Source organism: Vipera berus (genome assembly GCF_964194415.1).
Source record: "Vipera berus genome assembly, chromosome: 3".
Lineage (NCBI taxonomy): Eukaryota > Metazoa > Chordata > Lepidosauria > Squamata > Viperidae > Vipera > Vipera berus.
Genome location: NC_138204.1, coordinates 73900441 through 74044619, shown reverse-complemented (window position 1 = coordinate 74044619; position 144179 = coordinate 73900441). Strand labels below are relative to the sequence as shown.

At 38.8% G+C, this 144179-nt stretch overlaps 3 protein-coding genes across 3 annotated transcripts in view; 1 reads left to right on the top strand and 2 right to left on the bottom strand.

Moving 5' to 3' along the window:
- Window positions 1-22094, bottom strand: part of LOC308666503 (serine/threonine-protein kinase TNNI3K) — a gene marked incomplete at both ends in the record, with an annotated part of 226850 nt that extends 204756 nt beyond the window's left edge. Inside the window, 5 exons of the mRNA XM_081325369.1 lie at window positions 3258-3368; window positions 3827-3924; window positions 4747-4832; window positions 21467-21575; window positions 22055-22094. Coding sequence (XP_081181495.1) covers window positions 3258-3368; window positions 3827-3924; window positions 4747-4832; window positions 21467-21575; window positions 22055-22094 — 444 coding nt within the window. The remainder of the gene's footprint in view (window positions 1-3257; window positions 3369-3826; window positions 3925-4746; window positions 4833-21466; window positions 21576-22054) is intronic.
- Window positions 22095-41479: 19385 nt separating this feature from the next.
- Window positions 41480-49708, bottom strand: FPGT (fucose-1-phosphate guanylyltransferase). Its single transcript, XM_081325370.1, has 4 exons — window positions 49509-49708; window positions 47047-47214; window positions 45695-45787; window positions 41480-43595 (listed from the first exon to the last, which is right to left on the bottom strand). The coding sequence occupies exons 1-4, from the start codon at window positions 49585-49587 to the stop codon at window positions 42151-42153; spliced, it is 1785 nt and encodes a 594-aa protein (XP_081181496.1). The 5' UTR covers window positions 49588-49708; the 3' UTR covers window positions 41480-42150.
- Window positions 49709-49961: 253 nt separating this feature from the next.
- Window positions 49962-107613, top strand: LRRIQ3 (leucine rich repeats and IQ motif containing 3; the record flags this gene model as incomplete). The annotated part of the gene is made up of 8 exons (XM_081325494.1): window positions 49962-50029; window positions 56009-56305; window positions 58292-58615; window positions 67028-67161; window positions 82179-82335; window positions 87890-88010; window positions 96619-97321; window positions 107415-107613. The coding sequence occupies exons 2-8, from the start codon at window positions 56042-56044 to the stop codon at window positions 107611-107613; spliced, it is 1902 nt and encodes a 633-aa protein (XP_081181620.1). The 5' UTR covers window positions 49962-50029; window positions 56009-56041.
- Between the last annotated feature and the right edge of the window lie 36566 nt (window positions 107614-144179).

Below are 144179 nucleotides of genomic sequence, written 5' to 3'. Positions count from 1 at the left end.
AAAATACATTTTCATATATTTCAAAGTAAAACTAGAATGTTCCATTGGACATTATTGATTAATGTAAGTTTGCAAATAATGTTACCAGAACATTTGGCTGATTTGCTGTTATTAAATATTTCCACCAGGAATTTTAAAATAGGGATTGTTTTGTGTGATCCCTGTTTTGGGAAGACTTGGACAAATGGATCACGGTAGGTATATTTATAAACATTTTCCTCTTGTAATGGTTTTTTAATTTTTCTGTATCAGGAACCGCCTTTTGCAATGGAGAGAGATTTTTCCCCTGCTCCTCCTTGTGGGTGACACAAGGTTTCATTCCCTCCTTTTCAACATCTATATGAAACTACTGGCAGAGGTCATCTACTGGTCTAGAATATATATCTTTTGATTTTGAACCATTCTATCTGCTGAAGAGTTCTAGGAAAATGAAATACTTTCTATTATCTCTCTATGGAGATTCTCAGTCAACCAGGTCATAATTATCCCAAAGGTGCTTTTTAACAAGGGAACTGGATTTTCTTGTTTTTGATTGAAGACATTGTACTTCTCACCCAAGAAGCTTTTTCAGCTCAGAGCTGAAGAAGCTTTCTAGATGAGAAGTGAACATCTTCAAAGAAAAACAGGAAAGTCAGTTATCATACAACTCCAGATGGCATAAGAAAAGTACTACTTTTGAACTTTTATTATTATGTGTGCCATCTTAGTGATACATTATTTCTTCTTTTTATCAAGCAATATCGAAGGAGATATGTGTCTGTGTGTACAAAATGTCAAGATGGAAATGGTAACAACACAATCAAAGCCTAACCTTGATCTTAACCCTTTTGTGAGTGTGACATTGTCGCATACTAAAGGGTGAGACTTCAGTCACACTGCTTCAGTCACCTTCTTGACATTTTTGGACTTCCTGTGGACACCACTGTTTTTACAAATGAAATTTCATTTGTGTATGCCCTTAAGTTTTTATTCTTCCTTCTGATTTCATGAAAAGATTTCCATGAGTTCAGTTTGAGGTATATATGTTAACTTTTTACTACAAAAAATTATTTTGTTTATGACAGTTCAGAAGTACAGGTAGTCCTCAACCTGTGACCACAGTTGAGCCCAAAATTTATGATTCTAAGTGAGAAATTTGTTAACTGACTTTCCCGTTTTACGACTTTTCTTCCTACATTTGTTAAGTGAATCTGTGCAGTTGTTCAATTAGTCACATGGTTTTTAAGTGAATCAGGCTTCCCTATTGACTTTGCTTGTCAGAAGGTTACAGAAGGGGATCACATGACTCTGGGACACTGCAACTCTCATAAATGTGAGTCAGTTGTCAAGCATATGAATCACCTGACTATGGGGATGCTGCAATGGTCATAAGTGTGGAAAATGGTCATAAGCCACTTTTTCCAATGCCATCGTAACATTGAACATTCACTAAATGAACTGTTGTAAGTTGAGTACTATCTGTACTAAAAAGAATATATTGGAACATTTACAAGGCAACGATTAAAGAGATACACAGTAAGTAATATGTGTGGCACTATAAAGTTTGTATTGCTATAAGATTTTGGATTGGTTCACAGAAAAAAAATATTAGGAGGGTCACAAGAGTCCTCCAAGAGAACATAGGTCCAAACTCCATCTGGATTACTCCAGGAAGGAATTCAGGAGAGTTCAGAATTAGCTGTAAAATACATTTTCAAAAGATAACAACTTTCTAGTTACTACAGCAGCCTTTGATTTACCCTCAGAGGTTATAACTCAGTAGTGTAATCATAAGAGAAAGACTACAGTACTTTCACAACACCACTTGTTTACAGCTGTAAACAAAAATACAATATGTGAAGCTGAGCAATAGATTGTTTTGGCAGAAATGTTTATCTTTTCTGACTGATCAGGCTTTAGATCAAGCTGAGACGGAAGAAAGAGTGTTACAAATCCATTTATATATTACCATCTGTGCTACAAACTGAACTTGTGGAAACATTTTGCTTATAATTTTAGAGGCCTGCAGCAAGTTCTCATCTATCATCTGTCTGTTATCTGTTTCACCTGCACTGTACTTGGATCACAGATAAATTAACAATTTCCACAGTATATTTTCTAACTGAAAACTGAAGTTCTACTGATAAATGTAACAGAGTAATAGGATAACTGTGTTGGGAATATATGCTCACCATAGTTTATAGATTGTTGTGAAGACAAGTAGTTGTATGAGCTGGCATCTTCCTGCAGCCAGGCAGAGCTTCCCAATGGCCATTGCTGGCTGGTTTTAGATTTGTTTTGTGGTTGTGATGTTATCTGCTTGTAACTTCTACCCTCTGTTAGAGACCTTCTAGTTAGATTAGAGATTTTGGCAGATGAGACAAAAATCCAAAAATGGTAGTTGGCAAGCTGTGCAGGCCTGACAAAGCCAGAGAAAGGAGCTACATGTGCAGTCAACTGCATCCATGATAGGCCCATAAACCATAGTGAGCATATCATCTGAATCAGTCCAATGTGTAGTTAATGGCCCATCCACACTGTTGTTTCCACTCCCTGCTTGAAGTTGATGCACAGCTTGGCATTCTGAGAATACAACAGAGTGTTCTCTCTAACAGGCCAATCAGAGTGTGCTAAAAGGGGCATTCAGTCAGTGCTTCATACACTTCAGATATGCCCTGATCTGGTTGGCTGAAACACTCTTGGCCACTTGATCATGGTAAGACTGAGTCAGAGACAGCTTTTTCTCATCCAAGACTATATACAGTCTCCAGGCACTCATAGATATTTTAGGTCATATGTATCTTAATTTTGCAGCAGAAAATTATATAAAAACATTTATGCATCAGACATTTGCAGATGGCATTTCTGTTTAGAAAACAGCAATTATTTTTAAGGTGATTTAGACCTTTATGTTTCTAAAATTCTGTTTTAGAAATTTAAAAACATTTCTAAATTCTTTTCTTGAAACATACTCTCAGTAATGTTTAGCAGCACAGAACCATCCCTAAATGAAAGGTAAGTCTACTTAATCAATAGGAAGTCTGCTCAAATGCAAAGGAGCACTTTTAGATCACCATCAAAATGGCAGATACCATTGGATAATTGAAGCCCCACTCCTTTTAATGTGTGATACGTGTTCAAAAGGGTTGGGCTTCCAGCACTCAGTCACAGATATCATTTTGATGTGGTTGACCATCACTGTGCCCAATTCATTGTATATCTATCTTGTTTTTAATCCTAATTATTATTACAAAACATATACATGTAAAGAAGCGTACCTCGTGGTGACCAGCTATTGTAGCAATATGAAGAGCAGTAAGCGCTCCATAACCAACTTGTTGGACATCAGCTCCACTGTGCAGTAAAGCTGTCAAAAGTTCTGCATTGTCCTGAAATTTGGAAAAGTACATAATTATTTAGAAAAATCTTATGGGAAGTTTAGTGGTAGAGCACATGTTTTGTTTGCAGAAGGTTCCAAGCATCTCCAGTAGGTCTGATAAAGGGACTCCTAAGACAACCTGGAAAACTACAGCTATTGAATAGAGATTGCTGTTTTCCAAACAAGTATATTGATAGTAGAATTTTCTACACTAGCTGACAATCATGAGAGCTGAAATCACAAACATCCAGAGAACAGATTGGCAAAGGCTAGTAAAGATTATGCTGAGCTAGATGGATCAATAATGTGATATTGTCTTAGGTGCCATATTTTTGTTATCACACTAATGGAAATTGCCCTTGATTAAAGTTTATCATGGAATGATAACTGAGAAAAATATCCTCCAGGAAACATGAGAATCAAGCTCATTTGAAATCAGATACAGTTAATTAATGTAATCCTGTTTACCTTGTAAGCTGCTAAATGCAGAGCTGTAAATCCATTTCTTGTCAGCCTAGAGGGACGCAGCCCTTTTAGCATAAGGGTCCGAATATGTGTTTTATGTCCTGTGAAATAAATATTGGCCACAGAAGTAACTTAAATATATCAGATACAAGCAGATAAAAGTGCCTATCCTTCAGATTAGTACCGATAATACATTTAAATTTAGAAGTCTAATGAAATTACTTGGATACTTCCCTTAAATGCTACATTGGAAAATAAGCTATATCAATTAAACAATACTTGGAATGAAGTTCATTGTGCCTTTTGACTAATAAAATGATATATTCCCATGCAATAGATTGTCTATACCCCTTGTAGCTCTTCTGATATGCTCTGGAGGATTAAGTGATTCAGAATAGATTCTGCATGTACATATACAACACTCTTGTGTGGAAGACCAAAGATGATGAAAAAGATCATAACATTTATAAGACATTCTGTCATACATCATTGGATCAGTTCTTCACTACTGATATTATAAAATCTGTAGCCTATTATTTCTTTATTAAAATTAATACAGTATCAACCCATTTTTATATTAGTAGAAAACTAATATAATGGTTGCTTCTTCTCTATGGTTCTGTTAATTTTGTCCCTGTCCCTGTTCTAATTTGTAACTGAGTTTAATGCATAGGGCCCCAAAAATGGCTCTTCTAAATATCATCATCATCATCATCATCATTATTATCATCATCATCATTATCATCATCTACCACCAGTAATACTCTCTATTTTGATATTGTCACCTGATCGCTGTGCACGATTAGGTCACTTTAGTGCTGAAAATTAACAAATAGTAAATAGTTTTGCTGTGATTTGTTAAGAACAAGTAAAATATTTAAGCATGGCAACAAGGATGATACTGGCTGAAATACTGTACTTACCACTGCAAATACAACACAGATGCAAAAGAGATAGCCCATTTTCTGTGCGGTAATTTAAATTCACTTTGCTGAAAGCTTCATCAGAACTGCAAGTAAAAAAAAAAGATTTCATAGATAACTCTAGTTATCATGTTTTCATTTATTGGGAAATTTCTAAAAGAGGAGAAAATATGTCATAATTTCTTAAGATATGGGAAACAACATTTTGATTATTTATGATTTTTGCACCCTAGTTTAGTGTACCCTAGCTTAGTGCATAGCTTTAGGATTTTGGGATAGTTTCCTATTTAAGTACTAAATGGGTTCAATCCTAGGTAGTCTTTTCAAGATCAAACAAGCTTAGGCTGCCACTGACTATGACACTGTCAAAGTAGCGTGTGCTAAATTCAGTTTCCTCACTTCTGCTGGCTATTACACATACCTCATTCTGAAAATTCTAGAAATCCATCACATTCCATTTCCCCCAACTTTCTGTTCAAACCTTTCAAGCAATAGAATAAAAGACTGATAAATTCTGAGAATTGTTTGTATATCCTGTCACTCTCTTCTTGTCAGAAAAAGACTGCTTTTTTACAGGAAAACAAAATCTTTCTGTAGAAAGCTGGTAGGGTCAGGAGGAAACGTTGGCCTAATGCCAACCCTCCTGAATCTGGGGAAGCATCAAGAAAGACCATGGTTCAGTTTACACATGTTGTAAGACGGACTTCCATGCAGATCCATCCAGATGGGCAATAGTAATGAAATACTAGGTGTAAAATCAACATTTGAAGGGGCACAGATTGTTTTCCCCTGGTTTATTTTTTGCATATAATTTTGATCTACCAAAAATTCCAAATTTTGGTATATGATGTTTATTATTTTTTCTTTAAAAAGATTAAAAATGAAAAAGCTAATATATAAGGTAAGGGAGAAAAAAGGGATGCGGTGGCTCAGTGGGTTAGGACGCTGAGCTTGTTGATCAGAAGATTGCAGTTTGGTGGGTCGAATCCCGAGTGCCACGTAGCAGCGTGAGTGCCTGTTACTCGTCCCAGCTTCTGCCAACCTAGCAGTTCGAAAGCACGTAAAAATGCAAGTAGAAAAATAGGGACCACTACAATGGGAAGGTAACAGTGTTCCGTGCACCTTTGGCATCTAGTCATGCCAGCCACATGACCACTGAGGTGTCCTTGGACAAACGCTGGCTCTTCGGCTTTGAAACGGAGATGAGCACCAGCCCCTAGAGTTGGAAATGACTAGCACGCATATGTGGGGGAACCTTTACCTTTATCTTTTAAGGGAGAAAAAGAAAAAAAAAATCAAAGAAAAAGGAAAAAGTGTAACAAGCTGAAGAAAAAAGAAATGAAAGAAAAACGATATAAAAGAATGGCTTCTAATATTCTTCACAGCAGTTAAAAGTACAAATATATTTTAACCTCTCTCTACAAAGCTACATCATATTACTCTTCTTTCTATAATCTATCCCAGAGTTTCTCATCCTCAGCAAATTTAAGCTGTGTGAACTTGAACTCCCAGAATTGGAACGGAGTTGAAATCCACAAGCTTAAACCTGCTGAGGTTGAGAAACACTGATCTACAGTATACTGTCTAATCATCAAAACTATAAATTAAAGTTCTTTTTTATTTTTACGCAAGAGGCTAAAACATAGATAATGTTTTTTTTTCTGTCTGCTCCTAGTTTAAAGTGAGTTCTATACACTTTCCCCGGCCAGTTTTCCTTCCGTACTTTGGGAGGAGAAATTACCAAGCATTGCTTTTCACTGTCACATAACTGTTTGCCATGTCATTTCAATAAACAAACTGATTAAGATCATGCTTCATGAAAAGTTTTTGTACTTTCTGGAGCTGGGTTCCTAGAAACCATAGTTGGTATTGACTACCTTTGCTTGGCAGACAGTATGCCTAAAGAAAGAAAAGTAGAAGATGGCCATGGCCACACGAGTTTAGCATGACCTCTAACCAGAGTTTAACAAGTAAAATGACAGCAAGAGTTTCCACATTCCTCTTAGAGAAGACTAGAGGACAGATGGGAAGATGTGATCCAAGGTTTATTCATGTGGATCTTCTTTTTGCTAACTATTGTTTAAAATCATAGAAGCAGAGAATGCTACTACAGGCCACTAGGTCCTACCCCTTGCTCATCACAAGGATTCGATTTAAAGTAGACTTACCCTGTATCTGAAAAACATTGAACGTAGGGGAATCCATCACCTCTCTCAATAATTGGTTTCACTGTCAATGGCTGTTATTGTTACGAAGCCTTTTTCTTTTAACATTTAATACACCACTCCCTTCTTGTAAAATCATTATTCTTTGTCCTAGGCTCTGGAAATAGAGGGACCAGGTCTTGACCAACATCCTTTCAGGTATTTGAAGACTCCTATCATAGCCTGTTCTCCCTGCATCATTTTTTTGAAAGTTAAAACATATTTACCTCTTTCACTCTCTCTTCATAGGACTTATTTTCTGGTTACCCAATTATCCTGGTTGGCCTTCTCGGAGCTTATCCCAGTTTCTCTGAATCCTTCTTAAAATCTTGTGCCCAGAACACGACATAGGACTTGAGGGGGGGGACCGTCCAAAACAGGATAAATAGCAAGTTTCTTCCACTGATTTGTAAAATATGCTTCTTCGTCTTAAAACTCCATTCTTTTGTTGTGGGGTTTGCCTTCAATTCCTGGTGCCAGGAACCCTGACCCACACGTTTCCGAGGGAAGAAAAGCAATGATCCGATGAAATACTAGAACCTGAGAAATACCTTTGCCCAATCTGCAATTTTTCCCATAGATGGGTTTCCTTCCTTTTTACATTGTGAAGTGCTTCTTTTTTACCTTCTGTGAGGCTAACCCATTTTACTGCTTGACTGCCTTAAAACTGCCTGCAATTAGTGCAGGTTCGAGTCCCACCAGGCTCAAGGTTGACTCAGCCTTCCATCCTTCCAAAGTAGGTAAAATGAGGACCCAGATTGTTGGGGGCAATAAGCTGACTTTGTAATAATGCCACTTGAGGGATCTCGAAAGCCCTAATAAGCAGGCATATACATAGAATGAAGGCTATTGCTAAGCACATTGGTTTGTTCTTAAAATTGTAAGCCGCCCTGAGTCTTCGGAGAAGGGCGGGATATAAATGGGATTAAAAAAAAAAACCTTAATAAAGGTTAATAAAATTTTCAAGGGAAACAGGGAACAAGGAATACTTTTTAAAAATCATAACATTATCTTGCTTGTGAAAAGGACGATCCTTTTCTAAAAAAATTATCTAGAAACATCTGTAGATGTTTCTGGATTTTCTATTAATCTGAAGCATGATTCCATTATATAGGCATAATTTTAAAAAAATATTTTAAACAATACCTATCCTTAAGAAAGAAATGTTATTTTTCTCCATTTTCCCCCTCGCTTTCTGTACAATTACACCACACAGCTACCGGTATGCGGGCAATTTCTACAGCCACTGAATATTAGGTATGCATTAAAAAATTCTAAGCCCAATTTATTTTTTAAAATTTCTTCTACTGATATTGAACTAGTACATTTTTACACAGCCTAAGGATTTCATGGTGATTCCTAAAGAAGTATATGTATGAAGTGAATAATTAAAAGGAAAGCATTATTAATAATGTGCTTCTAATATGATCTTCACATAGGATATGTAGATATGCAATCTTATTAAAAACTGATCTGCAGCATTAGTACTTGTTACACACAGGTTTTAGCAAAAATGCAGAATAGCTGAAATGTTACAGAATCAGCAGTTTATCATTCATTAACTATAGTCATTTACCTCCTATTACAATTGCATGTTAGAGAAACAAAACAGCATTCATTAATGAAAATATAGTTAGAAAAACTAGCAACAAACTAAATATATAAACCAAACTTCACAAAGATCTTTAATTGGTAAATACATGCAAGTAGCACTTTTTATTTAGAGCTATTTTCACTGGACATTCCCTCTCCTCCATATTCCCCATTGATTTAAGAGTGGATTCTTATAGAAAAATAAACAATAATTAAAATAATAATGAGCTTTTATTAGAAGGCTACGTATGAAAATCTGTTCTAAAACTGGATTATAAGAGGGGCATGGTTTGCAACATGTCCCAAATTGTTTTGTGATTGACAAATAAGTTGTGGAAAAGTTTTGAGCCAATTTTTTCCCCCTACATAAGAAAGAAAAACACAGTCAATTCAGCAATACATTTGTGTGTCAGTTTTAAGTATTTTTTCCTTAAGCATATGATTACTTTTCTGACTATTCAAGGGTGTAATCTTAAAACTGCATTGTAATTAGAAAGGTAGAAATTTTGTGATGAATGATTTTTATCTGACAGCTTTTTCCCAGGCCAGTTTGAAGGCCCATCCAGGCCTATTTGAGTAAGCCATAGCCACTATAGCAGCGCAGTAATAGCAAATTTTCTGGGTTTGGCATGTCAAAAATTCAGAAATTCAGGACCTGATCGTGCTGGCATGTCACACCGCCAATCTCCGAACCAAAGGGAAGCAATTCTCTATCTTTCCCCCGGCCCCACCTTCAGGCCACTCTGAACAGTGGCAATCTGTGAAGCACCTAGGATGAGACTGAATAGCAATAGCAACAGCACTTAGACTTAATACACCACTACATTGTGCTTTACAGCCCTCTCTAAGGAGTTTACAGAGTCAGGATATTGCCCCCAACAATCTGGGTCATCATTTTACCAACCTCAGAAGGAGGGAAGGCAGAGTCAACCTTGAGCTGGTCAGATCTAACTGCTGGCAGTCGGCAGAATTAGGTTGCAATACTGCATTCTAACCACTGCGTCACCACTGAAAAAAAGAAGTCCTCGACTTCAGCCATAGCATCATTGCTATCATCAGAAAAGCTACCTTGTGCTGTTTCTCAAGCTAGGAAGCACTACTGGCAGTTTATTATAGCAGGGGTCGGAAACTATGGCAACTTTACGACCTGTAGACTTCAATTCCCAGAATTCCTGAGCCAGCATGGAACCAGCACTCAGAACCCCTCTCTGAGGGAGATAGGTGATTAAGAAGTGTGAAATATAAATTAAAAATAACATTACATAAGGGACATTGCTACTAACTAAAAAGGTAAAGGTTCCCCCGCACATGTGTGCTAGTCGTTTGCGACTCTAGGGTCCGGTGCTCATCTCCATTTCAAAGCTGAAGAGCCAGTGCTTGTCCGAGGACATCTCTGTGGTCATGTGGCCGGCATGACTAGACGCCAAAGGTGCACAGAATGCTGTTACCTTCCCACCGTAGTGGTCCCTATTTTTCTACTTGCATTTTTACGTGCTTTTGAACTGCTAGGTTGGCAGAAGCTGGGACGAGTAACAGGCACTCATTCTGTTACACGGCACTCAGGATTCAACCCGCCAAACTGCCAACCTTCTGATCGACAAGCTCAGCATCCTAACCCACTGAGCCACCGCGTCCCTTTGCTACTAACTATAACAACCTAAAAAATCATCACAAGCAAAATATGCTGTGCTTCATACTGGGTGCAAGGTCCAATTCTAAGAACTGGCAGCCCTGTCAAACTATTCTGTGCTACTATACCAGGGGTATATACAGTAGAGGTGACAAATAGATTTAAGGAATTAGATCTGATAGACAGAGTGCCTGAAGAACTATGGACAGAGGTTCGCGACATTGTACAACAGGTAGCAACCAAAACCATCCCAAAGAAAAAGAAATGCAAGAAAGCAAAATGGCTGTCTGAGGAAGCTTTGCAAATAGCTGAGGAAAGGAGGAAAGCGAAAGGCAAGGGAGAAAAACATAGATATGCCCAATTGAATGCAGAATTCCAGAGAATAGCTAGAAGAGATAAGAATGCCTTCTTAAATGAACAGTGCAAAGAAATAGAAGAAAACAATAGAATAGGGAGGACCAGAGATCTTTTCAAGAAAATTGGAGAGATGAAGGGAACATTCCATGCAAAAATGGGCATGATAAAGGACCAAAATGGCAGGGACCTAACAGAGGCAGAAGAGATTAAGAAGAGGTGGCAAAATTACACAGAAGAACTATAAAAGAATGAGCTTAACGTCCCAGATAATCACAATGAGGTGGTCACTGACCTCGAGCCAGACATCCTAGCATGTGAAGTGAAGTGGGCCTTAGAAAAGCTGAGCAACAACAAAGCTAGTGGAGGTGACAGTATTCCAGCTGAGCTATTCAAAATCTTAAAAGACAGTGCAGTAAAAGTGCTACACTCAATTTGCCAGCAAATTTGGAAAACTCAACAGTGGCCACAGGATTGGAAAAGTTCAGTTTACATTCCAATTCCAAAGAAAGGCAGTGCCAAAGAATGTTCAAACTATCGCACCATTGCACTCATTTCTCATGCTAGTAAAGTCATGCTTAAAATCCTACAAGCTAGACTTCAGCAGTATGTGGATCGAGAACTACCAGAAGTACAGGCAGGATTTCGAAGAGGCAGAGGAACTAGAGATCAAATTGCTAACATACGCTGGATCATGGAGAAAGCTAGGGAGTTCCAGAAAAACATCTACTTCTGCTTCATTGACTATGCTAAAGCCTTTGATTGTGTGGATCATAACAAACTGTGGCAAGTTCTTAAAGAGATGGGAGTACCAGACCATCTTATTTGTCTCTTGAGAAACCTATATGCAGGTCAAGAAGCAACAGTGAGAACTGGACACGGAACCACTGATTGGTTCAAAATTGGGAAAGGAGTCCGGCAAGGCTGTATACTGTCGCCCTGCCTATTTAACTTATATGCAGAGCACATCATGAGAAAGGCAGGGCTAGATGAATCAAAAGTTGGAATTAAGATTGCTGGAAGAAATATCAACAACCTAAGATACGCAGATGATACCACTCTAATGGCAGAAAGTGAAGAGGAACTAAAGAGCCTCTTGTTGCGAGTGAAGAAGGAGAGTGCAAAACTTGGGTTGAAACTTAACATTAAGAAAACCAAGATCATGGCATCTGGCCCTCTCAATTCCTGGCAAATAGATGGGGAAGAAATGGAGGTAGTGACAGATTTTGTTTTCCTGGGCTCCAAGATCACTGCAGATGGGGACTGTAGCCAAGAAATTAAAAGACGCTTGCTCCTGGGAAGGAAAGCCATGGCAAATCTAGACAGCACACTAAAAAGCAGAGACATCACCCTGTCAACAAAAGTGCGTATAGTCAAGGCTATGGTCTTCCCAGTTGCAATGTATGGCAGTGAAAGTTGGACCATAAGAAAGGCTGAGCGCCAAAGAATTGAGGCCTTTGAACTATGGTGCTGGAGAAGACTCCTGCGAGTCCCTTGGACTGCAAGGCGATCAAACCGGTCAGTCCTAGAGGAGATCAATCCTGACTGCTCTTTAGAAGGCCAGATCCTGAAGCTAAAACTCAAATACTTTGGCCACCTAATGAGAAGGAAGGACTCACTGGAGAAGAGCCTAATGCTGGGAAAGATCGAGGGCAAGAGAAGAAGGGGACGACAGAGAATGAGGTGGCTGGATGGAGTCACTGAAGCAGTAGGCGTGAGCTTAAATGGACTCCAGAAGATGGTAGAAGACAGGAAGGCCTGGAGGAATGTTGTCCATAGGGTCGCGATGAGTCGGACACGACTTCGCAGCTAACAACAATACCAGGGGTAGGCAACCTTGGCTCTTTTATGACTTGTGGACTTTAACTCCCAGAATTCCTGAGTCAGCATGGTTGCCTACCCCTGCACTATATAGAGTGATTATCCAATTTCATAAATTTTCCTACAACTTTAACTGAAAGGAGGAGAGTTTGAAAATCAATAAAGCATGAATCCCAGCTTTATACCACATTAATTTTAATAGCCCTTAGCTAAGCAAAACAAATCTGCAGCAGCCTCACTAGAAAGAGCACCTAGAAGTATCTATGTTCCTTCCTTCCTTCCTTCCTCAAATAATGAGGGATGGAGCCACATGATGGTATGGGATGACAATGGAATCCATGCGTTTACAGACAATTTAATAGAAAAGGAATAATGATAGAATTGCTCTGTGAAGGCTTTTTATTCTAAAAGGTGACTTAGAGTTCACTAATAAATAAAGTGAAATTCTGGATAATGTCTACCCAGCACTTCCTACTTGGCTAGAAAAGGTCTGTGCCCTTGCCCTTAGATGTCATCCTTTATTACTAAAGTTATAGCCTAGATTAATTTACTCATCCAGTTCTGTTGTGATGGCTACCTCATTTCTTCACCCTCACTCCCCCCCCCTGTGCACAATAAACTTGTAGCAACCAGGCAAACACAATGAGAAACGATGAGGTTGTGAAACATTCAGATTTTTATTCAAACTAAAGACAAACATTTGCTTTTGCTTCTGTTGGACGCTGTCCTTATATCTTAAGAAAAGCTTAGCATAGAAAAATGGGTTGGAAACAAATGAGATTGTTTAGTATGACAGTTCTGGAGCCAGTGTCACTATGACTAACATGCTAAAATGATTGTTTGGCTGCATTTGCTAAATGGAAACTTTTCTTGTACATTATTGTGCTATAAACCCATATATTATAGTGACTTAAAAAAAACTTTACAGATTTTATTCTCCGCTGCCTTTTTTCTACAAAAATATTGTTCAACATGCATAGAAAATTTCATTTTTCATTCATGTATAGATTTAATTTTTTCAGGCTCATCTTGATTAATATTGATTAAATATTTACCCCCTCTAGCCATTACTTGAGTTTTCTTAAAATAAACAACAGCACTGAAGGTTGAAGGTGTATTTAAATGATTCCCACTTTACCAGTAAAGTCATTGGCAAATGGACTAGATGGAGTGAATTGATATTGTCAAAAGATAATTAATAGTTATGATTCTGTTTTTATCACCATCGCCATCATTATCATCATATCGCATCTTTGCATCCTCAGATTCTCAAAATTAGAATTACTATTCAAATTCTCAGGGGTCTCAGTCTGAAGGGAGTAGCACAGAAGTCTTAGTTGTTGTTGTTGTTAGCTGCGAAGTCGTGTCCGACTCATCGCGACCCTATGGACAACATTCCTCCAGGCCTTCCTGTCTTCTACCATCTTCTGGAGTCCATTTAAGCTCACGCCTACTGCTTCAGTGACTCCATCCAGCCACCTCATTCTCTGTCGTCCCCTTCTTCTCTTGCCCTCGATCTTTCCCAGCATTAGGCTCTTCTCCAGTGAGTCCTTCCTTCTCATTAGGTGGCCAAAGTATTTGAGTTTTAGCTTCAGGATCTGGCCTTCTAAAGAGCAGTCAGGATTGATCTCCTCTAGGACTGACCGGTTTGATCGCCTTGCAGTCCAAGGGACTCGCAGGAGTCTTCTCCAGCACCATAGTTCAAAGGCCTCAATTCTTTGGCGCTCAGCCTTTCTTATGGTCCAACTTTCACTGCCATACATTGCAACTGGGAAGACCATAGCCTTGACTATACGCACTTTTGTTGACAGGGTGATGTCTCTGCTTTTTAGTGTGCTGTCTAGATTTGCCATGGCTTTCCTTCCCAGGAGCAAGCGTCTTTTAATTTCTTGGCTACAGTCCCCATCTGCAGTGATCTTGCAACCCAGGAAAACAAAATCTGTCACTACCTCCATTTCTTCCCCATCTATTTGCCAGGAATTGAGAGGGCCAGATGCCATGATCTTGGTTTTCTTAATGTTAAGTTTCAACCCAAGTTTTGCACTCTCCTTCTTCACTCGCAACAAGAGGCTCTTTAGTTCCTCTTCACTTTCTGCCATTAGAGTGGTATCATCTGCGTATCTTAGGTTGTTGATATTTCTTCCAGCAATCTTAATTCCAACTTTTGATTCATCTAGCCCTGCCTTTCTCATGATGTGCTCTGCATATAAGTTAAATAGGCAGGGCGACAGTATACAGCCTTGCCGGACTCCTTTCCCAATTTTGAACCAATCAGTGGTTCCGTGTCCAGTTCTCACTGTTGCTTCTTGACCTGCATATAGGTTTCTCAAGAGACAAATAAGATGGTCTGGTACTCCCATCTCTTTAAGAACTTGCCACAGTTTGTTATGATCCACACAATCAAAGGCTTTAGCATAGTCAATGAAGCAGAAGTAGATGTTTTTCTGGAACTCCCTAGCTTTCTCCATGATCCAGCGTATGTTGGCAATTTGATCTCTAGTTCCTCTGCCTCTTCGAAATCCTGCCTGTACTTCTGGTAGTTCTCGATCCACATACTGCTGAAGTCTAGCTTGTAGGATTTTAAGCATGACTTTACTAGCATGAGAAATGAGTGCAATGGTGCGATAGTTTGAACATTCTTTGGCACTGCCTTTCTTTGGAATTGGAATGTAAACTGATCTTTTCCAATCCTGTGGCCACTGTTGAGTTTTCCAAATTTGCTGGCAAATTGAGTGTAGCACTTTTACTGCACTGTCTTTTAAGATTTTGAATAGCTCAGCTGGAATACTGTCACCTCCACTAGCTTTGTTGTTGCTCAGCTTTTCTAAGGCCCACTTCACTTCACATTCTAGGATGTCTGGCTCGAGGTGAGTGACCACCTCATTGTGATTATCAGGGACGTTAAGCTCATTCTTGTATAGTTCTTCTGTGTAATTTTGCCACCTCTTCTTAATCTCTTCTGCCTCTGTTAGGTCCCTGCCATTTTGGTCCTTTATCATGCCCATTTTTGCATGGAATGTTCCCTTCATCTCTCCAATTTTCTTGAAAAGATCTCTGGTCCTCCCTATTCTATTGTTTTCTTCTATTTCTTTGCACTGTTCATTTAAGAAGGCATTCTTATCTCTTCTAGCTATTCTCTGGAATTCTGCATTCAATTGGGCATATCTATGTTTTTCTCCCTTGCCTTTCGCTTCCCTCCTTTCCTCAGCTATTTGCAAAGCTTCCTCAGACAGCCATTTTGCTTTCTTGCATTTCTTTTTCTTTGGGATGGTTTTGGTTGCTACCTGTTGTACAATGTCGCGAACCTCTGTCCATAGTTCTTCAGGCACTCTGTCTATCAGATCTAATTCCTTAAATCTATTTGTCACCTCTACTGTATATTCAACAGGGATATGATTTCATTCATACCTGAGTGGCCTAGTGCTTTTCCCTACTTTCTTCAGTTTAAGCCTAAACTTTGCAAGGAGAAGCTCATGGTCTGAGCCACAGTCAGCTCCTGGTCTTGTTTTTACCGACTGTATAGAGCTTCTCCATCTTTGGCTGCAGAGCATATAGTCAATCTGATTTCTGTGTTGACCGTCTGGTGATGTCCATGTGTAGAGCCGTCTCTTGGGTTGTTGGAAAAGAGTGTTTGCTATGACCATCGTATTCTCTTGACAAAATTCTATCAGCCTGTGCCCTGCTTCATTTTGTACTCCAAGGCCAAACTTGCCTGTTATTCCAGTTATCTTTTGGCTTCCTACTTTAGCATTCCAATCCCCCATGATGATAAGGACATCATTTTTTGGTGTTACTTCTATAAGGTGCTGTTGGGCTTCATAGAACCGGTCAATTTCATCCTCTTCAGCACTGGTGGTTGGGGCATAGACTTGGACTACTGTGATATTGAATGGTTTCCCTTGGATTCGAACTGAGATCATTCTGTCATTTTGAGGATTGTATCCCAGTATTGATTTTCCTACTCTTTTATTGACTATGAAGGCTACTCCATTTCTTCTGAGGGATTCTTGCCCGCAGTAGTATACCTGATGGTCATCTGAATTAAATTCACCCATTCCTGTCCATTTTAGTTCGCTGATACCTAAGATGTCGATGTTCAGTCTTGTCATCTCTTGTTTGACCACGTCCAGCTTTCCTTGATTCATGGATCTTACATTCCAGGTTCCTATGGAGAAAAAATCTTTACAGCATCGGACTTTCCTTTCACCACCAGACACATCCACAGCTGAGCATCCTTTCGGCTTTGGCCCAGTCGCTTCATTCTTTCTGGCGCTACTAGTACTAGCCCTCTGCTCTTCCCCAGTAGCATATTGGATGCCTTCCAACCTGAGGGGCTCATCTTCCAGCGTCATATCGTTTTGCCTTTTGGTACTGTCCATAGGGTTTTCATGGCAAAGATACTGGAGTGGTTTGCCATTTCCTTCTCCAGTGGATCACGTTTTGTCAGAACTCTCTGCTATGACCTTTCCGTCTTGGGTGGCCCTGCAAGGCATAGCTCATAGCTTCATTGAATTACGCAAGCCCCTTCACCACGACAAGGCAGTAATCCATGTTTTCATCACCATCGCCATCATTATCATCATATCGCATCTTTGCATCCTCAGATTCTCAAAATTAGAATTACTATTCAAATTCTCAGGGGTCTCAGTCTGAAGGGAGTAGCACAGAAGTCTTAGTAATAAATAATAAATACAAATGGACGATACTCAGTTTGGCCCTGATTTCTCTTTGTAATGAAAGTGGCGTGTTTTCTTTTATTTTGTAACATATAAGTAAGCTAGTTATAGTAAAGTATCTTCAGTCAGCTTTCATTCTTTAAATATATTTCTCAATCTGGATTTAGGGAAAATTGCTTCGGAGATGTCAAACCTGGTTTCAGATTCAGTTACAAATGTTTTCTTTGATCGCTGAATTCTGTTCTTTTAGGATTCAGGAAAAAAAAATCAAGCTGTATGTTGGATGGAGGTATTTGCATACATTGTGCAAATTATATGGCTATCTGCAAGGGATAGTGGTGGAAAATGATCAAATATGCACAATGACATCATCATGCAATTTCTGTCATGTGTCAGACATAGAATGGAAATACCTAAGCATAAAATCTCCACAATATGGGACATGAGGCACATTTACCATTTTGGCCTCATCAGAGTTGCTGCCATTTTGTACAGGGCCAATTTTTTTCTTTCATAAACACACATTTGCTCATTCAAGATTCTTTTTCCTTTCTGCTTTCAGGATTAAGATTGGTTACCTTACACATGTTCCCTCTCTACCCTTGAAACATGCATCTTTCAACGAAGTTAACGCCCTAATCTCTGGCCTTAATTGAACATATTTCAAATAATTGAGATCCTGCCACTGGCCACAATGAGATCACAGCATAAACTTAGATGTGTCGACACTAAGCCCCCTGAGTTCAACAAAACTTAATCCAAGTGAGTGCATATAAGTTCCACTTAGCACTATGTAGCTCCTTAAAAGAATAACAGAGTTGGAAGGGACTTTGGAGGTCTTCTACTCCAACCCCCTACTCAAGCAGGAAATCCTATAGCAGGGGTAGGCAACCTTGGCTCTTTTATGACTCATGGACTTCAACTCCCAGAATTCCTGAGCCAGCATGGCTCAGCTTGGAAACCTCTCCCTTTCCCCTCAGCATGGCTGGCTCAGGAATTCTGGGAGTTGAAGTCCACGAGTCATAAAAGAGCCAAGGTTGCCTACCCCTGCCCTATACCATTTCAGACAAATGGTTGTCCAATCTCTTCTTAAAAACCTCCACTGTTGGAGCATCCACAACTTCTGGAAGCAAGTCGTTTCATGGATTAATTGTTCTAACTGTCAGGAAATTTCTCTTAAGTTCTAGATTGGTTCTTTCTTTGATTAGAGTCTATCCATGGCTTCTTGTTTTGTAATCAGGTACCTTGGAGAATGCATTGACCCCCTCTTCTTTGTGGCAACCCCTTAGATCAGGCATGTCAAACTCGCGACGTCACATGACGTCGCGCGACGTATTGGAACTTTTTCCCATTGCCGAAAATGGGATGGGCGCGGTTTCACTGTGATGCTCCGGCCCGCGGGCTGGCAGTTTGACACCCCTGCCTTAGATATTGGAACACTGCTATCATGTCACCTATGATTATGTCACATCCAATATATAATATATGATATATAAATGATGTCATACTTTCATTTAAATTCATTCCAATAATGTGCTTCCAAATGCACAAACACATTGCAAAGATGGAAGATGCTACTCAGAGACTGATTGTAAACGGAGTCCAATATTTGTCTTCCTGAACTCAAACATTCCTTTCATGCACAGAAGAAGGCTAAACTATGCTCCATTCTGTCTTCTTTCCTGCACAACACTGTCATTTTATAGAAACATGTTGATCCTTTCTATAGAGCTACAAACAAGAATGTCCACATTTAGCAGTCAGTTTTCTGACATCCAAGTAGCATCTTTACTGTAAAGCAATGAAGACAATGTTTAAGACAAACATTCAGTCTTTTTAATGCCTTTTATTGTTTCAGTCGTTACCCTTATGCACATAATAAAGGGAGTCCTCAACTTACAACAGTTTGTTTAGTAACAGTCCAAACTTATAATGACCCTGAAAAAGTGACTTATGACCGTTTTTCACACCTATGACCGTTGCAGCACCCCTAAGGTCACATGATTAAAAGTCAGATACCTGGCAACTGACTCATATTTATGACCGTTGCAGTGTCCTGAGGTCATGTGATCCCTTTTTGTGACTTTCTAGACTAGCAAAGTCAATGGAGAAGATAAATTCACTTAACAACCACGTTACTATTTTAAAAACCATTGTGATTCACTTAACAACTGGGGCAAGAAATGTCATAAAATGGGCCAAAATTCACTTAACAAGTGTCTCACTTAGCAGCAGAAATTTTGGGCTCAGTTGTGATCATAAGTCAAGGACTACCTGTACAGTTTCAGGAACAGCAAAAGAAAATGAGGGGGGGGCATAAGGCTCAACCGCACAACGACTCTGCTCCCCAAAATATTGTGGGCCCAGGTTGAAAGGCACATGAACATATAAATTAAGCTTCACAATTATTAAACAATGTTTTGAAAGACTACACTGGAAGTTACTGCTACTACCCAGCACATCCAATAATTTCCTGCTGATGAGTTAGCATAGATTTCCTGCCAAAAATAATCCACAAATACACACAATGAAGACAGCTCAGGTCATAGCAAAAGTCAAACTAATTAATTTTCTCTCTGAGGTCCCTTCCTTTTCAATATGCAGCATTTAGCTATATAGCGAAGCCTCATGTTCCGTGGACTTGCATGTAAATACACTGCATTTTTTAAAAAAATTGCTCAAATCCACAAATAAATCATCAACCAAAACTTGAATAAAACATAAATGGCAAACAATATGAAAAGCGGGTTTCCTATTTTGAGGAAAATGGAAAAGAGAAAACTCAAGATGCCTTGTAGTTATAACTGGAGGGAAACGTATATGATCTGAAGAGGAACCAGCTAAAATTATTATTCTGCGCAGAACTTTTAACCCCTTAACCTTAGATGAGCCATGTCCATCTAGGTCAGGGGTCTTCAAACTTGGTCCTTTATGACTTGTGGACTTCAACTCCCAGAATTCCTCAGCCAGCATGCCTGGCTGAGGAATTCTGGGACTTGAAGTCCACAAATGATAAAGGTAAAAAGGTAAAGTTTCCCCCGCACATGCGTGCTAGTCATTTCCAACTCTAGGGGCCGGTGCTCATCTCCGTTTCAAAGCCGAAGAGCCAGCGCTTGTCCGAGGACATCTCCATGATCATGTGGCCGGCATGACTAGACGCCAAAGGCACACGGAACGCTGTTACCTTCCCACCATAGTGGTCCCTATTTTTCTACTTGCATTTTTACATGCTTTCAAACTGCTAGGTTGGCAGAAGCTGGGATGAGTAACAGGCGCTCACTCTGCTACACGGCACTCGGGATTCGACCCACCAAACTGCCGACCATCTGGTCGGCAAGCTCAGCATACTAGCCCACTGAGCCACCGTGTCCCCAAATGATAAAAGGGCCAAGTTTGAAGACCCCTGATCTAGGTGGACAACTCTTTGGAAACAAAACTAATGGTATGGCTTCTCACCAGCTACTATGACGTCTATGAAATTTCTAAAAGCCAAAGAAATTACAGTAAATTGATTAATACAGTAATAAGCCTGTGCAGTCCCAGATCTCAAATCTGCATATACATCACCATGCAAAGGACATTTAATAAACAAATGAAATAAAAACAAATGTTTGAGAGAGAAGTATCTGTGTGAAGGAGGAGGAGAGAAAGTCTATTTGGTGAGTACATATCAATTCTTGCTTATTACAGAATGTCCTTGACTTATGACCATTTAAATGACCATTTGAAATTACAACAAACTTGACTAGGGCTACTTACAACCCAGATTCAAAGTTCCAATGGCTGCTCCACCCAGAGGTCCCGTGATTACATTTTGGGTGTTTGGCAACTGGCCCACATTTATGGCCTTTGCAGGGTCCCATGGTCACATGACCATGTTTTACATTTTTTTCTGGAAAGTGGCATTTACTTCCGGTTTCTAGCAAAAACATCCATTGTGGAAAATGAATTTGTTTAACAACTGTGGCATTTGCTTAATGCTCACAGTGATTCACTTACCAACCACTGCCAAAAGGAAGTCAAATTTGTTGAGTTTACGTGGTGAATTGCTTAATGACCGGCACAATTTACAACCATAATTCTGGGCTCAATTACAGTGATTACCTGATGACAGTTGTGGGATTCAGCCAGTTCGCACCAGTTCGGCAGAACCAGTAGCTAATGTTTTGTTGCCCAGGCCCAGAACGGACTTCCCGAAGTGGCATCCACACAGAGAACTGGTTGTTCACATATTTGAATCTCACCACCGGTTGAGGACTGTGATATGGTATACTATGATGTAGTATGAGGTACAATTAAACAAAACAAGCATCAGATCCTAATTCTTTATCTAGTTTAGCTTTCTAAGAGTAATTTAATACATGACTATGGAAGTTAAAAACAAATCTGATTCACTGCTGTTCTTATACAATTTAATAAGCAACTTTCAGAGAATTGTTTACCTGAAAACATGCCTTAGCTCTGTAAGCTCCTTTTCTTTGATTAACAGGTCATCTTCTAATCTTTCAATGATTATAGCATATGCTTCACTAATTTTTTTCTTCCACTCATCTATAGTTAAAAAGAGAAAGGTATACAAATCTTGACTGAAATACCTTCGGTTATCTGAAATCACAATTTTATGTCAAAAATCCCTGATTGATCTCCTTTAAATGTATCACAGTTTTCTCTACCAGGTCAAGAAATATGTATCCATATTTATTTACTCAAATAATTGCATTTGAGAAATAAATCATTTAATTATGTAATAACAGATCATTATAAGTTTATATAAATACCGAAAGCCCAAAGCATAGATTTTTTAAAAGTTGTACTGTTTTGTACTGCTTGACATTTATAAAATCTCAGCTAAACCAGTATCATCCTGACTCTGCTATCCTTTCAGCTGAAAGGAAAGTCTTATTTCTGAGTCATGCCATTCTTCACTTAGACTATCAACAATAAATACCTGGCATTTGAACCAAGGAGCAAATTAAACTGAATGATTGATAATACAATCTTTATTTAAAAAAAAAAGCAAAAGAAATTACCAGTACAAGTTTGCGTTGGTCTAGATTTATAATTTCCCATTTCTCCGATGTCTCTTCTTTGTTTCAAGAACGTTCTTGTGCTAAGTAATGTGACTCCTTTTCAAGATCACTGACAATCCCACTAAGGGTGGGGGTGGGGGGGAAAGAAAGTACTTTGATAGTCTTGTGCCTAAAAATAAACCCAGTGCCAAACACAATGTCCTGCTACAATGGGCCAGACGAAAGGAGGGACTACGCTATCAAGTATCAAACAAAACAATAAAAAGGTATTTATGTGTGCTGATAAAATAAACTGCTCCGCTGAAATTACTATCTTTATGCCTCTATTAAATGCATACATCTGCCAATATGAATCAGCTTCTAATCAGAAATGGAAATGTATGGCTAAACAGCTTCCACAACCTCAGTACATAAGGTAAGCCAGGAGGAGATAAATTTCAGGCTTGATGATTCTAACTTTTTTTTTTAATGAGTTTTCTAAAATTTAGCAAAGGAAGTCAAGTGCAAAGCAAAGGCTTCAGTGGAGAGAAACATACACTAATCTTTGAACAATAAAGTACTCGCTCAACAATAAAGTATTTGCTGATCTTATGAAATAATGTAATAACGGTTATAACTAATCCACGCTTGGGTTTTCTCCTACCGTTGTTTTTCAACCACCTCATTTCAAGGACAAAGGTTTTAATTGTTTCTGTCCTCACATGGTTTGGAGTCAGAAAACCTTATTCTACTGAGAATTTCCAAGAGATGTATCAGTACAGTAAAGCTAATTTCTTCTTAACCTGATGTAAACACTCTTGATGGTAACATTATGAATGTGGATAAGGGTGTTTGCAGGGAGTGTTTAAAAAAAATGAAAATGACAGCCATAATAGCGAGATCAAAGCTCCAACTTTTTTTTAGGAAAAAAAATCTGTGTCGATCACACAGATTGTGTCCTGGGCACCAGCTTCACTTTTTTTTTAAAACCACACCTGAATAAGGATGCTTTCATGAAATCATCAAATGTGAGCATATTCCTCCAGTCTTCTAAACATCACATTTCTAAGAGAAAATTAACCTTTCAACTTCCTCTGTCTGGTAAGAAGATTTAGCAAATCTTGATCAGACTTGATGCATCTTGTGAATATAAGACCTTGTAGGTTGCCTGGCCAGGTTCAAAGTAGACTAGATGTGGGTAGACTGTGATGGAATTTAGAGGAGAAAAAGAATCAATTTTACTAATTTTGTAGCTAATTTTTTCAGGCATCGCATTATGTTTTTACTGAGAAACAGAGAGAGTCCTCTTACCTAATTACCTTCCAACAAGATGTTCAGCTAGGAAGAATGTCAAGGTATGGAAAGTGTAATGTATTGGGCCTTGTTTTACTGAGTGTACCATGTGGGGTTTGAATGCTGGAAGGTTGCTTAAGCAGGGAGCTGGCTAACGGCTCCCAGCTCCTCAGACAACCCGTCTCCAGCGCTGCCATTGGCTGCCTCTAGGGCGGCAATAGGTTGCTTTAAACCTATTGGCCGCCACCTAGAGGCCATGGTATAAATAGCTACATTCGCAGCCCTGTTCCCCAGTTCAGTTCCTGCAAGAAAATAAAGAATGTTCCTGACTGAAGTCAATCGCCTCGTCTCTTCTCTCAAGCAACGAACCCAGTACACAACACTGGCGATGAAGGTGGGATCCTGCTCCTTCCACAGAGCTGAGAGTCACTAGGGGTGAGGCCGGAACGTGCCTGGTGGGAAAGCAATTTCCCCCCCCCTACGGTCGGCCTAGCACAGCCACACTAGCAACCATGAGCCCTGTGGATCAGTCCCTAGGCACATGAAGGAGCAGGACAAGAAGACGATGAGCCCCAGCCACGAAGACTTCCCGAGATGGCGAAGGTCAGAATGCTGGAAGAATTCAATGTAACTCACCCAGAAAGATGGTCTTTGTATATTTCCAGGGTCGAGAACTACCTCCGAGCCAATCAAGTTGCCGAAGAGAGCCTGAAGGCCGCAACGCTCCTGTGTTTTTGCAGCCCAGCCACATTTGACATCACGGAGAATTTGTTCGCCCCGACTCAGCTGGAGTCCGTAATGTTCACGGACTTGAAGAAATGACTTGGTGACCATTTCCAGCCCAAGCTCTCAGTAATAGCTTGGCGGCATGCGTTCGAACAGAGGGTCCAGCAGCCGGGTGAATCAGCTTCCAAATTTTTCACGGCTTTGAGGCAGGCTGCATGCCTGTGCCAGTTCTCCGATGTAAAAGAGAGACTTAGGGACCGGCTCATCTATGGCCTCTGAAATCAAGAACTGCAACAGAAGCTCTTCACCAAAGAGACTTTATCATTCCCAGACGCGTTAAAAGAGATCATGGCAGATGAAGCCTCCGGCAGGCCATAAAAACCATGCGGCCTGCCAAAAGTGCGCAGCACGAAGAGGCTATCCACCATGAGGACGCTGAACATGACGAAGACTCCGACAGCAGCCAAGTAGTGGACAAACTTCAACGGCATGGCGATCAGTCATGTCACAGCGACAATCAACATGGGACAACTTACAAGGCAAGTCCCTTTTTTAGGTGCCCGGGTTGAGGTGGCTGCCACCAATGTATGGACTGCAGGTTCTGGACAGCCACGTGCCGGGCCTGCGGGAAAACCAGCCACATCGCGTCTGTCTGCAGAGGTTGCCAGAAGGACCACCAATCGAACCACCAATTGGACATTCTGATCAGGAGAGGTACCAGGGTCCTGGGGCAATTTAGCGTAGGGTTTTGCTCCAGCTGACGCAGCGTTTGCCAGACAGGAGCTCACCACCCCATTAAGCTGAAATTTTGACTTCAGGTCCAGCTGCAAGGAGTCCCTTGCAAGATGGAACTGGACACAGGGTCAGCCATGTCCATCATATTGCTTGATACATTCAGGTTCGTCTGCAACCACAGCAAGAGATGGGCCAAGCTTAGGCCATCTGACATTATCCTGACTGACTTTCAGAATGCTAGAGTTGCCGTTAAGGGCGAGGCCACATTGGCCGTCAAATTCAAGGGTTTTTTTGGGCACCTGGACATTGTCGTAGTAGAGGGTCAGAGAATGAGACTGATAGGGCTTGATTGGTTTGATGCATTAGATATCCAAGTTACCGGTATCAACCAGACACAAGCCGGGAACTTAGCGTCAGTATGCGAGGAGTTTGCAGATGTTTTTGACACATGTCTGGGAAAGTACAAAGGCCCTCCGATAGCATTTAAACTTGATCCTGCTGTAATGCCTGTCAGGATTAAGCCCCATAGAGTGCCATTTGCTCTTAAACACAAAATAGATTGTGAGATTCAAGGTTTTGGTAATGGTTTTCAAGGCCCTACATGGCATGGGTCCGGAGTACCTCAGGGATCACCTGCTGCCGGCGTCAACTTCCCTCCGCCCTGTGCGTTCCCACAGAGAGGGCCTCCTCAGGGTGCCACAGGTCAGAGAATGTCGTCTGGTGGCCCCCAGGGGGAGGGCCTTCTCTGTGGGCGCCCCGGACTTATGGAATCAGTTGCCGGTTGAGCTCCGGACGGCGCCGGACCTTCGCTCCTTCCGACGTGATCTGAAAACCTATTTATTTGAACAAGCCGGCCTGGCCTGATGGGGGATGTGTTGGGGTTTTTATTGTGGTTTTTTACATTATTATTTATTGTTTTAGCTCGGGCTTTGTATTTAATTCTCTTTTTAACTTTTGTACTTTGTATTTTATATGTGCCCTGTTCACCGCCCTGAGTCCTTCGGGAGAAGGGCGGTATACAAATATAATAAACTTAAACTTAAACTTAGATGCTGAATTGGACAAGGTAGTCAAACAGGGGGTACTACAGCCCGTAGATGGGGGTGAATGGGAAACCCCAATTGTCACACCACTAAAAGCAAGTGAAGAGGTCAGGATTTGTGCTGACTACAAGTGCACAATTAATCGTGCACTTAAGCAGCACGCATACCTGGTGCCAGTTGTGAGCCACATCCTGGCATCGCTGCAAGGGGGTACAGTTTTTGCAAAGTTAGATTTGACACAGGCCTACCAACAGCTACCTGTGGACGAGGCCACAGCTGCAGCACAGATTATTGTAATGCACAGAGGGGCATTTAAAGTAAAATACCTCCAATTCAGGGTTAGTGTAGCCCCTGGCATATTTCAAAGCATTATGTAGCATACGCTCCAGGGCATTCCGGGGGTCTTCCCCTACTTTGACAATGTGCTCATCGCCAGTGAGTCCAATGAGGTGCTTTCAAGGAGGCTCAAAGCCGTCCTTCAACAGCTCTGTGAAGCGGGCTTTAATCTTAAGGAAAATAACTGTAGTATAGAAGTCCCTTCAACTGAGTTCTTGGGTTTCCATATCAATGCCAATGGCATCCACTCTGCCGAGTCCAAGCTGAAAGCCATTCAGCTGGCACCTAGCCCCAAGACAAAAGGAGAGCTTCAGGCATTCCTAGGCCTCCTAAATTTTTACCATGCATTCCTTTCTAACAAGGCCGCAGTGGCAGAGCCGTTACATTGGCTCTTGGATAAAAACACTGCTTGGAAATGGACCAAGGTCCATGAAAGCAGTTTTAAGGCATTGAAAGCCCTACTGTCCTCCAGTTCAGTGATCACTCATTTTAAAGGGTCTTTGTCGGTGTGCCTTGTGTGTAACGCATCCCCATATGGGGTGGGGGCTGTTTTAAGCCATTTGGAGAGCGATGGGACTCAAGTCCCAATTGCTTATTACTCAAGGACATTGTCCTCTGCAGAGCGTAATTATGCAGAAATTTATAAAGAGGCATTGGGTAAAAAAATTCCATGACTACTTGTATTGCAGGGACTTCACAGTCTTCACAGACCATAAACCACTATTGGGGTTATTCACTACTGACAGACAGACACCCCACATCTTGTCCCCTAGGATGTTAAGATGGTCCATCTTCTTATCAGCCTACAGCTTCAGGCTAATTCACAAACCCGGCAAAGACATGAGCCATGCAGATGGCCTCAGCCGGTTGCCATTGCCTCAGATTGAGCCAGATCTGGCTCCCGTGGCTTGCATTTTGTCTATTCAGGATTTGCCTGAGTTCCCCCTCCATGCAAGGGATGTGGCTGCAGAAACTGCTGCAGACAAGGTTTTAAGCAGAGTGCTATCCTGGATACACACAGGATGGCTGGAAAACAGTCCTGGACCCAAGTTACAGAGCTACTTCACACATAAACATGAGCTTTCAGCTCACAAGGGTTGTATTCTATGGGGGAGCAGGGTCATTGTCCCCACTTCATTGAGAGACAGGGTACTGCAATCACTTCATGAGGGACATCCAAGCATTGTCCGGATGAAGGCATCGGCACAAAGCTACTTATGGTGGCCTGGGTTGGATAAGGCTATTGAAGCTCAAGTACATGGGTGTTACATGTGTCAGCAGTCCAGGCCTGAAATGGCACACGCTCCTGTCCATAGATGGGAGGAGACACACACTCCTTGGTTGAGGATTCATATTGACTTCGCTGAGCCCTTTCAGGGACAGCTATTTTTTTTTGCAACACACCGGCTGCTGGACGTCATAGTATCCGATAACGGGGCCCAGTTCACAGCGGCAGAATTTCAAGCCTTCTTGAGGACTAACCTCATTAGGCATGCTACATTGGCTCCATTTCACCCTTCCAGTAATGGGCAAGCCGAACGGATGGTGCGCACTACAAAGGAGTTACTGAAGCGTATAGTGACTGGGGATTGGCACCACAGGCTGGCTGATTTTTTGCTTTGCCAGCATACTACGCATTGCACAGCAACAGGCAAGAGCCCAGCAGAGCTTTGCTGGAGAAGGCGACTAATCACAAAACTGGACAGGCTGCACCCAGACCGGGTGGCAGCAGATGCCTCTCGCCCAAGGCCTCTGAGGGGGTTGCAAGTGGGTGATGGGGTGTGGGCCTGGAACTATGGGCATGGGAACTTGTGGGTGCCAGGCAAAATCGCTAAAATCTCGTGTCCTCTCTCATACAAAGTGACTTTAGTTGGCGGGTGAGTCGTGTGTCACCATATTGATCAGCTGCGGAAGCGGTACCCAGAACGGCCACAAAGTGAGGACCTCATCCCAGGTCCATTTCTAGAACCTCAAACCGGCAGCCAAGCAGAACAATTCATATGCTCTGAGGACCCTAGCAGTCAGAGCAACAGGGAGGTGGTCGTAGAGGGGCAAAGCTTGGGAGTGCAACATTGCTTTAAACCTATTGGCCGCTACCTAAAGGCCAGGGTATAAATAGTTGCATTTGCAGCCCTTTTCCCCACTTCAGTTCCTGTAAGCAAATAAAGAATGTTCCTGACTGAACTCAATCGCCTCGTCTCTTCTCTCAAGCAATGAACCCAGTACACAACAGAAAGGTTATTCCGAATATTACTGCCACTCTAGGTCATATGATGGAGAAGAGGGACAGATTTATAAGAGAGAAATTAGCAACGTTCACAACCACTGCCTAACTCACTGTTTCTCAAACTTGGCAATTTTAAGATGCATGGACTTCAACTCCCAGAATTCCCAGCTAGCATGTTTGCAAATGTCTATGGAGATTCTCAATCATCCAAGTCATGATTGTCCCCAAAGTGTTTTTTCAAAAGGCAACTAGATTTTGTTTTTCCTTGAGGACATGACTGAATGGTGAGGATGGAAGGATTTATATTCCTTGTAATCATCTGCTCATTAGCATTTTTTCTGAGAGTCATTGAGGCCACAAGAAGGTTTATCTGTGCCCTCAAGATCACCTGAATAATGCAAATGGGTGTCATTAAGAGGTCAGAGGTGAAGAAGCTTCTTGGATGAGAAGTGAAATGTCCTAAGGAAAAATGAAGTCCAGTTGCCTTTTAAAACAGCACTTTTGGGACATGTTTGCAAAGTTACCAAGACTGAGAAACATTGGTAATTGCTCCATAGGATGTTGTGTGATTTTTCCCCCTGAAACTCTTTTCTCTGCAGAGCCTGAGAATCCAGCCCATATTCAAATTCCATGATTTTTTTTGCCAGCTTGCTTGCATTCCCCCACCCCAAACACACATACACTAAATTCTGTTGTGTTTTTTGCAATATTGCTCTTCTAATGAATAGGCAGGCAGACAATTCCAAGCCCCTTTTCCTCATTTCCACTGTTAGTCAGACAAAGATTAGTCCTGCTTTCCAGTGTTAAGTACAATAGAATTATTACATGAACATAAAAAAAAAAACCAAAACATGTTGTATGATCAAGCATGGGTCTCTCAGGAAAGAAGCCTTTTAAAGGTTAAACAAACCTCTTGTGTTTAAAAAAGGTAGTACAATCCCCAATAACACATTTCTGAGAGGAAAGAAAGGATAAATGCTAGCTTATTCTTCTTGTGAATAGCATTTGTCTTGCTGTAGTCTCCCTGGGATAAAAACGCAAGATGCACTCTGACAAATATTTAGCCTTCTAACATTTGTTTAAATATCAAAACAGAAGCTACAACCTACCCTTCCTCCCCTGTAATTCAAGGGATCAGTACTGTAAGAACAATTCATTTTTTTTCCTTTATCCAAAGTTGTTTAAAAAGGGTTTTGAATAACACAAAGAGAAGAGAGAAGAGAAGACAAGAGTTCCCAATTGAGAATTAATCTTTGTTATGGCTTTACATGACTATAATTATGTAGGTAATCAACTAAACAGATTGCCCAGATTAGAATCATCCATCCTATTGGATTATTTCATAATGAATATCTTCTTTTTAAAGAACTGTTCTTTTTCATTTTTCCTCAATCTATTCTAATATGAAATACCCCTTGGTCACACTTCCTATCTCTTCTCATCTCTTAATTTTGTATATTATTTCGACTATTTGCAAAACTTCATACGATGTAATTCAAAATACCCCAAAAAGGGGGAAAAAGAAATTAGGGAAATAACTTGTATATATTTAATCAATTTCTATAGCTACACTACTTGGCACATGATTCAAGTAGTATATATTATCAAGAACAGAATAATCAATTAAAAACACAGGATTAAAAAATTGTTAAAAGGGCAATCTCAAAAACCAACACAATCTTATTGCTATTTTATGATTAGCCAAATCATGGAAGTATTGCAAATTTTTAAATCTTTGTCAAAATATAGCAGATAATATAGAGACCTACCAACTCATTCTATATTACCTTTAGATGATTTTAATAAAAAAACAAAGTCAGTACATCATTATTTTCGCATTGTTTTTATAAAATTTTACTATAAGCCCACCATATGTAGCCATGGTTCTAAATTAGGTTAATGTAGTTATTTTTTATTATTATTATTTTAATCCCATTTATATCCCGCCCTTCTCCGAAGACTCAGGGCAGCTTACAATCTAAGCACAAATTAAATGTGCTTAGCAATTTTGGTACTAAAGATGAATGCTATGTAATGAATTTTGTGCACCATATAACATGAGCAATACTTTGGCTACCTCTAAATGCTAGGAAAAAGAATGAATTATAAGGAAGATTTTAAAAGTAAAGGATATATTATTTTTTCATGTATGTGGATATCCTGTCAACCTTTAATCTTCTCTTCCTATATGTGTGTTTAGCCATTTTTTATTCTAATATTTTATTCACTCATTTATGAATTTTTCCTATAGCTATTTCTTATTTCATGCTAGAATATATATATAGATTAAATATTTAGAATGACAGGGTTAGAAAGCATTAACCTTAATAGTACCTTGGCATAAAAATGTTCACCTCAGAAAGACCAACCATGAAAACATTACTGTAGTTTAAAACATTATACCAATGCCAATTAAAAAAAGCCTACACTCTTTAATAGCACATATTTCACAAAATAAGCAAACCAGCATTTTAGTCAATCACTGCCCATAAACCAAGAGTAACATGTATTTTTTATTATCCTTGCATAATAGCTGCTTTCTAAACATTTGAGAGGATGATAGAATGGGAGAAGAAATGTAACATAACACTGGTCTGTGTTGCTAGGCAACTCGAAGAACTATGAATTTAGCATCCAATGCTGGTCTGTTCTCACTGATTGTATTAGCTTAATCAACAGATTAAAGTGTATTTGCATTGATACAACTGTTGTTAAGGCTAAGACCGTTGCCCCGGCAACTGTTCCATTTTGCAATTCAGACCCCTGAGAAGATCACTAGTCATTAAACTTTTATGGTGGGTTTTTTTCCAACAGGATATTTATTGACAAGTAAAATATGTATTGTCTATATTCAGTTATTCAGAGGCTTTCAGCCTTTGATCCAAAGCTTTTTATACCATTGATTTGCATTATCTTTCAACAGGTATTTCTTTATTGAGCTCAGCATAACTCTATAGCAAGATCCACAGCATATCTTTCTGGTCTCACTGCTAATTATTATTACTGAAATAAGTACGACACTCTGAAGTTGAATATGCTGTCAAGCTTCCAACCAGCTAGAAAACAATAACTATTGACTATAGTAAAAATCTTCAATTTTCTTGGATGAATATTAACACCAAACAACTACCTTTCCATGCTATCCAAAAAAACAAACCACAAACCCCCCCCCCCAACAATATTCTAGGTCTGGGATCATCAAATGAAATAGCAATAGCACTTAGACTTATATACCACTTCATAGTGCTTTACAGCCCTCTCTAAGTGGCTTACAGAGTCAGCCTATTTCCCCCAACAATCTGGGTCCTCATTTTACCATCTTGGAAGGATGGAAGGCTGAGTCAACCTTGAGTTGTTGAGAATCGAACTCCTGGAGTGAGCAGTCAGTTAGCCTTCAGTACTGCATTCTAACCACTGTGCCACCACGGCTCAGTGCAGACCTAATATAAATATTTGTTCAAACAATACACCATTAATTTAACATTTAATGTAATACTCTGTTATTAAGTTGCGATTATGGTAATCGGATAAAGATGTGAGCATGGCAACCACCTTTTTTCTTTTGCTTTGTTTTAAGGATTATTTATATTTATCAAGGATAGAATTTATCCACGATAAGGAAAATCATATCTAAAATCAGAACATTTTTTATTCTGCCCCCATATCTGCATCTTTCATCACATGTTTTTCCCAACTTCTCATTAGTCACAGCTGGATAATGACTGATAAACCAGAGGGGTTTGGTCTACTTTGACAATGAAAGTGACATAATTATTTTGGATATATTCACAGCAGATTTGCAAGCGGTCCTTTTGCCTATTCTTGAAAATCTTCTCAATAATCATTTAATGCACTTTAATTAAAAATAGGCAAAGTATTATTTGGTATGATTGTATCGTCAAAAAGGAGCTCAGATACACTTCTTGGATAATTTTTTAAAAGTTTCACTGGTTGCTGAAAATATATAGCTGGGAGATCTAATTTTATACACAAGCCAAATTTAAAATCTTTTTTTCAATTTTCATTCCAAGTAATGCTTAACACAGCTTTAGCCAAAGTTGGGAGATAATTGGGCTTTTTAGCACTGACACTGTCTTTATCAGTCATATGTAAAGGATATGACATTTTCCTTTATTTTCAGGTTATTCTCATTACAATCTAATATATCAAGGATCATAATACTGAAATATATTTTAAATACAAGAGATTAAGACATTGTATAACTAAACAGGTGTTTGCCTTGTCAAGGTGATGGAAGATAAAAATAAATATGCAAAATCCCCTTCTGTTATTTGTGTTACTACTCTATAAGAATGGCATTTGCAAGAGATTTGTCTTCCACATGACATTCACCAAGCTAATAAAATTCTACTGATGTTGAAAAAAGGAGAATAGAACAAGAAGCTATTTTGTTGTTATATTTATATTTAAATATTCAAATCAACTAATATTTATAATCAAATTATTTTCACCTTTTTCCAATAAGCAGCTTAAGTTCTCCTCAGCTTCCTCAATAACTCTACTTATAGTCTGTTTTTCTCTTCTTCTAATACACCTTCATAATTCCCAATTTCTTCTTAAAGTTTACTAGAACAAGTTAAATCTTTTCTCCAACTATGCACAATTAAATTCCAGCATGCCTAAATGTCTGTTTCTTAGAGCATGTTCTAAAAAACATTGAAGAAAATCCATTTTTATTTCATGACACATCTAAAGTTATTAAATAAAGGAATCTGGGATGAATACAACATTCAGTTTGACTGTATGTAAATCTGAAATCATCTATATAATAATGAATAATGCTTCATAAAAAATATAACCAATCTTCTATATGTATCTTCTGAATGTAAATGTAAACACCCAAGGAATCAAATCATTACTTTTTGAGGAAGGCAATCATGACAAAATATATTTCCTAATGTTATCGTTAGTTTGACTGCATAATCTGATTTTTATACTAATAATGGAACAAAGTGATGCCTGGTTCACATATGCCAGTTTCTTCATTAATTGGAGAGCAGTATGAACAGATTTTTCTGAAAAAAATGTATCATACACAATCTTAAATTATTTTATAACAGCTTTCTGTTGCTTTAGTGGCTAGCAGCACCTGTTCAACATTGACTTATTAAAAAAAAAAGTAAGTAGGATTTGGACCTGGTTAGTAATTGAACAGGAGATCATGAGGGTATTCCAGGGGTCTACGCAAACCTGGTTACTTAAAGATCTCAGAAATCATTAGTGATAAATCACGTAGGTACTTTGGCCACGAAAACTACATGAATATGTTCATGTGCTCACCAAGAGGTGGAATCAATTCAATTTACCACATCTGCATAGTATTAGGCAGCAGTGAATTTGTTAACTCAACACTGGAAAAACTTAATTCAGTCTTGTTGACAAGAGTAAGCGCTAAGGCAGAAACAACCTGCCATTGCTAGCAACAACCAACAGAGAGTCCAAAGGATGGATCAATGGGGTGGCATCTTTAGAAGTGGTACCTTTAGAAGATGTTACAGATGTTGTGCTATTTTGCAGCCGAATCCTAACAAAAGGCTTGTCTCAACACTTTTACCATACAAAATATATCAACAAAACCCTCCTCCCTCTTGCCCTAAATATTTGCATTTTTTTATAGACATCAATATTCACCTTGTAAAATTAACTAGTGGGGGGCAGAACAACTGTGTGAATTAAAGAGGCATAAAGGAAATTCAAAGGTGGGATGAGCCTTTAACCCTGATGTGCGATTTAAGAAACATCCTCTGGCTATATAAAGCTGCTGTGTTTACAAAATGTCTGTACTGCAGAGAAGCATGTTAAATGCTCAGAGTGGAAATAATGTTGAACACAGCAAAAGTACTTGCAAACACTTTTAACCCATTCCATAACTTTGTGCATAGCCCAAAACAACTAAAACAACAGTGAGGGACCATAGATGTATCTACAGCAGCTGTTGCTACCACAGAAATGGTTCCAAATATATCCTGGTGGATATGGAATTAGATAAGTAGTATGGAGTTAGATAATTAGTATCAAAACATTCGTGAGTAAAATCTCTTGCATTGTTCTACAAATTCAGTTAGAGTTTTTACGAAAGAATTCATTGTAAAATGGTGACCTGATTGTTGGGGTGGAAGGAGGAGAATGCTTGGATTAATTCTGAATATGTCTGAGACGCTCTTGATTGTTTTGAAATGCTATTGAAAACAAATATTTAAATGAAAGTTGTCGCTAGGTATGAAGAGTGAAAAAAAAAAGTCATTTTGTCGAATAAAATGTCAACCAGGAAAAAATAGACTAATCTGGTAGAAGTGATGTGCTGTTTGAGTTTGCCTATTCCCAACCTGAATATTTGGAAAGAACACATGTAGTCCAAAAAATGTTTTAGGGATTCTGTAATCTTTTATTTCAAATGAAACAGGTAGATGCTACTCCATACCCTCCTCGTTTTGTGCTGCTTATGGAAGTTGGACCATGAAACAACATTAATTTTTAGTATCAGCATTCATCATCAGCTATCTTTCCAGGTTTTATCAACTTATCTCAACATTTTATGTAATAGCAATGAATGTGCATGGAATGATGTGTTTGATTTCAGTTTTTAAATTCTATATAAAAAGCACTGTAACTCCTGCTTTCCTTTCTTGGTTTATGTAATTATCTAACTGCCTCTGAATGTTAGTCAGACAGAAATATCCAAAGAATAAAACCATGGGACATGATGAAGGAAGGAAGGTTTAAACCTTTGAATGACACATGATAAAAGGTTAAGGACATTTTGGGCAATAAATATTGTTGGTGTGACATTACATCATATTACAGTTAACACCAAAGAATATCAGGAGGATGTTTAGGAAAAAAAAATAACTGTAAGAATTTATTATCTAGACATGTCACATTCAGTCATAGATTTATACTGGGAAGTATTTGTTCCTCAATATTAGTATACATTATAATAAATGTGTACTAACAGTTCTTCCACTATTCTAAGACATGCTTTAATGGCCTGGTTCACACATGCATAAAGCTTAATGGCTGCATCCAGAGTAAACCATAACAACAACAAAAAAAAATAACATTCTGGGCTAGTATGTTGTTTCAATTTGGTTATTTATGATGTACAGTTAGTAATCAGCACTTGAGTTATGGCAGGGGTCTTCAAACTTGGCCCTTTTATGACTTGTGGACTTCAACTCCCAGAATTCCTCAGCAAGCATGCCTGGCTGAGGAATTCTGGGAGTTGAACTCCACAAGTCATAAAAGGGCCAGGTTTGAAGACCCCTGAGTTATGGAGAATCTCAAAGCTCCATTTTATCCTTTATGCTTTTTAACATTTTCATGAAGTTGCTGGGAGTGGTCATCCATGGATGTCGGCTGAGGTGCCATCAATATGCAGATGATACCCACCTTTCCTTTTCCTTTTCATCTAATACAACTATACTCACTGGTTTTCCAAACTTGTGCTTGAGCAGGGTGATGGATTGGGTAAGAGTCAATAAACTGGATGAATCATGTCCTGCCTGTCCTGGAAGGGCTGCATTTACCTTAAAGGAACAACTTTGTACTTTGGGATGATCTTGGATGTATCATTGCTGAGCAATATATTATTGCTCAACAATAATATATCAACATCCAGCTCGAGAATCCAAATAAAATTCCAGGTTCATCCCGTTTCCAAAAAGCATACTGTTTATTAAATACACTGCATGGTTTTGTTGAAGTAAAACTAACTCTGAGATTCCAACACCAATTCATAGACTTAATACTTTCCCCAGCCAAACCACCAACAACTTATGTAATCCATATCAACAAGTTATGGGAACTATTTGCTTCAAATCCACACCTGTTCTGGTGTCCTTGACAAGGCCTCAAGCTTTTATTGTCTTCAGCTGAATCGAGGAAGTTTCGTTTCTCCATTTAACCCACTTGAAAGTAACATCTCTCCCCACTTAATCTAAAGGCTCGTTGATACGCAGAGGCACGTAGCTGCCAACATTTCATCCTTGACAGAATGGGTCAGAGTGGTTAGAGTGAGCAAGTGCTACTGTGTTTTTACAAGCCAGGCATGAACCACATTAGGAATGGACTGTGAGCTGGCCATGCTGGGATGCTTGTTGCTGAAGGAGCTGACTGAAAGCCATGCCAGAGAAATGGGCCAGGGGAAAAGATGTGGATCGCTTTTCAGACCGGCTGTGTGTAACCTCTATTATGCTGTGGGCCTGGTGCTGCATGGAAAAGCAGTTGGGATGTGTGTCTTGTGTCTGCTGTATTTCTAACCTTTCACTGCATTTTCTTCTTTTTGCTACCAGAATCCTTTATCCTGCAGACTCTACTTTCCATCTAGATAGATCAGCAAGTCTTTGGGGGCAGTGGAGTTGAAGAACCTTAGGGTGCTTGGCTTCCCCTGTCTGGGGTGGATGAATTCACCACTATGGGAAGTTCTGGGCCTTGGAAATTGAGAGGGGTGGATGGAGGAAGATGCAGCCTTAGGGAGGAAAAGGCAGATCATAGCATTAGGTGGTGACATGCATAGGGAGATGTGGCAGGAGTGGACCACATCAGGGAATATGGGGCTGGTGATTGTAATTGTTGGATAAGCAAATAATTTATCCGATAACTACCGCAAATAGGCTGCAGTATCAAATTAATAAATATGTAACCCAGAGAAACAAAAATATATCTATACATTTATCAGCAAATAATTTAACTGATATGAATTAGGAACTAATCAGAGGTAATTGGAAACATAACAAGTTATCTTTATTTATATCCTATGATTGCCCCCCAAATGGATTGATAGAGAGTAAAATAAAAGCTTTTAAATAAGTAACTAAACAGTGTTTAACAGGATTGTGCTTTCATTAAAATAATGAAGTTTTGACTCATTAAAGTTACTGCAACCCTAAAAAACAAATTCTTTTAGACTTTCATAGAAATCTGGGGAAAAAAATGGCTTAGTGTACAACAGAAAAATGCTGTGTTGTGGTCCAAGAGTTCTTCCACATCTTATGCTTTCATTACGCTTGCAGATAAAACGAGCAAGAGGAGGAAATGAAATCCAGCAATAAAATTAGAAAGTGACCAATGATAAATGTGGCAGTTATTCAGAGACAGAAAACAGACAAGAGTGAGCATACCAATCAATTTTTTTTTTAAAAAAAAATAAGTTTCTAGAATCTGTTCCAAGGTCAGTAAGGGATAGGTAGCATTGCTCTAAGTTATTGGAAGATTTCATGTTTTGTGTAAGAGAAAGAACTGTAGGCTATTTATTGAATTGGTACTTGGTGCTGCAGTGCACAGAAACATGATTTAATCTTGTAGAAGAGGTTACAATGCAGCTGAGAAGTCCTGAAAAATCAAAAAACGGTAACTAAATCTGACAAAGAGCAGTAACTAAACTCAAAGAAAGAAACCGACAGACTTACGTTATGATCTTAACTGAATTGTTCTGAAGAAAAGAGAGGGAAACTGTATGAGCTCTGCAAAATTGGAAGCAAAAAAGAATACCATCCAGTTTACTAATAAGAGTGCTATTGTGCAACCTATTAACTGCTAAGCTGTAGAAAGATCATCTGGAATATTTGGGTCTGAATCGTTTTTAGCCATTGCATTTAATGACTTTTACTGCTTTATCAATATATAAAATGCAAGGAAAAAAATAAAAATAAGAAATTAAGGGAAGGAAAGAGAGGGGGAAAGAAAATATGAGGTATAAGGGAAGAAAGAAAAAAAGTGTCAACTTCCGATTCTATTTAGCACAGTACAAGATAACAACATTCCAGTCTCAACTTTTTATTTTTACACATTAGTATGCTGTATAACTATTCCTATAACAACAAATCTAATTGGCAAAACCAAAGTCAAAATTTCATTTTTCATCACAAGCACAAAATCCAGAAGTGATATCCAAATAAAACAAATAAATATATTCTCCTCTTTGAATAAAACAATCAATTTAACCTTTAATTAATTAATAATCTTTATAAATTATCACCATTTATATTAACAAAATTCCCGTATTCTTTCAGATTCTTTAACCTTAAAGGGAAAAATATTTTTTCATCCATTTTAAAATACTGCTTTTCTTTAAAAACATTTCTGAAATCAAAACTTTCTAATACATCTTTTTAAAACTTCTTTACATGCATACTTTAAAGTTCACTATTAAATTTAGATCACTCCCTCCATGTTACATTCATAGAATATTTTTTTTCTTCTTGTATACATCTTTTTCAAAACTCTAAACTTTTCTTTAATACATCTTTTTCTTTAACTTTCGCTTAACGGATACTCTCAAGTACTCTCAAATATTCAATATTTTACAAACTTTAGGAATTACATAAGCACTATATATAAAGGAAAAATATATTTTCAAACTTTAGATTAAGACTTTCTTTCAATTACAAATATATATATATATATATATATATATATATATATATATATATATATATATATATATATATATATATATATATATATATATATAATGTATGTATATGTGTGTATATGAAATTCATCCTCATTTCAATTGATTCATTAAGTTTAAGTCACTCCCTCCAGCTTGTCTTCATAAAGTAAAGTCTTTTTTTCCTCTGGAATATTTGTCAAGTAGTTATAAGCTTCTCTTTTTTCAGGGATTTCTCAACCTTGTTAATGTCCATAAGGAAAAATCTCGAAACTTATCCTTTTAAAAGTTGCACATTTTTTTGGAGCTCTTCTTTCAATTGTATCAGGAGGTTTATATTTAAACCAACATAAGATTTGGTGTCAGGTTTATATTCCAAAATTGCAATTGACTCTGCATTGTCAGTTACTTGTGACATTTCCTCAGTGGTTTGTTAACATTCTACACATATTTGCATCACTTAAGTAGTTTGAGAAGTTGTAACGTTCTTGCAACATAGCTGAACTATGAATTAGTGGATTTTATTTAAAGATTTTTCAGATACATCTCTAATAATTTGCTCCTTCATCTTCTTAAGTCCTTTAGTCAAAGAGTAGCTTTTTTGTAAATCACTTAAGAATTGCTAGCCAATCAGGAATCATAAAAATCAGAAAGTTTTAGCCACCCACTGCAAAGTAGACCAAGGTACAAATTACTAAAAATAATAAAGTAGAACCACAACTTTCTGCCTATATTTCTCTCTCAACTTTTTTTGTGTGAAAAAGATACTCCACACGTGCTTATTTTGGCTTGCGAGCAACAGGTTGTAGCTAAAGAGAGCCTCTTTTAGCTAAGTAAAGATTAATAGTCCTTAAAAATGATTAAGAAATGATTAAGGCACAACTTACTGTCCATTTGAAAAGTAAATTCCAAAATGGCTGCTTCTTCAACAACAGATTGCAGCCCCTGCTTCAAAGCACCGCTCCTGATGCTATTTGCAGACCTTTGTTGTATCGGAGGATCTTGAGGGATAAGTGTATGACTTTCCCTAACACAGGAGTTATATAAACTAAAAGAATGCCGGTTTCTTCTGTTGGTAGTTGAAAAAGCTACAGCCCAGGGAAAAACCCTTCAGGAATCCCTCCCTGGGCATGTAGTCAGTTGGCTATCTTTTCACTGGAAGTGAAATACTGATTCAGTTATGAAAAGCAGTTACGAATCTTGGTTTAGCCATAATTTTTAGCTTAATGATTTCACAACATTGTTACAAAAACAAAAGGAACAAAAGCATGGAGAGTTGTCTGAAATAAGACCATGTCCATATATGACCTAGTGATGGATGAATGGCCAGGCTTGGCATACATCACTGAGAGCTGGCTGATGGAAGTCAGTGATGTTGCCCTCTCAGATATCTACCTAGTTAGCATCAACTTCAACATCAGAGTGAGTGAGGCTATCTCTTTCCTCTTCCCTGTTCGACTCATCCATATGGTACTAAGGTATATCCCATTATGCAAGAAGTGCAAGTCCTCACCCCCTCCTTTTAATCTCAATTACAAAGCCGAACAATGAAGAGAAACTAAAAAAGGAAAGGAAAAAAAAACTACCAGGCAAAGAACATAAGACTTCTAGGAGACACCCACAGTATTCTCAAAAATCACACACACCACCCACTGTCACTGTTGGTCAGGCTGTCCTCACTCCCTGGCCTTTTTCCTCTCCTTTCATCCTTCTTTACGTTTTCACTTTTATGCATAATTAGGAAAGCTCCACTAAGCTGAAAAGATGCATCGGGTTAATGTCATAAACAAGAAGTATCTCCAAAGTGGGTTTGATGTTTTGTGAGAAGATTGCTTTTGTTTGCCTAACTTCAGATTTAAGATCCTTGAGAGACAATTCGATATTTTGAAAATTGTGTGCTTTGGATTCATGCCTGAAACTCACACAATTACTTATTTGTTCAGACTTTAGCTAGATTCTGAATTACAATTTGTTTTTAGATTAGACTGTCCCCAGAATCTATTTCCAAAAGAGGTTCAGAAGAAAACTGTAAATATGCAAATGTCATAATTTTGTTTTAAGAACCTGTTAGTTGAAAACAGTATATATTTTATTATATTATGTTATTTAATATATATTTTGTCAGGTGGATGTCAAAGAACTTACAGAGAGTGACATCCAGATCAGAGTACTGCAACATGCTGTATGTAGGGCTGCCCTTGAAGAGAATTCTATAATGCAGATTGTGGCTGTGCAGGCAGTTAATGGGATTTGTTGTTTGCCATGATACCAGTGCTCTGCACTGTACCCTGTGCTTCTGGGTACAATTCATGACTTGGAACCAGGATATTTATAACCTTTCCCATTTTCTGTCCTTCCAGATCTGGCAGAAAGGACGTTTTCTGAGTACTGTTGGCTAAGCAGTATCAGCCGGCAGGTTATATCAGCTGATCTTTTGTCAAGTCTTGAAAACTTGGGTTTTTTTATTCTTATTTTGTGCTTGAACCTGGGGTTCCAAATCGGTGATGGAGCCTATCTCCTGGTCATGTTAACTGTGTTTTTTTTTACCATTTGTATTGATATGTGTTTTACTTATTTAATTGTAAGCCACCCAGTACATATGTGAGATGGGCAGGCATATAAATTGACTAATAAACAGGCATTTTAAAATCATCTTTTTATTATTTTGACACGATCATTATACAAGATTAGGTTAAAGCTGCATATTTTAGATATAACCTTTGGAAAAGCAATCCATGATTATGTGGTAATGATAATGCCAGGATATGCCTAGAATTATTAATAATCTTTATCTTATAACTATATTAAAATATGACAGTTTTCTCAGTACCATTCATGTTCAGAATGAAACATAAACAAAATGGATGTCAGATTTACACATGAAACACAGAATAGTGTTATGAATATACATTTAAGAAATAACGTAACTTTATTTGCTTGTTTGTAATGAACAAACCTGAAAAATAAGAATGTTGTCAGAAATAACTTTTTCTATGTAAAAAGTTTTAAGTAGTTTTCAATCAAATACCTAATTAATAACTTTTATTTCCCACTTGAATTAATAAAAACCCTGAGAATGTAATATGAAGCAACGAAAATTCCCTCCTTTGTGTTTTTATAGATTTCAAAATATTTCATTAATGTTTTCATCAAACGAATAGTTTATCTGCATTTTTTGCATTATTAACGTTATGCTACAATAACAGTCTTAATGCAGTTTCATTATTTCTACTTCAATGAAACACAAAAATATGCATAGTGCTTGCTTCTGGGGTTTGGAAACCTTGAAAGCAATTAGCCCTCATTGAATTAAAATATGGGGGAAAGTACCATTTTTCAGCCATTTCTATTTAATAGATTTCTCTTTCAGTTTCTGCAGATTGATTTCTTCATAAAGTTGCTGCCGGAATTTCAGCATATCTTCAACATCTTTGTAGCAAAGCATTTGTTCAATAGACAACAGTTTAAAACTATCTAAATTAAATGGGGACTTATTTTGCACTGAGTTTAAAATCCCTAATGACACTTTCGCCGAATCACTTAAATAAGAGCAGACGGGGAAGATTCGAATAGTCCACAAACTCAGACATGTTTTGTCCCCTGAAAAGAGCTCTTCTGAAATTTTCAAGCCCCAAATCTCTAAGCATTGTTTAAGACTAATGCCAAAAATAGTTAGTAGGTGTATATCTGCAAGATTTGCCACATTCTTTTTCAAGTTATCTTCTATGCCCAACACCATGCTCACATACTTTAATTCTCCATCAATTCTTATGCTCAGGGTTGTCATAAAAGTATTTGGTGGTATATCTGCTTCTGTTTCAATGGAACAGCCACTGATGATACTGTTTGTTCCTACTGAAACCTTGGAATCCAATCTAGAATATTCAATTAGTGAACCAGGTGCAACAAAACACTTTAAACTAAGCACACTGTGAATGATACATGGCGATTTATCCAACTCTTCTGCCACGTTTGAACAGATGCTAAAAATATTTGGCAGCAGACCCAACTCCAATTTCATTTTTCTATCAGAAGTGTAATGAAACAAACACTCACAAGTAGTTCCAATATGATGGAATTTGGAATTATTTAGGAGTATAACATTGAGAGGCAAACCTTTTAGTATGTTAAACATCTTCTCCCTTATTTCTATTAGACCTGATTCTTTTGTGACATTTTCAACTTTTGTTGCACAATCTTTTGTTGCTCCAGACCCTAATGCCTGCAGAAAGTCACCATAGGCATCTATTTCATAGCAAAGTTTGCCTATCTGTTTATAAAATGTTAGCATCAGTTTTGCAGTGGTGCAATCAATGTAAAATAAGCTATCTGTATATACAAACTCAGATTCCATAAATGAATCCCCCAGGTCCCTAGGAGGTAATGTTTGACAATTATTCCTTTTATACACTGCTCCAGACTGATACATTTTTTCAATGCTAGGCTTATGCAGAAAAAGATTACAAGATCTGTACTCAAGTTCTTTTTCTATCAGGGGTAATGGAGGCTCCAATACAAAAACTCCATGACATGTACCAATGCTCAAACTGGAAGGATGAGCTAATGCAGTAAATCCAGGCTGATTAAACCTCAGGAGTTCTGTTGCGTCAATATTATAAAATTCAATATCGTCTGCGCATGTAATCAAAACACCTGGATTCATAGAAGCAGGAAAATCAATGTACATGGCTAATTTCAAATCAAGCATTTGGTAAATTGGATCCCCACAAGGCAAAGCTGTGAAAATTTTTCCCAGGGCACTGGCATTCGGTAAACGTTGACTATAACCACCTTTATAAAAACACAAACAATGAAGAATATTTAATATAAAGCATGTTTATATTCATATGCATCCAGATTCTAAAGAATTTTACTTGAGGTTGATTCTTTCACATTGTGTGTGTGTGTGTGTGTGTGTGTGTGTGTGTGTGTGAATTTTTTTTTAGATTGCTAACAAAGAATGAAATTAAATTATTTATTTACATGATGCATGAAAAAGATAACCCTTAGAATATTCACTATCCAAAACCCAGGATGTAATGGATTTTAGATATAAATATTACAAAGGCTAAGAACAGATTATATTGTTTTTAAAAATTGTAAAAATTTACAAAGCAAGTAAAAGCTTATATTCAAATTTTGATAGCTGCCCTCAATTTATACAATTGTTCTGAAATAATGGGATTCTTAATTATAACTTAGGTAAAGCTAAAGGTTCCCCCGCACATGCATGCTAGCCGTTTCCAACTCTAGGGGCCGGTGCTCATCTCTGTTTCAAAGCCGAAGAGCCAGCGCTTGTCCGAGGAAGTCTCCGTGGTCATGTGGCCGGCATGACTAGATGCCAAAGGTGCATGGAACGCTGTTACCTTCCCACCGTACTGGTCCCTATTTTTCTACTTGCATTTTTACATGCTTTCGAACTGCCAGGTTGGCAGAAGCTGGGACAAGTAACAGGCACTCACTCTGTTACGCGGCACTCGGGATTCGACCCGCCAAACTGTCGACCATCTGATCGACAAGCTCAGCATCCTAACCCACTGAGTCCCTATAATTATAACTTAGTTTGATATAAATGCTACTTTTAGATGTTGCATAAAGCGCAAATAGTAGAATACTGCATAATTTTAAGATACTTATTGCTTCAATTGTTTCTTAAAATTATACGATATATATAGGATTAGTCCAGTGCTGTGTAAATTCTCTTTTATTCATGAATGGACTTTCCTTTCCCCGCCCCCTTTTCTTTGCATATTCTTACCATTTGCTTTAATGAATCCCTACACCTTCTAAATCACATTTTGAAATGATGGTAAGGGGCAGCAGGAGGAGAATATAATCAGGAGTAACGTCCACACAACTTTTTAGAGGAGATTATAAGGCCCAGCCAAAAGAAAATAAACAGAGATGCACTGACCCAGAGAAGTTTCTAAATAAAATCACCTCAGTTGGACAAAGATTCTACAAAATATTTCAGCAACAGACTTTTTTAAAAAAATATGCTAAAAAATAAATCTGCAATTTACATAAAGTTGTAGGATAAAAGAGTTAATATAATTACAAAAATGGCAAAGAAATAAAAATTGTGAGGAGATTGGTATGGTCAGAGAACTGAAGTCAAAGCTTTAGAGGTTTACACTGAATTCAGAAACACATTTGTATGTAGTGCAGTTCAACTCGCACAAAGACCTGGATGGCTTCATTGTGCATGAACTGTAGTTGTTATCTTTAAATGATTATCTCACATAGAGAGCCAAATGTACAACCAGCACAAAGGCAGGACTCTTCAGATAGGTTACAGCTAACATACATATTAAACTGGTGAACTCCTGCACCCTGCAGGAACCCTCAGCTTGTACAATTCACTTGCTTGCTATAATCCTTCATTTAAAAAGGCTGTGCTCCTATCTTCAGCGTTTACATTGTGTGGAGGAAGTTACAGATTGTTTGTCTTCTTCTACTTCCAAACATCAATATAAGAAACCAAAGGATGTATGATTCATCATATTCTAATGCACAGTGACACGGGAAGGACTGCTTTCTAGTGAGTTGTAAAATCATTCTGCCAAAAATCATAAAGGCTTTCCAAATTCAACATTATCTACCAATGTCATACTTTATTCTTTCCAGCTTTACGTAAACTATAAATAACTGAATTTTTGTGGGTCATTAATACTATTATTTGTTCTACAGTCTTTCCTTTCTCTAAGGAGTTTTGAGCAGAATTTTAAAGATAATTTCAGGCCATAATTTAACCTAAATATGCTTATCTGACTTTGAGTATAATTTTGTAGTGGAAAGAAACCCAATTCATCTTCACTACTCTCTTCAGGGAAAAAACAAACAGACGTGCATCCTACATAATGTAAGGTAAGTTGATGGATAAAAATTACCAGAATGAATTAATATGATAGTGAAGGTATCCCATTTATCTCCATAATGCTCTTCTAAACACCGAAGGGCGTGAAGTGTTGATCCACCATTTCCTACAAAACATTTGTAGGAACAAAAAGAATTAACAGGATTAGTTTGCAACCAACTGATGCATCTATCTTTTGAAAGTCATGTTACTTTAAATCACACAGCACCACAAAATTTATTAAGTCAACTTGGATCATCATCATTTCTATAATGGTCACGGAAAAGACAATTCACAACTCTCTCTGTAACTCTAACATCAAACAACAGCCATGGAAATGTTACCTATTTGCCAAATCAGGCAAATAAAATGAGAAACTATTTTCTCAAGATTAGAATTAATCCATTTTATGAGAAGTCCTCTTTTCTGTTTAGATCATACTGTGAAATTTTCAAAATATTTTAAAAGTTTGGATTGAAAACTATAAAATGGAAATGTTTTATATTTTTATATTTAATTATATATTTTTAAAAATGCTGAGTAAATGCAACACAAATCATGAAGCTGATATCAAATATAGGTTCCACGTCCAGATCTCCATTTTCTCCCTAGAATGCTTTTTAAAGGAAAAGTTTTCATAAACTGAGATACTGTAAATTTCATATAAATACTATGTAAACTAGAAAGATCCTTAACAGTCTATTCAATTGACATATTATCCAAAAGAACATCCAGATCATTAATAGCAAAGGAATTTCACATTTGAATCAAAAGAAGCATAATAATAGTAATTGAACATATTTTAGAAAGTTTAATTAATATAATTTGGCTTCTAATGACATTCTGGAAATCTTTCAGTAAAAGATACAGCTGTCATAATATGCACCAGAAGGAGAACCTTTTTATCTGTCTGAAAATTAATCAAATTGTACTGAACATTTAACCACAAACTGTCTTCAGTTTCTGTTCATCAGATGATTGAAAAATTAAACTTAACAAACTTGAGGCAGAAGCAAGCTAATAATTTTTTAAATTCCATGGATTTTAATGAAACAGAAGTACTTAATTTAGTTTGAATGATGGCAGCCTTTCCCACAGCCATCACGTAGAAGTTCAACACAGTCATAATGGTGAGAGAGAGCATCATGAATAGATGTCTGCAGCAAACTGAGATTATATTATGACCTGACAGTGCAAATTCTGCTCTTTTAGATTTCTATTCCAATTTCCGGCATAAATTCCATCGTTTCTTTTGCTCATCCTTCCTGTGAATGCTCTGGCCCCATTGCTGGAAGGACTGTGTAATGTTTTTAATGTATCTATGGGTATATATGTTTTGTTTTATTTTGATAACATTATTAACTTTCTCTAAATTGCAGAACCTACCAATTTTTGGTCCAGGAGGATCAGCAAAAACATGATAATCCACACCCAGGGGCAATTCTTTTCTTTTCAGCTTTTCTGATAATTGTTTTTGATAAGCTATTTCTTGCTTTTTATCAACTGCTGTTATTACAACAACATCCCAAAACTCTCCAGTCTGCACAGTTTTACCTGATTGGAAAAAGGAAATGTCATTACAAGGGATATAATTACCAAACTGATTTAAAATATTCTTACCACAAACAAGATTCTAAAATCTTGAATTGGGATTCCTATTCCTTACTTCAGTTGGCCTCAACTAATATTCCTCTAACACCACCATAACCTACCTACAACTTATTTACACTGCAGTTAGCTACTAAAGTTCAGCCATTTTCTTCTTCTTTGGGTTCAGATTCACCTGATTCTAATGTATAATTGTCCATTACTGCTTTCCTTCATGCTGCCTAAAGTGCCAATGAAAGAGGTGCATGTATTGAAAATGATTTGGAAAAGGCACTTTGGAACGTGTAGGAACATGAATGTAGCAGTTCTTTAATGATTAAATTATTAAAGTAGCTGTATCTTTTCTGTGGCTCTATTAAAATGTGTTCTGTTTGCATTTCTGTGCATTCCAAAGCAGTCTTCTAAATCATTTTGAAAGCATGCAGTCTTAATCTCAGCCTTATTATTTTTTTTTATCAAACATTGTTTTCCTGATTGCTCTTTTCACAAAATTGCATTTACTGGACATAAGAAAGTCCATGTTATGTGAGCCTGCAAAAGTGCTTAGCCATTCAAAAAGAAGTGTTTTATATGCACTCCAACATATTGAAAAATGTGTCCTTTAAATGCTTTTTCCAATGCTGTACAAAACCTATGCTTGAGGAGCAAGGGTTTGACAGTTTTCAAAGTGAATGTGGTTGAAAGGAAAACAAAAATATCTGGTGTTCACTGGAACAATTCTGCAAGTTTTGCAGTCCCCTACTTTGCACAGAACTAAAATGCTTTTATTCCATGTACAAATTTTCCAGTCTACCTATTGGTCAGATATGCTTAGCTTTGTCAAGATCAGAACACTGTTATTTTCTACAGTGAATGACAACTGATGTGCTCATTCCTTTACTAAGAACCAATACAATTTATATATGAATGGAACTATAAATTTTATGTCAACTACTTGCCACTACATAAAGAAAAAGAACTTTAAATTCATTTATTATAAAGCCTCATCAGAAATAGAAGCAGGTTCATTCATCATACTAAATTGTAACAGTTTGATTTTGGCTTAGCAGCCAACAGCACTTTATTCAAGAGGCCATGGTTAAGTAAACTATGGTTTAGTGTGACAGCAAATCCATAAAACTTATACTGAAAAGTTTGAATAAAAGGGTATCTCCGTAGTCTACAATGGTTGTTATAAAACTTCATTATATGCTATATATTTGCCTCTCAAATGAGCAATAAGTCCTCCTACTCTTGCTTCAGATTTTCAGTCCTTCCCACTGATAACAATTGCACATTCTTCTTCAGCATCAATTGAAGAAAACTTTCTATCCAAATGAGAGAATCTAACGTTATTGGGGATACCAACATACCAAACATCCTCCCTCAGTTGTAAGGAGATGAAATAAAAAATGTCACACATTTTCTGTTGCCTCATGAACACTTTGAAACCCAAGGCTAAGGCAGGGGAAATAGCAACCATTCGTCTGTAAGTGTGCCTGCCAACCTTTTCAACATAATTGATAAGGTTTGGACAACATTAGCGGTACACTTCCCTTCTCCAATTCTTTACAATCCGGATGTACAATTTGTGCCATTTTTCCACAGGGCACTAAAATCCTCCACCAAGAGCAGGCAACCAAAGGGTGCCACGCCTGAGGCGCTGAGTGTGTGCTCCAGAGGCAGTCTCACAAAGCCTCATCAGAAACATAAGCAGGTTCAGAGTTATCATGTTAAATTGTAGCCGAGGTTGTTGATTTTGGCTCAGCAGGTTGACTTCATCTAGCCAACAGCACTTTATTCAAGAAGCCATGGTTAAGTGAACTGTGGTTGAGTGCAGGGGTCTTCAAACTTGGCCCTTTTACGACTTGTGGACTTCAACTCCCAGAATTCCTCAGCCAGCTTGCCTGGCTGAGGAATTCTGGGAGTTGAAGTCCACAATTCATTAAAAAGGCCAAGTTTGAAGACCCTTGGTTTAGTGTGACTGCAAATCCTTAAAGACTGCCAGGCAATCTGATAGCAAAGGCCTTCTGACTTACTACCGGCATTTTAAGCCAGTGTTAAAAAAATTCTCACCCACTGAACTGATTGGGGGGTGGGGGATGGGGAGAGGGGGACACAGATTGCGAAAGCTGCTTTCTACACGAGCAATTACAAGGGCGTCCCTATTCTCGGAGCCGTCCTTCCGGCTAGCCATCCAAAGAAGGCACTGCCCAGGCCCCAAACCACGACAGCCTTTGCTGCAGCCCCCAGGCAGCCACCTCTCAACTCAGCGAACTTCTCCAGTCTCTTCCGCGTAGCTCGCCGACGCCGCGTCTCCGCCTCGCCCGCCAGCGACATCCCGGGGTCGCCCGCCGCCTCAATCTCTCTCGCGCTTCCGCCCCGAGCTAGACGACGCCACCGCCTCTTCCTTAACGGGGACGGGCAGAGCAGGCCTTGGTCTAGCGCAGGGGTAGGCAACCTCGGCTCTTTTATGACTCCTGGACTTCAACTCCCAGAATTCCTGAGTCAGCATATCTGACTCAGGAATTCTGGGAGTTGAAGTCCAGGAATCATAAAAGAGCCGAGGTTGCCTATCCCTGGTCTAGCGGAAGAGGCCGGTTGCTTGGCAACCGACAGGCGTCTCTTGAGTCTGGCTCCCGCTTTCCGTCCCGGGAAGGCGGGCGGACGGGACCGCTTGGGATGGGAGGGAGTCGGTGAATGAGAGAGGAGCAGTGAGGAAAAGAGCTGGAAGGAGGGTAAGGGAGGAGAGATCCCGAGGTTGAGGATCCCAACTGGATGAGTTACGTGTCCGGAGTTGTTCAGAGACAGCCTTTGGCTGCTTCTGACCTGCAGAGCTTGGGAAGAACTAAGAGGGAGGGAAGCTTTTAATCCGGAAATCTTAACTGTCTCTACCTAAAACTAAATACCTTTTATTAAGAGAGCAGCTTGTAACGGAAATTAAGGTTGCTACCTTTTTGGGTGTGTGTGTGTGTGTGTGTGTGTGTGTGTGATCTCTCCCAGAGAAGAATATGGACATTAAGGAGCGATTCCCCCAGTCTCGTAGTACCCAGCGAATTTAATTCTATCAGCTGCCTTGCCCTGAAAAAGTTGTGGTAGGAGCAAAAATTGCTCTTTTTTACAGGCTCCTTTCTACTTTTGGTTTCTCTGTGTGTCTGTTTCTGTGTCTCTGTGTGTGTGCTGTTGGGCTTAATCTTGCTTCCATTGCTTGTGGTCAGATCAGGTGATGCACATAACCCTGAAAAAGGAACAGATTTTTCTTAAAAGTGCATTCTTAGGAGCCCTTGAGGGTCCCCCCCCAAGGATTAGTAAAATCAAAATTACTGTATTTTGGCAGTTATGTTGAACTCTCATCAGATAATCTTGAGGCACTGTAGGGTCAGTGAATGTGTCAATTTTAATTTTTAATTTGGTAGGTATTGATAAACATAGCCCATAAAAACAAAAGCTCTTTGTGGGGTTCTCCATATTTTTTTAAACTGGGAAGAGATTCTGAGAGGAAAAAAAATTAAGAATGCTCTACTGCAAATCATGAACTAATTATACAGGCTGAATTAATTTAGGCTAATATGTGAGAAGTACAGCCAAAGATTAGAGGATTTGTGTGCAAACAAAGATACCAGCAACTATGGCTTGTCCATTTGTTCTGCTGGCAAGATCTTGTAGCCTACTCCTAATATCCAGTTAATTTAATTAGGTTTATGTCTATGGAGATTCTCAATCATCCTGGACATGGTTGTCTCAAAGGTTTTTTCCCCCGAAAGGCAACAGGACATTCTTGGTTTTTTCTATTGAAAACATTTCACTTCTCATCCAAGACATTTCTGAAGAACTTAAGGAATTTCTTGAATTAGAAGCAAAAAGTTTTCAAAGGAAAAAAACCCAAGAAAATCCAGTTGCCTTTTGAAAAAAACAAACCTTTGGGTTTACTATGATAAGGCTACCATATCTGGGCAACTAAACCCAGATGTCTGCTAATGGAAACCAAATACTGAATACTGTATATACTGAAAGTTCTCTTAGCTGCTATCTAGAAGTTGCCTATATGAGCATAAGGTTCACAAGATAGAGCCGAAGCAAATTCTCCCAAGTTAAAGAAAAATGAAACATTCCTCATATTGTACTGATGATATAACTGCACAAAAGTATTTATATGCATATGTGTACCAACTGTCTTAAAGGTTCACGATCAGTGGTATATACTTCACTAAAAAAATGTCTAGTTCAATCCTAGGATTATAGAGGGAAATAAAACACTTGCTGAATGATCATGCCAATTCTTTCCAGAGCTGAAGGGAGTGGCTGTGTAAAGAAATATTTTTTCTTTATAGAGTTAAGATTTGAACAGCTTATATTATTTTTATGTTTGATCATAGAAATAGGTAATAGAAATATGTTTGGAGACAGTCCTAATAATGCAAAACAAAACAGTGCTTCCTTCTCAGAAACTAGGAGAATGACCCAGATGGGCCTCAATTCTTACAATCCTTGTGTTAAAAACAATCAAATAGCCTTCGTTTAAAATACAGTAGAGGTGATTATATTTTCTGAGCCTCCAGCCAAAATCATATTAGTCCACAAATATATTCATTTATTTATCATTATTTCTTTAAATTCACAAAATAAATATAGTATTTGCTGTGTTTGTGGCTTGAGGTAAAAAGTTTTTTTTCCATTTGTCATTGTCAGTTGAGCCACTACTAACTGATTTATCAGTTTTTCCACAGACATAATCTTTTACCAACAAAATTAAGTTTTTATGCTCTTCTCTGAAGAGTCAAATATGACCAAGAAGTACATTCTGCTTAGGCTTCTTGTTCTTCAAATGGGGTAATCTGTTATACTTACCGGTATGTTTAATACTGGGGTTGCAAAGCAAATGTATCAGTTAATTTCAGTTGAATAAACTTTACAGTTGTAGAGGTCTTTTTGTCTCTACTGGTGGACCTTAGTTGTAATTTTGACTAGGTATGCAAGTCTCAATAGCATTAAGGAAAAATTATTGATGTAAGATTATTGATATGTGAAAATTTTATTTCCTATACCATGGCCCATTTTAAGATTCTTGACAGATACCTTTACTCTCTTTTTAATTTTAAGAGCTCATGCCTAGTCTCCCAGAGATTATAAAGGTGCAAAGTGCAAATGAAAGAAAACGAAGCAGTGGTGCCCTTTGATATGGTTTTACCATGCACAAATCTTGCAATAAAAGTAGTCTTATGAATAAGGCAGAATTCTCTTTAAGGAATTGCCTGAAATTCATCTTGGTGATAACAAAATGACTATTTTATGTGTCCCTTAAAGTAATGTTGTACTGAGTGGTTTCCTTGCCTTTAAATACTGTATAGAAATATGTTTTTGAAGTTTTGTTGTTAATTCTGTAAATATTAAATTGACATCCCTTTAAACCATGACTAAGCATATTGACATGAGGTGAATGGAGCCATAAAAATTAAAGTACAGTCTCATTTAATTTTATGACTTACTCAGTTAAGACTACATAAATTACTTCTGTAGTGATCTCCTGTGACCCAAGTGAGATTTTAATTTTGCAAAGTTAGAAAATATTACATCTTAAAATATTCTTCAACAATTGTGCAAGATTGCTGCATTGAAACTACTGTTTAGGACTAGAATAGACTGTAGGACCAAAAGAGTACTCTCCATACTACTTCCATATGGTTTTTTCCAATAAACGTGTTGACTTAGAAATGTGCATAGAAATGCACTTTTTATAGAGAAGTTGCTTCCAGTGTTACTAGCTATTGAGAGAACAGAAATAAAGAGGAAAGGCCCTTGGATTTAATATGCATAATTTCAACTCTAATCTAACTCTGTTTAACCATCATTGTTTTGAGAAACTTCATTTAGAATCATGTTACAGTTCTATTCACTATAATCTCTCTGCATGAAACCATTCGATTTTACCTTGCACAAAATCCCCATTTGAAATTTGCTACAGCTGAGGAATTAAGACATGTTGCTAGCCCAATTCACACTTGTTCCTATTCTTCTATCATGAATTCATGCAGTTGTGTTGCTGGGAACAAACAGATGCTAAACCAATCATCAAGTGATGCATGGAGGCTGTGAATTCTAGATTAAGTTCTACTAATTTTACTTGTTACTTGGTAATATTGGTTCTGGTTGTTACTCTGGCCAGCTGTTGGCTGATGACTTGGGGAGCCGTCTGGTACCAGCCCTGCTCAGGTACCAAGTAGGTGGAAATCATAGGCAGATGGGCTTTACCCAGCTTCTGCCAATGTCAGGTACAACTGTGCTTGAACCAGGACATCCTGATTACAGTAGATCACCCCCTGATTTACCACCTGGCTGGACAATTACAGTGAGCTTTGTGTAGGGCTGCTTTGGGAAACAACTCAAGCTACAGCTTATACAAAAACGTGGCAGCAAGACAGTTCCGGTATAGAGTAACACATGCTTCAATCACTGCAGTAATTGCCAGTAGGTTTCTAGACTAGTTCAAAATGTTGGACATTACTTTTAAAGCCTTATATGGTACAGCATTAGAATATATCAGCCATATCTTGACTGGATCGAATCTACCTGTTTGATCCAATCCCCTGTGAATCTGTACATAGTCCTTTCCAGTTGTGAGATTTATGAAACATGGACTACAGAGTTCATGTTCAGCCCTTTCCAATCCATTAGATTTGTGGAACGTGGAGTAGATATGATCAGGCTTTCTCTCAAGCAGCCATAGTTTATAGAATTTCTTCCTGCAGTCTAGTATATAAATAGTATATATATATAAATATATTAAATAGTATATATGAGCCTTGATGGAGCAGTGGGCTAATGCCTCCTTAAGTAACACCAGCTGCCTGCAATTAGTGCAGGTTCGAGTCCCACCAGGCTCAAGGTTGACTCAGCCTTCCATCCTTCCGAGGTAGGTAAAATGAGGACCCAGATTGTTGGGGGAAATAAGCTGACTTTGTAAAAATGCCGCTTGGTGGGGGGCGAAAGCCCTAATAAGCAGGCATATACATAGAATGAAGACTATTGCTAAGCACATTAATTTGTGCTTCTTAGATTGTAAGCCGCCCTGAGTCTTCGGAGAAGGGCGGGATATAAATGGGATTTTTTTAAAAAAAGCTACGCCTCTATTGTTTCAGTGCTTCTTAGATCTGGTCAACACCAGTTGTGGTTTGACAGAATCAGAGACTATTGGTTTATAGGGAAAAATCAGGGCTTAGGAAGTTTGCTGGAACAGTGATGATTCATGAAGGTTTCCATGATTCTTGCCTTAGAAGTCCTAGCTGTAAAGACTTGTCCTTGGGATTTTACATGATTCAACTTTGGATTCTCTTTCTTTGTTGTTTGCTGCTACTCTAAACATTGTCTGCTCAGGAGTCTGCTTATGCATGTATGAAATTTAGACTGAATTTATGACTTCGGGTTAAGCCTGACATTTATTTGCAACTTTAGGTGTTGCTGTTCTTAAAGCTAGGACATCCTGAAAATCTCAGATTTTCAAAGTTTAAATATGTGATACTGAATGCTGGTGATTTATTTATTTATTAGATTTATATACCCCCTTTTTTTCAAGAGCTCAAAATAGTAGGCAAAACACGCCCTCTTCTGTAATGGGAATGATTCAAGAGTTACTCAGTCAGCCTCTGAGGCTGATAGAGGACTAAAACCTCTAAAAAAATGGAGGTTTTCCTGGTGTCGGTTCAGTTTTATTCTTGTAAAGATTTATAGCTTAAATTTACAAAATTCAGGAATAATAGAGACTGTAATTCAGTACCAACCCTTTGGGCATTTAGAAAAGACATTACATCTAGCTACTTTGGCAGTTCTTGGACTGATTTGAGAGGTGGGACTCCCCTCAGCAGTAAGTGATAGTTTATCTCTTTTCAGTATCTTCAATATCTTATTCCTTGACATAGTAAGATTTAAAATACATTATTGTGTGTTACTATTGTCAAATCTATTTACTGAATTGGAGTGTATACTATTTACAGCTGGTTGCGATTGAAGTGACACATAAGGCTCGTTAATGAATAACTAAAAACAAACACAAAAATAAATGGAATGAGTAAAAAAAAATACAATTCTTTAAATAAGCATTTTGAAGTCATGGATGGTTGACTCATCTTTATAGATTGCAGTTCATTTATCAATCAAATCCCTATCCCTTGAAACCCTCTGCCATTTTATGTTATAAAACAATTTTATAAAATTTTATCATTTATAAATGTGTTCATTTTCAGGACTTACAAAGCTTTAAAATGAATTCTTTTGGAAATGGCTTTTAATTCATGTGTTTTATTGATCACAAGGCTAACTGTTTCATCCCTAAATTATCCTAAAGTTCTGGCAATACAATTTTTATTGGCTGAATTATACAATTTTAAAAATATCATTATATTATATTACTGTTTTTGTTTGTTGTTTTTGGTGGACTTGACTCAAGAAGGAAATCTGTCATATAATAAAACAATAATTTGCAATTGAAAATATTTCTATACTCTATTGTGTGTGAAGTATGAAGTGCTTTGTTTATCTGATAAAATGTAAAATGGCATTTCCTCTCCCCCCCCCAGATGCTTACATGTTCTTAAATGTTCTCTTAAATATGTTTTCTTCTTCCTAGCTTCCCTGTTATAGCTGGTCTTTTTATAAAGCAAGGTGAACTGTATGGAGCAGTTAGATATTTACTTTATGTACTTGAAGTTTTTTTTAAAAGGAAAGTTGAATAAATGTAACATACTGTGTAATCCTTTCTCTCCTTTAGATTTCTCATGGATAAACCATAAAAGAGATAACTATGGAGGAGGAATTTTTAGAATACCTTGTCTGTGTTTCTGAAAAACTACTACTTGAATATGGCCAAACTGCTGATGAAAGAGATACAAAGAAACTGAGAAATCTTGTTATGGTTAGACTGCATGCACAGTATCTATATGATCTGCGAAGCATGCCATATTGTGTTTCACTCAAAATATGTGATTTGTCTTGTAATTTCCTTACCAATATTGATGCACTTGAATATTGCATTAATTTAATTAAATTGGATCTCCATAATAATCAGGTGAGTAGTAATGGCTTTAAAAAGGTAATTTTTGAAATACTCGAATCTTTACCAATAGAAGAGAGCTCCTAATATTTGCATCAAGCTAGGTGTGTCTTATTATTATGGAGTTTTCCAGTGAAACTGCACATGGATTCTTTAATCAGTTATGATTCTTTTGGTCGTTCGAGCTGTTTATTGAATAACTAACCTAATGAACACCTTTGGAAATATATATGTTTCTTGGATGAAAACTAAAATATGTGTAATATCTCCTCTGAAATTTCAGTGATCCTTTCTATGTGGTAGCCATGGGTTACAGGAAACCAAGGTTTTTATTTCATTGGGAGGGCATTCAAAGATGGGGGCAATCAGTCAGATTCCTTTCGGTATTTAATTTTTTTTATTTCTAGACTTAATATTGATAAAATTAATCTGCTGAAGCACCATAAAGGCTTCAAAAATGTTTGAAGCTAATAGCCCTACTTCAAATGGCAATAGTCTCTTAGCAGCCTGAAAAATAGCTGATCAAGAGTCTTCTGCCTTGTTTCATGTCTTGTTATAGTTTTCCCTTGTTTTTCTTGCATATTTTTGGGAAGGAGGGAATCTGACTTTTTTTTTTAACATTCAGTTAAAATGCTCACGTTTACAGACTCAGGATGAGGATATCAGGTTCTGTCCCTCTATGTTATATGAATAGAGAATCCTAATCATGCCTTTGAACATGTATGTAACTGGTCCAGGCTTTTGCCTTTAAAATTTTAGATAGTGGCATTTTTGTCATCATTTTGTTTGTTGATATTTCCTTTACTTTGTAATACGTACACTATGTCTGTAAAGAAGCAAATTCATAATCTAAAATTTGTACAGCACAGAATTATTGTATAGACCATGTACAATTTATGCTATAACTTCTATAAAATAAGTGCCATATTAAAAGTATCTTAGAAGTTTCTGTAGATAAAAATGTCTCTAGGTAGAGCTGGTTATATTAATTCAACCCCCTTGTTTTTAAGTTTTCTAAATCTGGGGAGTTAATAATTTCTAATAACTAAACCTTTTAATGCTCCTTCAAAATGCTACAGGAAAATTTTATAATTTTGGGAAGGTTTTTAGATCATTCTGATTCTAAAATTCAAGTACATCTGGAGATCATCCGAATGTACCTGAGAATTCATTGCCTCACTTCTGGTATTCTTCCATTCCCTTTAACTGATGCATTAGTTACCGCACTATCAATTTTTATAGGCATTATCAACTCACTGATATTTTGGTGATTTCCCCTCTTCCTTTTTTCCCATTGACCTTGGCAACTTTAAGTTGCATCAACTTCAACTCTCAGAATTCCCCAGCCAGTATATATCATAATGTTGTCAATGTTGAGAAACAATATATTGGTTGACATTGACTGGCCTTTTCCTCTTTTTTTACTTGAAAAGGCAAGCTTTGGTAGTACTAAATTGTAATTATGGACCAGATTTGATGGTTGTGCTTTTTGAAGAATTATATACAGGTAGTCCTCGGCTTATGACCACAATTGGGCCCAAGATTTCTGCTGTTAAGTGAGACATTTGTTCCGTGAGTTTCCCCCCAGTTTATGACCTTTCTTGACACAGTTGTTAAGTGAATCCCTGCAGTTGATAAGTTAGTAACCCGGTTGTTAAATGAATCTGACTTCCCCATTGATTTTGCTTGCCAAAAGATTGCAAAAGGTCATTATACAACCTTTGGGACAAAGCAATAGTCATAAGAATGAACCAATTGCCAGGCATCTGAATTTTGATCACATGATCACATCATCATGGGGACTATGATCACTACAAAGGTTGTAACTTTTGAAAAGTGCTCATCAGTTACTTTTTCCAGTGCCTTTGTAACTTGGAACGGTCACTAAACGAACAGTTGTAAGTCAAGGACTACCTGTACTCTTCAAGGGCGGTAATATACTTATTAAATCGTTTTTTCATTTTTATCCCCTTTTAAAATTGTTTTTCACTCCTATTTCAGCTAGAATTACTGCCTAGTCCAATGTTTTGGAGATACATGAAGAATTTACAATTATTATATCTACATGATAATGGAATTTCAACACTGGAAGATGTGCATTCATTATCTTTTTGCCCCAATCTTATTGCACTCACTTTATATAATACTCCACTGTGCTTGAAAATTGCCTATAGGCACATTGTTGTTAACAGCATTTTTTCACTCAAGGCACTAGACTACTATGTCATTTCTGATGAAGAAATAACCGAAGGTTGGAGACTAACTGAAAAATACAGACCATTTACTCTGGACTTTTTTGTTGACTATTACCCTCTTTCTGGAAAGGTAAACACAAAGTAATTTAATGTTATTAGCATGTTACTATGTATGCCTTCCTAGGAACACTAAGTTTCAAATATATTCTCAGTTTGAAAGCATGCAAATACGAGTAGTTAAATAGGTACCACTTCCGTGGAAAGGTAACAATGTTCCATGCACTTTGGCATATAGTCATGCCAGCCACATGACCACAGAAACAACAGTACTGACTCCCTCAGTTAGGCAGTGGAGATGAGCACCGCCCCCTACACTGGGACACGATTGGGCAGAGGAAACCTTTACCTTTATATTCTAACAATCTGTCTCCTTTATCTTTGTTCAAGCCAGAACGTTTCCATTTAGAATTCAGTGTGGGAAACATTCTGCCTCTCAAGAGACAAGTCCTGCAAATACATTTATGAAATATTTGCTTCTCTCAGGAAAAAATATGAGTCTCAATATGAGCATTAATTGTGGAAAGTGATCGTAACTCTCTGTGAGTTGCTTTTAGCATAGTCTCAATATCGATAACTATACAGAAGTGCATGGTATTGAATTTATTTATTTTATTTTATTTATTTTATTACATTTATATACCGCCCTTTCCCGAAGGACTCAGGGCGGTTTACAGGGTAATTAAAAAACCAAGGTACAAAAGTTAAAAACAAATTTAAAAAAATTATATTTGTCCCTGCATAAATAAAACCCCAGTTAAAATAAAATTAATCCTCAGCCTGGGCCAGAGAGCTCGAAGAGCCAGGTCTTCCAGCCCCGGCGGAATGAACGGAGGTCGGGGGCAGTCCTCAGCTCCACTGGCAGCTGGTTCCAAAGGGCAGGCGCCCCCACTGAGAAGGCCCTATCCCTGGGTGTTACCCGCCGGCAATCTCTTACCGGTGGCACCCTGAGAAGACCCTCCCTGTGGGAGCGCACTGGACGAAGGGAGCTTGATGCCGGCAGCAGGTGTTCCCTCAGATATCCCGGACCCAAGCCATTTAGGGCTTTATAGGTCATCACCAGCACCTTGAATCTCACCCGGAGGGCAACCGGAAGCCAATGCAGCTCGCGGAGTAGAGGTGTTACATGGGAGTATCGGGAAACCCCCATCACAACTCGCGCGGCCGCATTCTGCACCAGCTGAAGCCTCCGAGTGGTCCTCAAGGGCAGCCCCATGTAGAGAGCGTTGCAGTAGTCTAAACGGGAGGTCACGAGCGCATGAGTGACTGTGCGTAGGGCATCTCGGTCCAGATAGGGTCGCAACTGGCGCACCAGGCGAACCTGGGCAAAAGCCCCCCTGGTCACGGCTCCTATATGGTCTTCAAAATTGAGTCGTGAATCCAGGAGGACGCCCACGTTGCGAGCCCTATCAACGGGGGGTAACACCTCACCCCCCATCGTTAGAGATGGAATAGTCTGGTTGACCCGAGATGCCGATATGCACAGCCACTCAGTCTTGGCGGGATTGAGACGAAGCCTGTTTCTCCCCATCCAGACCTGGACCGCCTCCAGGCACCGGGACATCACGGCGAGGGCATCGCTGGGTTGGTTCGGGGTGGAAAGAAAAAGTTGGGTATCATCATCGTACTGATGATACCCCACCCCGAAACCACAAATGATCTCACCCAGCGGCTTCATATAGATGTTGAACAGGAGGGGCGAGAGAACCGACCCCTGAGGAACTCCACAAATGAGAATTTGTTGGGAACCAGCTCTGTTTATAGGATTTTTTTTTCCAGAATAGAGAGAGGAGGTGCTGAGTGTTGATTTCCTGCCATTTCCAAAGTGTCTTCCATTTTGGCTTGCAGATCTCCAGGGCAGCTTGGCAGGCTGAGCATGACTGCTTTTAGTGGAGTCTACAAATTGGTCAAAATAGGAGCTGGTGAAGGGATCGGCTTCTCAAAAAACTAAGGAGAAGATAAGGCGCACCTGTTGATGGCTTCATACCAGTGGTGAGATTCAGCCAGTTCACACCGGTTCGGCAGAACCAGAAGCTAAATTTTGCTGAGTTTGGAGAACTGGCTGAATGCACACTGCTTTGAAGGCCTGGAGGAAGCCTCCCAGGCCTAGAAAGGCCTGCTGGAAGTGCGTGGATGCCACTTCCGGAAGTCCGTTCTAAGCCTCAGAGGCCCAGGCCAGCATCCATGCAGAGAACCGGTTGTTATGATATTTGAATCCCACCACTGCTTCATACATATTCTCCCTGCGAAGAGGTTGCAAAATGGCACTCTCCAGTGAGTTTGAGGGCCAGGCAAATATTCCATCTTGCCTAAGCCATGCTCAGTGCACCTTAAAGAGACGTTGTGTTTGCATACTTCCTCAATTACTTTAGGAGAAACTACTTACTACTAATTTCTTTGAAGTAAAGAAGCTTCCAAAACCTAAGTTCTATACTGGGAGAGTTTTCTTTCCTACTGGATGAAAGAAGCTCTGAGTAAGTTTAAGAATTAACAAGAGAAGCTTTGATTTTTTGGAAAACAGCAAAAGTGGGATTAGAATGTTTATTTTGGAAAGTTAATAAGATAGATGGAACTGAGAAAACATTTCCTGTGGGATGTTCAAAAATTAATAAAATTGTATATGAAATTTTTGAAATTAAAGATAATCCTCCAGTGGGAAAATTCATGAAAGGAAAACAAACGGATGGCAAGAGGGGACTGGCTACAGAAAGTACAAAGAATTACTCTTAAAGAAGAACAGACTATTAGTACAATGCACTGCGCTATTAAACTAGAGGAAATTAAGGCTTTTTGTGACCAATTTATTCTGCGCTTACTTACAGCACAGGATATAGAAAACAACAGAGCATTTGTTGGATTAAACAGACTGATTTGAAGGTGGATTTGGAGTCTGAAAAAAACTGGATTGTAAAAGAGAAAAGTCTGAAAGTTAATTTTTAAAATGCCAGAATATGAGTTATGTGCAAAACGATGTCACAGTGGATTTATGAATGAAAACAATTTTAATAATGAAAAGGGGCATAAAAACAAGAAATTAGAAGAGTGATTTGGAAAAGCAATATATGGAAGATGGGGTACAAATAAACAAATAAAGAATAAACCAAGGAAATTCTTTCTGAGAAGAGAGAAAGAGAAACTGCTCAAGCTCTTCCAGGAAGGATACAGCGAAATTGAAGAAATCAACTTGTGGGACATTACTTAATGGGACTAAAGATCCTGCTTTTTAAAAATGAAAAAAAATATATATAATGTGAATTTGTTTAATAAGTTAAAATGTATATGTTGCAGTTTCTGGTAGCTGTTAACCGGATTTCTTTTTCTCCAGGATTCTATGACAAGGCTTTAAAGATTTCAGCGTAAATAGGGAGAGATTAAATGATGCATGATGAAGAGATTTTTTAAAAAAAATAATAATGAAGTGCTAGAGAAGGTCTTAAGTTAGCCAAATTGTTTATACTTGTCTGGGGGGGGAGAGAATAATCTTTTTATATGTCTTTTTTATTTTTTTCACTTTTGTTCTTTTGTTTACTGTATATTTTTCTTAGTTTATCTTACTCTATATTTCTTTGTATTTATAAACAACATTATTTTTTAAAAAAATAAAGTCTCTTTGGCTTGTGCCATTCAGGATGAGAATAGTAGGGGAAGTATTTTTCTTCTGTTTTCTCTTCATCTAATATAAGTGGCAAATTATTAATACAAATGCCAGGTTTGCCTAAAGAGATGGGTGATTTTGGGACATTTTCTGCAAAGCTTCGGCTTTAGAGGATTCACAATTGTCTCCAACCATTTGTTTGCCCTGGGATTTCTACTTGTGGAACTCAAACATTAAATGACAGACTTCTGTATTAAAAGTGTTCCAGCTCCCATCAATGGAAGTCTTCTCTCTTAACTGAGGTATACCCATACTTAGGGTTACCATATCTGGATTGGGGAAAAAAATCAGGCTGATTTCTAGATAACAACAGTAGATAAACCTCTAGGATTAATGATTCATTCAAAGGGGTAATTAGAATCAGATGGTTGAATTAATGGGATGATAATCAGATGTGAATGTTGGAGGTTCTGAGTATTCACTATCAAAATCTGATCTTTACAACACAGGTATGTGGAAGTTTGTTATGGCTTGAACAAGAGAAATTACTGAAGACCTAAAAAATTCCCCTACTAGTTGATACTTACCAGGCTGGAAAAGTTTGCAAAAATATTTCCAAAGAGTTTTACCAGTCCACTGTCAGACAGATTGTGTACACATGGAGGCAGTTCGGCACCACTGATACCCTCTCTAGAAGTGGTTGACCAACCAAGATCACACCAAAAGCAAAATATGTAATACTCTGGGACACGGGTCGGCAACCCGCAGCTCCGGAGCCGCATGCGGCTCTTTCAGTCATCTGCGGCTCCCAGTCCTCTGCCATGTGCAGTTCAAAAAAAAAAAAAAACGGACTATAAAAGTTCAATCAATTCAAACTTCTCATGGGAAAAAAAAACTTGCAAAGCTTGAATTGATTGGTTGAAGTTCTTTGGTTTGTGGGACTGCCCACAACCCTCTTTTCTTCCTCAGACTGCACATGGCGGCAGCGGAGGAAGAGACAGGAGGACTGCTGGAAAGGTGAGTGGGTCGGTCACTGCTGGGGGTGGAGGAGGCTGCCCAGGTTCGGCCTTAGCGGAAGCCAACGACAGTAGTGGTGGAGGTGGCAGCAAGAGAGATGCTGGAGGTCTGCCGCATCTCCATCAGCCTCCGCCTCCCCCACAGAAACAAATCCCCATGCCAGCTCTCATGGCAGCAGCGAGCCCCAAGGAGCGGGCAATCGCTCCGCCGGCGGCAGCTGCTCTTGGGGCAGCCCAGTGCAGTCTCCTCTTTGTTTCAGCTTGCTTTTTCCATTTGTGATGAAGACTCAAGAGAGGGAGACTGTAAGGAGGGCAAGATCAGCGCAGGCTGACAAACGCCGAATCTCGAGTCTTTGTCCCAAATGCAGAAAGCGCTGATCGTTTCTTTCAAACGCGGATGAATGCAACAGCTCTCCAAACGAGGAGGTGGAGGTTTGGAGAGCTGTGCAACTCTCCAAACCTCTGCCTCCCCATTTGGAGAGCTGCTGCCTTCATCAAACGCAGAGGTTTGGAGGCCCCGGGGGGAGGGGCAGGGCATTCAGGTAGCTCCGGCAGCACCCGGGCTGAAGGTGCTGCGACCCAGAGCCTGTTGCCAGGGAGACCCGCCGTTGTGCAGGTGCCTCCCGGCTCACGGAGCTGCGCTGCAGGAGACACTCGTGACTTCGGCCGCGGAAGGGCCCGTTTCCTCTGAGGGGGGCCCGGGCGGGATCCTCTGAAAGGCCGTTTCCTTTCTCGTCTTCGCGCGGCCCTCCACGGTTGTCTCGGCCTGCGAGTCCCCCCCTGGTAAGCTGGTGGCACTGGCCAGCGACAGGTGCGTGCGGCTCAGGATGTGGCGCGGGCGTTGGGGTGGTGCATGTTTTGCTTTGTTCTTCGCATGCGCGTGCGTGCATGCATGCAGGCACACACTTTGCAGCTCCCACTATTTTGTGTGTGTGATGGAACCGATTCCGAGTGGCTCTTTTGCTGTTTCAGGTTGCTGACCCCTGCTCTGGGAGGTCTCCAAAACTGTAGGGTAACAGATAGAATGAAAGGCCTCTCTTGCATTGGTGAATGTCAATTCTTGTGACCACTGCAGAACAATGGTATGCATGGAAGGTTTGCAAAGAGAAAGCCAGTGCTGTCCAAAAAAATATTGCTGTCCTTTTACAGCTTGCAAAAGAACACGTGGATAAGCCCAATGGCTATCGGAAGAATTTACTATGGACGGATGAAATCAATACAAAACCTTTTGTCTTGTATGAAAAGAATTAGGTTTGGTGAAAGGCAAACAGTGCATTACAGCATAAAAAACCTATCCCATTGCTGAAACCTGGTGGTGGCAATTTCATAATTTGGGGTTGCTTTACCATTCTGGAGCAGAACAGCTTGCTGTCATTGATGGAACTATGAATTTTGAACTGTATTAGCAAATTCTGCTGGAAAATGTCAGGGTATCTGTCAACGAACTGATTTCAAGACAAAATTTATCATGCAGCAAATCGATAGCCGAAAACACACTTGTATGACCGAAGAATGATAAAAGCAGAAGGAAATGATCAGGTCAAAATATTGACTTTAATCTTAGAGAAAAGTTGTGGAAGCAGACTGTTCATTCAATAGCCCACCAAGGTCCCTGAGTTGAAGCTGTTCTGTAAGGATGAATGAGCAGTGGCGTAGCGTGGGGGGTGCAGGGGGGGCGGGCCGCACCGGGCGCAACATCTGGGGGGGCGCGCTCGCACTGAGCTGCTCAGGGAGCCCCAAGGGCTGCACAGAGTCGGCTTGGCTCCGCTCTCGAGCTGCTCTTTCTTGCAAAGCGAAACGAGTCCGGCAGGTGAGATGGGCGGCCACATAAACTGAATAAAATAAATAGAAGCGCCCAACTCTCCGCCCAGGCTCAGGCCAACCGCAAGCGCCCCGCAGGTGCCCCGGCAGGCTTGGCCGAGCGAAGATGGACCCGCCGGCCGGCTGGCCTAGCTTCGTGCGCATGCGTGGCTTTATTTAGCGGGGCTCACGTGCGAGCTTGAATGCAGCGGCTCTTGCAGGTCGGAGCCCCGCCCAGCCGCCCTCGAGAGGGACCCGGAAGCATCCCGCATGCGCGCGACTCTTCTTGGAAAGTCTACGCCGCTGCGGGGCGCGTCTTTTCGGCGGTGCCATGACGTCAACGGGTTAGGGGGCGCAAATTGCCCCGGGTGCTGACAACCCACGCTACGCCACTGTGAATGAGCTAATAATCCTCAAAGCTGATACTTAGGACTGATCAACAATTCTCGTTAATGTTTAGCTCCAGTGATTGCTGTACAAGGGCACACCTGTTATTAAAAAGTACAAACACAAATATGTAGCTTTGGATCAATTTTCACGAATAAATAAACCAGTAAAATGTTTTTGGCCCATTTGTTCAGTTGAGTTCTCTTTATTTCATTTTAAGATGGAGAACATATCTCATTGTATGTTGTATCTATACAGAAATATAAAAATTTGGAAGCGTTTCACAAACTTTTAAACAACACTGTATAGTTGAGGCCTAAACCTTTCCTCCTGTTTGGTGAGCAAGTCTGAGAAAGAATCTGGATTGCTGTGTCCAGAATACATTAATCTGATATTTTTATTACCTAGTAGAAACATATTAGTTCCAGGTAATTATAGTACTATCTCACATTCAGAGAATTAGATGACTGCAACAAATCAAATTTTTAGTAAATGGCGAAAAGGATTTGCAGACAAAATTTATAATTTCATTTCCTGTGAAAAGATGAATCCTGATGTATCTTAATTCACAATTAGGAAAAAATTCTCAGCTCAATTTCAACGGATACTATATAAGATTTTATTGTTCTAAAGTTTTCTACCAGTAAAACTGGGGTCATCTTTCTGATCACATATGCTAATAAGAAACGCTTATTAGAATCTTTAAATAATACAGAAAGACAACAATCTTTTAATTGATTTTGTTTGAATTCTGAGATAACGAATTCTATACTGAGAAAAAAGTGTTGTTCATAAAAATCCCTGTTGAATCTTTATTCATGAAATTCTTGTCAAAATATAATACATTCTTCAAAATAGCTTATTGATAACATTCATGGAAGAACATCATTCATGCTAATACATACATAAGTGCACACACATTACATCTATAATATTAAATAATTTAAGAGTTACTGGTGCTGTGTCCCCAGATGGTGTTCAAGGTACAGCGTTGTTCTTGAACATTGTGCTATGAATCCCAATTAGACATCAGATAGGAGCAGATTTGTACAAATGGGATCTGACAAATATCTTTACATTGTCCCTTAAGCTGTACATGCTGAACAAGATAAGAGTAGTTAGGACCCTACATGAATCAGTCAAAATCTAGTCAGTGATGAATTATAATTCATTATATCCATCCTGCCAAGAAAGAGCAGTATGATTCTGAAAGTTCCACTTCTATTGAAATTGTTACTTTTGCTTAGGATTTCTCAGCCTTAAAATTTAGCATCAACTTATAATTTGTGAGTATCCCTGATTCTAGTCTTGACAGCTGTTGACCAAAGCCAGCTAAACTAAAATGGAAAAAACCCTGCTGCTCGGAACAGCAAAAATATATGAAATGCTTCTTGCAAAAAAAAAAAAAAAGAACAATGTAAGTGTCTCTTCCTATGATAAATGGAACTATAACCAGAGAATAGGAGAAATTTACGATCTCTTATGAGTTCAGTTAAAAAGGTTTACATAAAAGCAATCTATTACCAGAATACATAAAAATTATTTATAAGCCAAAACAAAATAGCTAGGATGCTTTATCCAAAATAATTGCTTTCAGAAATATCATTTAAAAAGAACATATTTAAAAGCATAGTTGGTTTTAATACAGTTTGATGAACATTGCTATATTGCTTTGTTTTATTTTTAGAATACTACATTTCAGGAAGAAATGAAAACAGTAAGAAATATAATTTCCAAGATCAATCATGTTCTAGTTCATCATTCACCAATCTTGATTATTCAGAGGTGGATCAGAGGATATTTAAGTAGAAAAAAGTTGTGGTAAGTTTATTTTTACTTACCTAGTTTTAATCAGGTGAGATTTTCATGTATCTAATTAAAGTTGCCATGTCAAATGAATATGAAGTAATCCTGAAGAGATTTTAATTGAGTATTTTAGAACTGAAAGATATAGTTGCTGATTCATTGATTATGCATTTTGCTGTTATTGGTTATTTCAGTACTGTAAGAACACAGTTTGAATTTCCCACTTTGGAAAGTGCACTGACTTTAATGGTTCTAGATTTACTTAAATTCTGAGTACTTCCACCAATGTTTTTGCAGCTGTATAAACTTATATATTATGAAATGTTTGAGCTGAAAACCTGTTGGTATAACAAAGATATTCTAAAACTTGACTAACATACTTGGCCTCATTTTAAGATTGTATCTCTACGTTTATTGTGTAAACTGAAACAAATTTGACATAGAATTGTTAATTAAAATATAAATACAATGTAGGTGTCCCAGACATAGTAGGTATTATAAGATTCTGCCACTTATGAGGGTTATTAAAGTTTTCCTTTTTTGTTCTCAGAGCAAATAAGTTGAAATTATGCATACAATTATTATTTTCATTTTTTGAGGTTTGTACAATGTATACTTTTCTAAACTAGCTTTTTAACCAGTGTGTGAAGTTGCTGCAAACTGAATAGATTAATGCCTACAACAATTGTAACGTGCCATTGTTTCTCAATAAAAATATGAAAGTTACAGGTAGTGTCGTTATATACTTACAGATTTTTAAATTTAGTAAAAAAAAATCAAATAACTAAATAACAAGCATTTCTATTCACCAAAAACAAATGATTATAACTGGGCTGCCTGATTCTGAATGTGTCATTTGTATGAAGTAGCTTGTCACGGTTAAAATTATTTTAGTATTTTTGTATATGATATTTCAGATGTGTGGGTGCAACACATGGTAATTTATATTTTCTGAGAATAAGGAATTGGCCAACATCAAAATGAGTATGCCACAGAGCAGAGGTCCCCAACCTTTTGGGCACCAGGGACTGGTTACACGGAGAAAGGTTTTTCCGCAGATCATAGACTGCATGGTTTAGTGTGTTGCCTGCATTCCACAGATGGGGCTTTGCTTGTTTGTGTGGATCGGTTGTTGGCATGCTGCAGCCTGGTACCGATCCACGGACCGGGGGTTGGGGACCCCTGCCATAGAGCCTTTCTCTAGAGCTAAATTGAAATGTTAATCACCCATCTTGAATCAACAGGCAGCTATAGTAGGATGAAATTTCTTTCCTTCAATAAGTCAGTTACCTAACTTTCCTCCAAGGTAATGAGTGACAAAGCCTAATAGATTTCACATACCTTAAGACTGGTTTTGGACAATTTTGGAATTAGGTCTCTCTGTAATATTGTTTTAGCACCAGTACTGATAATGAAAATATATCCTGGTGAAGAAAGTGCTATTCACCCATATTTGAATCAGCAATCTAATGGATAGAAAAGCTTGGTAGACTTGATAACAGCTTGTAGCTACCTTTAGATGATGTTGGAATAAGTAAGAAAATTATTGCCACTAGTGTAAAATGCAGCAGCTGACATGTTAACAAGGACAAGCCAATATTATAATGCACCACCAATATTTCAAAAGCTGCATTGGTTGTTGGTTGATTCTACATTCAGTTCAAAATAATTATTATAACCTCTAAAATCCTGTATGACCTAGGAGTGGTTATCCGTTTTACAAAGGTATGTTTTCAGAGAATGCTTGCTGGAAGTCCGTCTGCCTCCTCACACAAAGCGTTGTTTTTTTTTTGCAAACACTTCTATGCAATTACTTTCCAGATCTAATATTTGCAAACTCGCCCTTGATATTCAGCAAACTTTTGAAAAGGTGCTTTTCCAGCACATATTTGGAGACTGAAGAGTAATAAGTACCTGGGTGTACTTATTCTGATTATGTTCTGATAATGTCTGGATCTATTTTATTATGATAGTATTATGAATTATTGTGACTGAAGTATCATGATTTTTTTTTACTACTGTGGGTTGGTCTATGATTATTAATACTGCATTTGTTATTAATTTATAATTTGTTAGTAACTTAGAATCTAAGCCGAAGCAGCATAAAAACATAATAAATATTTTAATATCAGTACAGCTAAGGAAAATTTAAGCCTGTCTTACTTAAGGAATGGAGAGAAAAGTGAAAGTAATGTCATGTAGACATAGCCCAAAAAAGGGGGGGATATGTTTGTTTTATGTTTAGGTACAAGTGGGAAAAATTCTATATTAATAAAAATGTCTAAACTGTGAGTGAGGAACTCCCTAATTAAAATATTGTCTCTGCTACAAATATGTTAACAATATAATCCTTTATGTGCTTTCTCAGAAGGAAATTCCACTGAATGCAGTAATATTGATTCCCAGGTAACTAAAATTGCTTAAGATAGGAGCCTAAGTGTCACCTAAGTGGTGTGGCTAGCAGAATATGTATCCATGGTTTGTTTATAATTAAGTAGATTTGAAACTAAAAGATCCTTAGCTATACCCAGAGCTAAGTATAGAAAATATCCATATGCAACTCTTCTGATTAGTTTTAGCTAGATGTAGTGTAAATGATTTATGAGATAAAGTATTCAGAATCAACTAATATAAATTTTAGCAATAGCAATAGCATTTAGACTTATGAACTGCCCCATAGTGCTTTACAGCCCTCTCTAAGCAGTTTACAGAGTCAGCATATGACCCCCAGCAATCTGGGTCCTCATTTTACCAACTTTAGAAGGATGGAAGGCTGAGTCAACCTTGAGCCCTGATATAATCGAACTCCAGGCTGTGGGCAGAGTTAGCCTTCAATACTGCATTCTAACCACTGCATCACCAGGGCTCCTATCATTTTCTCATGAAATTGGACAGATAAAAAAATATAATTTAATATGTGGATTAATCAGGTCCATAATATTTTTCATGTTAACCTTAATTTAACAATCTCCTGTAATGCTCAAATTCATACTATCCTGAACCTAATCTTAAACATTGTAGACCAGGGGTGTCAAAGTGCCAGCCCGCAGGCCAGACGCGTTATCCGGAAGTCGCGCCCACCCCGTTGCTGGCAATGGCGGAAAGGCTCCTATACGTTGTGCGATGTCATGTGACGTCACGAGATTGACATGTCTGTTATAGACAGTTACTTTCAAGAAAGATAAATGCTAAACTTTGGTACAAATTACTCCTTTTTTTAAAAAAAAGAGGATGATTTGAAAATCACACCAAAGATTGGAGGAGAGAAATGGGCCACACATGTAAGCAGTGCTTTCTTAGAACTTCTACCATTAAATTTTAATAATAATCATGAGAATAGAGACAGCCTTTCTAGTTGTAGTCACAACAAATAGGTCTCCAACTATGTTAGTCTATGAGCAAATAGCACTCAGCTGCATATGTTTCTCTAATGCAGCAATTAATGCTTGGTATTAATATTTTTATTTATTCCAATTTATGTGCATCCTGCCTTTGTTATTTTTTTCATAACTCAAAGCAGTGAATGTATCTGGCCCACTTTTCACCTCCTCTTTTTCCTCTCAACAACAACCCTATGCGGTGACTTGGGCTGAGAGAGAGTGACTGGCCCAAGGTTACCCATCTGATTTTTATTTATTTTTTTGCTATTTGATTAATGGAAGGCAATTTTAGAAAGTACACGGGGAGACATTTAATAAATGCATGCCATATAAATTATATTCAGCAAAAGTAGTCAAGCAAATTTCTAGCAGGCAGTATTGGCATTCCATTCCGGATGGCGCCCGACCTTCGCTCCTTCCGACGCGATCTGAAGACTTATTTGTTCGAACAAGCCGGCCTGGCCTGATGGGGGATGGGTTGGGATTTTATTGTTGTTTTAAATATATTTACTTATTGTTGTAGCTTGGGCATTTCGTTTAATTCTTTTTTAACTTTTGTATTTTTGTACTTTTATATGTTTGCCCTGTTCACCACCCTGAGTCCTTCGGGAGAAGGGCGGTATACAAATAAAATTATTATTATTATTATTATTATTATTATTATTATTATTATTATTATTATTATTATTATTATTATTATTATTATTATTATTATTGTTATTATTAATTATTATTCTGGAGAATTTTTCTCGAATGTTACCTTAAAACACGAGCAAATGAATTCTTTAAAACTCCATTGTCCAATAAATATATATATGAAATGAAGGGCTTGGCTCTATTTTATATTCGGTATATTAAGTATGCCATTATTAAGTGAGGTTGTAAGTTTACATTTCTGAAATTTTTCTAGAGTCAGGCAGAAGATTGAAGAGATTTGTTTTCAAATAGATAGAAACAGCAGCTACTGTCTGCTCCCCTCTGCCTCACATTTCTGTTCTCCTGCTTCTCCTTTACCAATATTGGGAAGAAAGATATCTAGGAAAATCTAAAATGGAAGACCTGCCATTTCTTAAGCTTAACGATTTGTTTCGCTAAGCAGGTGGGAGGAATGTTTCTCTTGCCATTATTGTTATTATTCAATATGTGGATGGGATGGAAAATAAGGATATGTCATTGCTGGTGCTTTAAGCCTGATTCATAGATGTGTTTGGAAATGAAGGTGCTTTGGCTAGCATGCTGTCTTGACATATTCACAAAAATCCCCATGTCAGTAGAAACAGTAGCAGAGTATGCTTGCAGAAAATTCTATAAGCACTTCAAAGGATCTCCAGATGTGCTACTTTCTCAACAGAATCATACTCTTTATGGATGCACCAGCTATTCAGCTAGCTTTGACTGGATTTAGGATTGCTGTGCAAAGGTTTCTAAGTGATTAAAAGCAGGTGCAGTAGACAGAACTACTCATCTGTAAAGGACAGAGAAGCTAGCAGAAAGAAAAAGGCCTTTGCTGCAGTTTTGCATGCAATTAACTCCACTTTCTAAATTAGGCATTTTCAATGGAGTCATCTTCTTATGCATCTTTTTTTATATGATAAATGTGTGCTTCACTCTAAATCTATAAATATTATTGAAAATGGATGAAAACAAATGGTAAACTTTATAAAATTAAGAATTTTAGTATTCTCTTTTCAATTTTTCTAAGGCTTATTTAGTACATCCATTATAATAGTGCTAGCAGATCTTGGCTGCAATAATCCTGATGACCACTAGAGGGAAGAACAGAGTTTTATTAGGTGCTTATTTGCTGACTTATAATGGTCATCTAAATTGGTGCAGCACAGAGCTGGGTGTCTTAGATCATCTGATTTTTCTTGGTGGAAATCTGAAATTCGTTTTTGACATTTCCACCCTTTATGGATTACTAAAACTGCTAAAATGCTTTTAAGATGAACATTTAAGACACTTTATTTCATTGATCTCATGAGCACACGAACACCTTTATAGTTGTGAACTTTTCAGTCAAAGAGGTTTATGCCATATGAAATATAGAATCTAGTTCCTGCAAGCCCAATTCTCTGATATGATTGCAGAAGAGGAGCAAAATACTAGTATAGTTGATTTGATTGCAACTTTGTAATTTATAAGTTTGATTTTCATTATTATTTGTGCCTGGCATTGTTTCCTATACCTGTAAATAAACCTTTTAATTTCTCATTGCATATTAAAGGTGGTGTGTTGCCAAAAAGCGGAAATGGGTGTAGTGACACCAAACAATATGGAACAGCATGCACAGTGGTTTATTTTAAGTGTGACAAGGTGAAGAGAATAACTTACTGAAGTGTTATTATCGATATTAAAGTTGCTTGGGCCTTTTTGATGTGATATCTGAAAGAAAGTATTTTCTTCAAGATACTCTGGATTTATGTACTGGGTGAACTATACCCCACAGCAGCTGATGGTAAATTCATGCTCAGCATCATAATTTATAAGATGAAAAGCACTGACTTGTGCCTTTGTATTATTTGTACACAGATGGTGCTCTGTGAAGCATTCAAAAACCAAGCAAACCACATCTGTCAAAATACTCTCCCATCAATTCCAGCATCTTATACCGAGTAAGATTAGAAAGGTTGTCAGTTTAGATCAATGAATCTCGTACTGTGCTAGATTGGGTGGTCATTTGTATAGGGCTGAGGCAGCCCAAGTAGCTCAGGAACTGCACATATTTTTCTTCATAGCGTTCAGGTAGACCTTCTTGGCACTTCAAGAAAAGGAATCATTAAACCTGCCATCAGGCTGTACCACAGGGACATAACTTCTGAATCCTCTCCACTTTCAAACATATGTTGAAACTGCCAGACACCAGGAAGAGGATAGGAAAGTGCTGTAATGCAGCTTTGCCATAATGTGTTAAGGTCTGAGGGATGGTCTGCAGGAGTGACGGAAGAAGCACCAGAGGCCAAGAAAGGGAACTTAATGAATTAGAAAGAAGAAATAACAAACACAGCAGAGGTTGAAGCAAAGGTGTTACTGGAGTTCAGTGATAAACAGTGAAAAGTAACTGCATTATGATGCTGACTTTTGTGGGAAAATCTTCCTTTAGTTAAAAGGGATGTGGTGGCTCAGTGGGTTAGGATGCTGAGCTTGTCGATCAGAAGGTCGGCAGTTTGGCGGGTCAAATCCCAAGTGCCGCGTAACATAGTGAGCGCCTGTTACTCGTCCCAGCTTCTGCCAACCTAGCAGTTCGAAAGCACGTGAAAATGCAAGTAGAAAAATAGGGACCACTACGGTGGGAAGATAACAGCGTTCTGTGCGCCTTTGGCGTCTAGTCATGCCGGCCACATGACCATGGAGACGTCCTCGGACAAGTGCTGGCTCTTCGGCTTTGAAATGGAGATAAGCACCAGCCCCTAGAGTTGGAAACGACTAGCACGGATGTGTGGGGGAACCTTTACCTTTACCTTCCTTTAGCTAGCATACTTGGGATGCATTACAACTTCAGCCCCTTAGAATTGTTAGCCAGTTTGCAAATGTCAGCTGGGGAGTGCCAGATTGGGGAGGTTGCCTTAAAGTTTTAAGGGTTTGTTTGTTTTCCTGAAGAGGCTTCTTGGGAAATTCAGAACATTTAAACAGAGAGCCATGTAATAACACTATAACTGCTTGTCTACATTTTGTATTGCTTGAAGTGAGGTTGAATGTTGACAACCATCTTGTTTGATAACACTCCGTTATTTGGCAAGGAAAAAGGAAAGACTTACAACAATAAACTTGTCAAGCTATTATTCTGATGAAGAGTGACAGACAGTGAATTGTTTTGGCAGAAGGTCACATTTTTTTTAAGGAACTGACAATTTACTTGGTTTTTAACTAATGTCTTCAGGTTGCTCTTTCCATGAGTCCAATGTACAGAGGAGGAGAGACTACAGAAGATATGCAAAATGCATGTCTTTACATGTTGGCACCATGCTGTGCATCTACAATGTTGACAGCGTGAAATAGAAATGCAGCTCCCTCAATTCACTTTTTCCTGCAGCTCTGGCACTTCAGAAACATAACAGTGATTTTACAAGCACACATATTTTAAGACTGAAATAATAATCTTAATAGCATGCTTTCACACACATAATAACAGAATGTTTATCCACTGCGCTAATTTGTTTAAAAATTTCATATTATTATTGTCCCTTCTCTGTCTGCATAATTTCACAGGAGAACACTTAGCTGCTAAATTGTTATGACCCTTTTAGGAAACAAGGTTATTTAAGTAAACGTTTCTGTGACCACTTGTGAACCTTTGGGCTGAAGCTAGATAAGTAAGATGATTATAAAGATAGTTAAAATTGATTTCCTAGCCACTGCGATATCGATCAAGGGAAGTGCCAGCATCTTCCTCAAATCTGTATCAAGTTAAAATCTAAGTTGAAAAGTGTAATTCCCTTGGTCATTCTTAAAACAGCTCTGTAAAATGGATTATATTATTATTTATTTAATTTATTTATTTAATTAGATTTGTATACCGCCCTTTCCCGAAGGACTCAGGGCGGTTTACAGGGTAATTAAAACAAGAAATACAAAAGTTAAAAACGATTAAAAAAAATTACAACAGTCCCTGAAAAAGTAAAAGCCCCCAATTAAAATTAAAATTAAAATTCTCAGCCTGGGCCAGAGAGCTCGAAGAGCCAGGTCTTCAGGTCCCGGCGGAATGAACGGAGGTCGGGGGCAGTCCTGAGCTCCGCGGGCAGCTGGTTCCAGAGGGCAGGCACACCCACTGAGAAGGCCCTCCCTCTGGGTGTTACCCGCCGCGCAATCTTTTACCGGCGGTACCCTGAGAAGGCCCTCCCTGTGGGAGCGCACAGGACGAAGGGAGCTTGATGCCGGCAGCAGGTGTTCCCTCAGATATCCCGGACCCAGGCCATTCAGGGCTTTATAGGTCATCACCAGCACCTTGAATCTCACCCGGAGGGCAACCGGAAGCCAATGCAGCTCACGGAGTAGAGGTGTTACATGGGAGTATCGGGAAACCCCCATCACAACTCGTGCGGCTGCATTCTGCACCAGCTGAAGCCTCCGAGTGGTCCTCAAGGGCAGCCCCATGTAGAGAGCGTTGCAGTAGTCTAAACGGGAGGTCACGAGCACATGAGTGACTGTGCATAGGGCATCTCGATCCAGGTATATAAGCCACAGAAGGCAGTGAACATACATTCCTTCCTATTTCCCCCATAACAACAACCCTGTGAGGTGGGTTGGGCTGAGAAAGAGACCAGCTCAAAGTCAACGAGTCAGTTTTCATGCCTAAGGCAAGATTAGCGCTCACCGACTCCCAGTGAATGGCCCAAAGTCACCTAGCTGGCTTCCATGCCTAAAGTGGGACTAGAACTCCCTGTCTCCTAGTTTCTAGACCCCCATCTTAACCACTGCCCCTAACTAGCTCTCATCCCCATCTTGTCCACCTTTACCTTTCTTTAGCATTGCTCCGAGTTCCTTTTACGTCCCCCAAGAAAGCGTCAGGCCATATTTTGAAATTGGGAAGAGGGGGAGACTGAAATGCTGGTCTGGCAAAGGCTAGTCAATATTATCCTATACTCTATAATAACCACCGGTACAGTTGCCATTTAATGAGACCCAGGAAGTGTGCATTCTCTGAAAAAAGTGCTTGGACATTGGAACAGCATGTCCTGTGAATTTCAGAAGCCTCTGGCCTTATGTTATGATTCTTTTATGTTTATTATTTACTTTGCTTTGCTTTTAATCCCTTGTTAGCCTTCCGTTGCATTTCTAAGTTGGGCAGCTATACAAATTTTTAAAATAAATAAAAATCAGACACAAATGAAATTTCAACTAATGCCTGTAATATTCAATGGGAGCTATGAGTAAATTTATAAAATATATTATATCCCTTTGAAAGCTGACAAGATTATTGCATGAGGAAGTTTTAGTTATACTGATATTCATATCTGGTATTTCAACATACAGTTGAAATGTCTTTCTAATAGGTCTAGGTCTTTGTCCATTAGGCAAATACTATTCAGTTGAACTGCCAAATACTCCAGTTCTTGAATATATAATGCATGGTATGGTAGCATTATTTTAAGGAGGCATTATTTTAGTTCCTATGTGTTATTATGAGGTATATAAAATGGCCCTCAGTTTGATGGGGCCACTTTTAAACAAGATAAAATTATGCAGCGGTTCATTAATTAGTAAGCTAAAAAACGGTCAAATAAGGGCTTTTCCTGTTGAATGGTGAGGACCTCAGTTGAAAATAAACCTCTCTAAAGAAGAATGACAGGACATGGTTAGTGAATGAAATGTTCAGTGAATAATCTCCTTGTGGCAATCTGGAGACGAATAGTGCCAAGCCCCCTAATTTCCCATAAAGAGCATTTGTAAATGAAGAGGCCTCCACTGTCAGAGGCTCATCTTTCTTTCAGTAAGAGAAGGTCCTTTTCGTATGTTACTACCAGGAGAAACAAGGCATTGTGGATTAGGTTTGGCTTCCACTCTCTCAGTATTGTGGACATCTACACAGGCATGATTTATGCCAGGCTTATGATTGTTAGATGGCTTTACTAATTATTTTACTCTTAATTGTACTTTTAGGCTTAACTTTGTCTATTCTATTTTTTATTTAAATTTTGTTAAATTTTGCCTGAAGTGGCACAAGGTGGGAAATAAACATTGTATTTGAACTTAGAGTACTTTGTTGTTGTTAGTTGCGAAGTCATGTCCGACCCATCGTGACCCTATGGACAATGTTCCTCCAGGCCTTCCTGTCCTCTACCATCTTCTGGAGTCCATTTAAGCTCACGCCTACTGCTTCAGTGACTCCATCCAGCCACCTCATTCTCTGTCGTCCCCTTCTTCTATTGCCCTCAATCTTTCCCATCATTAGGCTCTTCTCCAGTGAGTCCTTCCTTCTCATTAGGTGGCCAAAGTATTTGAGTTTTAGCTTCAGGATCTGGCCTTCTAAAGAGCAGTCAGGGTTGATCTCCTCTACGACTGACCAGTTTGATCGCCTTGCAGTCCAAGGAACTCGCAGGAGTCTTCTCCAGCACCATAGTTCAAAGGCCTCAATTCTTTGGCGTTCAGCCTTTCTTATGGTCCAACTTTCACTGCCATACATTGCAACTGGGAAGACCATAGCCTTGACTATACGCACTTTTGTTGACAGGGTGATGTCTCTGCTTTTTAGTGTGCTGTCTAGATTTGCTTTGGCTTTCCTCCCCAGGAGCAAGCGTCTTTTAATTTCTTGGCTACAGTCCCCATCTGCAGTGATCTTGGAGCCCAGGAAAATAAAATCTGTCACTACCTCCATTTCTTCCCCATCTATTTGCCAGGAATTGAGAGGGCCAGATGCCATGATCTTGGTTTTCTTAATGTTTAGTTTCAACCCAAGTTTTGCACTCTCCTTCTTCACTCGCAACAACAGGCTCTTTAGTTCCTCTTCACTTTCTGCCATTAGAGTGGTATCATCTGCATATCTTAGGTTGTTGATATTTCTCCCAGCAATCTTAATTCCAACTTTTGATTCATCTAGCCCTGCCTTTAACATGATGTGCTCTGCATATAAGTTAAATAGGCAAGGTGACAGTATACAGCCTTGCCGGATTCCTTTCCCAATTTTGAACCAATCAGTGGTTCTGTGTCCAGTTCTCACTGTTGCTTCTTGGCCTGCATATAGGTTTCTCAAGAGACAAATAAGATGGTCTAGTAGGCCCATCTCTTTAAGGACTTGCCACAGTTTGTTATGATCCACACAATCAAAGGCTTTAGCGTAGTCAATGAAGCAGAAGTAGATGTTTTTCTGGAACTCTCTAGCTTTCTCCATGATCCAGCGTATGTTGGCAATTTGATCTCTAGTTCCTCTGCCTTTTCGAAATCCTGCCTGTACTTCTGGTAGTTCTCGATCCACATACTGCTGAAGTCTAGCTTGTAGGATTTTAAGCATAACTTTACTAGCATGAGAAATGAGTGCAATGGTGCGGTAGTTTGAACATTCTTTGGCACTTCCTTTCTTTGGAATTGGAATGTAAACTGATCTTTTCCAATCCTGTGGCCACTGTTGAGTTTTCTAAATTTGCTGGCAAATTGAGTGTAGCACTTTTACTGCATCGTCTTTTAAGATTTTGAATAGCTCAGCTGGAATACTGTCACCTCCACTAGCTTTGTTGTTGCTCAGCTTTTCTAAGACCCACTTCACATTCTAGGATGTCTGACTCGAGGTCAGTGACCACCTCGTTGTGATTATCAGGGATGTTAAGCTCAATCCTGTATAGTTCTTTTGTGTAATTTTGCCATCTCTTCTTAATCTCTTCTGCCTCTGTTAGGTCCCTGCCATTTTGGTCCTTTATCATGCCCATTTTTGCATTAAACGTTCCCTTCATCTCTCCAATTTTCTTGAAAAGATCTCTGGTCCTCCCTATTCTATTGTTTTCTTCTATTTCTTTGCACTGTTCATTTAAGAAGGCATTCTTATCTCTTCTAGCTATTCTCTGGAATTCTGCATTTAATTGGGCATATTTTTCTTTTTCTCCCTTGCCTTTCGCTTCCCTCCTTTCCTCAGCTATTTGCAAAGCTTCCTCAGACAGCCATTTTGCTTTCTTGCATTTCTTTTTCTTTGGGATGGTTTTGGTTGCTATCTCTTGTACAATGTTGCGAACCTCTGTCCGTAGTTCTTCAGGCACTCTGTCTATCAGATCTAATTCCTTAAATCTATTTGTCACCTCTACTGTATATACAACAGGGATATGATTTAATTCATACCTGAGTGGCCTAGCGCTTTTCCCTACTTTCTTCAGTTTAAGCCTAAACTTTGCAATGAGAAGCTCATGGTCTGAGCCACAGTCAGCTCCTGGTCTTGTTTTTACTGACTGGATAGAGCTTCTCCATCTTTGGCTGCAGAGCATATAGTCAATCTGATTTCTGTGTTGACCATCTGGTGATGTCCATGTGTAGAGCCGTCTCTTGGGTTGTTGGAAAAGAGTGTTTGCTATGACCATCGTATTCTCTTGACAAAATTCTATCAGCCTGTGCCCTGCTTCATTTTGCACTCCAAGGCCAAACTTGCCTGTTATTCCAGTTATCTTTTGGCTTCCTACTTTAGCATTCCAATCCCCCATGATGATAAGAACATCATTTTTTGGTGTTAGTTCTATAACGTGCTGTAGGGCTTCATAGAACTGGTCAATTTCATCCTCTTCAGCACTGGTGGTTGGGGCATAGACTTGGACTACTGTGATATTGAATGGTTTGCCTTGGATTCGAACTGAGATCATTCTGTCATTTTGAGGGTTGTATCCCAGTATTGCTTTTCCTACTCTTTTATTGACTATGAAGGCTACTCCATTTCTTCTGAGGGATTCTTGCCCGCAGTAGTATACCTGATGGTCATCTGAATTAAATTCACCCATTCCTGTCCATTTTAGTTCGCTGATACCTATGATGTCGATGTTCAGTCTTGTCATCTCTTGTTTGACCACGTCCAGCTTTCCTTGATTCATGGATCTTACATTCCAGGTTCCTATGGAGAAAAAATCTTTACAGCATCGGACTTTCCTTTCACCACCAGACACATCCACAGCTGAGCGTCCTTTCGGCTTTGGCCCAGTCGCTTCATTCTTTCTGTCGCTACTAGTACTAGCCCTCTGCTGTTCCCCAGTAGCATATTGGATGCCTTCCGACCTGAGGGGCTCATCTTCCAGCGTCATATCATTTTGCCTTTTGGTACTGTCCATAGGGTTTTCATGGCAAAGATACTGGAGTGGGTTGCCATTTCCTTCTCCAGTGGATCACGTTTTGTCAGAACTCTCTGCTATGACCTTTCCATCTTGGGTGGCCCTGCACAACATAGCTCATAGCTTCATTGAATTACGCAAGCCCCTTCACCACGACAAGGCAGTAATCCATGAAGGGGTTAGAGTACTTAAGTAGCTTGAAACTTTAGATACTTTCTGAATTTGGAAATAACATTTGGAAACTGGAGGGCAGTTAATGCACACTTTTTAAAAATATCTATGCCTAACCAGGAATTAAATATCTCCTGGAATAAGGTAATTATATGAACATCAGCTTTCTTTTATGATGCATGTGGCAATCATTTTCACCAGAAACCTAGGGCTGCATTTCTATAGCTTTCCGATATCCTGTGTTACCATTTTCAAAGTACTGTCATCCATTCCTGATTTGACAGAAAATTCCTTATCTCAAGTTTTATCTCTACTGTTCAGATAAGTACCTGGATAAGCATGTATGGTACAGGTAGTGCATGCTTGTCCATACATATTTGTGTATGTGGGTGCAGGAGCAGAGATGACAGGTTGTCTTTGACTTATGTCTGCAATTGAGCTTGGAATTTTGGTTGTAAGTCATTGGGGTTGTTAAGAGTGTCACTACATGACTGGACCCAGGTTTATGACATTTTTAGCAGCAGTCGTTAAGCAAATGCAGTTTAAGTGAATGCCATGGTTGTTAAGCAATTCCACTATATATATATATTTTTAATTCCATTTATATCCCGCCCTTCTCTGAAGACTCAGGGCGGCTTACAAGCTTAGCAGTAGCCTTCATTCTATGTATATGCCTGCTTATTAGGGCTTTCACACACACCCCAAGCGGCATTATTACAAAGTCAGCTTATTGCCCCCAACAATCTGGGTCCTCATTTTACCTACCTCGGAAGGATGGAAGGCTGAGTCAACCTTGAGCCTGGTGGGATGTGAACCTGCACTAATTGCAGGCAGCTGGTGTTACTTAAGCAGGCATTAGCCCACTGCTCCACCAAGGCTCTATACCCAATGGGTGTGGGGTTTTTTGCCAGAAACTGGAAGTAAATACTGGAAACTGGCAAAAAAACCATTGAAAATCATAGTCATGTGACTGTGATATGCTGCAAACGGGCATAAATGTTAGCTGGTGGCCAAGCACCCAAAATGTGTTCATTTGACTGGAGGAAGGGAATGTGGCCATTGTCATTTCCAAATCAGGAAGGTCGTAAGTACCTTTTGGGAGATCTATCGTAATTTCATACAGTTGCTAAGTGACTGGACATAAGCAAGGACTACCTGTAAGACATTCTCTTACAAAGCTTGTTAAACATGAATTGTGTACTTTTTGCCCTGAATGGTTGTTTCAGCTAATTTTGGCCAAATAGCCATTCTCCTTGTGTTGAAACATAGTGAATAAATTTGTGGGACACACATAATTACTTGTTTATGGATTAATAGAGGGCATTATGTTAATATATATATCAGTGATGTATAAATTAAAGCCAAATAAGTCATACATAGGATGACAGAGCTGCAGTACCCTATGGTCTATATTTGGACATTGAACGAACTTGCATAGAATTACATTGCTAATATTATGAGGTTGAAAGCAATTGTATCCAACTGAATTTTATAGAATAAAATTTTATCATGGTACTTTTGTCAGTAGCAGTTTGATACAGGTTTTTTTTTTATTTTGTGCTCTCAATAATATGATAATGTTTTGACAGGTAATTCTCTGGTTGTTTGCTTTAGAAAATATATGCAACAATCTGCAAGGAAAACGTATAAAAATGAACTACATATTGCTTATATTGTTTTGAATGCACGTAATATTAATCCTGTTTTAACTCCTTGAAATAAAATTGTCAAACTATTTTTTTAATAGCCTGACTCCTATATCTGAAGTTCTGTGGTACAGCCGTTACATCAGAGGTAGAAAGAAGCAGCAGGTAACTTCTGTGGATAGTAATAAAAGCCCTGTCTCTGAAACTGTTAAGCAAGAACAGCCTACAAAATTTAAGAGAGGTAGACCTGCAATCCAAGTAAGTATGCTATTTATTCCTTAATTTAGCAACTCTAGTAATCTGCAATTTGCATATTGTTCCAAAAACGTTGGTAGATCCAGGGAAAAGCATTAAAAATGTAGCAAAGCAATGCAAAGTACTGCTCAGAGTTCTTTGATAGTGGAGTGTTCTGCGCCAATAAAACTAATTACCTGGAGTATGTCAGTATGGAGGTAAATAGAGTTTCAGTCTACTCGTTTTTTTATGTAAAATATCTGTGGATAGACAATAGATAGAAGGTAAATTGTATAGGCTGGCCAAATATTTAGTGAAATATCTGGCTTTTCCCCCAGGTGAAGTCTAATATGTAACGTTTTGTGCTGCTAGTTGATTGGTTAGTGCCTTGATTACTGCATAGTGATTATTTGTAATTGTATTATATTGCTTTTCTATATAATAGTTTTTCTTTTGTTTATTGCTTGATGACTTAGAAGTATATCCTTTTTATTGGTAATTTCTGGAGTAGATTGTGGTGTTGCTGTTAGATAGGATAAAGCTTAATTTCAGCCAAGTATTTAATAAAGTACCCAAGACATTCTGGTTAAGAAAATAGATGAATGTGGGTTCTGTATTATGGTAATTAAGAGAAAACATAGGTAGTTCAGATGTTATATTCTAAGGATACTCAACTATATTTTGTCATCAAACTGGTGCAAACGTTAAGTGACATGCCAGAGAGTTCATTCTTGGCCCATATACTTCTCAATATTTTATTAATGACTTGGATAGGTTTTTGAATGAAAAAAACCTATGTGGAATAGTTAATGCTGTAGAAAACAGAAATAAAATGCAAAATTATCTTGCTAGGTTAAAGAAATAGAGTAATTGATCTGAAAACTTACCAAACAGAAATACAAAATAAGGTAGTTAAATAACTGGAATGCACAGATATAGAATAACAAATCACTAGTTTATATACTGCTCAAAAAAATAAAGGGAACACTTAAACAACACAATGTACTGTATTTAATAGTAGGATGTCTTATCTTGTGTTCCCTTTATTTTTTTGAGCAGTATATTAGAATAGTAGCTGATTACATAGTAAATATACATCAATAATGTGCCATGGTTACAAAAAAGGGAAAAACTGTTGCATCAATAGAAGTATAGTTCATAGTCAACAACAAAGTAACAATTATATTTTATTCTGCTTTGATTAGAATTTACCTTTAGTTTTATGTGCTATCCTGGTCACCTCATATTAAGAAGGGTTTGGATAAAATGGGTCAGGCTCAGAAAAGCATGATCAACGAGATAAATACTAAGCCATATGTAGATAGCTTGAAGGATTTGGGAATGTTTAGAAGTTGAATAATTGCACCTAGTTTGAATCTGCTGATATCTGGATTGCATTTTTTTAATTAGCCAGTATAGCATCCTGGGGGGGGGAAAGATTGAGAAAATGTTACTTTGAACTAACAGATGTAAACATATAATGTGGAATTCTGAAAAGCGTAGTTAAGCACACTAGCATTATTTTATGTCTTAATTGATATTCTTTATTGAAATGAAATAATCCTGGCAGTCTGTTTGGATAAACTATTGGAATGAATTTCAGCACTGATGTATCTAAATTACATTCAAAAGTAAGAGCAAATAATATTAAATCAAACTAGCTGCAATCTGTGTCAGATTGAATGGCTTGAAATAAAAAAGGCTTGTTCATTACTAGGAATTGCAATGATATATTTTAAATTGACATGCAATTACTTCAGTTGTGGTGAGCAACATCTGCTACTGCTTCCTATGATGATGGCCTATGGGTTTGCCATGTAAGTATCATCAAAGCCTGAATATATATTTCAGTAATACGTCTCTATAAAACTCTTTTAGAAATGATATGTTCCTTTTTCTACAGCATCTTGATGCACTTAGCTATCAAACATAGCTTCTCCTCCGTTATCTTCAGAATAACTCCTCTTTTTTGTAACTTGGCATAAGCTGAACTATCAAACACATAGCATTTGGAATCATTGCACTCTTATTAATAAGACAACTAAATTTTTAAATACTGCCAATAAATATTTGAATATTTATATTCCCTGTCCACAGGCTGATTGTCTTAAAAGTTCAAGAGATGATAGAAAAAAAAATAAACTGTTATGGGAAGTCTTCTGCTTTATAATGTCATTAGTAACAGTAACTGCTTTAACAAACTCACTAATGAACTCCAGAAAACTACCAGTTTAAATTCTTAAATTTCCTTTGTATTTTGTGATATTCCTCAAGATTTCCATTCTGTGTTAAGTTCTGAAACTACAAACTTGCTTCTGCACATGGATCTTTTACACTAACTAAATTGTTGCAATGGTTTAGGGATAGCAAACGACACAGGATAATGTAAGAAATACTGTACAGCTGACATATGCCATAACTTTGTATAGAAAGAAACTCTAAGTTGGATCTTCAGAGGTTTCCTTATCAGTTAAAAACTATTTTGATTTTAAGGCTGTTCTAAAGGTATCCCATTCTCCTGTTGGTGCATAGCTTTTGAGAGCTGACTTTTAGCTCCCAATTTCTTTGTCTTTGGAAAATCTGTATTAATGTTTTTCTTTTGCCTTCCTTTGAATGGCACAAAAATACTTTTATTATTTATGTTTGATTTTCCTTTTTTTAACTTTCCTGAACATTTTAAATAGTAAGATCTCTTGACTGCTCCTTTTAAACAAAAGAACAGCGAACACCCTAAATATCCGGGGTTGTTGTTGTTAGCTGCGAAGTCGTGTCCGACCCATCGCGACCCAATGGACAACGTTCCTCCAGGCCTTCCTGTCCTCTACCATCTTCTGGAGTCCATTTAAGCTCACGCCTACTGCTTCAGTGACTCCATCCAGCCACCTCATTCTCTGTCATCCCCTTCTTCTATTGCCCTCAATCTTTCCCAGCATTAGGCTCTTCTCCAGTGAGTCCTTCCTTCTCCTTAGGTGGCCAAAGTATTTGAGTTTTAGCTTCAGGATCTGGCCTTCTAAAGAGCAGTCAGGGTTGATCTCCTCTAGGACTGACCGGTTTGATCGCCTTGCAGTCCAAGGAACTCGCAGGAGTCTTCTCCAACACCAGAGTTCAAAGGCCTCAATTCTTTGGCGCTCAGCCTTTCTTATGGTCCAACTTTCACTGCCATACATTACAACTGGGAAGACCATAGCCTTGACTATACGCACTTTTGTTGACAGGGTGATGTCTCTGCTTTTTAGTGTGCTGTCTAGATTTGCCATGGCTTTCCTCCCCAGGAGCAAGTGTCTTTTAATTTCTTGGCTACAGTCCCCATCTGCAGTGATCTTGGAGCCCAGGAAAATAAAATCTGTCACTACCTCCATTTCTTCCCCATCTATTTGCCAGGAATTGAGAGGGCCGGATGCCATGATCTCGGTTTTCTTAATGTTTCGTTTCAACCCAAGTTTTGCACTCTCCTTCTTCACTGGCAACAAGAGGCTCTTTAGTTCTTCTTCACTTTCTGCCATTAGAGTGGTGTCATCTGCATATCTTAGGTTGTTGATATTTCTTCCGGAAATCTTAATTCCAACTTTTGATTCATCTAGCCCTGCCTTTCTTATGATGTGCTCTGCATATAAGTTAAATAGGCAGGGCGACAGTATACAGCCTTGCCAGATTCCTTTCCCAATTTTGAACCAATCAGTGGTTCCATGTCCAGTTCTCACTGTTGCTTCTTGGCCCACATATAGGTTTCTCAAGAGACAAATAAGATGGTCTGGTATGCCCATCTCTTTAAGATCCACATAATCAAAGGCTTTAGCATAGTCAATGAAGCAGAAGTAGATGTTTTTCTGGAACTCTCTAGCTTTCTCCATGATCCAGCGTATGTTAGCAATTTGATCTCTAGTTCCTCTGCCTCTTCGAAAACCTACCTGTACTTCTGGTAGTTCTCGATCCACATACTGCTGGAGTCTAGCTTGTAGGATTTTAAGCATAACTTTACTAGCATGAGAAATGAGTGCAATGGTGCTATAGTTTGAACATTCTTTGGCACTGCCTTTCTTTGGAATTGGAATGTAAACTGATCTTTTCCAATCCTGTGGCCACTGTTGAGTTTTCCAAATTTGCTGGCAAATTGAGTGTAGCACTTTTACTGCATCGTCTTTTAAGATTTTGAATAGCTCAGCTGGAATACTGTCACCTCCACTAGCTTTGTTGTTGCTCAGCTTTTCTAAGGCCCACTTCACTTCACATTCTAGGATGTCTGGCTCGAGGTCAGTGACCACCTCACTGTGATTATCAGGGATGTTAAGCTCAATCCTGTATAGTTCTTCTGTGTAATTTTGCCACCTCTTCTTAATCTCTTCTGCCTCTGTTAGGTCCCTGCCATTTTAGTCCTTTATCATGCCCATTTTTGCATGAAACGTTCCTTTCATCTCTCCAATTTTCTTGAAAAGATCTCTGGTCCTCCCTATTCTATTGTTTTCTTCTATTTCTTTGCACTGTTCATTTAAGAAGGCATTCTTATCTCTTCTAGCTATTCATCTGTATTGGTTCAGACAAAAAGTTAAACCAAACCTCTGCTCTCTGAGAGAATATCTAAGCTCCATATAGTTTTTAGGTTTCATCCTCCCACGTTCAAGGAGATAAAGCTAATGGAGGAAATCGATTCACTATTTGCTGTAAGGCTATCCCATCCCACTTTTTTTTCCATTGAGCATTCAGTTATTGGTAAGAAACCAAAATGTGCTAAGGGAATACCATAGTTACCTGCAGGGTAAGTACCCATTATATCCAAAGTCTTTCCCTTTTCAATCGGTGTGTAATTTAGGTTGACTCATTCCATTGGTTTCAGTGACAGGAAATTCCTTTTAAGAATAAATAACTAGGATGAAAGGAATGGCAACTCAGCCCATTTCTCCTTCACTTGATTCATTCTGCCAGCAAGCATGCAGTTGGGCTCTGCTGACCTCAGAAACTCTTTTTTCTTTCTTTCAATATGGCAGCTAAAAATTACCTTCTTTATTGGTTATAAACATTTATGTTAATTAAGCTGGTTAAACCATACTCTTCCCTTCCATGCCTTCCACTGATAAACGACTATAAAGGCTGAAATCTGCATTTAACTATAGCTTCTACGTGTAGATATGTGTAAACAGAGATTTTCAACTCAAGCAGCTCTGAAGTTATTTTAAAATGCCCTAGGTGTAGCATATGCTTCTGCTCAGACTAAGTGCTTTTCTTGTTTATTTGCACAGATAAAGCTAAGGTGCCCTTGTCATGTACTCGCTGCAAAGAAATGCATCTTGGTGTAACAGATGATGAGTGAAAGGATTGTTTAGTCTAAAAGCTGGAATTTATTCAAGGAGCACAGAGGTGTGAGGTTGGAACAAGCATTCATTCATCCATGCAAACCATGATGCTGCCTAAAGAGACAAATAATTTTTTTTTTCCAAAAAAAGGGCTAAAAATGAAGAAAAAGAATAGCATAATTCATAATGCATAATTGTACTGCACTAAAAAAAAATATCTGTTGCTGTTTGAAGAATTCTGGCATTTTTCTCTCCCAAATCTTTAATGAGTGAAATGTTGATTTTAACAGATTATAGACATGAACAATCTTAAAGAATTTCGTTTAACTTTAAGAAGATTAAAATATCCTGTTATCAAACTGGAAGAAAAGAAAAAGATTAAACAGAAGGAATCAAAGTCAACAAAGAAGGGTTAGTTACCTAACTTCTATAACAAGTGTCTTTTCTATAGTATGTGAATATTCTTTCACTTTGATGTCTGATAGTTATATTCACTTATTAATCCATTTTTTATCCATTTAAGGTTGCTGTGTTTAAGCTTTAATGTTACATACAAATATTTTCATGGAAGCGTAGGATAAAAAGACTAGATATATCAACATAACCAGCATTTTTAATGTGTAGTGTGTCAGGAAGGGGATCGTTAACACATTTTCTTTCTAAAATTACATTTTTTTATAAAATTAGTTGGGACATATACTCAGAGTAGGGAATAAATTGTGGACATAATTTAAAGATTTTTATGTGAAATTACACTTTATGTGTTCTTAAGCACTTGCATGTGTAGGAGTCCTGATGGCGCAGTTGTTAAAATGCAATAGTGCAGGCAAACCCTGCCCACAGCTGGGAGTTTGATCCTGACAGGCTTCAAGGTTGATTTAGCCTTTCATCCTTCAGAGGTCTAAAATGAGGACCCAGATTTTGGAGGCAATATTGTAAATTGCCCGAAAGTACAGTAAAGCAATATGGAGTGGTATATAAGTCTAAATGCTATTGCTATGACTTTATGAAGAATATCATATATGCCTTTATAGTGACATACAGTATTTCAAACCCAAGTCAAAAACATTTCTGTGTGCTTTGGACAGCATCCATTATGTTGGGGTCCTCCTATTACCAGTAGAAATGAGAAAAAATGTTCCTTGGGTGTAAAACAATTATTTACCCAGAGTTTATGTAAAGTTGAACATAGGGATAAGGATATCTTGAGATGTGGCCCTCGGATTCAGTTGGGCCTGTTGCTAACATATCTGGCGCCCAGCTGTGTGGCAACGGCCCTGCCCAAGCTGCTCGACACCCTCTCAGGGTTGACGGTGGAGTTCCCCAGACTCATTGTTCTGGGTGACTTCAACCTGCCTTCTCTAGGAGTATCGTCAGAGTTAGCTTGGGAGTTCATGGCCTCCATGACGGCCATGGACCTGACTCAAGTAATTCAGGGTCCGACTCACGGGGGTGGTCACACTCTCGACCTGGTTTTCTTATCTAGACAATGGTTGGATGATCTGGGAGGGGGCTTACCAACTATTGTCCCCCTGTCATGGTCCGATCATTATCTCCTGCGGCTGGTCTTCCGCTATGTCACCCCCCACCACTGGGCTGTGGAACCGACCAGGTGGTTCCGCCCCAGGCACCTAATGGACCCTGATCGGTTCCAGATGGCGCTTGGGTCTGTTCCTATCTCCCTCACTCACAGCTTGGCCGACGCCTTAATGGATGCCTGGGAAAGGGCTGCCACTGAGGTGCTCGACCATGTTGTCCCCTTGCGACCCCTAACCCGACGCAGATCCCGGTGGGCTCCATGGTTTTCTTCGGAGCTCCGGGAGATGAAACGTCGGAGACGGGGTCTAGTGTGCTGTTGGAGATCCAGCCGATCTGAACCTGACTGATTGTGGCTAAGAGCCTTTACAAGGTCTTATCTCGCTGCAATGAGGACAGCGAAGTCTAATTACTTCGCTGCCCTCATCGCGTCTGCAGATAATCGCCCGGCCGCCCTGTTTTGGGTTACTCCCTCCCTCCTTCATCGGGAGGAGAGGGAGCATCCCTTGCAGGGGCAGGCTGAGGAGTTCAGTCGCCATCTTGTGGATAAAATTGCTCAGATTCGGGCCGGCTTGGACTCTGACTAGACAGAGTCTGACAGGGAGGAATCGAGGGGTCTTGAGAGTGTTATCTGGACTGAGTTCGATCCTATGACCCCCGATGAGGTGGACAGGATCATGAGGAGGCTGAGCTCTGCCACCTGTTTATTGGACCCGTGCCCCTCCTGGCTGGTTTATGCAGCCTGGGAGAAGACACGAGGCTGGTTCCAGGCAGTAATAACTGCTTCTTTGAGTGAGGGTGTTTTCCCTGCCACCTTGAAAGAGGTGGTGGTGAGGCCCCTCCTCAAGAAGCCCACTCTGGACTCGGCGATTTTGAATAACTATCGTCCTGTCTCCAACCTTCGCTTTTTGGCAAAGGTTGTTGAGAGTGTGGTAGCCCATCAGCTCCCTCTGTTCCTGGAGGAAACTGATTATCTCGACCTGTACCAATCGGGTTTCAGACCCGGGCATAGCACAGAGACGGCATTGGTCGCACAGGTGAATGATCTCTGGCGGGCTCGGGACAGCGGTTGTTCCTCTGTCCTAGTCCTATTAGACCTCTCAGTGGCTTTTGATACCATCGACCATGGTATCCTACTGCGGTGTCTCAGGGGGCTGGGAGTGGGTGGCACTGTTTTACAGTGGTTCTCCTCCTACCTCCTGGGCCGCTCGCAGTCGGTGTTGATGGGAGGACAGAGGTCCACCCCGAGATCTCTCGTTTATGGAGTCCCTCAGGGGTCGGTCCTCTCTCCCCTCCTGTTCAACATCTACATGAAGCCGCTGGGTGAGCTCATTCGTGGTTTCAGGGTGGGGTATCACCAGTATGCTGATGATACCCAACTTTTTCTTTCCACCCCAAATCAACCCAGTGATGCCCTCGCTGTGATGTCCCCTTGCCTGGAGGCGGTCCAGATTTGGATGGGGAGAAACAGGCTTCGTCTCAATCCTGACAAGACTGAGTGACTGTTCATACCGGCATCTCGGGCTGACCAACCTTCTCCATCATTAACAATAGGGGATGAGGTATTACCCCCCATTGATAGGGCTCGCAACTTGGGCATCCTCCTGGATTCACGGCTCAGTTTTGAAGATCATATAGGAGCCGTGACCAGGGGGGCTTTTGCCCAGATTCGCCTGGTGCACCAGTTGAGTCCCTACCCGGACCGAGATGCTCTACCTACAGTCACTCATGCGCTCGTGACCTCCCGTTTAGACTACTGCAATGCCCTCTACATGGGGCTGCCCTTGAGGACCACCTGAAGGCTTCAACTGGTGCAGAATTCAGCCGCACGAGTTTTGATGGGAGCTTCCCGATACTCCCGTGTAACACCTCTTCTCCGTGAGCTACATTGGCTTCCGGTTGCCCTCTGGGTGAGATTCAAGATGCTGGTTATGACCTATAAAGCCCTAAATGGCTTGGGTCCGAACTATCTAAGGGAACACCTGCTGCCGGCATCATCTTCCCATCGTCCAGTGCGCCTCCACAGGGAGGGCCTTCTCAGGGTACCGCCAGTTAATGAATGCCAGCGGGTTATTCCCAGGGGAAGGGCGTTCTCTGTGGGTGCGCCTGCCCTATGAAACCAACTACCCACAGAACTTAGGACTGCCCCCGACCTTTGCTCATTTTGCCGGGACCTGAAAACTTGGCTCTTTGATCTGTTTGGTCCAGACTGTGGGGTTGTTAATTTAACTGGGTTTTAGATTTACTCTTGGGGCTTGAATTTAATTTAATTGTTTTAATTGATTTTAATTTTTGTATTTCATGGTTTTAACTGCCCTGTAAACCGCCCTGAGTCCTACGGGAATAGGGTGGTATACAAATTCAATAAAATAAATAAATAAAATAAATAAATAAACTAGTTAGGGATACAATGGGTTTGAGATAAGTAAGCGGAAGATCTTCCATTAAATGCAGAAACAGAAAATGAGCCAGACAATTATGAAATGAAAAATGTGTGCTGTAAAGGCCAGTTTTATCTCATAACTAAGTGAATTCAAATCTAAGGTAATATGCATAATTATAGTTCTGAGCAACTCCTGATTTATTTGTGGAAAACAGAAACAAGAATTAGTATCCCTTTACACCTGTTCCTTACAACTTTGGCTGCTAACAGAAAATAAATGCATTGCTATAGGTTGCTCATGCTGCCTTTTGCTATTTTGAAAATCTGTGAAGATATTTTTCTCTCTTTTTGTGTCACACATGATAAATCCACTAACACATGAGACCCTGGTAAAATGATTCATTTCAAGAACAATATGAATTATAAACTTCTACATGGCCTAGGCCCGGGATATTTGCAGGACTGTCTGCTGCCGGGAACGACTTCCCATCGCCCAGTGCACTCACACAGAGAGGGCCTCTTCAGGGTGCTGTCGGCTAGACAATGTCGGCTGGCGACCCCCAGGGGGAGGGTCTTCTCTGTGGGAGTGCCAGCCCTGTGGAACCAACTCCCCCTTGAGCTCCGGATGGCCCCGGATCTCCGGTCCTTTCGCCGTGGCCTTAAAACATTCCTTTTTCATCAGGCTGACCTGGACTGACGACAGGGTTTTTAGAAATGTTTTTTTAATTTTTAATTGTTTAGTTTAACTTATTTATTGGTGCTGTTTATTTAATTTCTTTTAACTTTTGTATTGTTGTTTTTATTGTTGTTAGCCGCCCTGAGTCCTTCGGGAGATAGGGCGGCATATAACTCCCAAAAATAAATAAATAAATAAATATTCAGTTCTGGTACTTAGGAACACGGCAGAGTTGTTGGGTTGAATTTTCATAATCACTTCTTGCAGGTCCCTTGACCTAGTATGTTTTTTAATATTATAAGAATATGCATATTTTGAGTCAGTCCTGGTGACTACATGGACAGATGCCTGTAGTTTTTAATGGCAAGATTTTCAGAAGTGCCCTGCTGGACCAAATTCACCCAGCTAGTTTTGCACCTTTCTGAGGATTTTTATTTTTAATCTTTTTTTTAATCCCATTTATATCCCGCCCTTCTCCGAAGACTCAGGGCGGCTTACAATTTAAGCACAAACAATGTGCTTAATGTGCATCTTCAAACCCAGCATCTTTAATTACTACACCCAAGAGATTCCCTTGATTTGGAAATATATCAATTGGTGTACATATATTTTCCAATGTGTATTTATCTGCATATATTTGGAGATTAGGAGGAAAAGAGGAAAAAAGAGCCCATGTCTTTCAGTCTGTTACTCAGTTCTGTTAATATTGGCAATAGACTGGGGGATCCATAAGTATGTGGCAGCTTCTGTATCTGCATAAATGATTTTAAGAAAAAAATGCTGAATTATTTCCAATAGGAAACCTTGCTATAAGATGTATTATCCTGGACAATAGCAGAGAAAAATGTGTCACATACCTTGCATAAAAAGTTTTGCATTCTCCATTATATATTTTATATTTAAATTCTCTTTAGACGTAGATTTGATAGAACAAATACTTCTTCCATTGTTTAAAATGCCTTCTTACCATAGGACAAACAAACAAAATGTTAAATTACTTTTTATATAGAAGAAATGAAATGCAGTGTTTTATTCTTGCCCTGTACACCGCCCTGAGTCCTCCGGGAGAAGGGCGGTATAGAAATATTAATAAATTAAATTAAATTAAATTAAATTTTAGTTATTTACATTATATATTCAGTTTCTAGTTTGTTTTTGCAGCAATGACGTAAAAAAAAATTAGACTTGGCTTGCCACCAAATGGGACAGCTTCCCAGGTTATATTTGGCACCATCTGCTGCTAGGCACCTTTTCCTTACCCATGTTGATGCCACTGCACAACGTTCCTGTTTATTTTTCTTCCATTTTTTTCCCACATGTCTTAATTAGTTTGTAATTCCATGTGGGTCTTTTTTATACTGTGTCTTGCATATAATTGTTAATTAACATTAAGGGGAAAACTTATTTATTAGAAGGGACCAGAAAGTAATTGCTGTTTTCTTTGTCTCACCAAGTTCTACTTATTTTTCTGTTTATCACCTGGACCTATGTATAAATTAGAAATAAAGCATGTAGGCCAGGGGTGTCAAACTGCCAGCCTTCGGGCTGGATGCATCATAGTGAAACCGTGCCCACACCATTGCCGGCAATGGCAAAAAAGTCACGATACGTTGCGACACGTCACATGATGTTGCGAGTTTGACACTCCTGGGTATGAAAGCTTGATAAAAATAATGAAAAACAAAACCAAACCTCAATACATACAGAGAATAGATAGCCATTATGTGCTATCTGAAATTTAAAATAAGTTTGATGAATCAGGACAGGCTTGGGCACAATAACATCTATTGCTCTTTTACCTCTAGGCCAGGACAATGGAGTGCTGACCCAAGGTCATTTAGCTTTAGTTTCTTTGAATAATTGCAACATATTTTTGTAAAGAAATATAAATATGTGTTTAGAAAAAAGAATACCCATCAAAGAGAGGTCAAAAGAAGGAAAGCTAAGCGCAAAGAGCAACTACCTATGCGGGTACTATTATTTGAGTCCCTTCAAAATGTTGCCCCAGTCACTTCTTTTATTCTTCACAGTAGTTATAAATACAAGTATGCTTTGACCTTTAGATAGAAGCACAGAATAACAGAATTGGAAGGAACCTTGGAGGTCTTCTAGTCCAACCCCCTGCTCAGGCAGGAAACCTCATACCATTTCAGACAAATAGCTGTCCACTCTCTTCTTAAAAACCTCCAGTGTTAGAGCATCCACAACTTCTGGAGAACAGTCGTTCCACTGGTTAATTGTTCTCACTGTCACAAAATTTCTCCTTAGTTCTGGGTTGCTTCTCTCCTTGATTAGTTTCCATCCATTGCTTCTTGTCCTGCCTTCAGCTGCTTTGAAGAATATGTTGACCTCTTCTTTGTGGCAGCCCCTGAGATATTGGAACTCTGCTATCATGTCACCCTTACTAGTTCTTCTTTTCACTAAACCAGATTTTCCCAATTCCTGTAACTGCTCTTTATATGTTTTAGCCTCCAGTCCCCTAATCATTTTTGTTGCTCTTCTCTGCACTCTTTCTAGAGTCTCAATATCTTTTTTACATTGTGGCAATCAAAATTGGATGCAGTATTCCAAGTGTGGTCTTAAAAGTGGTATTAACACGTCATGTGATCTTGAAGTGTTATACTGCTTTTCTCTCTATAATCTGTTCTGTATAGTCATCACAGTCTTAAGTCACAATTACATTTTTTATTTTTATGCAGTCTTTTTTGCATATAATTTTTATTAAAATGTTTAAATAATAAAAAATTAAAGCTATATTATCTTCTCTACTTTTCTTTGACTTTCTTTTCTTGCACTTTTTGTTTTTTTGGTTGATTTTTTTCTTTTTCTTTTTTTTCTTTCTTGCTTTCTATTAGTTTGTGTTTTTAATCTTTTTAAAAAGTTTTAATAAAATTATATACAACATTTTGTCCCAAAGGTCACGTGGGATTTGTTCTGATTATTGCTGATAAGAGTGGAAAAGATGCCAGGATTAGAGACAAGTGAAACAAATATTTTTCCTTGTTCCCATTTATCCTCAAAGTAGTTTGCCAAAATTACTAATAGAGAAAGAGGAAATTATGTCAAGACACCATCCAACTTTGGAGCACTGTTAATCTAGTAGGAGGTGCAAGCCTGGAAATAGGGAAATAAAATTGAGAATTCAAGGATAAAGTTTACAATGTACATCTAGAACAGAATTACATTCTTAAATTATTGGCAAAATTATGGAGTTGACGTGCAGTGGGTGCTTTTTTGTGGGTGATTCTAGAAAGGCCCCTGAGAACAGATTAAATGTTTCTTTTTTATAGATATATAATATGTGTGTGTGTTTGTGTGTGTTTGCAAGAAAGGGAAAAGAAAAATAGAAAAGAAAGAAAAAAGATACAAAGAAGTAGCTTCCAATCTTCTTTCCAGCAGTTATTAATTCAATTTAAATTTACTTCTTACTCTGTGGTTACAAGGGAGCATTGTTCTTTTTATAATCTGTTCTGTCTAATCACCAAAACCATAAAGCATAAATTCATTTTTATTTTTCATGCAAATAATCTATCAGGTATTTTCAGTCAGCAATAAATGTGGATATTATTTTTTTTTTCTGACCAAAATAGTCAATTTAGCCTTCTCAGCAAGTTCCATCATCTTCAGCAACCATTCCTCCTTTCTGGATAGTGCTGAATTTTTCCATCTTTCTGCATACCATAAATCTGGCTACAATTATCAGGTACAAAAGCGCAGTTCCATAACATTTTTCCAACTTTTTGTCCATCAATATCAAAAGGAAAAAAATCTGGTTTGGATTGTGTAGTAATCTTTAAAAGCCTATGAATCAGAATAGGTATTTGAATCCAGAATTTTGTAGCTTTTTTACACACCCAATAAAATATCCTTTCTTGTTATTCACTTTTCCAGTATAAATTTGGAGTGCCTTTATTCAAATGTTTCTCACTTTTGAGACTTAGCCATTGCAAGTTGTGAATGAGTGTTGATGCTCAGGAACAAAGAAGTAATCAGCATGAAGCTTTTCAATCAATTAGAAGCTAAGAAAATAAATTAGAGTCAAACACCTTTAAAATGATTACAGATGGTTGCAGTTGTACCCAACTTTGAACAATGAAGTATATGTTTGATTAATTTGCTCCATTGGTTTCAGTGGGAGTTTATCACAAGACCTTTAACAGGTCCAGATTTTCATTACATGACTTGAGATTACAAACAAATAAGCAATCCTGAGTTTTCTCATTGGGTTACAGGCAGCTTTCAATTTCAGGACTGAATTTCACCAGTAATATAATTCTTTCCTGTCTCATTCATGTAGTTGTTGTAGTTGTAATCAGGGTAATAAATAGTATATTGGCAATTTTAATGATCATTTTGTCAGTATTTAAAATCGTTTTGTGATATAACAATATAACTATTGAATTGTTTCATGTTAGATTTCACAGAGAGAGAAAAAAATGAAATGAAGATGGCAACTATGTTTAGACTTTCGGGATCTAAAATGCCTTTTTATTCTCTGAATGAACATCGGAAAATGTACAAAGAGAGAGAGAGAAATTTTTTTGATACTGCACATGATATGCGTAACTTCATACATCCTGCACAGCAAACTTTGCCAATGAATGAACCTGGCAGTCTTGAAAAGAGAGTCTTTGCGAAAGCATATGGATCTGTAAGACTTCACCCTTTATATGCCATTGAAAAAGCATATTGGGAAAGTCAGAAGTTGGATCTGCAAGCTAAGAAGGAGCGAAATGTTATGCGGCTGTTGATTGACAAAAGTGAAGCCAAAGAATACATTCATCATTTACAAGAAGAAAGAATAGATAATGTTCAGAGGAATTATGAAAAGGAAAAGATGATGGATACAGTTCATTTTAAAAAGTCCAAACAGGGAAAATCCCAGTTGATTATTAGGATGAGAAAAAAATATAATACTTTTTTAGAAAAGAAAGAAGGAAAGCTAATAGAAAACTCATTCATTCAGCGCTTTAGTACTCAGCATACCTCTTTGACTAGAGGTTTATTAAAACTTGATGGGTGGAGAAAAAACTTGGAAATCCACAATGAAAGAAAAAAAGTTCTTGAAGGAATTAGACAAGAACAAAAAGAACGAAAAGAGGTGTATAAACATTTCCAGGAGGAAAGGTATGTCTGTTTATTTAAATAAGCTTTGGGATATCCTGGGAGGCTGGGAGGTCTCCAGCAGAGGAAGGTGAGACCTGGATGGGCACCAAAGCGCCGTCCACCAGAGAAGCCTTGCCCCTCTCCAACTCTGCCACATGGCGGAGAGGACGACTCAGAGCTGGCCACTGCCAATGCTCGGCTCATGCCACCCCACGCTCCCCACCCTTTCATCCCATCGGTCAGGTGGCGGACAAGACCTGGCCTGTGGGACAAAAGGTGGGGAGATGGGAGCATGGGGTAGTACGAGCCGAGTGTTGGTATGGGGCTGGCTCCGGGTCACCCTCTCCACTGTATGGCAGGGCCAGAGAGGGGAACACAACACTCATGCTGGATGCGTAGCTGCCCTGCCCATCCCAGCTCCACTTCCTCAGGGAGGCACCCACCCATACTTACCTACTCCTCAAGACTGCTGCTGCTATGCTCGCTCTCCTTGGCCAGACTGGGCTTCCCGGGCTGGAGGAGAGTGGAGAGGCAGCATGATTCCTGCTGGGTGGAGTGGCTGCTGCTTAGCCTGTGCTGCCGCCATGGGGTGAAGCAAGGTGAGGCAAGGCAGGTGGTGGGGCGGAGGTGACCTGGCTGCAGGATCCCAAGGTGCTTGAGGGTGGTGCACGTAGGGTGTGGCTGAGTGGGAGTGAGGGGGGAAGGTGGGATTGGAGGGTGAGCCTCAAATGGCATCCCAACTCCAGCACAGGGCAGCTCCAGGGCTGGGCTCAGGCAGGACAGAACAGAGCAGGGAAAGAAGTCCCGGCTTCCTCTTGGGGATGAGAACTTTCTGCTCTTCCCCTTCCCCGAGCTGTCAAAGGTGTAGGGGTGGGTGGGATGCTCATCCCACATGTGCGGCCAGAGCTAGAGGAAGAGGTTGGATGGCAGAGGCTGAGTGGGCAGTGGCTGCAATGTGGCAGTTACAATGACCAGCTAGTCTGCCTTTCCATGCCTCCACCATCTGTCTTTATTTGCCCACTGTTGCTATGGCTGGGATGGGACGGCGTCAGGGTGTCTGCCCAGCGCATCTGAAGAGCCAGATTGTGTGCCTCCCCCCACACCTCTGCCACTGCCTGCCACTCAAAGGCTGGCCTGATGGCTGTGGCACTCAAACCCACCTGTACTGTGAGAGCTGCAGTGCTGCAAAGTTTGCAAGTGCAGTGTATGTGGCATGGGGCTGAGCGCAGCTTAATGGATGCACCAGCTCACCTCCAGCTGGCCGTTGCTGCCGACCAATGAGCGGCCAAGGGCCCAATGAGCTGCAGCTGCTAGCAGGCACTGCCAGCCCCCGCGTGCTCACTACCTCTTATGCATGCACCCGGCTAGGCTGGGGAGGGCCAGGGCCAGCAGGGGTGGCACCCTTGCCATCTCCAGGGTGGCCCCGCAGGCCATATCTAAACCCACTGGAGGCCCAATTTGGCCCACAGGCCATGAGTTTGACATGTCTGATCACAGGCTAGGGACTGAACCAGTTTTGTGAACGCAAAACATTTCCTGTTTCACTGAGCTTTTGGGCAATAACAATAAATAAAATAGATGGAAAATATATATGTCATAGGAAATGTTTTTGTAATTCATACTGTTGGTATTGGCTTTATTTGTTTTTTTCGTATAGGTGAACAGCTTTCTCTCTGTAACTATAAAGAGAAATGAAATGTCCCCACTTTCACCTAACAGTGGCCCTGCAGGAAATGTATATCAAGATGTCACAAAAGCTTGCAATATTGGTGAATATCTGTAGCTCGGGTGTAGGAAGAGGGTAACAGTTCGTTCTTCAAGCTTGTGGGTTGGTTTACGGACATTTTGTTACCAGGCTAGGTAACATCCTCAGCAGAGTTTAGGGGATGTCAGTGTATATAAGGGCTTCAGGTGCGGGTGTGTCAAGTGACGGTCTTGTGATGGGTCTTGTGATAGGTGAGAGTTGTCAGTGGGAGTGTTACAATGGGTCTTGTTACGGGGAAGTTACATCAGGTCAGAGTCATTGGGAGGTAAAGTGCTTGTTGGGGGGGCTTCTGTGGGTTGGTTGAGGGTCGGTGCTTTTCTCTGGTTGGCTGTGTAGTTGATTTGGATTCTGAGAGGATCATAGGCTGGTTGTAGGTCGATGTGTCTGTTGATGGAATTGCTTATGGACTGCCAGGCTTTGATGAACTCAAGAGAGTGGTGGGTGGTAGTGTGGCCAATGATTTTTCGTGTTGCTCCAATCGAACTGGTGCTGTTTGGTATCAGTGTGAATACAGATTAAGGATTTGGGATCATGGTGTTTGACTGCCAGCCAGTGTTCGTGGATCCTGGTTTTTAATTGACGTAATGTTTGTCCCATGTAGAATTGGTTGCAATGGTTGTAGTTGATTTTGTATATTCATTGTTTCTTTCATCCTTCTGTACCTTTGTCTTTGGTTCTGGATAATTCCTGGCAGAGTTTGGCTGTGGGTTTGTGAGAATGAGCTTTCAAGCTCACAATAAAAACTCTCGACATTTTTACATGTGCATTGGGACATCTCATGTATCTAGCTAAAGGCCAGTTTGCATCCCAAGGCATATTTTGTCACTTTTACCCTCTTTCCCTGAAGTTGCCATCATCTTGTTCTTAGCTTATGAGTGAGATGGACTTAAGTTATGATTAGCTGTACCAGTCTTAAAATAGAGTTTTCCCCTTATTCTGATATTACCCAAAATGAGTCCAAAGTGTGTAAAATCTGCTAGGCTTATTTTGATGGAGAAAGGTTAGGTGATTGGCAGTGATTGGCAACAAAGGCAGGTTGGAGAGTGCTGATGGGAATAGCAAGGCTGAGTAGTTAGCACTGCAACTTTGGAAAGGCCCTGAAAAGGATGTGCAGAGCTACTCTTAAAAAGACACAAGAGTTTGCACGGAAAAACAGGATTGTGAGAGTAATGAATTGTGTACAGCAACCACACAGTTACACTGAGTTGTGTAAAGAGTTTACTTGTAGGATAAAGTAATAGCACAGTCCAAGAAACAGTCCAGGTCATACACAGACACTTAAAGTATAGCCGATAACAACAGTCCAAGGATTATCCACTACAGAGTCGTCTTACCAGGCAGTAAGTCAAAACACATTAATCACAGTTCTTCAGGTTCTGCATACAGTAGCAAAGCAAACCACAAACCATGACAAACAGTAATCAATAGCAGAGAGACATGAATTGTAACAGAGAGAGAGACGCCGTGTCTCTAGCTCCCTCTTATGGCCATTAGGGACATTTCTGACCAATCAGCAGAAAGTATAGCGCAGTGCATTCACTATTAAAGGTATACATTACAGCTTTAACTGCAACCATACAGTCTTGGTTTATATATTGCCAACCCAACCAGTTAGGCAATAGGCATAGTCCTAACGGGCCCTAAGATATCCATAGAGTTTATACTTAAAATGTTTTTTGACAATTTTTTATCCTCCCAGGCGAACTACTCTCAGCAATATCTTAGGACAGAAGAATTTATAACCTTAGCAACAGTATTTTTATGTACACCACTGTTATTCTTTCCTATTTAATTCAATAAACAATCTTTAATTTTATGTAGGTAAGCAAGGGTAAGGTGTACAAAGGCCCATTGTTAAACTTAACATGCTTTTGGACTTGGAGACTGAGGAAACTCTTAATTCTGTTTTTAATTTCTTTGTAAATGCTTATTGTATGATTTTGCTAATACAGGTGACTAATTAGTAATGAGGTAATTAAATGAAACAATGATGCTAGACATAGGAATTAACTATTCACCCAGCATTCTACCTTATTGGTATATTTCATGGGTTTGATACACTTTCTTATGAAAATAAAGTCACTGATGCAAAATATTGCTTGTTGCTACTTTTATCAGGAAGCTCTAATTATGTTTGCTTCAAAAGCTAGGTAAGACAGTGGATTATCCTTATGGAATGAAATATATGTGGAGGACTACAGACTGTTCAGATTTTTATTTAAAATGATTTATTTAAAAAAATTAGATCTTAAGCAGGATTAATAAAATATTAAAAATTTAAGCTGCTATTGGAATCTGTATCTGTAATTCAGCAAGCTATTTCTTTGTCTTTGTGTATGTTTGTGTGGAGAGAGAGAGAGAGAGAGATGTCTTCTTTTTATGAATGGTACATTTATTTAAAAAATGTATAAAAATACATTCTTTATGTAAGATAAGACAAGTCCAAAATATAACAATGTTAGGGCTTGGTAAATCATGTATTTTAGCCAGATTATCCAACGATACCTAGGGCAACTATAAATAAAACCAAAAAACGAGATTTACGGGAGCAGTTTATTTTTATGGGTTATATTTCTTTCTTTCTTTCTTTCTTTCTTTCTTTCTTTCTTTCTTTCTTTCTTTCTTTCTCTCTCTCTCTCTCTCTCTCTCTCTCTCTCTCTCTTTCTTTCTTTCTTTCTTTCTTTCTTTCTTTCTTTCTTTTAGTATTTTCTCTTAGTTCCTTGCTTGGTTTATAGTGTCAAAGGCTTCCCCCTACCCAGCCACAAACTGAAATTCTGGCCTCAGAATTAGTTAAATTTTAGTTTGTCAAAAAAAAAGCCCCAATAACAAACAGATTTAAGCCCATTTACACCTGAACAATCTTATTGTTTTAAAATTATGACATTAGAGACATGTGGGCAACTCTGTTGTTTTGGAGCAGATTTTCTTTTGCTTCATTAAGTCAATGAATAATCTTTTGCTAAAATGTAATATGAACTGTCATTCTTTTTTTCCTCTATTATCCTCTGCATTGGCTTATTCGATACAGCAGAAAAAAAATGTATGTTAGTTAAAAGTCTTTATTTGTTAGTTGTGTTTGGTAGGAAATTAATTAAATTAATGTCTATTGTTGCCAACATTTATTGTTGTCTTTACAGAAAGAAGTTAATGAAACACTTGATGCATAAAAAATCTAGCAAAGACTGTAAAAGTGAATTTGATTAACTGAAAATTATTATTTTTTACATAGTTAATTACAGTTTGTTTTTTAAAAAGGGAAAGGAATTGGAATGAGAGGAATGAGACATTAATTTTCAATTCTGACTGTTATATTTCCTCATTCAAGATATGTGCTGGATTCAGATTATCATCTCCCTTCTTGACTAGTCTGCAGAAGTCTTTGAAAATTCTTCCTGCTGACCTGCCTGAATGGAGGGGACTGTGGCCCATGTTGAAAGAGGAAATGTTATGGAAAAATGAAGTGGAAGAATGGAAGCCAAAACAACTTCCTTTTGGATGAAATATAATATATTCCACATGTAAAATGATATCCCATTATATATCCCCCTGGTTGATTATTTGTTCATTGTTTCTACAATAGCATTCTGAATACTTCAAATGCAAGTATAAACAATACATCAAATGCTAACAAAAATAGCCCAGCCGTACATTCTAAAATATTAAATACGTTTAACACTGCCTAGAGTTGGTATGAAATAAAGGCAACCTGTAAACCTAATGATATTTATTTATTTGCCACATTTCTATAGCCTCCTGAATCTCAAAACAACTCTGAGTAACATGCAACTGATAAAAATCATAGGAAAACAATAGAAAACCAATAGCAATAAAATCCCCCCCCAAAAAACCTGGTGCATAGCCACACTTCTTTAATGAATCCACATTCTCATCCTACCCTGGCATCACCCTATCCCAATGCCTGGAGAAAGAGCCAGGTTTTAAGTGCTCTCCAAGAGGATACAAGGGTAGAGACTTGTCGTAACTTGTTCTGTACCAGCCTACTACCGGCCCTGCAGAAAAGGCAGGGACAACCCCTTTACAAATGGCAAGAGGCTGGAACTAAGCCTGCCAAATTTATTAACATAAAACAGAGCAAAACAAGACACGAACCATGAAACAGGAGCTATTCAAACGGTTGCCTTCAGCAAACCAGCCCTCCCACACATTCCCCTTTTAAACAGTTCAGGGCGTGGCTTCTCTCTGCCTCCTTCCGAGGTGCCCCATTGCCTTCCTCTGTTTACTCCTGATTGACTGCCTCCTGCGTCGGGCATCCTTGAACAGGGCCAGCTGTGGGTCATCTTCATCCACGCTGTCAGGCTCACATAGCTGGGTCTGCGTCGTGACCAGGTGGGAGGGGCCTGGCTGAGGGCTCTGTGGAGCCTCATCAGCAAGCTCTCCAGCACCCTCAGCAAGCTCTCCAACACCTCCCTCCTCCTCCTCTGAATCGTCCGACCCAACTGCCGAACCCACAGGCTGACCCTGAATCACAACATAACTCAGAGGGAAGGTATTTGTAGAGCAGAGGCTGTAACAAAAAAGAAATAGTAAGGAAATATATAAGCACTTGTCAGCAGAACCAGAAATGGAGCCTGCAGTACAGGTGGACTCTGACCATTAGATCCGTGACTGTTTCAAATTATGACAGGGAATTACAAGGCATGCTCATAATTATGAATGTTGCAACATCCTTACAGTCACGAGATAAAAAGTTAGCATGTATTGCAGCTCCTCCTCTCTGCCCATCTCTCCTCCCACATCTAGGCCACCCTGCACAGCAGCACTCGACTGCAGCACTAGGCCAAGGCAGAAGTAGAGTCTCGGGCCTTTGGCAGTCTCAGACAAATCCTATGGCCCGGGCCTTAACTTTAGTTCTTGTGCCACTGCTACCATTGAGTGCTGTTCTCCAAGGCACACAAGTTTTGGGTAATGGCACAATTGTCCTTGTTGCCCAGTGTTCTCAAGCATCTGCCATGCACCTCTTCCTGTACCATCACATCCGTGCAGTCTATCCAACGCAGGACCTGGTCACATGAAACCTTGTTTCCCAAAGGCCACCTTGGAGCTTGAACTAGCAGGACTTGGGAGGTCTTCTGAAGCTTTTGATAGGCCATGTGGGCTCCTCAACAGCCAGAGAAAAATGCCTGAATGCAGCAGATAACTCAGGAGCACTGGGTGACAGGGTAATTGTGCCCTTGCCCAGGATGTGTGCCCTACCCTGCTAAAACTGACCCAAGGTATCTTTAACCAACTTACTGCTGTCTGATTTGCTATGCGGGATATAATAGAACAAATCGCTGTTAATAATAAAGTATCCTAAATTTTAAAAAAGAGTGCAAGTAGGAAAAAAAATGCATTTCTAAAAAATTCTTAGAAAACTATAGTTAATACTACAGTACCCATTCATTATATTCTATAATTATATATTTTAGATAATGTTAGTAATACATTAAGGTATGGTATCTGTTGTTTTTGACTGGGGATATCGAATATCACAGTGTACTTTATTTATTATTTTATTAGCATCCTGATGAATAATCTTTGCCCGTATACCTATGTTTTAGAGCTAGTTACCTATGTTTTAGAGCTATTCTATAATGAGCAAAATAAATGTGGGGTCTTACCGCTACCATTTATGTCACTAAAATGTGACATAAAAATCATTGATTAATTGATTTATTAAAATGGAAAGTAAAAAAAGAACATACCATAGTTTCCGGCGTATAAGACTTACTTTTTAACCCTTGAAAATCTTCTCAAAAGTCAGAGGTCGTCTTATACGCCGGGTGCTGAAAATTTAGGGACAGGGCTGGCTGGAAAACCTGGAGCGGATCTCCCATTTAGTCTGCGCAGGGAAAGCGGGACCAATTAGAGAAGAAGCTGCAGTCTGTGATTTTTTACAGGCTGGGGTCTGGGCGTCTTTCCTTCTAAAGTTGAAGAGCAGCTGTAGTATATCCCAACTTGAAAGGCAGGTGGGGAAGGCAGCAGCCAGAGCAGCGGCTTAGCTCTAAGGACACATTTGACTCAGGAACTGGGCGGGCTGGCTGGAAAACCTGGAGCGGATCTCCCATTTGGTCTTTTTTAAAAAATAAATAAATAAATCCCATTTATATCCTGCCCTACTCCGAAGACTCAGGGTGGCTTACAATTTAAAGCACAAATCAATGTGCTTAGCAATAGCCTTCATTCTGTGTATATGCCTGTTTATTAGGGCTTTCACACACACACACACCCAAGCAGCATTATTACAAAGTCAGCTTATTGCCCCCAACAATCTGGGTCCTCATTTTACCTACTTTGGAAAGATGGAAAGCTGAGTCAACCTTGAGCCTGGTGGGATGTGAACCTGCACTAATTGCAGGCAGCTGGTGTTACTTAAGGCTCTGCGCAGGGAAAGCTTTAGAGTGAATTAGGAAAAGTGAAAAAGTTAATTAGGAAAATAGGTGTTACCCCCCGTTGATAGGGCTCGCAACTTGGGCGTCCTCCTGGATTCACGACTCAATTTTGAAGACCATATAGGAGCCGTGACCAGGGGGGCTTTTGCCCAGGTTCGCCTGGTGCGCCAGTTGCGGCCCTACGTGGACCGAGATGCCCTACGCACAGTCACTCATGCGCTCGTGACCTCCCGTTTAGACTACTGCAACGCTCTCTACATGGGGCTGCCCTTGAGGACCACTCGGAGGCTTCAGCTGGTGCAAAATGCGGCCGCGCGAGTTGTGATGGGGGTCTCCCGATACTCCCATGTAACACCTCTACTCCGCGAGCTGCATTGGCTTCTGGTTGCCCTCCGGGTGAGATTCAAGGTGCTGGTGATGACCTATAAAGCCCTACATGGCTTGGGTCCGGGATATCTGAGGGAACACCTGCTGCCGGCATCAAGTTCCCTTCGTCCAGTGCGCTCCCACAGGGAGGGTCTTCTCAGGGTGCCACCGGTAAGAGATTGCCGGCGGACGACACCCAGGGATAGGGCCTTCTCAGTGGGGGCGCCTGCCCTTTGGAACCAGCTGCCAGTGGAGCTGAGGACTGCCCCCGACCTCCGTTCATTCCGCCGGGACCTGAAGACCTGGCTCTTCGAGCTCTCTGGCCCAGGCTGAGGATTAATCTTATTTTAACTGGGGTTTTATTTATACAGGGACAAATGTAATTTTTTTTAAACTTGTTTTTAACTTTTGTATCTTGGTTTTTAATTACCCTGTAAACCGCCCTGAGTCCTTCGGGAAAGGGCGGTATATAAATGTAATAAAATAAATAAATAAATAAATAAAATAAATAGGGAACAGTTGCTGGAATTGGGTATCTGTAGTTTAACGAAGAGAAGGGTAAGGGGTGACATGATAGCAGTGATCCAATATCTCAGGGGCTGCCACAAAGCAGAGGGAGCCAAGCTATTCTCCAAAGCACCTGAAAGCAGGACAAGAAGCAATGGCTGGAAACTAGTCAAGGAGAGAAGCAACCTAGAACTAAGGAGAAACTTCCTGACAGTTAGAACAATTAACCAGTGGAACAACCTGCCTCCAGAAGTGGTGAATGCTCCAACACTGGAAGTTTTTAAGAAGAGACTGGACAGCCATTGGTTTCCTGCCTTAGCAGGGGGTTGGACTAGATGACCTCCAAGGTCCCCTCCAACTTCTTCTTCTTCTTCTTCTTCTTCTTCTTCTTCTTCTTCTTCTTCTTCTTCTTCTTCTTCTTCTTCTTCTTCTTCTTCTTATTATTATTATTATTATTATTATTATTATTATTATTATTTAATCCACTTGCACTGTTTTATGTTTACATGTTTGATGACAAACAGCCTTATGTTTATAAGTGACAGTTTTCCTACTAAGCACCTGCATGTCATAAGCATTTGAATTAAAATTACCATATTAAAATCAAATCTGATGTTTTTTAATTTTTATTTGGTGTGCGTTGGAAGAGGGGTAGTCTTATACGGCGTGTATAGCCCAAACCCTATAATTTAACAGGAAATGTAGGGGGTCGTCTTATACGCTGGAAAATACGGTACCAAGTCCAGTTTTTTTTTTCTTTTTATGAACCTTTATAATCCCTTTTATTGGGGTGGAGTCAGGGTGACTGGATGGAGCTGAGCATTTACTGGTCGGATGCCCTTCCTGATACCTATGCAGAGTTCACAGCAGATATTTATTCTTTGTGCCCAAATAGGGAAACATCTGCTGCTACCTAGGATTGAACTCTCTCAACCTTTAGAGTGGGAGGCAAGCATCTTCACCTCTAGGCCAGTGCACCACTCTAAGCTCAATCACGACAACAATAGAAGGGAGAGTTTTCAATATCTGAGTTAGAACTGGTAATAATTATGAATTCTTTTCCATTTCTCTCCCCCCCCACCAGGCAACAGATGTTACAAAAACAAAATATTGAAGAGAAAATATTTAGGAAATACATGACGCACGTAATGGCAAGGGAGAGATTTGAACAATCTAAGGCAAAACTTAAAGTGGTGAAGGAACCTCGTGTAAAATTATTGTACTCATTACCAGTCATTGGCAGTTCAGGCACTGCTGTGCCTATTGCAAAGTATGAGGACTAACTAAGAAGGTAAGGAAAATGAACACAAACCTAATTTTGACGTGTAGTTTAAATGTTTTAGACAAAAAAAGTTAATCAACTTCTAGCTAACCCTGTATATGTTTCTTCTAATGCTGATTTTGACAACACTCAAAAAAAGAAGCTGATGATTAAATATAATGCATAAATTCAAATATTTCAGCTTTTCCAAATAAAGAAAACACAGCTGTAGCCTGTTGTGCTAATTGTTAGCAAATGTTGACTTTTAAGCAGCAAATATTTCAAGCATGCATACAATTACCTCTGTATTTAGCTTTAAAATTAAATTATTCAATGCCATATAAAAATAATTGAGGAAAAATTCGTTGGTTGTTAATGCAACCAAGTAGCATGAGTGCAATTAAACATGTTAACTATACTTATTGCAGGCAGGACAGCGGGAGCTTTGCCTCAGTGATTCCTTTGTAACTGTATATAGAACAATGCCATAAGCTATTAGCTCTGGATAGAATGTATTTTCAGTTGCTCTCTGGCTATGCCTAATGCAATAATTTGGTCCCAGCTGCTAACTTTCATTAACACGCTGTGTACTTTGATTAGTTTCATTAGCTGCTTTCCTATGTGTAATTAATTATGTTTCTCATTGATTCTATTTTAATTCTTTGTATATATATTTCTCCATGTGTGTCATGGACAGGAATGGAAAACTCAGCCAATTGCTAGGAGGAGATGTAAGGTGTTTTCTTGCTTCACCTAATTCAGTCATCAACCTATTTCCAATTTTACACAGCCATTTAAAGATCTCCACCCTTTTTTGATTGTGTCATTTTCTGTGCAGTACTCTTTTCACAATTTAGATGTACTGCCATAGGCACGATGAGATCTTCTCTTTTAATTATTATTTTGCCCTGTAGATCCATATGGGATGCGGAGAATGGTGTTATAGAGAGCTGGGAGCAAGCTACACATTACATCATTCATGCATTAATGATTACTTTTATTAAAAAAAGCAAGTAAAAAAAGTAAATAAGCAGTTGTCTTCGTAGTCTGTTTCTAATTATGAATTGACACACAGAATAGTGAGGATTACTTGTTATAATATTGTACTTGTGTTCAAATTTGTAACACCAATCAAGTTTATATTAGCCAAGCCAAGTATCACTTTTTAAGATTATCTGTGCCCAAATTTCCCTGCCATTTTTTCTTATTATGTATTATGTTTCTTTTCTAAGCCTATAATGCCTTGAATTCCATTTATGCTCTGTAACAGTACAATATTCGGAAACGGATTCTATACTGTTTATTTATTTTTAGGGTCATTTCCCCCCTCCCCCCCTTCTCTCTCTCTCTCTCTCTCATATATATATATATATATATATATATATATATATATATATATATATATATATATATATATATATATATATATATATATATATATATATATATATATATATATATATATATATATATATATATATATATATATATATATATATATATATATATATATATATATATATATATATATATATATGTGTGTGTATGTATGTATGTATGTATGTATGTATGTATGTATATGTATATATATATATATATATATATATATATATATATATATATATATATATATATATATATATATATTCTTAATAATTTTTAAAATACGAATCCCAGGCATATTTACTTAAAGTATAAAGTCCTTGAACACTGGGATGGATAAAAACAGTCATTTATTGTTAAAAGGTCATTAGAAACAATAAAAAGCAACCATATGAAACATATCTACCTAATCTAAGCTTTTGCTGGTCCTCTGCCAGGGTCATCAGAGAAAGCATTGAAGGTTGGACCGTTTGTAAGCTTGTTTAGTTCAGCGCTCTGCTCATTGAGCGCATGATGGATCCTCCTCCAGCCAATTGTGATTGTTCGGACCGTCTTGCATTGCTTTTCTGGCAGTAAGACTGTAGATAGATATGTTTAAAACAATTGAAACACACACACACACACACACACACACACACACACACACACACACAGAGAGAGAGAGAGAGAGAGAGAGAGAGAGAGAGAGAGAGAGAGAGAGAGAGAGAGAGAGAGAGAGAGAGAGAGAGAGAGAGATATTCTGTGATGAAGCAGTAGTTTGTTCCACAGGGAAAGTAGGATATTATTAAAACTTAGCCTTCTGTTTGCTTTATGTATTGAAATGTTGCTCACATTTTGTTCACAATCTTCTCACAATGCAAAAGTGAATACATTTTTGTAAGCATATTTCTCCTGTGTCATCTGGAAGGCCTGCCAGAATCCCACCAGGCAGTGCAGTTAATATCAACTCTCCAAAAATTCAACTCCACTTCACAGACTTGAGAAATGACTTAAGCTGTTTTATTGAAGACAAGAAAGAAGAAATAGAGAAAATCTTTTTATTTCCGAACAGGAGAATGAAGCTCTAGGTATTTGCCAAGGTTTAAATTGTAAGCTTCTTTCTACCATCTTTTTGAGGCAATGGATGTTCGAAAAGTGGAGAATCCATTCCAACCTAATTGTTCTGTCTGGCAGAGAATTATTTGTTGCTGTCTTGCCAACCCCAGTCCTGGCCGAAGCTACAACAAAGAACCAGATCATTATTCCTTGTTGTAGATTTTGGCAAAAATGTCTCTCTGTTGGTGATGGAAATAAGGCTAAAAAGGAATGTAATATTGATAAAGGTTAATTTAAAAGGTACTTCGTGGAGAGGTACACCAAGTCTCCCACCTGGAAGGGCTTCTGGGGCCTCCTCTTTTTGTCTGCCTGCGCCTTGGTGGTCTCCCCGGCTTTTACCAGGGCCTCTTTCACTGCACCCCACACATTCCTCATGTGCATCATCCACTCCCTGGGTTGGCAAGGCAGTGACTTCTCCTGGCTGTACTCAGGTATGGGAATGACATCTCTGCCATGCACTACACGGAAGGGAGCAAAGCTGGTGCTAGGATAGGGCATGTTGAATCAGGGAAAATAACAGAGGTTATACCCTAAGTTGGCATTATTTCAGACTTGAAAGACCATTAGCTGCTAGTTAAACAATAAAATTGCTTACTATATATATTACATCATTGCTGTCCATCAGAGAAACTGTGGAATTTAACTTTCAACCTCAGCTCATAGTTTTGCTTATCAGTCAATCATACATGTTCTATTTGATAGCTTCAGTTGCTTTTTAAGAGAGGCTTATTAAGGCACTTTTTGGCACTCAGCACTTTTACATATGTGTTTATCTATCTATCTATCTATCTATCTATCTATCTATCTATCTATCTATCTATCTATCTATCTATCTATCTATCTATCTATCTAAAGGTAAAGGTTCCCCCGCACATGCATGCTAGTCGTTTCCAACTCTAGGGGCCGGTGCTCATCTCCGTTTCAAAGCTGAAGAGTCAGCACTTGTCTGAGGATGTCTCCGTGGTCATGTGGCCGGCATGACTAGATGCCAAAGGAGCATGGAATGCTGTTACCTTCCCACTGTAGTTGTCCCTATTTTTCTACTTGCATTTTTACGTGTTTTCGAACTGCTAGGTTGGCAGAAGCTGGGACAAGTAACAGGTGCTCACTCTGTTACGCGGCACTCGGGATTCGACCTGCCAAACTGCCAACCTTCTGATCGACAAGCTCAGTGACCTAACCCACTGAGCCACTGCATACACACACACACACACACACACACACACACACACCTTTTTTGAGAGAGAGAGAACAACAGAATATCATTTTTAATGTGTGCCAGTGTGCTCACAGTAAAAAAACAATAAAGGTTATCCTATCCTCTCCTGTCCTGTCCTGTCCTGTCCTATCCTATCCTATCCTATCCTATCCTATCCTATCCTATCCTATCCTATCCTATCCTATCCTATCCTATCCTATCCTATCCTATCCTATCCTATCCTATCCTATCCTATCCTATTTTCTTAGGAAGAAGTAGAGATCAAATGGTTAACAATTATTTATTATATGAAATCTACTGAACAGTGTACAGCAGGTTTTGTTTCACCCAGTGTTTAACTACATGACTAGTTTCTGCTTCCCAGAGATTTCTTGGATACTATTCTTTATAAAGGTTTCCCCTGTCCAGTCATGTCTGACTCTAGCGCGTGATGCTCATCTCCATTTCTTAGCCAAGGGAGCCAGCCTTGTCCAAAGACACGTCCTTCATCATGTGGCCAGCATGACTATATGCCAGGTTGCATGGAATATGCCAGGTTGCTGTTACCTTTCCTCCAACCAAAGTGATACCTATTTATCTTCTCACATTTGCATTTTTTTGAATTGCTAGGTTGGCAGGTGCAGGAGGTGGGGCAAATAGTGGGAGGTCACCCCTTTGCATGGCGCTTGGGTCTCAAAACCTGGGCTGTCAAATTTCCAGCTGACAAGCTCAGCATCTTTAACTGCTGAGCCGTTGTGCCCCCTGCATTCTTAAGGTAGGGATGGACAATGCCCAATCTATGGGCTGTTGCAGATTAGCCCTCAACCACCTCTGAATCACCAAGATCATATTTAGAAATATGATAGTTAACTGCTGAACTATCTCCTACTGGTTTTCAGCAGGAAGACAAAACAGTGCAGAAAACCTAAAGAGCAAGCATGATGGAGTAAACCTACTAGTAGATCTGATTATGGGTCATTCTTACCATTTGTGGTGGTATGCAAATCAATCAACATTTTTTCTATTAAATAGATGTACATCATTTTTGTTCAACTTTTGAACAGGATGGCTGCTTTGCTGCTTTTACCATTCCTTCTCAATTATTTCTGGTTAATCTATTAATTGTCTAGAATTTTATTTAAGACAATATCCTTTTGAAGTTTTATTTTCCCATAGTTTTATACACAGTTGATAGTAATTTTAAAATAGAGGGTGGCTTTTTATGTACGAATATCTATTGCCTTTTGGGGTAAGCAACTTTATGCAAGGGGCAGAAAAGTATGAATTAGTAAGACTGACATATATTAGAACAATAACAAATATAGATAGAACCATGTAAATATCATCCATGGTTCTTCTACATTCCTTTCTATCCCTACAATTCATCCTTGTTTTCACTGTGCTCCATAACAGCCTTTTATTTAAACTCCTCCTCTCTTTCTTTTTGAGGATCTCATCAACTCCAACCATAGTTTTCGTAGTCTACCCTTCCTCTTGAAACATCAGTTTTCATATATTTGTTTGGCAATTTAGTCGTCAGTTATACTCTCTCTGTGTACTGTATATCAGCCAGTAACAAAAAAATCATTGCATATAGAACTACACCCACTTTTTATATCCCCAGCCATCGTGCCTATAATAATAAAAACATATACTGTACGTAAATATCCCTTAGATATTTATCATTATATATTCATTAAAACCCAAAAGGACATGAAATAGCTTTCTCTTACTCCTTGCTGTAAGTTGGCCATTTGCTAAGCGTGCTGTTTATTATCATGCATACTAACTTGCAGCAGCAGCAACAAAGCTACCAGTTTTTATTTCCATATTCATGTAAAACATTCTCTAATTCAGGCCTGTTTACCATATGCTTTCTCTAATTCACCATATATATATGGGTATTTTTCCCCCTCGCTTTCATAGTTAAATAGTTAAAAATCTATATTGTAATATATGTACATTATGTGTTGAGCAAGTGTACATAATAGGCTGAGTATATAATGAGGAGTTAGTTATTTCCATGAAAGATAGAAGTACCTGTGGTGGAATTCATTTTGGTAAAGTGCTACATCTTTGACTGAAGAAAACGATCTTACACATATTTTACATGACTTCCGGAGAAAAAAGGAGGAACCTGCCCCACTTTACATCGGAGAGAACTCTGTAGAGAAAGTTTCCTCCTTTAAATTTCTGGGAATCTACCTCTGTGAAGATCTGACCTGGAAAGTTAACACAACTCAGGTGGCTAGAAAGGCCCAACAGAGGCTTCACTTTCTTAGGGTCTTGCGGATGAACAGGTTAGAACAACAGCTAATGACCCTCTTTTACCGGTCTACTATAGAGAGTGTCCTCTTGTATGGTATTGTGGTTTGGTATGCTGGTCTGACAGCCACGGATAGGAAAGTATTACAGAGGGTAGTGAGCACAGCACAAGACATTGTGGGCTGTTCCCTGACACCACTGGATGACATCGCCAGGGCTCGTTGCCTTGGAAGAGTGAGGAAGATTCTCAGGGATGACTCACACCCTGGACGGTATCTCTTTACTCTCCTACCATCCGGTAGGAGATATAGGAATATAGCCAGCCATACCAACAGGCTGAAAAATAGCTTTTATCCGTGGGCTGTTAGGCTTTTAAATGGGATATAATCTAATGCAGAATTGACTTGGGAGGCCGGTGTGTGGTGCAGTTGGTTCACATAGTGTGGTGGGATGGAGGGTTTGTTGTCACTGTGTGTTGGGGGGAGAGAGCATGGGGGGAGGCTCAGCTAATCTCAATGTACACAAGTTGTACTTTGACAATAAAGGTTTATTATTATTATTATTATTATTATTATTATTATTATTATTATTATTATTATGGTTTACTCTTGCATAGATAATTTTAGGCTTTGGACTCAGTGGTCTACAGAAGCTAATAATAATAGCCAAATTCTTACCTTGGGAATAACTGCCATTTCACTGTAGTATTTTTAAGGGGAAAAAATGATTTAATTATGCATACTGTATAACCAGCTAATGATCCTCATGATACCTTTAAGAGGAGGAGAAGGAAGAGATCATATGGCAAACAATGAAAGCCCCATCATCTTTACTTCAGTCGGGCCTGATGGTTACCGTCATGTCTGAAACCCATTGTATTCTTTCCCCCCCCTCTTCTTTGTTCTCTAAAAAGACACAGGAGATGTGAGAATATCTCCTTTGTGTTATCAGTCCCCAGAGAGATTACTAAATTATCATGAAAATATGCCGACAGTGGGCATGTTGGCTGATTCAATTCATTCAAAATCAATTCCCAATTGACGCAGAAATATAAGCTTTATTCAGTTAAGCAGCCCAGTTAAAGGAAAAGAAGGAAATCTGATTTTGCCTGCTATGTTTACCACTGAAAAAGTTCTTGAGATCAATAAAGGTATATTATGCAAGCTAAGAATTTCACCATGTGCTGAAGGGCACATACTTTTCACAGATGATGATTGTACTTATTTTCAGTGTAAATTTCCTTGTTCAAGGTAGTGATGTCCCAAATACCTCAGGGTGTTGTCACGAGTCATCAAATCTAACCATAATGGCCAGTGAGCAAGTCCTGTTGAACTCTGTGGGACTTATTTTAGAGTAGACATACATGGGATTGAACTATAAACATTTATTTCTACCTGCAGAGTTCAAACAGGCATTTTGCTTGAAAAGGAATCTCCAATTTCACCTCAAAGCATCAAAGACTTTGACATTTCATCTGAAAACAAATCTCTTCACTTTGCTTTGAACATCACTTTCAGTGAGATTTTAGGACCAATCCTGGTTTTTTTGAGATTCAGTATTATATATTATGTTCTGATTTAAAAACATATGTAATATATGATATAAAAGGATACAATCATGTTGTGTATTTTTAATCTTTGAATAATAAATTTACAGCAGAACTTTCCAGTAGATGGCAGCATCATTCAGTCTTTTTAAAAGGTGATACAGTGCTGAATAAAGGACAACAAAAATCTCATTTAATTGTGAAGGAAATGTTAATAGCTGTCCAGAAACATAGTCATTAAAATGCTGTTATAAAGGTATCCATGTTGATGAAGCCACCAAATGTTTGATTATTATTTGATTTTCCTATTAATAAACACTTGGACAAATTGCAGGAGAATTTTGCTTGGTCCTTTTTGATAAAATAAATCTTTCTTTGCCTGACTAGGCCTTTTCTTTTCTTTTTTTAAACAGATGCAATATAACAAGGATGAACACAAAGGGACTAAAAATCTAGCTGATTTTTATAGATCAGATTTGCTTTAAAGATCGACCAGCAAGCTATGATGAATTGTTTTAGTTACCAACGGGAACTATTTAATTCAGAGTCCATCGGAAGAATGGAATTGAAAGATTCCTTTCCTTAAAGGGGAGAATATTTAAATAACTGAAATACAGCATTTTGTCTTTTCCCAGACTGCAACATTCTGTGAGCTTATGCTGCTTCTACTGTGTATTTCCATGCAATGAATTGTGGATGTGAAAAGGACTGATCACAAAATAGAGCTTTCTACTACAATCCGAGACAAAATAGAAATGTGTGTGCATAACACATAAGAATGGACTTCTATTCCTTACACAAAAGCAGTACACACTCTAGAAATATATGCCCTATGAAAATTGAAGGCAATGCTCTAGCTACCAGAAAGTCAAGAATAGATGCTTAAAAATCTTGTCATCTACAAATATAGTGTAACAAACAGATTTATATATTAGAAATGAATTGACTTTTTTTTCCATTGCTGTATCTGGATATTTTCCCAACCTTTTCTCCTCCTAAATCTAATTTTGGCTTTTAGCATACAATAATAGTTGTTGAAGGGACGCGGTGGCTCAGTGGGTTAGGACGCTGAGCTTGTCGATCGGAAGGTCGGCAGTTTGGCGGGTCGAATCCCGAGTGCCGCGTAACAGAGTGAGCGCCTGTTACTTGTCCCAGCTTCTGCCAACCTAGCAGTTCAAAACCACGTAAAAATGCAAGTAGAAAAATAGGGACCACTACGGTGGGAAGGTAACAGCGTTCCGTGCGCCTTTGGCGTCTAGTCATGCCGACCACATGACCACGGAGACGTCCTCGGACAAGCGCTGGCTCTTCGGCTTTGAAACGGAGATGAGCACCGGCCCCTAGAGTCGGAAACAACTAGCATGCATGTGCGGGGGAACCTTTACCTTTACCTTTACCTTTAATAGTTGTTGAAACAGTTGAAAAACAAAATAACAATCCTTGTATTATCCTTTGGGTAGAAAATCAATCCAATTGTTTTCAACAATGGATGTTCTGGCATATTTTGGAAAGGCAGTATGACTGTTTACCATGCACCTGTTCTTGGAAACTGCTCAGAAACTATTGTTAGCATTAGGGCTGTGGCCTTGACTGCATAACATCCAGCAGTGTTGTGGTTTAGTCATTGAAATTCCATATGTAATTACCCAGCAAAGGTGTGACTTGGAGACTTGCTTTGTGCTTTACAAAGTATGCTTTTTTTAAAAAAAAATGGTATGGATTAGTCTTGCCTTCAGACCAACAAAAAGCTGTATTGCATTTCCAGCCTTTCAGTTTCCAAGAAGCCTTTGTTTCTGCAGGACTTACACACTAGGGTCATTCTTCCTTTATCCCAGGGGTCTTCAAACTTGGCCCTTTTATGACACGTGGACTTCAATTCCCAGAATTCCTCAGCCAGTGTGCCTGGCTGAGGAATTCTGGGAGTTGAAGTCCACGTGTCATAAAAGGGCCAGGTTTGAAGACCCCTGCTTTATCCCTTTCTACACCTTCCTCCAGATAGTAATTATCTTGTCAGATAAATAGATCTTGAAAGCTTGCAACAATTTTGGAAACCTTCAGCTAGTCTAATAAGAATATTGTTGCCTCTGTTATTTTTTAACAAACAAACAAAAAAATCTTAGCCACCATAACATGATCACCATTTCATAACCAATATTATTTATTCAGCACATCCATACAGGCTTTTTAAAAACCTTACAAAGTCCTTCCACTTGAAATGAAAAGATGTGAACTGGTACTGGTTAGATACAAAACATTTTGTTATTACATAGCTGTGATTTTTTTTGGGGGGGGGGCATAGTATTTTCCAACTCAAATAGAACTGGTTGTCCGCTGGTTGTTGGACATTTCATATGTGAATTGGTGGGATTATTTTATAGCCTCATGTTACAAAGCAGCAGAAAATATAAAAGCAAATTAATTATCAATGTAAAATATTTGGAAGAGTATGGTTGGTGTGGAAGCATTGTTACTGATTTAATCCCAGTGGCATTTTTGCTGCTTATTAGTTGAGCTCTGGGCATCCCAGTTCTGCGTGTTGACAGCTCCAATTATGGGTGCTGCTAATGGGCTTGTGCTTGTGGCCTGCTAGCTCCCAACTCTCCTCCAGCACCTTTACAGAAATTTAAATAGGCAGTAAATGTATATTTATACAAATGAACACAAATGACTCACTGTGAAAATAAACAGATGGGAAGCTTGCTTCAAGGTCTGATATCAGCAGCGTAGAGCCTGTCATTTTAAAGACAAGAACCCCTTGGTGAATCTACTTTTTCTCTATAAAGTCAATAAAATATCATGACTATGTAGAGAGCTTATCAAATTGCTCAGCAAGAATTATATAAAGAAATACTCCAACTAGTAATAAAATATATCATCTTTAAAGACTCTAAGGACAATGGCAAATCAGCCCACTGTCATATATGCTGAACCCACAGTGGACAACCAGATACCTATGAGCAATTGGTGCAGGAGAATCCTAATTATTTTTTCCAGTAACTATTATGTCAAACAATCAGTATACTAAGAGATATATTGAGTGCTGCCAGAGACGCTGTAGCTGGAGTATAACTAAGTGGTCACAGATTGACTGTCCTTGATAAATTTGTCTAATTTTCTTCCAAGCTGGCAATTCTCCATCTTGTATTAGGGAATGCCATCATTCGATTATGCACTGTATGAAATTAGATTTCCTTTTGTGTGCCTCCACTCACCCCATATTCAAATTCACTAGATGCCTTTTGCCCTCACTTCTTGCTAATTTTAATGACATGACAACTACTAGGGTTATGCAGTGCTAGATTTAGATTTAATGGGGAAGAAGTGGGAAGGTGAACACAGCACCTGTTGTAGATTCACCAAAACAGCTGTATCAGTTTCTATAGCTGAAGCAGCAATCTCTACACAGCAGCCTGATAAACTGAAAAGATGTGGTTGCATTAATGAGTCACACATAGTAGTTGTGTTCATGCCCCCCCCATGTGTTCTGAAGCAGCCTTTCCAGTCACAGAACAACTCTTAAGAAACCCTTTGAAATAAGGGAGTTTAGTACCCCCAAATATATTTCTGTATATTTCCCTTTCCCAAACTGCTTTAATATACTTTTTGTCCTATAGTGCAGGGATCCCCAACCCCTGGTCTGCAGCCTGGTGCTGGTCTGCAACTGGTTGGGAACCAGGCCGCGCAAGTGGCGGGCAACGGTGTGAGCGCATGAAGCTTCATATACATAAGCAATGGGCATGCACACACAACCATCCCATCTCCCCACTACCACCACCGCTGGTCCACGGAGCTGGAAAGGTTGGTGACTGATGCTATAGTGAAAACTGTAACATACTGGGTTTCCCACATAAAGCTGTATTTAAAAACTTCATTAAATGATGAAGAATATGGACTGCTTCTAATAGTGTCAAAGTGATAATCAGTTGATTTTAAATTTATATCAATTGGTTTAAGCACCCGTACCATGCCCTAAGTTGAATGCAGACAAAATGGTAGAAATATCATGCAAATATTATTAGTTTGTTTCTGTTATTATCTGTATATTGCTTCTCAAGATATGTAAAGTATGCAAAACAATGCTAAAAGCTAAATATAGAAACAAACAAAAGAGGAATAAATAAAACTAGGAGGCAAGAGGAAGAGACTCATCATTCATATTAGAAGGTTTGGGTAAAGATACACACACACAAACAAACATGCATGGGTTAGTTAAGGGTAATGAACTTCCACCCAGCTGATTTGGGTGATCATGAACAAAGTGAAAAAGATATGAGTTTCACGTGAGAAAGTTTGATTAACTGATTAAGGACAATCAGCAGATCACTCAAAGAGAAATTGTTATCAAACTTAGCATTTCACAGAAATATGTGGATCATGTTACTGATATTTTCTGTTTTATTAAAATATCCCTATTACAAGTAAAGTTATCTAAGTGGAGGTGTTCATTGTTAAGCACCTTTGTATATAAAACAGCACCTTCCACCCAGATCACAAATTTATCCAGGAAAATATTATCGACAAAAAGAGATCAAACAATAGCTACATTCTCTCTCCCATGGAAATCACCTAAGAGTGAAACAATCGCTAATGACATCAACTTTACTAATAATCTTGGAATTTCTTTTCACACTTCCCACCAAGCAGTGTGAATGAAAATCTTACACCTTTTGGGGTTTAAGTTACCGTCTTATGTAGAGTCTTTTTCTTAGTCTGAGGATTGTATGCCATGCATATATGCAGGGCTTTTTTTTCTCATAGAACGCTCAGAACGGCATTCTGGCACCTTTTTTTTTTGAAAAAAAAAAAAGCTCTATTGGCTTTAGGAGTAGGCAATCTTGGCCCTTTTTTATGATTTCTGGACTTCAACTCCCAGAAATCCTGAGCCAGCCACGCTGAGGTGAAAGAGAGAGGTTTCCAAGCTGAGCCATGCTGGCTCAGGAATTCTGGGAGTTGAAGTCCTTGAGTCATAAAAGAGCCAAGGTTGCCTACCTTGCACTAGAGGAGGACATTAAAATTATTTACAAGGTTACTTCTTTAGGAACTAAACTTTTAGAATCTAAAACAGCTAATTCAAAAAAGTCAACAGGAAAGAACCTCATATTTTTCATCTGCTTCTGTCTTTTGGAAGGTAAAATTAGATAACAAAATAATCTATTTCCTATGTTAACATCTCTGAAATGAAATCAATAAAGGTACCAGGAAAGAAATTAGAAACATTTTTCTCAATGTAATATGTCTAATTTAGCTGATGCTAGAAAAAAAATAGTATCTTTTGTACACTCTTGAAAACTATTTTGAATCTATAACCATCTATTACAGTTAAACCACTTTAAATTAAACAATTCTTAGGAATGAAATATTCTTAATTTGGACTTTACTTTTACTGTTTGGACTGTTGTGCGTTTTGAAAAATAGATTATTTAGAATCTAGTTATGTTGCACTTCAGTCTTTAAATAATTAACCTAGTATATACATAACAATATATGATGTTTTCCCTGGTGAGCTTAACATCAATAACAACATTTATTAAAAAGGCTAAAATAATTTCTGGGGGTATTATCTGTGTAGTAAAATTTTGGACAAGCAGTGATCATGTTACATATGTGCATAAGCGTAGTCAGTAGCATATGCATTTTTAAAAATATCAAACATGCAAAGAAACAAAAATAAGTCCAAAATATCTGTATTACATCCAGAAATGCTAATTTTGCAACCAATATTTCTCATCCATAACTATGGCACCCTAAGGATACCTGCATACATGCAAATGCTTCTGTGGGATCAGTAACGCAGCAGGGATTGCTTTTTCCTTCCAGTAACAGATTGCTGGGAAATACCAAACATGGCCTTGAGAATTCCAATGTTTGTTACAAATTTTTCTGGATGTGGTTGGAAAGAGGCTGTTTGGCGCCGGAGACCACTGCCACAAGGAACACAGCTCTGGGTCGGGGTTCAGAGCAGCTCTGGGTGGGGGCTCAGCATGGGCCGCAGTGTGGCAACTGCGGGGAGGGGAATCCCCACGGCATGTGGCTCCAAGCCGCAGGGGTGGGGGTGCAAAGGATGGGTGGTGACGCTGTAGCAAGGCACCGGCATCGCTCCCAGTGACAGCACCTCTGAGTTCCGGCACCTTTTTTTTTTTTTTAGCAAAAAAGCACTGCATATATGTGGCTAATCTCATGCTATAACTTTTGTCTTCTTCATCTCACATGGTTCAACTTCCTTATTTTGTAACTGCTTGACAAAAGATTATTTCTAAAAAGCTTGAATGGCCTGGCTAATGTTTGTCCACATCTTTTCATGTTTAAAGTGAATCTTTTACTGAATACAGAACAAGGTCATTCTAATTTTTGTTGTACAAAGTTTCTCTTTTTTTAAAAAAAAAGTTCTTGTTCAAATTCTTATGTTTTTATCCTGCCTTTGCCCCATTTTTTTCCCATTTCAATATTCCATTCACAGCAAGAACTCTGTGAGCTAATAACTGATCAGAATGAGTTTCATTGATGAAAACAGATTTGAACCTGAGTATTCTAGAATGAAGGGACATGGTGGCTCAGTGGGTTAGGATGCTGAGCTTGTCGATCAGAAGGTCGGCAGTTTGCTGCATAACAGAGTGAGCGCCTGTTACTCGTCCCAGCTTCTGCCAACCTAGCAGTTTGAAAGCACGTAAAAATGCAAGTAGAAAAATAGGGACCACTACGGTGGGAAGGTAACAGCGTTTTGTGCGCCTTTGGCATCTAGTCATGCCGGCCACATGACCATGGAGACGTCCTCGGACAAGCACTGGCTCTTTGGCTTTGAAACGGAGACGAGCACCGGCCCCTAGAGTTGGAAATGACTAGCACGCATGTGCGGGGGAACCTTTACCTTTACTTTACCTTATTCTAGAATGACACTATAATACATAAATTCTGTAAGGTCCATCTGCCATCATGTTTTAATTTTAGCATATACTCTGCTATAGAATTTTAGACACTTGTATGTCACTTCTTCCAATCCCGAATCCATGAATTCAGTAAACAGTTTTAGCCACATAACAATGGCTCCAGGAACTCATCCATAAACAGAGATAATAACACAGATCAGGTCTAATGGTGTTGTGAGAATTACTGCACATAATGGAGCACTCAGAATACACTACATATTTGCTACATATTGCATTGCACATAGTGAAGTTGTGTCAGTATGGCAGCTGTCCAGCAGTAGTGGAATGGATCCAAATTCAGAGTATTGCACTTAGATCCCATTCAAATTAATTTTCTTTTAAAGAATTGCATTTCAGATATGGCCCATATGGTTTTCCTCAATTAGCAAGGAGGAAGGAAAGCAACAGTGCAGAATAGTGTGAATCTCTGAAAATTTCTCATCGTAACAAAAAGTGCATTGCTAACATCTAAAAGTGACAACTTCTCATTATGATTGATATCTTTATATTGAGCCTCACTGAATAGTTTGAACTTGTACTTTTGTTGCCTTATTATAACTTAACACAATATGCTTAAAGAAGCAAGAAATGAAACATCTCCCAATTTTCACATTATGGAGAGCAGGTCATTGGAGGTGTAATGAAACTTATTCTTGTGATATAAGGCTGTGTGATCAGGTGAATAATAGAACATTTCCTTATATATATTGCCTTGCTGAAAGCTGTCAATACTTTTAGATCATGAAAATGAAAAGAAATACATTTTTCAAAAATGAAAAAAGTTGTAACTCATTTCTCAACCTAGCATTAATTCAGAGAAAATCAATAATGAAATATTATCAATTATTTGGAGGGACAACTACAGTAGTTCCATCTTTGGCTGTCTTCAGGCTATATTTCTTAAATGTTTTCTTACTCTGAAATTGGAGGAGGTGGCTTCAGGCTGACTGTACATTCAAAATCCAGCCCCCTCCCCCTAAAAAAAATGATTTATAGCTTTTTAAAAGTGTGTGAAGGACAAGTCATGTGATCAATGGCATTTCCCATGAAAACAGTGGATATTTGTATTCGCCCTTTAAGACTTCTTTAAATGAAAAGTAGGCATCAGGTACTTTCACGACATGAATAAAAAAAATGAAAATATAAGAAGACTTTTAAATACCATTTCTCTATATATCATACAAAAATGCCAAGAGGGATTTCAATTATAGCAAAGAGTGTCTGTCTGTCTACATCATCTCTCTCCCCTAAAGAAGTATATACAAATGCAGAAGATTTAATAATACAAAGATTTGCTTTGAAAATATCAGTGACAAAGCTAAATACCACTCATGTACTGAGATGCTATTGTACCGCAAACCAGGTCATCTACCTGCGGGGCTGACTTTTGGTTACCCTTTTTGAATGTCTCCTATGATAGAAATACAAGCAATTCTCCAGTGTGCTCTGCTCTTTTGATCTGGAGCAAAGACTAAATTCTCACAACACTCTGTGGAGTTCAGTGACAAAGATGTGCAAATGGCTACTTTGATTGTTTAAATATCAAAAGTTGCAGGCCCACTTAGGACAGAACTGTGAAGAGATGGGCAGGGTTTTTGCACTTACAACATTGCTGCAGGCAACTGGGAATGCTGCTGTGAACTAAGGCGTCTCTTGGGCATCGTCTTTGTAACAGATTTCAGAAGCTAAGGTAGTTTTGCATTTATGTAATAAGAAAATGCCTGGGATATCCACAATAAATCATCAAAGCAATCAAAGCATCCTCTGTATAGATTTTGTGGCTTGTTCAGTCTTATTTGGTCTGTAGCTCATTGTGGCATGAATTAAGCCAGGGGTCTTCAAACTTGGCCCTTTTATGACTCATGGACTTCAACTCCCAGAATTCTGAGGAGTTCTCTGGCTGAGGAATTCTGGGAATTGAAGTCCACAGGTCATAAAATGGCCGAGTTTGAAGACCCCTGGATTAAGCTGATGAAGAAATGCCATGCCCTGGATACCGTCCCTCAGAATGAATAGTTGTAACTACTTGATTTGGCCACCTAATGAGAAGGAAGGACTCACTGGAGAAGAGCCTAATGCTGGGAAAGATTGAGGGCAATAGAAGAAGGGGACGACAGAGAATGAGGTGGCTGGATGGAGTCACTGAAGCAGTAGGCGTGAGCTTAAATGGACTCCAGAAGATGGTAGAGGACAGGAAGGCCTGGAGGAACATTGTCCACAGGGTCGCGATGGGTCGGACACGACTTCGCAACTAACAACAACAACAACAACAACACTTGATTAATCCCAATGAAAACAGAAAATGGCTTTACACCTGCTTATGTTTTTTTCAAAGAGTAAGAACCTGGCCCTTTCCTGATGCTGCTAAATCAACTTTCACAACTTTGGCATATCCAAAGATCACAGTGGTAGAATTGCAATCCCTCTAAAATCTGACAGGATAGAAGATTTTCACCCATGAGCAGAGCAGTTTATATCTGGTCTGATTTCATGGCAGCAACCACATGAAATGATAAGTAACAAAGCCCTTTCTTCTGTCTCTACTGATAGTAAATTTTGCTGAATCTGGTCTTTAAAAGGTATTCCTTTCTCCTCTTAGTTTTTTTTCCAAGCAATAAAACAAAACAGGAAGAAGCGCTGTGAACTGGAGAATCCTTATGAAACCATTCACTGTGAGTAGACATTCAAGTTATAATAGTAAAACTAGCATTTTCCTTATTTTTAACACCTTTGCATATAATGAAATACATTAATTTATTTTTATTTATTTATTTTAATTCCATTTATATCCCGCCCTTCTCCGAAGACTCAGGGCGGCTTACAAGCTTAATGTCTGTCTGTACATTCTTCAGTCATTTGTTAGTTTTAAAAAATCAAGATGACAAAACAATCAAAACTCTGGCCCTTTTTGGACTCATTAGATTCAAAATCATCTTCCATAGAACTTTGTTTCGAGTCAACATAAGTGAGGGCTAAAAGTACTTCAATAGAAGGAGAAACTGACACATGATTTTCAGCAACAGATGACTGACATGTGTAGATTGTCAACATCTGAGTTATTTTTAACAAAGAGGCAAATAAGAAAGCCTTTGATCAATATGCAAAGGTTTTGGAATTCTGTTTATAATTTTCCATTTCCAGGTGTTTTCCTCCCCTCTACCCTCATCTGTCATTTGGGGAGGAAAGCCATGGCAAATCTAGACAGCACACTAAAAAGCAGAGACATCACCCTGCCAACAAAAGTGCGTATAGTCAAGGCTATGGTCTTCCCAGTTGCAATGTATGGCTGTGAAAGCTGGACCATAAGAAAGGCTGAGCGCCAAAGAATTGAAGCCTTTGAACTATGGTGCTGGAGAAGACTCCTGCGAGTCCCTTGGACTGCAAGGCGATCAAACTGGTCAGTCCTAGGGGAGATCAACCCTGACTACTCTTTAGAAGGCCAGCTCCTGAAGCTGAAACTCAAATACTTTGGCCACCTAATGAGAAGGAAGGACTCACTGGAGAAGAGCCTAATGCTGGGAAAGATTGAAGGCAAGAGAAGAAGGGGACGACAGAGAATGAGGTGGCTGGATGGAGTCACTGAAGCAGTAGGTGTGAACTTAAAGTGATTCCAGAAGATGGAAGAGGACAGGAAGGTCTGGAGGAACATTGTCCATGGGGTGGTGAAGGGTCGGACACGATTTTGCAAGTAACAACAACAACAACAACAAATGTGTTCATATTTTAATGTACCAATGAATTTATTGATATGCTTTCTTACTGTTAATTTAGGTTAGTGTAATTAAGCTATTTTTAATCTGGTTCACAAGTCAGCAAAATCTGAAGTTTGCCCTAGTTGAATAAAGCACAACTCCAATAACCCATAGAAAGAACCTTGAACAGTCAATGAAGCATTTCTGTATACGTTTTATGACAATTATTATTGTTAGACTTTTTGGAAATGTTTCCGAGTCTTTTTTTTTATAAAGCTTTTTCTTTTTCTCCTTGGAGTGAGGAATCATTGTTTCCCCTCTGCACGCTACATAAACCTCCACTGCAGCACACAACAGAATCATTGCTTGAAGTTCAACAGAAGTACCAAGAGCTTACGACTTCTCTCCCTTTTGCTTCTTAAAATTAGCGTTTGGCACAACAGTGGGCCGTTCCACTTCTGACACGGTTGTGCATGAAAGAAAAAGAAGTTAATTCCTTTTGATTTCCGCCAGTTAGTGTTAAACTTATGAGGCATGAAATCATCTAATTCTCAAGAATCCGGTTTCTGCAGAGCTCCCAACAGAAAACATTTCAGCATCAAACATATGGGCTTGTGTCTCACAAACCGTAGGGACGTTTATTTACTGACACCTGGATTTGCTTGCCCTTGAAAATATTCAGGAACTAAATTTTAAGGATAGGCTACAAGAATCATATTGGCTATACAAATGAAATCGGTGGATGTCTTAATAATTAGAAGGAATATACAAATAGCAAATCAAGAGAGTAAGTTGAATAACTTTCCAAAAGAGACTTCTTAATGTTTTGAGAAATATTGTGAGAAAGAAACAAAGTTTATACTTGTTTATAGTTATTGTGGTAAAAGAGGAAGCCACTTCTCTATAGTTCTCTTATGCTTCTTTCCTTTATTATAGTCTTATTTTTATTTCTTTTCTGTTTCTATTTTTATTTTTTTTCTGGCACTTTTAATCTTTCTTTTTTATTATTTTATTTTTCTTAGTTGGTATTTGTTTTTATCTTTTTTAATTGCAATGCTTAATACAATTATAATTTTTTAAAAAAGAAAATTGAAAATATCAAAGGTAATATTTTCATGTTTTATTTGGGATCTTCAGTGTCCATGCTACCAGAATATGAAAACCAGAATATGAGAGTTAGGAAAACCAGAATATGAGAGTTAGAGCAGATCCAAGAAACAGGTTTTGAGGTCTGTTATAAAAACCCAGTCCACCACAATACCAATGAAAAAGAAAAACAAGAAATCCAAGAACAAACCAGCATGGTTGCACAAAGATCTCTCTGATAAACTGAAAGACAAAAAGGGCAAGTACAAAAAATGGAAAGAGGGACACATAAATAAGGCAGAATAATAGCCCAAATCTGCAAGGATAAAGTCAGGAAAGCTAAGGCTCAGAATGGACAAAGACTTACGACAAAGATAATAAAAAAAAGTTTATTTCAACATATAAATAACAAGAAAAAAGTCAAGGAAACCATCAGTCCACTAAAGAGAGAAGATGGCAAGGAACTAACAGGTGTAGAGAGAAAGCAGAGCTACTTAACTCATTCCTTGCATCAGTCTTCACGCAAAAAGAAACTATAGCCCAAGCTACCAAAAACCTAACTATAAAAGACAGACTAGAAATAAAAATTAAAATAAGCAAGAAAATGGTTATAGAACACCTATCTGATCTTGATGAGTATAAATCACTGGGACCTAATGGTTTACATCCCAGAGTTCTGAAGGAGCTGGCAGATGTTATCTCAGAACCACTGTACAATATCTTTCAAAACTCCTGGAGCACAGGGGAAGTACTTGAGGATTGGAAAAGGGCTGATGTAGTTCCCATCCTCAAAAAAGGAAGAAAAAGGTGCTCACTTCGGCAGCACATATACTAAAATTGGAACGATACAGAGAAGAGTAGCATGGCCCCTGCGCAAGGATGACACGCAAATTCGTGAAGCGTTCCATATTTTTTTTGAATAAGTTTTCTTTTCTTTTTTTTCCTTTTTTCTTCTCTTTTTTATGTAATATCAGTATTGCTTGTAGTCATTTTATATGAGCTAGAGTGCGATAGACTTAATAGTTTATTGTTGTTAGCATATGGATGTTTATGATTGTTCTTTGTTTTTATACCTTGTACTTAGCTCTGGGAAGTCGGGGGGGGGGGAGGGGGGAATGGGGGGAGGGATAGGGAGGGTTAGGTAGGGGTGGGTGGAGGGAGGGGGGATTGTTAAAGATAAAATGTACTGTAAAACTTTTCAATAAAAAAAAAGGAAGAAAAAGAAACAGATCCAGGAAACCACAGACCAGTCAGCCTAACATCAATTTCTGGGAAGATACTGGAAAAGATAATAAAATAAAAAAGAGATCTGCAAACACCTAGAAACAAAAAAAGTTATAACTAAAAGCCAGCATGGGTTTGTTAAAAACAGATCATACCAAACCAATCTTATTTCATTATGACAATGTGACTAAATTAGTAGACCAGCAAAATCAGTGCTTTTTTTGTAAAAGAAAAAGGTGCCGGAACTCACACATGTCATACAATCCGCCTTGCCTACCCTACAAGGTTCCATCCAAAAAAGGTGCCGGAACTCCGTTCTGAGCATTCTATGAGAAAAAAAGCCCTGAGCAAAATGCTGTGGACGTAGTATATTTAGACTTCAGCAAGGCATTCAATAAAGCAAGCCACAACCTACTTCTTGGTAAGCTAGAAAAATGTGTGATAAACAGCATCACCACCAGATGGATTTGTAACTGGCTGACAAACCATACTCAATGAGTCATCCTTAATGGTAGTACATTTATGTGAACGGAAGTAAGCAGTGAAAGTAAACAAGGTTCCATCTTAGGCACAGTACTCTTCAATATCTTCATAAATGACTTAATGAGGGAATAGAGGGGGAACTCATCATATTTGCAGATGACACTAAACTGGCAGGAATGGCCAACACCCCAGAAAACAAGCTCAGATCCAAAAAGTTCTTGACAGATTTGAGCCCTATCCAACAAAATGAAATTTAATGTGGAGAAAAGCAAGGTTTTACACTTAAGCAAGAAAAAACAAAGGTACAAGACAGATTAGGCAAAACCTGCCTCAAAAACAGTAACTGTGAGAGGGACCTTGGAGTCCTAATGGACAATCACTTAAATATGAGCCAGCAGTGTGGGGAAACAACCAAAAAGGCTAATACAATATTTGGTTGTATAAATCGAGGCGTAGTATCAAAATCATGTGAAGTATTAGTACCACTTTATAAAGCCTTAGTAAGACCACACCTGGAATACTGCATCCAGTCTTGGTCACCACATTGCAAAAAAGATGTTGAGACTTTGGAAAAAGTACAGAGAAAAGCACCTAAGACAGCGGTGGCGAACCTATGGCATGTGTGCCACAGGTGGCATGTGGAGCCATCCCTGTGGGCACACACGCCATCACCCCAGAAGGAGGTGGGGCCAGGCTCCTCCCCTCTGCTTCTCCACATGCGCCTGTGCTCTCTTTCTTTCTCTCTGCACTCTTGAGTTGGAACAGGTGCAAGAGCTGGGTGGATCAGGGCTGGATGGTGGAAGCAGCTGCCAGTGTGAGTCCAGGTAAGCCTGCAGAGCGATTTTGCACCCCCCCATGGCCAATGTGCAAATGTACGGAGGAGAAAGAGCCTGGAGGAGGAGCCTGGAGCTTGGAGGGAATGGAAGAGAGAGCTTGGAGCAAACGGGGGGGGGGGGGAATGTGCGAATGTATGGAGGAGAAAAAGCCTGGAGGGAATGGAAGAGAGAGCTTGGAGCGAATGGGGGGGGAGGGGGTTGGAGAAATGTGTGAATGTATGGAGGAGAAAGAGCCTGGAGGGAACGGAAGAGCTTGGAGTGAACGGGGGGGGGAATGTGTGAATGTACGGAGGAGAAAGAGCCTGGAGGGAACCGCAGAGAGAGCTTGGAGCTAACGGGGGGGGGGGATGTACAGAGCAGAAAGTATTCATTCACACTTCCTGCCCCTCCCCCCCCTTTGCTCCAAGCTCTTTCTGCTCTCTTCATTCATACTTCCTGGGCACAGAAGGGGAGGGAGGGAGGGAGGGAGGGAGGGAAGGAAGGAAGGAAGGAAGGAAGGAAGGAAGGAAGGAAGGAAGGAAGGAAGGAAGGAAGGAAGGAAGGAAGGAATGGACAATGGGAGGGAGGAAGGAAGAAAGGCAGAGATAATGGGAGGGAGGAAGGAAGGAAGAGACAATGAGAAGGAAGGAAGGAGATGGGAATGAGAAAGGGTGGCAGGCAAGGAAGGAGGGGAGGGGTAAGGAAGGAAGGAGATGGGAATGAGAATGAGAGAGGCACATGACCCCTGGGGATGCTGCAATGGTCATAAGTGAAAAATGGTCATAAGTCACTTTATTCAGTGCCTTTGTAACTTCTAACAGTCACTGTTGTAAGTCAGGGACTACTGTACTTTATCACTTTTTTTCCTTTTTTGGGGGGGTGGGTCATCAAGTTTTTGACACATTACTAGGTGACTGGAAAAGCCCTGAGTTAGAGTACTTGGATTGCAGCTGCTTTCTTGCAGGTATGTGGAATGGCGTGGGACCCACAGGTTTTGCAAAGTTAAGTGAGGAACTTGGTTACAACTTATTAGGAAAGATAAAATAGACAACCAAGAATGCTTTATTGACCATTCTTCATCCAGATTTTATATCAGTTGCATCTGCTAGTACAGGCATTCTGCTTCAGATTTCTGTTATTTTCAGCATCTGGTAAAATGAATGAGTACTTTCCCAACAACCTGTAAAATCCAAGACACTGTGCTTTCATTGTTTAATTCCCCCTTCATACAGTAGTGGCCAAAATTGTGGAAACCTTTTGGGAAAAGTGTACAGTAGAAATGCCACCTTTGGTTAAGTTTCCACCAGTTTTTCTTGTAATTTCTTTATAACTGTAGCCTTGTTCACTTAATAATGCTATTTTACATTGCTTTCTGGGCAACCAGTCAACTCTTTGCACCATTACTTTAATTTTATTACATTTTACAAACTCAATGAAAGAACACAAAAAACACAACCAACTTGATAGTGATCACATAACACACTGACAAATGTCCTCCTCTCAGCTTCCATACATGACAATAATTGAATCCTACTGTGATCTGATTGGCTTATTGCCAAAACAAGATGAGGAGCCTCCTGCCCACTGTCCCACCCGCCAGAGACCCCCTGGATCTCCCCAACCCTGCCCGGCCCCCACAGGCATCCCTCCTCAGGAGCAACATCGAGGTGGCCATGCCCACCCATGCTGCCATGACTACCATAGCCACACCCACTCAGTGGGCCATGCCCACCTGGCACCCGGCGATGCATAAGTGGGTTTTGGGTTGCAGCTTGGGCACTCGGTCTCTAAAAGGTTTGCCACCACTGACCTAAGATGATGAAAGGTCTGGAGACTAAAACATATGAAGAACGGTTGCAGGACTTGGGTTTGGCTAGTCTAAAGAAAAGAAGGAGTAGGGTGATATGATAGCAGTATTCCAGTATTTGATAGGTTGCTACAAAGAGAAGGGCTCAACTTATTTACCAAAGCACCTTTAGGCAGGGCAAGAAACAATGAATGGAAACTAATCAAGGAGAGAAGCAACTTGGAATTAAGGAGAAACTTCCTAACGAGGACAATTAACCAGTGGAACAGCTTGCCATCAGAAGTTGTGGGTGCTTCATCACTGGAGGTTTTTAAGAAGAGACTGAACAGTTACTTGTCTGAAATGTTATAGGGTCTCCTGCTTGAGCAGGGGGTTGGACTAGAAGACCTCCAAGGTCCCCTCCAGATTTATTCTGACTGAAGGTAAACTGTAGAAAAGTATGAGGATGGAGTTTGGAATAATGAACCAGTTAAGAAGAGATCAGAAGAAAAATTCCCTCTGGATCTCCACCAATAAAGTTGCCATTCCCTTTGCTATTTCTATCTTCTCAGCTCCTTTGATCCTGAAAGAACATTTGCATTCCTAAAAGATATGTCTGGAAACCCACCCTCACATGTTTGCTTCTAACAGCATTTGTGAATAGCAATGTTAGTATTGTTTCATAGTAGATGACATAATTCCAATGTGGGAAATGAGATATCAACATGCCTTGACTACAAAATCATTACCTAGGAGTAACTACTTTTCTAAAAGGAGGAATTTTCAACAGCTACCGACATAGCATTCCTTCAACCCATTCAAGATGTGCTTCAACTTGATATAATTTTTCATTTGTTAAAGCAGCTTTTCTTAGCGCTTAAGTATATAGGGCACTAAATGTCCTGCTTAGAAAGATGAGGATGAGAAGAGGAGATGGTGATCAGTATGTAAGGATGCAAGATGTATTTTTTTTCCTTATCTACTGAGAACTACCCACTCCATTCCACTCCTACTAATAGTGGTGAGGAAAAAAGTGAGGATTTTTTCTTTTCCCCACTTGCTAAAAGTGTCATCCAGATTTCTATCTGGATCATGACAAGGAAGGAAATTTGTTCCTCTTTCTCTGATTGAAAATTTTCATCTTTCTCATCACTGTCATTGCAATTTAAATGTTTATTTTTTGAAATTCTTCATACAAGCTGCAAACTATGTCATTTAAAATCATATGTGGTGAAACTATTAGACAATAGCAATAAAGCCACAATGAACTTCGGAATGGCTGTTCTCTTTGTCTGTGGTGTTCACTGTATGGTCACAGTCATGCAAATGAAACACATTTTATTAGCTATTTTTTTTAAAAAATTATAGCTCGGTTTGGAAAAAGAGCCATTCAGATATTAAAGGCACTACCAGAATGTTAGATTCTAAAGGCTGACTACCGTCTATTCACACTGCTTTGTGGGGTTTTTTTAAGAAAAAAATATCAAATGATATCGGTCACTTTCCAAGCAATGTTTGCCCGTTTTAAATGTATTTATTATTTATTTATTAAACCAATTTTTGTAGCCAAGTTATAAACCAATGTACAAACTAATTCAAATCAACTTGCATTGATTTAATTGAAATAATTACACCATCATATACAATACTTGGATATTTGCTGGAGTTTCTTCAGCATTGTAATGCAGAGGCAAATTGCCTTTGTCACAATTCTTGAGATTTTCTTGCTTTCTGAACGAAGGGTCATTACCAAATAACGTAAGATGTTTTACTCATTTGTTTTTGCTTAATATGTATGCTTTTTTTCTTATGGAAGACCATCTTCACTTACTAATCAGTTTGTGTTTTAAAAAGAGTAATCTATTTTTCCCCACTTCAGAGCTGAAGATTCTAAACATCAGGGCGACACCGCAATGGGATCATCGTTATCTTGAGCAAATTTCAAGGTGACATTACAGTCCCTCTGGAATTAGTATTACACTGCAGTGTTATGAAGTGACATTCATTTCATTCTGGCAAAATGATGACATTAGCATCTAATTATCTTGAAGGGAATTCAGTATCAATCAAATTGTCTGTAATATGGCACAGCCTCCATTCTACCAGGTTTGAAGGTGGAGACCATCATGGTACAGGGGAATTAATACTTTTAACAAACCAGTCCTAAACATTTTTTTCTTGGGTATTAATATGCTGAAATCTCAAAGTTATTAAGACCATGGGACTGACCCATTAATGTATTAGTCCGTTTCATAATTATTAGTGTATATGTTGTTCAATGGATTGAAACTTATTGCTTTATACATGATATAACTTCTGTCTGCATTAATGGAAATTAATGTGATTCTAAAATCAGACAGAAACTATTTCACACATCCAAACCACACATCGTCCTTTTGATGTAGTATCAAGTAGTAAGCTCTCTGTTTGTGAATACATTATTTCAACCAATAGAACTTCCAAATCAAATCAGGCAAGATGTTGTCTGTTGGGACAGTTCTTCTCAACCTCATTAATTTTTGGAGGAATGGAGTTCAACTCCTAGCACTGGTTGGGATATTCTACATATTCAGCTATGAGCCATAAACTGATGAGATATTATGTCAAGTGTGTGTGTTTTGTACAGATTTAAAAAAAGTAGAATCTAAATGATTCACACTTTGTAAGTCCTGATTTGCACTGGTCATCACTGAAGGGAAGTGGTCTTCCCTAGTTTATAAATAACCAAGTCTCTACAAAACACCTAAGATTAAAATTGCCCAGCAAAAAGTTGGGACGTACGTTTCTTGGTCCTTTCCCTATAATCAGAATCATAAATACTGTCACGGTTGAATGAAAGCTCCCACGGTTTTTAGGGAAGATTCACCCTGTTTTCCATGGCACTTTGTTAAAGCTTGTCACAGAACCATCCTTGAGACCCATTCCCAAGAAGGCACCTGGGAAGAGAAAGAGAAACCCACTAAACCCACTATGCAGAAAGAGAAACCCACTATGAGATAAAGGGCATTCTTGACTTTAGATCACGGGTGTCAAACTTGCCATGTCACGTGACACATCACAACATATTGCAACTTTTTTCACATTGCCGGAGCTGGGGTGTGCTCTGAGAAGGTTACAATCTAAAATTCGAATAAGGAAAGAAAAGAAGATACAGAAACAGTTGGAGATGGTTTGGGAATCTGATAAATGTGTGGGTAGCAAGGAATGCATGGGGCAAGGATATGTGCAATTATAGCACTGTCCCCCTTTTTTATATATCTCACAGGGATATTAAAAAGGAGCTGGACTTTGATGCACAACTCCGCCTATCAACTTCACTTTTCTGACTCCCTAATGGACACCACTGGTAGCTATTTTAATAGAGTCTTGCAGTTTCCATAACATATTTTTTTGAAGGATTTGCATAGCCCTAAAAAAACCATCCTCCATTGCTGACGTTATATGGACACGCACACTTAATTTTCTTGGCAGCAGTATGGAAGTGGTTAAATGAACTGAGGTCAAATGTTCTGCTAATTAGGCATTCTAATTTTGATTTTTACACAAAAGACTACTCATTTGTTTATTTTTAGTAACTTCATAAATATATAAAGAAAACTAAAGGAAGATATTTTTGAAAACCTCTCAAAACTACTAGATGCACACTCCTGCCAAAGACAGGGAATTTTAATTACAAAATGAAGATATGTGTTATATTATTTCTGTGCATATTCTATGACACAACTATTTTTTAGTACTGTAAACAAATCTGTTGGCTTAATAGGAAGACATGGGGCCACCCTAAGCCTTACAGTCTCAGTCTAATTTACAATAAAACTAAGAATAACTATTGAGTCAGATTACAATTTGTCCCCTTCACTGTCTTCTTAAGCTTCTTCCTTTCGTTGGTTCAAAATTTTTCATTATATGCAAACCAAGAAATCATGGCTTAATATTGAAATCCCAGATTTGTAATGACAGCCTGTATCAGCCTTGCCTTTGGTATTAAATAGGGAAATATTTTTTTGCAATGTCTTGAAAGCTAAACAAAAGAAATTTGAAAGCATTTATTTTTATGTGGTTGAAAGTGGTATGAGTTACAGCCAGGACAGCTCAATAAGCAAAAGCTTTTTGTAGGAAGCTTCTGAGAGGTCTCTAGTGACAGCCAATGTAGATGGCCTTCACAAGGAACTTCTTTATTTTTTCTCCATAATGGCGATCATATGAGATATGCTGAGTTGAAAGAAACTAAATGACCCAAAGCATTCAGTGAATTTCTGTAGCAAATGGCCTTAAACCTGCTCCTCTATGGTCCTAGTTCAACGTCTTAACCACTCTGAAATCTTTCATAAAAGTTATCTGGGAAAAGGAAAATCAAAGGGGACTTTAAAGAGGGAGGCACGAGTGAGCACATTGTCCTTCTTTAATATTTCACTCTGCGTTTTGGCTTCCCTTGCATTTTGCTTGGAATAAAATAGAATAGGTTAATTACGCTGCAGATTTTGTAGGTAATTTGTTTCTGAATTAAAAGGTTGTTGAAAGAAGCCCAAGAACATTAATATGGTGTGGTTTAAGGGAAAAGAGGCATTTAGGATTGATGAGAAACTAAATGTCAGGAGAGCTGGGGGATGAGATGATTGTGTATGTTCTCCAGGAAAAGCTGACATGATTTGTATCATGAAATGTGACTTTGGTGAAATGACAAGCTGAATCTGTTATACATGTGCCCAGCTTGGTACTGTATTTGGTACCGAGCAATAGAATTCAGAGAAGGAACAAGGTGTTGTTGTGATTATCTGTCTTACTAGAAAGTCACCTCTTGGAAGCAGAATGTAAAGATTTATTCTTGGTTTTAAACCACAAAGCCAGATTTTGTTGGTACACCATCCACCCTGCTACCCATTATCTTACCTGCTTAAGCTGGAGTAGTTTTGAATTTCTTTGTAGAGGTTGCCTACACAAATTCATACTATGACTAACTGGCTGTAAGGACAGCCCATTTGGGCTGTTTCACTACTACTATAGAGTAGATTCGAAGTAAGCTAGTATTAGTGGACCAACATCCATCCACTCTCACTACAATTCCCCAGTTCTTTTATACGGTACCATAATATCTCCAAAGCATCTGTAAGATTATTCTAGGAAGCCCAAATAAATAAAATTCAGCTTTTGTTCCCCCCTCAAAAAAAACAAAAAAACTCTTCTCCCATATAAAATCATTTTATGTAGCCAATGGAAACTAAAGTGCATCTTTATAACTCCACTAAGAGTCATTAGGAAGATGGGTTTGCTGTCTAGACACAGAACATCATCATTTGCTCTGATTGGGCATGGCAATCTAGACTCCCTGAAGGATTGGCTTTCAATTATTCTATAACATGAGGATACTGGTTAAAAAGTGTAGAGGAGGAGCAAAGAAGACCTGATTAATGAAGCACAAGGCTTTGATGATTTTGTTTCTATATTTAGAACAATCTACTGTGGGAAACCTGGGATCTCAAGCCACCAGTTAGATGGGATGACGGAACTGATTTGATATGACACAAGGATCACTAAATTTTATATTTCTAGGCTTAGGATGTAGACTGTATTAGACAAATGTTGCTGTTGGTTGATTACCGGTAAGTATGTCTGTGATCTAGCAGTTTTATAATTACCTTAGGCTATCTGTATATGTTAGAATTTCTGCAGACTTTGAGGTTTTATTATAATAGCAGAAAAGCTTATTTTAATTATATGGTCAAAAAGGCTCAACAGGACAGGAAGATCTGAAGCAGCTTACTTTCCCTTTTTCTATACTCAAATTGAAGAAGAAAGTCATGGATAGAAGAACTAAAAATGACCCAGCTAGACAGTCTAAGTTTATTAGGAGAAGGCAGCCTAATTAATTATCTTTTATTGGGAACTCTGGGCAGAAGAGGTCCACCAGTGAGGTTTTAAATTGTCTGCCCTCCTAGTTTGTAGCAATAAATGCCTGGTACAATTGCTAAGATGTATGGAATCCATGAGAAATCCAAATGCCCTAGAGATCTTTTTGCAGATGATAAAGGAAGCAGTTAAGCCAAGGTCCATAGTTGGGCTTCTGGAATGAATTCACAGTATTACTTCTGATGGCTCTGGGGTGGGTAGTGAGGCTGAGCCAAAGTTTAATAAGTTAATTTTTACTGTAGCAGTACCTCTTCTGAGACTCACTGAAAACTGAAAAAGAAGGGCTGCTTTAATGAATGGCAGAGAGATGGAGTGCTCATGTAAAGCCTGAAACATGTTTTTCAAATCATAGAGTTGTTGGAAATTGGATGATATATACATTTAAATAACTAAATACATAAATAAACAATGATCTGTTTTTTAAGCAGAGTGCTGGGGTCTGGGAAACAGAGAGAAATATAAATAATAACCAGCAAATTCTTGGTAGTCACAGTGTCTCTTGTAGCTATCTCTTCAGAGTCAGCTCAACTCTTCACAGTTTTCATGAACTTTAGGTAGGTAAAGGATTTTGCATACTTTTTTCTTGGAAAGATTTTTCAAAAGTGGTTTGCCATTGCCTGCTTTCCAGGGTTGAGAAAGAATGACCAGCCCAAGATCAACCAATTGGCTCCATGCTTAAGGCACAGAGTTCTATTTCATAGTCTAGTAGCTTAATCACTACACCAATGCTGGCTCTTTATTCCATTGAATTGAGATTTTTGGTATACAAAGAATTCTACAAGGAAATAGTATTTACAATTTTTAAGATTGAATATCACAAGTCAAGGTGACTAGAGTGGTGCAAGAAATAGCCTACAGTGTGTTGTTGTTGGTAAGATGCAGAAAACCTTTACCCAATTTTTAATATTCCCATTGGGTGGCCAGACAATCAGGAGATTACATGTCAAGGCAGCTCTTAGGCAGCAAAGAGCTTAGCAAGAGATTCTGTCTCTAATGTACTGTATCACAGAGACCTTCATCTACAATCTTATTTACAATATGGAAAATAAAACTGCAGTCTGCAAAGTGTTTCTGTTTACTAAAATCAATTTATGTAAGATTTTTTCCTAAATTGTAAAATCCATATTTGTGCTGACTAAGCCATGCTAGAATTCTTATCCATAAAATGTAGACTTGTTTCTTGATGTTCTGTTCCATAATTCCAATATCTGTGCCATGTTATATAATATTAATACTATTTCTTTGACTGGGTTCACACATGTTATGTCATGATTTGTTTAAATACAGGTAGTCCTTGTTTGACATCTACTTGTTTAGTGACCATTTAAAGTTATGGTGGCATTGAACAAGAGGTACTTATGTTGCAACCTGCAGTCACATGATCACCATCTGCTACCTTCACTGTTGCTCTTCAATAAGCAAAATCAATGGTGAAACCAGTAGGAGGTAGCAAATTATGATTGTGTGCTTGTGGGATGTTGTGATCATATTGGATTTGCCTGATAGCAACTGGGACTGCTGGACAGCTGTCATAACATGACATTGTGTCTTACAATTGCATCATATTCTAACAAAGTTCCTAGTCCCAATTACTGTTGGTAAGTGAGGATCATTTGTATGGCTTTTTATACAAGTCCCAATTGGTTGGATTTTTATACTTTGCTATACCACAAATTGTAAATTGTGTTAACCACAATTGCCTATATTTCTACAGTGGGCTTCACAAAAAACAAAATCAGCATGAAGTACGAACCAGCTGCTGTCTTTTCTAATAACTGATTATTTAACTCCCTTCTGTCCAGCCAATGTTTCTCCAGGCCAAATGTTATGTTTGAAAGCTAACTGAAGCCTATGTCTTAATATAAATGCTACTGATTATTAATTTGTATGTAAAATAAGGTTATAACTTTATTAATGAATAGTATCAGTTATCAGACCTTTAGCATAATGTTTATTTATTTAGAAGAATGTTATCAATGTACTGCCTGGATTTTCACAGAAGCAGACTTATCAGTATTCAAAGTGAGACAGCGAAACAAACATCAAATTTAATTGTGTTAACCAGACTTCAAAACTATAATCTGTATACAACAGCTAATGCTTTCATTACTTATCAGTTCACTTATAATTATGCTATAAACTCCAAAAAAGTTAAGCACTTAGCAAATGAGTAGATTTTTCTTGACTGTTTACACATTGACTAAATAATAAATATAGACTTGGGAGAAAGAATAGATGTTTAGTTTTAATAATTAAGTATTATTGCTATGATTCCATTCATTGCTTAGCTGCATTCCATATATTGCTGCCTGTCTGTTCCTATACTTGTTTATTTCATTAGTTGGTGGTCTGATGTGATACTCAGAATATTTTTGAAATTCTCAGTCATGTTTTAACCCTTTTTCTCCCTGAAAAGAGTCAACAATACTCTGATAATGGAATTGTGATTGTTTTCCTTGCCAATCCTAAAGATGCTTATACTTGGAAAGGAAATTTTTTTGTGAAATTTGTAAAAACCCAGTTAAGGCTGAAAGGTGAGCACGTCTTGGTTTACAACTTGGTTACCTTCAGATTAGCAGTCGAGAAAAAAAACATTACACAGACATTTATGTCTAAACAAGGCTGTCACAGTTGCATGCAGATTGACCTTGTTTTTGAAGGGCACAAAAATCTGATAATAGTAAGAGTGATTAGAAACCAAAAGGATCAGATCAATTATGGAAATTATATTTGTTCCTTGAATAGCTATTTTGATGCATAATTAGTTCAATAAAACATAGAACAAATAGGGATCATTTTTTAATTCTCATCCCCAAATTAGAAATGACATTTTTATTTTGCTCTGATATTTCAAATGGCAATGTCGTGCAATTTCAGATCTGACCATTAAATGAGTGTTCTCCAGGATTGTGAATTTATTTTTATGTGCATTTCAGCAATTTGTTCATCCACTTCTGCTGCATTTTGTTTAAGGTAATATAGGTAATGTGACAGGGGTGTGGTGGCCTAATGATCTGGGCTTGTCAACTGAAAGGTAGGCTGTTTGAGACCCAGGCACTGCAAGATGGGGTGACCTCCTGTTCTTGCTCCAGCTCCTGCCAACCTAGCAGTTTGAAAGTACACAAATGCATGTAGATAAATAGGTACCACTTCAGTGGGAAGGTAACAGCATTCTGTGCTCCTTGGCATATAGTCATGCTGGCCACATGACCATGGAATTGTCTTTGAACAATGATGAATCCCTCAGCTAGGAAATGGAGATGAGCACCACCCACACCCACTACAGTCAGACATGACAGGACAGGGAAAACCTTGACCTTTTTGTTTTAATATAATGGCAATGTGAACGTCCATTGTATTTTGAGGATTAGAGTGACATCTTTTGATTTCTCCTTCATATTTAGAAAATTCTAGAAGTTTAGAGTTTATCATGAGTCATAATGGTACCTAAATTGCTTGTCTTCCCCACTTCTGCTAAAAGATAAATTTTAACACAGCTGTAGCATATTAGGAATGATCCAAGATTATTTAAATTGCATTTTTTATTTGCACAGCTATGAAACAACTCAGGTGCTGTCTATTTGTATGATATCATGCAATCATGGTCATGAAGTTTTGGTACCAAGTGTAAAGAATCAACTTCTTGCTACGTGATTTGGTGCAAGATAGGTGTAAAAGCGCCTGGTATTGCCCTTTGAGATTGGGGCTTTGACACAGATCTGGAGTTGTCTACATTGGCCATTGTTTGGTCTCTAGTGTTCTAGTGGGGCTCCTGACAACTGAATGGGGAGCATTTATCTAGATCTGATGCTGGGTGCTGTGTACATTGACTTGTCTTGCAATGTCCCTGCTGAAGTGATATTTTGCTTGGTATGTTATGCTTTTGTGTTTGCTTAAATCTGCCTGTTAAAGTTAATAATAAAGTTTGACTTTCCTTTACTTATTGGTGTGTTTATTATCTCTGAATCCTCAAAATAACCATTTGGCCATTGCCTAATACTTGGTAATACAGGTAATATTTAGCTCTTACTTCCATATTTAAGAGGCTTGGAATAATTTGAAGTGGTCTCCCCCCATTTCACTCTTTCTCTCTCTCTCTGTGTGAATAACCTTTTGTTGTAGTAATTTCAGAACATGCTAGAGAGCCAGCCAGACATTAACAAGTTTATTTTAAATGTCTACTCTATTGTACTGTATTCTAGAGTAGACATCTAAAACAACTCTTAGTAATGTCTAGCTCCCTTTGTACATTCCATATATCTATATAAGCTTCCTTGCATTGGCCAAATTTATTTGGAACCAACCTTAAGAGTGGAAAGCTACTCAATGAATTTAAAACAATGTACAGTACAATTTCTGTCTGGCCTCTCCAGAAAGCAAACATTCCACTTTTATGCATTTCAAATTTGCCAATTCCTTGATGTATCATTTTAATAAAGCATGGAGAAATTCAGTGCATGATGATATTTCCTCTCCCCACACTTTCCTACTGCTTTTTAAGAATATGAATGGAAAATGGAAAGTTCAATAATTCATAAACAATATCTCTTCAGTGGTTTACATTATTATTATTTTTCCAGGAAGTCTTCAGAAAAAGTGAGAATAATATTGGTGTGTATTTTGAGTTTCTTTTTGGCCTCTTTAGGAAGAGTAGAGCTTAATAAACAGAAATGCCTGAGAAGCAAGCCAAACCTCCATTTTGGGCAGATAACTATAGCTCCCCTGTTATTTCTATTAAAGCTCATTTAATTGCCCAAATTTCTTTCTCCTCATGCCTAGCATCTCATTTCTACAGCTTCATTTCCATTCTGTGTCTTCTGTCTGATTGTTTCTGAGCAGTTAGAGCTACTCCCTGAAATCTAAAGTGTCTCCCACTTACAGTCTGTTCCTCTAACATCTATTTCAATATTTACGGCTTTGGCCACCCTCCTCTGTCACCTGAGATGTCACTAGGCATTTGGGGAAATAATTCATTGCTTCATACAAGCGCATAAAATCGGCTTCCATAGGACACAGAAAAGGTCCCCGTTAAATGAACAGTGAAGCTCATTTTAGTCTTTCCTTCTCTCATCACAGACTTACAAGTTAATAGACTTTCCATTGTCATTAGTGCAGGACTTAGTGACCCAATGAGATTTTTGGCAGATGTTCTTCTATGCCTTCCTGAAAATCTTAAGCATCCGCACTATTCACCAAGCTTTATTTATTGCATTTATATGGTCCTTATTTTCTCAGCGTGGGAAGAATGGGAATTTGGATTGCATGTGAGGGGTGGAGGGACAGTGTCACAGTCCTTTCCCCGGATTTGTATCATAATGGTCAAATCCACCTGATGTTCAACAAATCTCCTATAAATTCATCTGACCAGGAAGATTAGCTTTTGCCATGCATGCATCTGAAAAAAATGCATATTCCTACAACTGTTTCATGCTGAATCATGCCCACTTGTACAACGTGCCATGCTTTGTTCCCTGAGGAAATTTCCTGAGGATGGGCTCCAGCATGAAACCAAAAGCTCAGAAGACTAAACCTCTGATCCCAGTGACCGATGCAGATTGGATCCTGCAACATTAGCCTGTGACACATGCATTCACCTTCATTCATGCCATTCGTTGTGTTTTAATATAAGACAGTGGTGTCTGTAAGGGATATTGCACATAATGCAAGTTATTCTGATGGATGTATGTAGAAGATTGCAGTTCTAATTTTACAAAATCCTATATTGGTCTCTAGTTACTTTTGTTGAATTCACAAAAAGGGAACATTTAGAATAGTGGCAAGTAAATTGCATGAATAGCCGCAAAATTATCTTGCCGTATACATATCTTGTGATATGTCCTAATCTGAAACAAAACGTGAAGTTGTCCAGAGTGTATTAACTTAGATGTTATTTAGAATGATCTAGGACTCCATGGGTGTTCCATATCCAGAGGCATAGCTTGCCATAGATATACAGAATGTATAATGAGAGTGGGAGCTATTGTGTTCAGATCTTGTTTGAAGCCTTCTTGAGGGATTAGATTGACTTCTGTGGAAATAGGTTGTTTGATTATAGGATATAAGTGTGATGGCCCCTTTATGAATGTTGAAATTGAAAGGATGGAACCGCATGTTGCAATTCTACCAACCTTACCCAGGTTTGCCCAGAAGCTATAAGTAGAAAGGCAGTGATATGGCAAAAAATGATATTCAGCTGGGTACAGTTGATTTATATAAATTGAATAAATAAATAAATAAATAAATAAATAAATAAATAAATAAATAAATAAATAAATAAATAAATAAATAAATTTTCCAATTCAGAATAAATTTAGGAAGATTCAGAGTGGAAGAGATAATATCACGGTATATATCCCTATCACTTTTTACACTTACAATGTTAAGGACTTGTATAGGAGTTATAGATGGCAGTTTCTTGGAATTATGAACCCATAATAAACAAGAATATTATGGACCAGGGGACATTTGAATTCAACCCAAACCAACCTACTTCAGATGTCTTTATATTCCCTGTCAACAAAAAGAGCAAATATTGCCAAGTTGTTTGATTGAATTCTAAACTTGATACATCCAACTTTCCATTTTGATTTTGCTTTCTATTTACAGAATTTTTAGCATACGATGCCACATTCCTCTCAGTTTTTTTATTCTTTCTCTTTATAGTTTGTCATCTTTATATGCTAATACCATAAAGAAGTTAGCACAGTTTTGTATTTAGATTTAGGATCTTTAATAAAAAGCCCAATTTATAATCTGTCATATATTTTCAGAGCAATAAAGCTATAACAAATTTGAATAATTTATTCTTCTTGTATTGCTTGTTTTGTGATTATGGGATGGGATAAGCTACTGAGTGTAAAGACAAGCTCTTGAATTTTGCTGTATGCATTTCATTAAAGATTTGATTGGTTGTAATTTTATTTTCATCCATTCATTAAAAATTCTGATACGGTGTAATCAGTCTGTCAAGTGAGTAAAGAAAGGTAGTTAATTAATCAATCCTCTTCAGCCCATCCAATTGGCCAATTCACTATTAGTACTCAATAATGCTAGGGTATTGTATTTAACACCTTAAAAATTCAAAATAAGTAATTTTTACAAATAGCATAATTATTTTTAGTTTCATAAGTATTACAAATTACTATGTTTTTAATATTCTGTCAGTCTATTTTAGCAATGGGTCAG

Excerpts from the sequence above, each read along its gene's own strand:
- FPGT (XM_081325370.1), bottom strand. The coding sequence starts at position 49,587 with ATGTCGCTGGCGGGCGAGGCGGAGACGCGGCGTCGGCGAGCTACGCGG. Across the intron at positions 47,215-49,508 it reads GAAGTTCGCTGAGTTGAGAG|GTAAAACTGTGCAGACTGGA; the intron begins GTGGCTGCCTGG and ends TTTTCCAATCAG. Across the intron at positions 43,596-45,694 it reads TATCATATTAATTCATTCTG|GTGGTTATAGTCAACGTTTA; the intron begins GTAATTTTTATC and ends GTTTTTATAAAG.